This window comes from Salarias fasciatus, chromosome 8 (assembly GCF_902148845.1).
Source record: "Salarias fasciatus chromosome 8, fSalaFa1.1, whole genome shotgun sequence".
Lineage (NCBI taxonomy): Eukaryota > Metazoa > Chordata > Actinopteri > Blenniiformes > Blenniidae > Salarias > Salarias fasciatus.
In genome coordinates this window covers 9,057,285-9,173,101 of record NC_043752.1, presented here as the reverse complement: position 1 = coordinate 9,173,101, position 115,817 = coordinate 9,057,285, and the positions used below count along the sequence as shown (strand labels likewise).

Sequence of the window (115,817 nt, the reverse complement as noted above, 5' to 3'; positions counted from 1 at the left end):
CATTTTGGGTTATTGCAGACTGTTTTTAATTAACATGAGGATGATGAGGAATCCTTGAAAAAATGTTCCTCCCTGTAAGAAGTCCCTGGATCCCTGGTTTATAATGTTATGTTAAATCCAGGTTTTTATTTGTCAGACACGCAGCATTTGGTTTAGTTACATGGGACTTTCTGCCGTTAGCTGGAGCTAACAAACTGTTACTATCAGCACTGATCAATACTTTCTTGAAAAAAACTTTTTTATATCCATCTTTCACCCATCTCCTCCTTACATTTAATTTGATTCAGCTGTGTGTGTTTCAATTTCGCGCACAAGCAGGTACCGGCATGGTCACAAGAAAAACCTGGACTGGAATTTCAGTGATGCGGTCTTTCTCTATATGCACAAGTGGAACGGATTCACGGAAGGGCTCTCTCGAGCTGAGGCTTTGATCATATTTAGATAAATGATGAACGGTCGCGTGATTATTTATTCAAACTAATATTCCGGTCACTTTATAATATTTCAACACTCCACATATTTTTTCCGTATTTTAATGAATGATACAGTATTTTAGCTGAATAGCTCCCAGTGCCTACTCCACCCCTGGTTTTTCTTCTCTCCGAAGAAGTTGCTCAGGCTCCGCCCACTGCTCTCTGCCCGGAGCGTGTTAACCCGCCTTCATGAACTCAGAGTGAGGACATGCTCGTGTTTGCAGGGTGCTCGGTTCTGATAAAAAGCGGGTGAAAGTCCCACACAGAGTTTGATTTTTTTCTTGTTTTTCTGCTTGTCTGGTTTGGATTCGTTGAAGAGAACTTGTACGGACTTGAAGAACACTCCAAAGGTAAGCCAATGTCTCCTCTGACTTCCATTTCAGAGCAGTGGGCTGATGTTCCTTGATTCAAACCGCTGCTCCATCATATTTTTATTTCTTTATTTTTTTTAAGTTGTATTGAGTACACCACTGCCACGTCTCCACATTCACAACAGAGTCCTGCACTCTGTTACCTTTAAGTTTTCTAGTTTCCTACTCAACCCAGCTCCAAGCAGTGGTGGGTGGGTCGATTTAAAATGTTGATGCAGTGATTCCAATGTCGGTATTGGTATTTATTAATACGTGATGAAATCAATTCTTTAAGTCTCTATTTTCTTGTGGTTGTGAATGCGAATGATCACCCCCACTCCTCCTCCCCTGACTTCCTGCCATCAAACACTTCTAGGAGAAAACCTGGGGGGAGGAGGACATTAAACCCCAAACCACTACTGGATCCGCAGGACACAGACCGTCTTTTCAGCATGGACGGAACAAACCAGGTATCTGATTTGTAGAAAAGAATGTTAGCTGCAGTCATCTCTAGCATTGGTTCATGTGAGTTCCAGTTCTGCAATGATACTGTTGTGCTGATTTCATTTACCCTGCAAACACTTTGGTGTTTGGTGTTCACACCAAAGTGTTTAGCTCGACCTAACTGACGTGGTCGAGCCGGGAGCACGTGTTTCACGTTGGGTCGAGAGGTCAACCCCAGCTAGATTCTAGATGCAGTGAGAACACGGTCGCTCCCTGGGTCGAGCCAACTTTCCTCGTTTGCGGCACTTTTCTCCCTGTGAGGCTTCCCTTACTGTCATGTTTTGTTTGCTGTGGCGCTCTGGCGCATGCATATACCGGTGTTGTAGTATTTTCTGACTCCCCCTTCAAACATGCGCGACTTATGAATTGGATAATAGATTTTTTTTTTATTACTCTTTCTCTAACCATTTGGGGGGACTTGCCTAACCCTAACCTTCTTTTTTGGTGTTAATATAGTGGCCATGAAGGGTGTAGTTTCTTGTTTCCTCAGTCTCACTCTTCTCATTCTCTTTCACTTTACTTGCAGGGCACCCAGCAGTCACCAGCAGGTGTGGGCGGTCCCGCAGGTGCTCCTGTGGGTGGAGCCGCGGGGATGGTTTCTGGTGCTCAGGTGGGTCTGGTGGGGCCCGGTACCCAGGTCTCTGCCGCTTTTGCTGTAGCTGGAGAGCCACCAACAAGCGACCCCGGGAAGCGCAAACTAATCCAGCAGCAACTGGTGCTGCTGCTTCATGCGCACAAGTGCCAGCGGCGGGAGCAGGCTAACGGTCAGTGCAGTGTGCCCCACTGTCGCCCCATGAAGAATGTCCTCAACCACATGACTCATTGCCAGGCTGGCAGGTCCTGCCAGGGTGAGTAGAGCGGAGGCTGCACCGGGGCTCAAAAGATACATTAACTTTATGTTCATTTATATGGTAGAGAGAAGGAAACGTTCTGTCTGTTTTCTCTCCTGAACTCAGTTTGGAGGCTGCTTTCTCCTTTTCCTCATGTTCTCTAAACTCTGTCATCTTCAGTTGCACACTGTGCATCATCGAGGCAGATCATCTCCCACTGGAAGAACTGCACTCGACACGACTGTCCTGTCTGCCTGCCACTGAAGATTGCTGAGAGGGACCAGCAGTATGAGGGTCTGTATCTGAGCAGTCTGTATCTGACCAGAAGTACAATATACCTTTACTTATCTGTTAACACTGTGCATCAGGAGTGCCTTATGTGTCTATCAGGGTAGGATAAGAGAGGGCAGACATGGAATAATGTTAAACACAGTGATAAGTGTAAAAAAAAAAAAAAAGTTTGACATCACTGCTATAGATTATGATACTAATGAGTTTTTTTTAAATTGAACCGTGAGTGTCAAATGAAACGACTTTCTCTAGGTTTCAAGATTTCGTATTGAACTGATCATATCCGTTAACTTTCTCATTTCTTCTTATGTCCTCGTAGCTCTGCTTGGCGTGGCCGGAGCAGGGCTGGGCAGCTCTCTCGGGGCAGTTCCTGGTGGCCAACAAAGTGCCCCCAACATCAACCCGCCAAACCAGATCGACCCCAGCACTGTAGAGAGAGCGTATGCCGCCCTGGGCCTAACCAACCAGGGCAACCAGCCTCAGGCCCCCCAGCCTAACATGGTGAACCAAGGTCTGTCAGGGCAGGCTGGCATGAGGCCGCTGAATCCAATGGGTGAGTTCACTATGTGCATGCTTCGTTTTGTCGAAGTATTTTTTTTTTTTTTTTTTTTTTTTACTCGTCTTTCATAGAACTCAAAGATAAACTATATATCTCTCCTGTTCGGTTCTATGTACTAACTACATCAGTAATTTTAACATATCCTTTCTAAGGCTAATAGAGTCACTGGGACTACATTCTGATTAGGGGTGTACGATGTAAGGATTAAAACGTAGGGGCTATCTCATAAATCAGAAAGATCGTTAAATCGTCTATAGGGCACGTTCTCCTCCTCGTTCTCTTTTTCACCAGTATATAATATTTTTTGGAGTGATGATGTGACCTGAAAGCTTCATATAATATTAAATAAATATTCCCTCTAGTGCAGTTATCAAAATACATAATAGATACATGGGGAGCAACATTAACGATCATTAAAAAAAAAAAACAAACCCACAGCCAGTCCTGGGTTCACGTTGACTCGGGGACGCAAAGGCAGCTAACAACGAGCGGAGCGCGGTGTGGCAGCTTCTGTAACTGGAACTACTGCTGGGTGGAGGCTGTGTCAGGCAGAGCTGGTTTACAGCGGCAGTACGGGATCGACAAGGGATCAGCCGCCATAGAAACACCCCGAAAAGCTGGAGAGAGAGACGCTGAAGCTAGCACCGATGCTAACGCTAGCTAGCGAGCTACCGCTAGCAGTTCACAAGCTAGCATGAGGGATTTTATATACAACAAATCACAGAAATGTAAAAAGACACTTAGTGAACATATCATCAAGTTAATAGCTGAAACGGCCCTTTTTTTCTGATAACTAGTGGAATGTCTTTGATTTAATGGGATTATGAGGAGCTGTATTTCAATGGAGACAGAGCCCTCTAGTGGTCATATCGCGCAACTATTAAAAGTATCCCATTAAAACTGTGCTAAAAAGCTATTTGATGTGTTTAGTTTTTTGTGTTACAAAAGTGTACTTATTTGTTCATTATTGTTTACCTCATTTTCAAAAGGAGATAAAAGCTTAGATCTATGAACAAAAAATTGTTCTCAAGTAGCTGTGTTATTCACTCAGGTTATAGATATTAAAATTAAATTGTTTTTGTCTTTGTTTGTGTTCATTGCACATTTTGATTAGAAAAAAACTGTACTATTTAAATTAAAGCCAGTTTCTTTAGCTTAAATTGTCTTTTTTTTCTTTTAGGGTTTTACATATTTAAATACATTTTATACGTTTTATATGTTTAACATTGGGGGAAAAAATGGTCAAACTTCCAAATTAGTCTCGAAGAATCAATATAAAAAAGAATCGTGATTGTGATGTTGTTTTTAAAAAATCGTGATGACATTTTTGCCATATTGCCCACCCCTAATTCTGATCAACACTTCTGTTGTCAGTTTGTTTTGTTGTTGACATCTAGAGGAAAAAGTGGCTTCTTTTCAGTTGGTCTCTCTGTATCAATCTGTAGGTGTGAATGCTTCGGGAGTCAATGGAGGTGTGGGCGCTCCCCCTCAGAGCCAACATCTCAATGTGAACAGTCAAGGGTAAGAAACGGCACAAAAGCGTTCAAATGAAGTCTGTCAATTTCCTTGATGGAAAATAATCGGTCACAGCTCACTCTGCAGGTTTTTACTAGATATCTGTTCCACACATTTATTTTTCAAAAGACATGAACATGATCCCGTTCTTGTCTCCGACAGTCTGATGAATGATGCTGGTGGGGTTGGGTCCATGATCACAGCAGCCCCGCCCTCTGCTACAAGCGTGAGAAAAAGCTGGCACGAGGAAATGACACAGGACCGCCGAAATCACTTAGTCAAGAAGCTGTAAGTATTACATGGAGAGTCAAGACTGTGGTAGATTCAAATATTTAAATTTTGATATGCTGATTTTTCCAATATCATTTCCTTGGCTGTAACATGCAGCACCGGCCCAGGGCGTAGGCGACCTAGGTGACTGCCAAGTGCGCAATGTACTGGGAGGGGCTCTGAATTGCTGTCCCCAAATTATTTTTTTTTGACAGGCTGGCTGTAATTTTTTAAGGTGGAGCACTTCATCATTTTTAATTCCAGTGCGTTTGTAAACCAGATAGGGATGTTTGAACTTCAGTTTGCCTCCAGCCACAGCCATTAAACGGCACTGGATGATTTAATTTCATGTCATTCGTATATATTGTTAATCAGTGATTAGTAAAACCTCTAAGACCGGGGCAGAAGGGGCAGAGTCAAATGTAGTGTGGGACACAACATCCGGCGCTTTCACCACTCCCAGCAACAAAGCTGTAGATGTTCGTCTAGGGTGCAAAACAGTCCAGGACCGGGTCTGGAAACGAGAGCAAAGCTTCATGATTCCTTGTCTTCAACACTGTGCTCTTCTTTTCTTGATCAGATTCCAGGCCATCTTTCCAAAGGCTGACCCTGCTGCTTTCAAGGAATGGCCATTGAAAAACATTATTGGCTATGCTCAAAAAGTTGAGAGAGACATGTATGAGTCGGCCAACAGCAGAGTAAGTTGGACCTGAAGTAGTTCACTGCATGAATCATAAGTATGGAACGTGGTTTAGATATGTACATAGTTATTTTCAGGCATGGAAATTACTTAGAAATTGAATGGCTTTACATTTGATTCAATCAAATTGTGTTTTTGTCTGTTGGGGGGGAAAAACTGGGGGGGAAGCACTTTTTATCCAAACAATCATCATAAAAAAAGTTCTGAAATGGTTTTGTGCTGCTTTCTTATTTCTCTGCCTTCTCTTTGGCAGATTGAGTACTATTACTTGCTCGCGGGAAAGGTCTTCAAGATCCAGAAGGAACTGGAGGAAAAGACGAGGATCCGGCTTCAGAAGCAAGGCCGAGGCCCTGGGCCTGCTGGCATCGTTCAGCCCCCCACTGGACTGCCTCCTAGTAAATACACATATGGATTATGTAGTGTTTCATAAACTGGTGCTACGAGTGACCTACAGTCATGGCATGAATAATTAAACCCCCCAAAATAGAAAGGCGTGAATGTGTGTGTGAGTATGATTGTCTGTCATTATGCGTCGGCCCTGCGATTGACTGGCCAACTATCCAGGGTGAGCCCTGCTCTCGCTCAAAGTAGCTGGAATTGGCTCCAGCATCCTGCAACCCTGAAGAGGACGTGACTCAGAAAATGAATGAATGAAAAAAAAAAAAACTAATTGTGTCATGTTTCCTGACTAATTCAATGGATTTATTGTAACGCCTGAATACAGATGTAGTATTTTTAAAATATGCAGTGCAGAGTAAGATGACGGTTATCTTCTCCTGTTTTTAACAGATGATCCTCTCCCTGGTCCATCGATGGCGTGGCCGACGGGACCACAAGCCAGTCTGCTGCAGGATACAATGATGGATCCCAATGTGAACAGTCAAGGGTAAGAGAGCACAAAAATGTCCGACATCTTCCCTCCTTCGAGCAACACGCAGCTTCCAGAACACCGTGCGGGCTGACACTGGACTGGACCGATTTTCCCTTTTTGATGCATCTCTCTCCCCGGGGAGACTGTATGTTACTCTCCCCCCGACTCAGCTGATAGCCAGATGCTAAGTGGCCTCAAACTTCTCTTCAAGGAAAACTTCCAAAGAGACATAAACGAGCCGATCCTTCACTGGCCGCAGTGAAAAACTATCCTGCAGCTTAGCCGACGAGCTTTCCGTGCCTTCAGAAACCCCCCATCAGAGCAGCCGCTGGTTGTCGCTGCAGATTCAGGTCAAATAACTTCAACAACAAAATCAAAGCCGCTGTCCCAAGCAGTGGATTGGTCATTTGTGACGTTAAATATGATTCTACAACTTCTTCCCAAATCACAACAGAACTGACAATTACTATTATTTATTTTCTGGAAAAGTTGTGTTCTGGATTTGATTGTGGAATACTGGATGATTTCATCTTCCCTCAGGAATAAATAAAGTGTCTGTTTTGTTCACCAGGTTGATCCATGTTGCCGAGGTTGTTTGTGGGAAACTGGCAGTCTCCAAAACGGTGGTGATCCGCTTCTTGGAAGTAGAGGCGACTGTTGAGGGCATCGCCGCAAAAGTGAGGGAGGCTTTGGGGAGCGAGGAGGGTTTTACTCTGACTGACTCTCAGGGTCATGAAATTCTGGATTCTGAGGACACAAGAAGTAAGTTGTTCATCCTGGGTCTTGACACTTTGGTGCATCAGGATTGTTCAGTCCCTCACTTGTTGATATAAGAGAAAATGTTTATTCTTTTGAACTTCTAAATCTGAAAGTGAAGTCCATTCTCTCTGACTCCTCAGGCTCTCAGTACTGGAAGCAGAACTCCGGTAAGGTCTTTGCTTTGCTCAAAAGTGAATTTCGGGACTTCCAGAATGGGCAGCGGGCCAAAAGGAGGTAATGCAACGTTTGATATGAAGCTTAATTTCGTTCAGGTTATGGATTAGACTTTGTGCTTTTATATGCACTAACAGATAAATGTTGAATTCTTTCTTGTTCATCCTTTATTTTCATTTCCTTCTTCTTTGTTAAAATATGTCAGTCGAAGCGCTGAAGACGGTGAGCTGCAGGATGTGGTCCAACAAATAGATGGACTGATGTGTGCGGCCGAGAGCCTCCAAGGCGTCTCGGGTAGCATCAGTCAGCCGTCTGAGATGCCAGAGAAAAAGGTCACAGAAGCAGATGTCCAGCCTGTGAAGGAGGCTTTCATCTGCCTGATCTGTTTAGGTATGTCGCAGATATGGATCACAAGCTCTTGTGAAGTCCAGGATGCAACTTTGAAGTGTTTGAATGTGATTTTTCTGAATCAGGATTTTATTTGTTTCAAACCTTGCAGACGTGATGGTGGAGCCCACATTCAGCAAGTGCTGCTGCTCACTGCTGGGGTGTGGAGCCTGTGTGAGGGAGTGGCTGCAAAATTCAGACGACTGCCTGAAGTGCAGAAGTCCCAACTTCACAAGAAACATCCACTATGTGAAGGGTCTGGACGCTGCCCTGACTTTCATGAAGTGAATTGATAAATGGATTTTAATTTTACATTTATACACTCTTTTTATCCTGATTTTGCAGTGGGCTGTAAAATCTATCCAAAGTTAATAAATGATACGTTTTTTTGAAAGAGAAGGGAATGAGTTCATTATTTTACATCCCAGGTGTCCATTAAAGGGGGCATATTATGCTATTATTCAGTCATGTCATATAGGTCTCAGAAGCCCAAAAACATAGTATTTAGGTTTGTTTGCCCAAAATTAATCCTTTTTTAGGAGTTTCTGTGGTCTAAAAAGTCGCTCTGAGGGGCCCTCATCAGAACAGGCCGTTTCTGAGCATGCTTTCGGGTATGCCCTTCAACGCGTCTGTCCATGCCCACTCTCCCTCTCACACACGTACACACACGTGGTTGTGGCACAGTCAGGGGGAGGAGTTAATCCACTTATTTCAGGATAAGCGGACCCAACTCAAACTCGACCGTTTCATTTTCACAAAATGTGGTGTGGCAAGACAGGGAGGAAACGGTTTTCAAATTTGAACGTCATAATGAAGCTACGGCTACACATACTACTATAAGAAATTCTTCACAAAGTGAAAGAAGCATAATATGTCCCTGTAATGGCGATTTTATTTAACAAAGGGCATCAAACCGTGAGTTCTTGGTGGTGCGCAGCTGAGAAATAACACGGTCACAAGAGTGACAGGGTGAGTTCTGCCCTCGCAGGGGCGTGCGAGTTTATAAAAACTGTCTGCCACATTCACTCCCAGAGGCCTTGGCTGCACCCAAACACAGGGTGGACACAGGAAGACTCCCACGAGTGCCTGCAGCTGCTTTTCTAAGATAACCAGGAAAAGTAAATTCTAGACGGGAGCAGCAATGATCACCTATTAAAAGGCAAACACCGCTTTCTTGTAAAGGAGGGCCAGGGCCACTCGCCACTCTGTTCTGCAGGCCCAGGACAGTTTGGGGCTGCAGCATCAGCAGGAGCAGGAACGTCTTCACCGTTGCCTGGTGGAGGGTGGACTGCCTCAGGGATTATTCTGTCCTGTGGCCTGGAGATCAGCTGCTGGAGTGAAGGTGGTACTGAAAAAGGCTTGCAGAGACTTGCATGGATCTGGGTAGCTCGCTCTGCTACCTTGACAGCAGTGTGAGTCACCAGCAGGACCTGGAATGGACCTGGCCACCGTCTGGCCTTCCAGTGTTTCCTGTGGAAGTCCTTCACCAGGATCCAGTCACCTGGGTTCAGCCGGTGGAGAGGGCCTTCAGCCAGGAGGGGGGTCCATCATCAGGTGGTCACTCAGGTGGTAGGTGAGCAGCATTCTCCACAGCATCCTCTTCAACCTGCCTTGTGATCTGCACACACCAAACACTTGGGGACACAAAGGACATTATGTTTCATATTACCAGAACAATCAGAACCATAAAATCACAATTTGTTCAATATCAGAGACAACGAAATGACTGGTTGAGAGACAGAAAAGTGGACAAGACTACAGGGTCTGGGTTGCTTCCAGTGCATCTGGAGTCCAGGAAACCTGTAAACATGCAGAGACCTAATAGGAGCATTGAAATCACAATTATTTGGAATAAACTGCCGACAGCAGGAACACATTCCCAGGAAAGAGACAACCTGTTTCTTAGTGAACGGTTCTGGTGTGAAATCTGATGTATCTTATGTACTCTCTGTCGCAACTTAACACCTTGATCATTTACTTAGCTACTCCACAACACATTCAATACCTGTAACCGCTGCCACTGTCCAGGATGTGTTAATGTGACACTTGGCTTTCGTGTTACTCTGGGAGGTTTAGCTGAGCTTATTAAGCCACAGAATATTTATGTTGAGCCCACAAATACTTCAGCTAAATCAGGTCAGGAAGTGTCATTTGTGTCAGTGGATTTTGAAGGTGACATTTGATTGAGGGTTCTTGTAGCCAATCATAAACAAATCTTCACTTAAGAGAGAAGTTTTCTTGTGTATTTATCACTGGTACATTTTCTCCATAATATGTAAAGATAAACATAAAGTTCACAATATTAAAGCCTGACATTTTAAATCACTTCACCAAGATGCCGGAGTGATGAGGGGGAAGAAAATAATTTTGGACTATTATGGTATAAAGAGCAGATTATGAATCAGCACCATGAAGCAAATTAATAGCTATAAACTCACACACACCCTTCCCTTATTTTTCCTGTTATTAATCTTTCCTCTTTCAGTTTGTTCAGTATGGAATACAGCCTCAGTTCATCCATGTTATTCATGAGGAATCGAACATTGGAAAGGAAAAGGCGGGGAAGTGGTGGTTTGAAAGGCTGCCTCTTTAGCCTCACTGGCACGCCAGCTCTGCAGCCCCGCTTTTGTCTCCTCTCCCTCCGCTGTCTACACCTCCTCCCTCTGGGATTGGTAATCCAGGGAGAACCAGGGCTCCTCGAAAGTCCCATGTTAATAGTAAACCAAATGCTCCTTGTTTGACAAATAAAAACCTGGTTGCACATTATAATCCAGGGGTTCTCAAACTTTTAGGATCCAGGGACCTCTTACAGGGGAGAACCTTTTTCAAGGACTCCTCCTAATTCTCATGTTACTTAAACACAATCTGCCATTTGTGGAGTTACAGCAGCTGCAAGAATTTAAGGAGTTAATCAGAAAAGTCTAAAACAGTTCACATATTTCACAATTAGGACACATTTATCATGATAATCCTGTTAAACTTTATAGCTACTATAACTAAGTGAGCTTTATTACAATATGTATTATTTGGTCAGTGTCTCTTTCACCACTGACTCCACCCCCTGCTTTTCCTTCTCTCTTCAGGCTGCGCCCACTTTGACTCACTGCAGCCAGACTCAGGAAGTGTTGGTGAACTTGGCTGTCGAGGAAGAGTTGTGTTACTTTTTGCTTTGTTTTTTGCTTTTTTAAAAGGGGAAAATCCTCACACAGTCCTTGATTTTGGTCATTTTTCTTCTATTCTGAAGTGCATCTATTGAAGTCAACTCATAAGGATTTGAAGAACAGGGAATACTCACACTTTGAAGGTAAGTCAGAGTCAGAGTTTAGAACGACAGCAGTTCCTGATAGGCCTTCAAAACATGTTTCAACTACTTTGGAAGAAACAAAGAGTGACTCGTTAAGAGGAATTCCTGTAACTGGGGGTGGGCAATGGGCTCTATGCGCAACTCAACCACTTCCTGAACTTCAGGAGGCTTCTCGTTTCATGTCTTTCATGATAGGACGAGCTGATTACTGCAGGTGTGTCTGAACATTACTGTTGTGGTTACAGAGGTCAGGGACACCTGACCTCCAAAAGACATGAACATGATCCCGTCCTTGTCTCTGACAGTCTGATGAATGATGCTGGTGGGGTTGGGTCCATGCCCACAGCAGCCCCGCCCTCTGCTACAAGCATGAGAAAAAGCTGGCATGAGGAAATCACACAGGACCTCCGAAATCACTTAGTCCACAAGCTGTAAGTATTACATGGAGAGTCAAGACCGGCATGGATGTTGATATGCTGATTTTCCAATATCAGTTTCTTGGCTGAGACACGAGTAAAGCTTCATGATTCCTTGCCTTCATCCCTTTGCTCTTCTTTTCTTGTTCAGAGTCCAGGCCATCTTTCCAACGCCGGACCCTGCAGCTCTCAGTGACCGGCGAATGGAAAACGTTGTTGACTATGCACGAAAAGTTGAGGGAGACATGTATGAATCAGCCAACAGCAGAGTAAGTTGGACCTGAAGTAGTTCACTGCATGAATCAGAAAAGGATGGAACATGGTTTAGATATGTACATAGTTGCTGTTTTTCAGTCATGGAAATTACTTAGAAATGAAATGGCTTTACATGTGATTCAATCATATTGTGATTTTGTCTGTTGGAAAAGTTAACTGGGTGTAAAAAGCAGTTTTTATTTCTGACAATCATTGAAAAAATATACTGAAATGGTTTTGTGCTGCTTTCTTATTTCTCTGCCTTCTCTTTGGCAGGTTGAGTACTATCACTTGCTCGCGGAAAAGATCTACAAGATCCAGAAGGAAATGGAGGAAAAGAGGAGGACCCGACTTCAGAAGCAAGGCCTAGGCCCTGGGCCTGCTGGCATCGGTCAGCCCCCCACTGGACTGCCTCCTAGTAAATAAACATATGGATTATATCGTCTTTCATAAACTGATACTACAATGAGTGACCTACAGTCATGGCATGAATAATTAAACCCCGCAAAAAAGAGAGGTGTGTGTGTGTGTGTGTGTGTGTGTGTTCTTGTATTTCTATCCTTGTCGGGGCCAAATGTCCCCACAAGGATAGCAAAACGTGGAACGACGTGCCTTGTGGGGACCTTTTTCCGGTCCTAAGTAGGAGAAACAGTGTTTTTTTGACCATGTTGTTGTTACTGAAAAAAGTAAAAGTGCAAAAACATTTCTTTAGGGTTAGGCTTTGTTGTGGTGTGGGTTAGGGTTTGGGTAAGGGTCAGGGTTAGGGGCTAGACATAAATGGGAGTCAATGGACGGTCCCCACAAGGATAGAAATACAAGACTGTGTGTGTGTGTGTGTGTGTGATTGTCTGTCATTATGCGTCAGCCCTGTGATGGACTGGCAAACCATCCAGGGTGGTGTTGAATAATTATACAGTATTCTTCATGTTATGTTATTCAGTATTATTCATATTGTGCATGTTTCTTTTTAAGTAGTGTGTTTGTGTAAAACAGGTGTGGAAAAAAGATGTATTATGTGTGACACAAAACCCAAGTATTAGTTTGCCTCTCTTTTTATTTTTTCTGCATGCCTTTTTCCTTTTTTCTTTAGTGGCATCCACCTGACAGTCTGCCAGTCTGTTTTTCTTTTTTCAGAGGCAGAGGCCACCTGGTCTGGGCTTCTTTTTCCTTTTTTTCTCAAATGGGACCCACATGTCAAGCAATGAAGAACTATATGAAATGTCAGAAAGTACTTGGCACTGGTGTGAGATGTATGGAGAAGTTGAAAGTCCTAATAGAGAGGACTGGGGGTGGGGTCAAGGACTGGGCACCTTTGTGGAGGAAGGAGAGAGGGAACTAACAGGTTTGCAGCTGTGCCAAGAGGTGTACATTCGCTACGGAGTGATATCTCTACGGAGTGTTTAGTAGGTGTACCGTCCCCACTAAGTGTCCAACAGGCACAGGTGTCCTTCCAGTATAAAAAGGGCGAGGCTGAGCTCAGTCTTTGCTCCAGTTCTTTTTGGTCGGGCTGGCTGCCGGGGGTTTTAGTAATAAAGCTCTCTACTTTGCATTCTGACTCCGACTCTGATTTTTCCTGGAAGAACCAAGAGTGAATATAACTGAAGATTTTATGATTTTTCTGGAAAATATGTTTGTGGGTTTTTTCATCGCAACTGGCCTGGGTTAAATAAAAATCCACGACAGTGGGCCCTGCCCTCACCCAAAAGTAGCTGGGATTGGCTCCAGCATCCTGCAACCCTAAAGAGGATGTGGCTCAGAAAATGAATGAATGAATGAAAAAAGCAAAACAGTAATTGTTTCATGTCTCCAGTGGATTTAATGTAACACCTTAAAAGAGATATGTTGTTGTTTTAATATTTTTAAAATTTTGTGCCGTGTAGAGGAAGATGACAGTGATCTTCTCCTGTTTTTAACAGATTGTCCTCTCCCTGGTCCATCGACGGATCAAATCAGACCAAATTAGATCATTGATAGAATGCAAGGGCCGGGTTAGGAAAAATTAGAGGACCAGGATACATTGACAGTCACTGGAAATACATTCTGATCAACACATCTATTGTCAGTATTTTTTTTTTGTTGTTGTTGATATTTAGAAGAAAAATTGGCTTCTTTTCAGTTGGTCTGTTTCTATATCAATCCATAGGTGTGAATGCTATGGGAGTCAATGGAGGTGTGGGCGCTCCCCCTCAAAGCCAACAAGCCAGTGTGCTGCAGGATACAATGATGCATCTCAATGTGAACAGTCAAGGGTAAGAAAGAACACAAAAGCCTTCAAATGCTGTTTGTTGATTTCTTAGATGGAAAATAATCAGTCACAACTCACTCTGGGGTTTTACTGAATATTCCACACATTTATTTTTTAAAAGACATGAACATGATCCCGTCCTTGTCTCTGACAGTCTGATGACTGATGCTGGTGGGGTTGGGTCCATGCCCACAGCAGCCCCGCCCTCTGCTACAAGCATGAGAAAAAGCTGGCATGAGGAAATCACACAGGACCTCCGAAATCACTTAGTCCACAAGATGTAAGTATTACATGGAGAGTCAAGACTGATATGAATTTTGATATGCTGATTTTCCAATATCAGTTTCTTGGCTGAGACACGAGTAAAGCTTCATGATTCCTTGCCTTCATCCCTTTGCTCTTCTTTTCTTGTTCAGAGTCCAGGCCATCTTTCCAACGCCGGACCCTGCAGCTCTCAGGGACCGGCGAATGGAAAACCTTGTTGCCTATGCTCGAAAAGTTGAGGGAGACATGTATGAGTCGGCCGACAGCAGAGTAAGTTGGACCTGAAGTAGTTCACTGCATGAATCAGAAAAGGATGGAACATGGTTTAGATAAGAAGAAGAATGGTCTTTATTGTCACTGCAACAAGTTACCGAAGTTACAAATTACAACGAAATTGCTTGGGTTTTAAAGACGCTCAGGCAGCCAATTACGGCACTCTGTCTTGAAAAAGAAACTCAGACAGAAATTGGGGGAGGGGGGGGGAGGGGTGGTGTTAAAAAAAAAGATACATCAATTCAGATCACGGTTCCAAAAGGGAGTCGTGATTAGAAGTGAGAGACCAAAAAATAAAAGCCAACCTGCACACATATACAGCAAGACACGTGAGACAAGTTGCAATTGGACTAACATAACAGATCAGCGGTCGCAGCTATAACATCAGCGCAACACGTCATCACCACTAGTCGTCAGCAGAGAGGTGTGGTGGAGACGTGGAGAGTGGGGGAGGGAGTGTGTGTGGCATGTATGTGGCATTTCAGTTCATCAGTCCATGTATGTGTGTGGTTTGGCCCGCCTCCCCTTTGCGCTCCAGCTTGGATGGCAGTTGCCGGGACGGCCTTGAACGAAGTAGTCCAAAGGTGAACTTGGGTTGCAGCTGGGAAAGAGAGAGAGGGAAGATAGAAAAAGCAATCAATCTTGTCTTTGAATCTTCAGGGAGATTGTTTAGTCTTCCAGGGGCACCAGGCGTAATCGGAAGGTGTCTTGTTTTGGTGGAAGGAGCCGTTTAACCTTCCTTTGCTCGGTTTCTCCACTTATTCAGACAGAAGCTGGTTTAACCCTCTCGGCGATAGTGACATCCAGCTTGCGTCTCAATCGTCCATAACCCAAATTGTCCCCCTTTCGAAAGAGTTCGCACAAACAGTCAGCGTCAGCTTTTGCCTGTTGATTTGAAAAGACCGTCATCCCTTGGACGTCGTTTGTGGTGGCGGTCTTCTTAATCCTCCAGAGGATCAGCTCACAGCACAAGCCAATCAGCAGCAGGCCGATCATCATAAATCCGAAAATGTAATCATCCACAATGACCTTGACGGACAGGGGTGCCAGGCATGTGACACCCTTCCACTTCTCCTGGGCGTCCATCACATACCCAGCATGCCAAGTCCCGTCCGGACAGGCAGGATCACCCGCTCCTGTGCTCTTTGTTGAAAAACTGTAATAAGTACATAGTGTCTATTTTTGAGTCATGGAAATTACTTAGAAATTAAATGGTTTTACATGTGATACAATTATATTTTATTTGTGTCTGTTGGAAAAGCTAATTGGGGAAGGAAAGCAGTTTTTATTCCTAAAAATCATTGGAAAAAGGTACTGAAATGGTTTTGTGTTGCTTTCTTATTTCCCTGCCTTCTCTCGGCAGGCTGAGTACCATCACTTTATTGCGGAAAAAGTCTTCAAGATCCAGAAGGAACTGGAGGAAAAGAGGAGGACCCGGCTTCAGAAGCGAGGCCGAGGCCCTGGGCCTGCTGGCATCGGTCAGCCCCCCACTGGACTGCTTCCTAGGAAATACACATTTGGCTTGTGTAGTCTTACATAAATTGATGCGACACTGAGTGACCTACAGTCATAGCATGAATAATTAACCCCCCCAAAATAGAAAGGCGTGAATGTGTGTGTGAGTGTGATTGTCTGTCATTATGCCCCGGTCCTGCGATGGACTGGCAAACCATCCAGGGTGAGCCCTGCCCTCACCTAATAGTAGCTGGGATTGGCTCCAGCATCCTACGACCCCCGAAGAGGATGTGGCTCAGAAAATGAATGAATGAATGAAAAGGAAAAACAGTAATTGTTTCATGTCTCCTGACTAATTCTATGGATTTATTGTAACACCTTAACACAGATGTGTTGTTGTTTAAATTTTTTTAAAATATGCAGTGTAGAGTAAGGTGACGGTTATCCTCTCCTGTTTTTAACAGATGGTCCTCTCCCTGGTCCATCGACGGCGCGACCGACGGGACCACAAGCCAGTCTGCTGCAGGATACAATGATGGATCCCAATGTGAACAGTCAAGGGTAAGAAAGAGCACAAAAATTTCCGACATCTTCCCTCGTGCAGCAACACGCAGCTTCCAGAACACCGTGCGGGCCGACACTGGACTGGACCGATTTTCCCTTTTTGATGCATCTCTCTCCCCGGGGAGACTGTATGTTACTCTCCCCCCGACTCAGCTGATAGCCAGATGCTAAGTGGCCTCAAACTTCTCTTCAAGGAAAACTTCCAAAGAGGCATCAACCAGCCGATCCTTCACTGGCCGCAGTGAAAAACTATCCTGCCGCTTAGCCGACGAGCTTTCCGTGCCTTCAGAAACCCCCCATCAGAGCAGCCGCTGGTTGTCGCTGCAGATTCAGGTCAAATAAATTCAACAACAAAATCAAAGCCGCTGTCCCAAGCAGTGGATTGGTCACTTGTGACATTAAATATGATTCTGCAACTTTTTCCCAATCACAACAGAACTGACGATTACTGTTATTTATTTTCTGGAAAAGTTGTGTTCTGGATTTGATTGTGGAATACTGGATGATTTCATCTTCCCTCAGGAATAAATAAAGTGTCTGTTTTGTTCACCAGGTTGATCCATGTTGCCGAGGTTGTTCATGGGAAACTGGCAGTCTCCAAAACGGTGGTGATCAACTTCTCGGAAGCAGAGGCGACTGTTGAGGGCATCGCCACAAAAGTGAGGGAGGCTTTGGGGAGCGAGGAGGGTTTTATTCTGACTGACTCTCAGGGTCGTGAAATCCTGGATTCTGAGGACACAAGAAGTAAGTTGTTCATCCTGGGTCTTGACACTTTGGTGCATTTCTCACATCAGAATGTTTCAATTCCTCACTTGTTGATATAATCAGAGAAAATGTTTATTCTTTTGAACTTCTAAATCTGAAAGTGAAGTCCATTCTCTCTGACTCTTCAGGCTCTCGGTACTGGAAGCAGAACTCTGGTAAGATCTTTGCTTTGCCTGAAAGTGAATTTCGGGACTTCCAGAATGGGCAGCAGGCCAAAAGGAGGTAATACAACATTTGATATGAAGCTTAATTTCGTTCCGGTTATGGATTAGACTGTGTGCTTTTATATGCACAGGGAAACAGGGAAATCTTGAATTTTTTCTTGTTCATCCTTTATTTTCTTCATTTCCTTCTTCTTTGTTTCCACACATCAGTCGAAGCGCTGAAGACGGTGATCTGCAGGACGTGGTCCAACAAATAGATGGACTGAAGCGTGCATCAGATAGCATCAGTCAGCCGTCTGAGATGGTCGAGAAAAAGGTCACAGAAGCAAATGTGAAGCCAGTGAAGGAGGCTTTCACCTGCCTGGTCTGTTTAGGTACGTAGCAGATATGGTCCTTGAGACGTCGAACATGTAGCTTTGAATGAAATGTTTGAATGTGATTTTTCTGAATCAGGACTTTATTTGTTTCAAACCTTGCAGACGTGATGGTGGAGCCCACATTCAGCAAGTGCTGCTGCTCACTGCTGGGGTGTGGAGCCTGTGTGAGGGAGTGGCTGCAAACTTCAGACCACTGCCTGAAGTGCAGAAGTCCCAACTTCAAAAGAAACATCCACTATGTGAAGGGTCTGGACGCTGCCCTGAGTTTCATGAAGTGAATTGATAAATGGATTTTAATTTTACATTTATACACTCTTTTTATCCTGATGTTGCAGTGGCCTGTTAAATCTATCCAAAGTTAATAAATGATACGTTTTTTGAAAGAGAATGGAAGGAATTCATTGTTACTTTACATCCCAGGTGTCTATTAAAGGGGACATATTATGGTATTATTCAGTGACATCATACAGGTCTCAGAAGCCCAAAAACAGTATTTAAGTTTGTTTGCCCAAAATTCATCCCTTTTTTCAGAGTTTCAGTGGTCTAAAAAGTCGCTCTGAGGGGCCCTCGTCAGAACAGGCTGTTTCTGAGCCTGCTTTCCAGTATGCACTTTAACGCCACGCCCACTCTCCCTCTCACACACGTACACACACGCACGATTGTGGCACAGTCAGGGGGAGGATTTAATCCACTTATTTCAGGATAAGCGGACCCAACTCAAACTCGACCGTTTCATTTTCACAAAATGTGGTGTGGCAAGACAGGGAGGAAACAGTTTTCAAATTTGAACGTCATAATGAAGCTACGGTTAGACATACGTAAGAAATTCTTCACATAGTGGAAAAAAGCATAATGTGTCCCTGTAGTGGCAATTTTATTTGACAAAGGGCATCAAATAGTGAGTTCTTGGTGGTCTCAGTTTATTAAGCTGCGCAGCTGAGAAATCACACAGTCACAAGAGTGACAGGGTGAATTCTGCCCTCGCAGGGGCGTACAAGTTAATAAAAATTGTCTGCCACATTCACTCCCAGAGGCCTTGGCTGCACCCAGCCGTAGGCTGGACACAGGAAGACTCCGAGTGCCCGCAACTGCTACACTAAAATAATCAGGAAACGTAAATTCTAGACAGGAGCAGCAATGATCACCTATTAAAAGGCAAACCCCGCTTTCTTGTAAAGGAGGGCCAGGGCCACTCGCCACTCTGTTCTGCAGGCCCAGGACAGTTTGGGGCTGCAGCATCATCAGGAGCAGGAACGTCTTCACCGTTGCCTGGTGGAGGGTGGACTGCCTCACACAGGAGCTGATCTCAGGGATTTTTCTGCCCTGTGGCCTGGAGATCAGCTGCTGGAGTCAGGGTGGTACTGAAAAAGGCTTGCAGAGACTCACATGGATCTGGGTAGCTCGCTCTGCTACCTTGACAGCAGTGTGAGTCACCAGCAGGACCTGGAATGGACCTGGCCACTGTCTGGCCTTCCAGTGTTTCCTGTGGTAGTCCTTCACTAGGATCCAGTCACCTGGGTTCAGCTGGTGGAGAGGGCCTTCAGCCAGGAGGGGGGTCCATCATCAGGTGGTCACTCAGGTGGTAGGTGAGCAGCATTCTCCACAGCATCCTCCTCGACCTGCCTTGTGATCTGCACACACCAAACACTTGGGGACACAAAGGACATTATGATATTTCATATTACCAGAACAATCAGAACCATAAAATCACAATTTGTTCAATATCAGAAACAATGAAATGACTGGTTGAGAGACAGAAAAGTGGACAAAGACTACAGGGTCTGGGTTGCTTCCAGTGCATCTGGAGTCCAGGAAACCTGTAAACATGCAGACAGAGACCTAATGGGAGCATTAAAATCACAATTATTTGGAATAAACTGTCGACAGCAGGAACACATTCCCAGGAAAGAGACAACCTGTTTCTTAGTGAACAGTTCTGGTGTGAAATCTGGTTTATCATACGGACTCTCTGTCGCAACTAAACACCTTGATCATTTACTTTGTTGCTCCACAACACATTCAATACCTGTAACCGCTGCCACTGTCCAGGATGTGTGAATGTGACACTTGGCTTTCGTATTACTCTGGGAGGTTTTGCTGAGCTTATTAAGCCACATAATATTTGTTTAGCCCTCAAATACTTCAGCTAAATCAGCATAGGAAGTGTCATTTGTGTCGGTGGATTTTGAAGGTGACATTTGATTGAGGGTTCTTGTAGCCAATCATAAACAAATCTTCACTTAAGAGAGAAGTTTTGTTGAGTATTTATCACTGGTACATTTTCTCCATAACATGTACAGATAAACATAAAGTTCACAATATTAAAACCTGACATTTTAAATCACTTCACCAAGACGACGGAGTGATGAGGGGAAGAATGGAATACAGCCTCAGTTCATCCATCTTATTCATGAGGAATCGAACATTGGAAAGGAAAAGGCGGGGAAGTGGTGGTTTGAAAGGCTGCCTCTTTAGCCTCAGTAGCATGCCAGCTCTGCAGCCCCGCTTTTGTCTCCTCTCCCTCCGCCGTCTACGCCTCCTCCCTCTGGGATTGGTAATCCAAGAACCGAGAAGAATCCGAGAACCGGGGCTCCTCGCTATCTCCACCGGTATCTTTTTAGAGCGGAGAAACTCCCTTGTCACTCTCCCCTCATAGCATATTCCGATCTTCAGAATTTCATGCCGGATGAAGGTGATATTTGCTCGGGAGAACATGCACAAAAAAAACCCAAAACATGTAGACAAACATGTACAATGAAACGACCGACTCGTGAACCACTGAGCTGCTACAACTGTGTGCGCCGCCATCTTTCTGCTGGGACCATGGAGCTTTTTCCATGTGACCTTACATGGAGTAGTCTTTACCTGCATGTGAGTGCCTTTGAAACATAGAGCTGAATAAAACAGGATTAGGAGGAGAACCTTTAATGGATGGATGGATGATAGATGTAAGTTAGTATTGATCACTGCTGGTAGTACCAGCTAGTTAACTCCAACTAACAGCAGAAAGTCCCATGTTAATAGTAAACCAAATGCTCCTTGTTTGACAAATAAAAACCTGGTTGCACATTATAATTCAGGGGTTCTCAAACTTTTAGGATCCAGGGACCTCTTACAGGGGAGAACCTTTTTCAAGGACTCCTCCTAATTCTCATGTTACTTAAACACAATCTGCCATTTGTGGAGTTACAGCAGCTGCAAGAATTTAAGGAGTTAATCAGTTACTGTGTGCAGCGAGGTGTTCTGTGCAGCAGCAGTTAATAAAGTGTGGAGTTGTGAAGCTTCATACCAGTGTTTCCTTTATCTTCAAGTTACTACAAACAGTATTAATGCTGACTCAGTCCTGATGAACCTAGTTTGTTGAACAAACAGCTCAAAACCTTCTGAAGTGGTTGTTATTGCCACTTCTTAGAATCTTTAGCAGAAAACTGGCAAACATCATAATAGTTCTAGTCATCCAGTAAATATATGTAACTCGTCTTATCACACACATCTCAGTCACTCCCATCACTAACACATTAAAGTAGTGAGAAGGGTGAGCCTGTTTCTCACAACACTGTTTCTCTGTTCTTGGAGTGATGAATGACAAACAAACTGTAAGATCGTCCTCGACCACTAAATTATAATCTCTCTGGGCTTCTTCTGAAGTTACAGCCAAATTCACCACTGTGTTTTCAGGCTAATGTGCTCCTCACTCTTTCCTCTGTTCAGTCTGTTTTGTTTATTGGTGCATTGCGATCTACATGTAGATATACACTTTTCTTTTTACTGATACAGCAGGGTTATTACTGTGTTATCAGTTTATTTGACATTTTTTCATAGACCCCAAGGTCTGGCTCACTATCTACTGGGGGTAAAGGGACCCCGGTTTGAGAGATGCTGCTGTAAACACACTGTTACTCCTCAAACCTTTATTTATAGCTGTACTGTCTTACAAAACCAAACTGAAATAATAATAAATAATTTGTCAATCTTTGTTAGCTGTTTGTGGAGTTCTGTGTTACGTTCGCTCACATCATGTGCATCTCCTGGGGGCTAAGCCCCCCTGAACCCTGGGAGTCAGCATCAACACAACTAATGGAAAAGTCTAAAACAGTTCACATATTTCACAATTAGGACACATTTATCATGATAATGCTGTTAAACTTTATAGCTATTATAACTAATTGAGCTTTATTACAATTTGTATTATTTGGTCAGTGTCTCTTTCACCACTGACTCCACCCCCTGCTTTTCCGTCTCTCTTTAGGCTCCGCCCACTCTCTGACTCACTGCAGCCAGACTCAGGAAGTGTTGGTGAACTTGGCTGTCGAGGAAGAGTTGTGTTAGTTTTCGTTTTGTTTTTTGTTTTTTAAAAGTGGAAATCCTCACACAGTCCTTGATTTTGGTCATTTTTCTTCTATTCTGAAGTGGATCTATTGAAGTCAACTCATAAGGATTTGAAGAACAGGGAATACTCACACTTTGAAGGTAAGTCAGAGTCAGAGTTTAGAACGACAGCAGTTCCTGATAGGCCTTCAAAACATGTTTCAACTACTGTGGAAGAAACAAAGAGTGACTCGTTAAGAGGAATTCCTGTAACTGGGGGTGGGCAATGGGCTCTATGCGCAACTCAACCACTTCCTGAACTTCAGGAGGCTTCTCGTTTCCTGTCTTTCTTGATAGGACGAGCTGATTACTGCAGGTGTGTCTGAACATTACTGTTGTGGTTACAGAGGTCAGGGACACCTGACCTCCAAAAGACATGAACATGATCCCGTCCTTGTCTCTGACAGTCTGATGAATGATGCTGGTGGGGTTGGGTCCATGCCCACAGCAGCCCCGCCCTCTGCTACAAGCATGAGAAAAAGCTGGCATGAGGAAATCACATGGGACCTTCGAAATCACTTAGTCCACAAGCTGTAAGTATTACATGGAGAGTCAAGACTGGCATGGATGTTGAAATGCTGATTTTCCAATATCAGTTTCTTGGCTGAGACATGAGTAAAGCTTCATGATTCCTTTTCTTCATCCCTTTGCTCTTCTTTTCTTGTTCAGAGTCCAGGCCATCTTTCCAACGCCGGACCCTGCAGCTCTCAGGGACCGGCGAATGGAAAACCTTGTTGCCTATGCTCGAAAAATTGAGGGAGACATGTATGAGTCAGCCAACAGCAGAGTAAGTTGGACCTGAAGTAGTTCACTGCATGAATCAGAAAAGGATGGAAACTGGTTTAGATAAGTACATAGTTGCTGTTTTTCCGTCATGGAAATTACTTAGAAATGAAATGGCTTTACATTTGATTCAATCATATTGTATTTTTGTCTGTTGGAAAAGTTAACTGGGGGTAAAAAGCAGTTTTTGTTTCTGACAATCATTGAAAAAATGTACTGAAATGGTTTTGTGCTGCTTTCTTATTTCTCTGCCTTCTCTTTGGCAGGATGAGTACTATCACTTGCTCGCGGAAACGATCTACAAGATCCAGAAGGAACTGGAAGAAAAGAGGAGGACCCGACTTCCGAAGCAAGGCCTAGGCCCTGGGCCTGCTGGCATCGGTCAGCCCCCCACTGGACTGCCTCCTCGTAAATACACATTTGGCTTGTGTAGTCTTTCATAAACTGGTGCTATGAGTGACCTGCAGTCATGGCATGAATAATTAAACCCCCTCAAAGAGAGAGGCGTGAATGTGTGTGTGAGCGTGTGGTTGTCTGTCATTATGCGTCGGCCCTGCGATTGACTGGCAAACTATCCAAGGTCGGCCTGCCCTTGCCCAAAAGTAGCTCGAATTGGCTCCAGTATCCTGCAACCCTGAAGAGGATGTGGCTCAGAAAATGAATGAATGAAAAAAGAAAAACAGTAATCGTGTCATGTTTCCTGACTAATTCAATGGATTTATTGTAACACCTTAATACAGATGTAATATTTTTAAAATGTGCAGTGTAGAGGAAGATGACGGTTATCTTCTGCTGTTTTTAACAGATGGTGGAGCTGCGGGGATGGTTTCTGGTGCTCAGGCGGGTCTGGTGGGGCCCGGTACCCAGGTCTCTGCTGCTTCCGCTGCAGCCGGAGCGCCACCGACAGCCGACCCCGAGAAGCGCAAACTAATCCAGCAGCAACTGGTGCTGCTGCTTCATGCGCACAAGTGCCAGCGGCGGGAGCAGGCTAACGGTGAAGCGCGGCAGTGCAATCTGCCCCACTGTCGTACCATGAAGAATGTCCTCAACCACATGACTCATTGCCAGGCTGGCAAGTCCTGCCAGGGTGAGTAGAGCGGAGGCTGCACCGGGGCTCAGAAGATACATTAACTTTATGTTCATTTATATGGTAGAGAGAAGAAGTTCTAATGTCTATACTTGTTCTCCTGAGCTCAGTTTGGAGGCTGCTTTCTCCTTTTCCTCATGCTTCTCCCTGTTCTCTAAACTCTGTCATCCTCAGTTGCACACTGTGCATCATCGAGGCAGATCATCTCCCACTGGAAGAACTGCACTCGACACGACTGTCCTGTCTGCCTGCCACTGAAGAATGCTGGGGACAAGAGGAACCCGCAGTGTGAGTGTCTGTATCTGACCAAAAGTACAATATACCTATACTTCTCTCTTATTTACACTGTGGATCAGGAGTGCCTAACCTTTAATGAACCAAAGTGCACTTTTAAAAATGTAGCCTTCATGGTCACTTCTCTCATAACTTGGCCATTTTTGAAATGTTTATGTTGTCCGCCATCATCATGGGCTTAAATGAATAAATGACAGGGACTGCTAGGTTAAGCGAGGGCAGACATGGAAATAATGTTGAACACAATGATAAGTGTAAAAAACTGAAGTTGGACACCACTGCTGTCGATCATATATTATTAAACGAATGGATGGAGAAGCTATTTTCACCTGTGAACCAAAAAACACTATTTATCTGTGGTGATTTCAACAGTTGTGTCGTTGTTGTAATATTTTAAAAATGTTCTGCAGTGTAGAGGAAGATGACGATTATCCTCTCCTGTTTTTAACAGATGGTCCTGTCCCTGGTCCATCGACGGTGCGACAAACGGGACCACAAGACAGTCTGCTGCAGGATACAATGATGCATCCGGATGTGAACAGTCAAGGGTAAGAAAGAGGACAAAACATCCGGCATCTTCCCCCATGGAGTAACACGTGGCTTCCAGAACACCTTGCGGGCCGAGACCGATTTTCCCTTTTTGATGCATCTCTCTCCCCGGGGAGACTGCATGTTACTCTTTCCTCGACTCAGCTGATGGCCAGATCCAAACTAGCCTCAAGTTTTCTTCAATTAAAACTTCCAAAGAGGCATAAACCAGCCGAACCTTCACCAGCCGCAGTGAAAAACTATCCTGCAGCTTAGCCGACGAGCTTTCCGTGCCTTCAGAAACCCCCCATCAGAGCAGCCGCTGGTTGTCGCTGCAGATTCAGGTCAAATAAATTCAACAACAAAATCAAAGCCGCTGTCCCAAGCAGTGGGTTGGTCACTTGTGACATTAAATATGATTCTACAAAATGTTTTTCCCCAATCACAACAGAACTGACAATTACTGTTATTTATTTTCTGGAAAAGTTGTGTTCTGGATCTGATTGTGGAATACTGGATGATTTCATCTTCCCTCGGGAATAAATAAAGTGTGTTTTGTTCACCAGGTTGATCCATGTTGCCGAGGTTGTTCATGGGAAACTGGCAGTCTCCAAAACGGTGGTGATCCACTTCTCGGAAGCAGAGGCGACTGTTGAGGGCATCGCCACAAAAGTGAGGGAGGCTTTGGGGAGCGAGGAGGGTTTTACTCTGACTGACTCTCAGGGTCATGAAATTCTGGATTCTGAGGACACAAGAAGTAAGTTGTTCATCCTGGGTCTTGACACTTTGGTGCATTTCTCACATCAGAATGTTTCAATCCATCACTTCTTGATATAATCAGAGAAAATGTTCATTCTTTTGAACTTCTAAATCTGAAAGTGAAGTCCATTCTCTCTGACTCCTCAGGCTCTCAGTACTGGAAGCAGAACTCTGGTAACATCTTTGCTTTGCCTGAAAGTGAATTTCGGGACTTCCAGAATGGGCGTCGGGCCAAAAGGAGGTAATACAACATTTGATATGAAGCTAAATTTCGTTCCGGTTATGGATTAGACTGTGTGCTTTTATATGCACTAACAGAGAAATCTTGATTTTTTTTTCTTGTTCATCCTTTATTTTTTTCATTTCCTTTTTCTTCGTTCCCACACATCAGTCGAAGTGCCAAAGACAGTGATCTGCATGACGTGGTCCAACAAATAGACGGACTGAAGGAAGCTTTCACCTGCTTGGTCTGTATAGGTATGTAGCAGACATGGAACAGAAGAAGGATCAGAAGCTCTTCCATTTTTTTTTCTTCCCTTGTCCTGTTTGGAAGCTGGGCCGTGCAGTATTGTGTGATTGAAACCTTCTCAACTCAACTCAACTTTATTTCTGTAGCACTTTAAAACAATAACAGCTGACACAAAGTGCTGTACAAAGTCAGAAAAAATATAAATGCAAGTGCAAAAGTAAAATAAAGTAAAAACAAAGAAATCAAAAACAAAAAAAGAGACATTTGAACAAACATTTAAAACCAAGGGCAGAGTCTCAGGCTGAGTTAAAAGCCAGTGCATAAAAATGTGTTTTAAGATCTTTCTTAAAAATGGACAGTGAGGGGGCCTGTCTGATGGGCAGTGGCAGCTCATTCCACAGCTTGGGGGCCACAACAGAAAAAGCTCTGTCCCCTCTGAGCTTACGCTTGAGCTCCATGAGCTCCATCAGATCAGCTGATCTGAGGCACCGAGCTGGAGTGTAGAGGTGAAGCAGCTCAGAGAGGTAAGGCGGGGCGACACCATTTAGGGATTTAACAACAAATAAAAGAACCTTAAACTGGACTGTAAAGTGCACAGGTAGCCAGCGGAGGGAGGCCAGGGTGGGAGTGATGTGGTCCCTCTTACGTACTCCAACATAAAGTGCATTACAGTAATCCAGCCAAGATGTAATAAAGGCATGGATTACTGTTTCAAAGTGCTGATGTGCAAGAATGGATTTCACTTTGGTTAACTTCCTGAGGTGGAAGAAACTGAACTTAACCACTGTGCATATCTGTGAATCTAGTTTAAAACCATTGTCCATTTTAAAACCCAAATTCAAAACAATTGGCTTCTTATGTGCAGTCAAGGGGCGCAAGTCAGCAGGTGGAGGTTCACAGGCGTCACTGGGACCAAACACAATCCCTTCTGTTTTCCTCTCATTTCATTTCAGAAAGTTTAGAGCCATCCAGGCTTTAATGTCCTCAAGGCACCGTCATAGAGGCGTAAACGAAAAGGCTTCTTTTTTAATGGGACGTAGATCAGGACTTGGACTGTGCAAACACATTTTATTCTTAGCAGCAGGAAAAGATTGACTCTCCTCCTGCTGCTGCCTTTATTTAATGTTAGCATCTGGCATGGCTGCCGGACATGACCAGGACGGAAATGCTCAGAGAGCAAGAGGGAGAGAGACAGAGAGAAAGATAAAGAGAGGGGGAACGGGTGTGGGGGTGAGCAGGGGGGTGATGGGGGGGGGGGGGGGGGGGGGGTTGTAAATTAGCATATATATATGAATTCATAATACAGAATAATATTGTTAATATATCACATGTAACAGAAGTTCTTGAGATGTCCAGGATGTAACTTTGAATGAAATGTTTGAATGTGATTTTTCTGAATCAGGACTTTATTTGTTTCAAACCTTGCAGACGTGATGGTGGAGCCCACATTCAGCAAGTGCTGCTGCTCACTGCTGGGGTGTGGAGCCTGTGTGAGGGAGTGGCTGCAAACTTCAGACCACTGCCTGAAGTGCAGAAGTCCCAACTTCAAAAGAAACATCCACTCTGTAAAGGGTCTGGATGCTGCCTTGGCTTTCATGAAATGAATTGATTGAATGACTTTTACCGTTATTTTTATGCACTCTGTTTATCCTGAGGTGACCGCTGACTGTTAAATATCAGAAATTAATAACTTCAATCCTTTTTGAAATATAATGGAATAAATACATTGTTACCTTAAATCCCAGATGTTGAATAAATATGTTCCTGCTCATTTTGAGAAAGTGTTGAAGAGAATCCAGAAAGGCCGTTTTTATTGGTGATGCATCTTCTTGTCTTTTTGCATTACTTTGTGTCCTGCTTGGAAACTGCTTCTCTTTCCTCATGTTTGTTAATAAAAGAATTGGGACGTCTGTCCTGCTTCCAGGTCCTCGTCAGTCACACAGGGTGCTGGAGCTCCTGCCCCTTCGCCCATTTTCATTTTTCATTTTTTTAAACTGCTCTGAGGCGTCCAGACTGTCCTGTAGCTCACACTGCTCGTCTCCAAACTGAGGACCTGAGGGAGGACTGAGTTGAATACCTATTGGTCCAGTGAGGAGGTTTTGCAGCAGTGTTTGTGCACCTTGTATTAATGAAGTGTGTGTGTCTGACTCACACACCTCTCATAACTAGAGAAGCTAGTTAACCACACAACCTGCTGAGGGTCAAGTGAGTTTCAGTGTTTTAGCTGTTTCTTGAAGCCATGGTTATGTTCTTTGTTTAAAATAATTCTGTGAAATTAAAAATAGGTGGTGCCACAACTGTCCCATCTTTATCCTCAAATTTTTTGTCAAACAGACTCCTGGAAGAGAAGCCACAGTCGGACTGTTTTATTCTTGGCATCGATTAATGTTTCTCTTCAGTTTAGCAACGAACCACAGTTTCTGTTCAGTTCAGTCATCCTCTCATTAACGAGTCGCCTGGACAAAATAAGCAGTCTATGAGCTCACAGTCAGACATGTTAATTATCTTTGCATCTTCTCATGATCACATCATGACCATTTAATCATCTACTATCTCTCACATGCTCTTTTTAGTGTCTATATCTGGTCAGTACAGCCCACCGCCTCACCTCTGTCTGCATCCACAGTTGTTTTCAAAAATGCCATCCTGGAATTTTAAATTATGTCTATTATTTATATTTTTAAAAAAGACTTGATTCTTATTTATGTGAATATCAAAACTTTCTGATCTGCACCAGATTTAATCCAGATTTAAAGTAGATTCTTACTGTAGTCAGCAGTGGTGCCTATTTCAGGAGGTCGAAGCCCCCTTAAACATTCTTAAGCCTCTTAAACAATTTGGTGCTTTTTAATTTTTAATTAATTATAATTATTTTTTTTATTTTTTTTTTTTGACAAATTCATTCTTTACAGTTCAGGGGTTCTCAAACTTTTAGGATCCAGGGAATTCTTATCGGAGAGAACATCTTTCAAGGACTCCTCATGATCCTCTTTTTAATTAAACACAATCTGCCATTTATAAGCCTTTTGTGTAGTTACAGCAGCTGCAGGAAGTTAAGGAGTTAATCAGTTACAGTGTGCAGTGAGGTGTTCTGTGCAGCAGCAGTTAATAAAGTGTGGAGTTGTGAAGCTTCATACTAGGGTGTTTCCTTCATCTTCATGTTACAAACAGTATTAACACTGACTCAGTCCTGATGAACCCAGTTTGTTGAACAAACAGCTTAAAACCTTCTGGAGTGGTTCTTATTGCTACTTCTTTGACTCACTGGCAGAAAACTGACAAACATCATAATAAATGCTCATCCAGTAAATGTATATAACTTGTTCCATCTCAGTCACTCCCATCACGAACAGGTTAAAGTAGTGAAAAGGGTGAGCCTGTTTCTCACAACACAGTTTCTCTATTCTTGGAGGGATCCTCCTCTACCACTAAATAAGAAGCTCTCTGGGCTTCGTCTGAAGTTACAGCCAAATTCACCACTGTGTTTTCAGGCTAATGCGCTCCTCACTCTTTCCTCTGTTCAGTCTCTGAGCTGTGCTTCTTTGTGATCAGGAGCTGCTTTAGCTCAGTGGCTTCATGGCTTCATGCTACCAGCTGAAGATTCTCCACACATCTTGGTCTTCCGTCTCTGTTCTCTAAGGTGATGATATCTTCTCATTTCTGTTGGTTCAGACTCAGCACCACTTGATGAAGAGGCTTATTTAAATGTTTCCGTCGTCGTGCTAGAAACACTGAGTAGAGGCAGGAGCTGTGTATCAAAAAAAACAAAACTGATGAATAATTTCTCAGTCTTTGCTCGCTGTTTGTGGAGTTTTGTGCTACGTTCGCTCACATCCTGTGCCTCTCCTTCGGGCTAAGTCTCCCCTGAACTTAAAACGTAGTGATGCCCCTCATAGTTAGTATAAACCATGGTATAAACAGGACTGGTGGAAAAGTCTAAAATAGTCCACATATTTCACAAGTAGGACACATTTATCATGATTATCCTGTTAAAAATGTATAGCTACTATATCTAATTGAGCTTTAATACACCACAGATAATAAGTATTATTTCATCAAAGTCTCTTTCACCACTGACTCCACACCCTGCTTTTGCTTCTCTCTGGAGGCTCCTCCCACTCCCCGACCCACTGCAGCCAGACTGAGGAAGTGTTTCAGGGAAGTTAGTTTCGTTTGTTTTTGTTTTGTTTTATTGTTTTTTTTAAAGAGGGGGGGAAAGCCTCGCACAGTCCTTGATTTTGATCATTTTCTTCTCGTCTGAAGTGGATCTACTGAAGTGAACTCATATGGATTTGAAGAACAGGGAATACTCACACTTTGAAGGTAAGTCAGAGTTAGAACGACAGCAGTTCCTGATAGGCCTTCAAAACACGTTTCAACTCGTTTGGAAGATTAAAAAAAGAGTGACTTATTAAAGAGGAATTCCTGTAACCTCAATGATAGTGGGTGTACTCAGGATAAGAAAATTCCATTTCATTATTTGGAGGGACAGTAAACACTACAATTTCAGGGAGTAATTTCTTGGAGGGGATGAAAAAAATTGCTCTCTGCTGCAAGCCCTATGGAGGCCCATTTCCGCCCCCCCCCCCCCCCCCCCCCCCCCCCCCCCTAAAAAAAAGAAAGAAAACAAACATAGCAAGATAAAATTATGAGATAGTCAATCGAAATTATGAGGTACTTATGCAGAAGTCAAAAGTAGCAGGTCGCCGTTTACCCAGAGAGGCACGCTTTCTGGTTTTGCACACAAGTTATGGATAATATCAGTGTGTGTAAAATAAATGCATTCTGAGCATAAATAGACTTTGGCTTCATTAGAAGAGCCTCGCATGACGCATCAACGAATGTTTCCGGAAGCAGCCGACGTGGCTACGTAACACACTGACGTCATACACATAGACGCCTCCTCTGGGCTGCTGTGAATTGGAGCCGACGTGCCTGCGTGGCGGCCGTCTTGCCGAGGTGGACCTTCCAGAGCGTGATATGTTTCACCATAGAAGTGGTCATAAATTGATCATTTTTCAACTTATATTCTAGTTTAGACTAGATATTGATATTATGATTGTATGATTCTGATCATCATCAGTATTATATTGCACTGTTATATCTATTATTATCACTATTTTTACAATTAATATTGTTGTTATATTTAAATTTCATAATCACTATTATGATTATTATTGCTATTATTATCTTTTGATCATCAAAATATTCCTATTTTGGATATTAATTATTATACTATATTTTATTTTGATTCATACTGATTTTCAACATAAATACCATAAAGAGGAAAGCCTTGAACACAACATCTGTCTCATTAACAACATCTGCATATCTACAAACTACTATAAACTACTAGAACTATAAAATACTTGTTTATCGATGATGTTTTGTTCTGGCCATGGCATCCAGCATCAGTTTCTGTCATCCAGATTTAGTCTGATCTTCCTCCAATCTTCTTCCCAGCATCTTCTTTTGGTCAGGTTTAGCATCCACTGAAGTCAGCCACCTTTGGGAAACATAAAAGCTGCAATTTTTTACAATTTTAAACCCAAAAAAACCTAAAACAGAAAAAAATAAAATATCTGAAAGCTCAAAGCATGTTAGAATTAATAATGTGATGATTTGATGAGAGTTTTCAGATCAGAAATGTTCATGGTTTGTTACAAAACATGATTAGCAGGACTAAGCACTTCGTGTGTTTAATGTATTTCAGTCTAAATAGGGTGTCAAGTTAGTTATTTCTCCAGTAAGCAACTGTAAGCAGCATAATGTGAAGTGAGCTGTATTTCATGAGAAGAGACTGGAGGCAGAGTGAAGGGATTCAATCTGCCCCGTCTGGGTTTATTTTACTATTTAACAAGCAGCTCTCTCCACGTCATTCTTTATAAACACTTTGCCTGTGAAAAGTGATTCTACAGTATCTGGTTTAATTAGAACATCCATGAGAGAGACAAAAAATCCGGCATCTTTTCCAGTTATATTATGTTTGATTTTGTTTTTAAAACATCCAAATATCCTGTGTCATAGCCACACCTGTGATGTTTTTAACAAATCAAACAGTTTGGAAATCGGTGGAAAATTCAGTGAATAATTCCACTTTAAGATGAAAGAAAGCCTCTTACCTCCGTAGATGCACATGCACTGCTGTGGGTCCAGTCCACCTCGGTAAGATGGCGCCGCTTTAGGCACGCTACTCGACCCTCAACGTGGCGTCTACTTAAATGTTGTCTATGAAGTAACAGTGAAAATGAATCAATAAGTCATATATTGTTTGATTGCCTTCATGCATCAACCTTATGGACTAAAACTGAGAATTTTATCTTGTGTTAATCTAAAAATAATATTAGGATTGACCATAAAAGTGTTTTTACATACTTTGATTATAAAAATAAAGAAACGCTTTATTTAATGATCCTAATTGGAAAATTTCACATTCACTAATGTAGAGTGGCAAAGATAAACCCAAGTTAAGTTCTTTATTGAATTTGAAGAGCACATTAAAACACAAAATAATATAAATACAAGTAAAAGTATCCCTCCGGGGTACTTTTTTTTCCCTCCGGGTACTCCGGCTTCCTCCACGGTCCAAAAACATGCATGTCAGGTTAATTGGTCAACCCTGCGACAGACTGGTGACCTGTCCAGAGTGCCGCCTTTGCCCACAGCGACTGGGATTGGCTCCACCCGTGACCCTGAAAAGGATGAGCGGCAGAAGATGGATGGATGGATGGATTGAAACTCATAATAGTAGTTATAGCATTGGTACCTGTATGCAGGTTTTCCTCTGTTCAACCAGCAGTACCAACATGTGGAGGTTGGCAGTGATACACCTTCATGCTCACAGCTAACAGGATTATTTTACACCCAGCTCCGATTTCTCTGATAGTCTTTTAAAGTAGTTTTACATGAAATCAAAGCTAAAAAATTCGGACAATGCAGGAGAAATGTCGCTGTCCTTGTGTTTGTGGTGTGATCAATAGCTTACTGGATTTTCTAATCTTTCAACAATTAATCAACTTTTTTATGTTTAGAATTCGCACCACTTGTGTTGTGCTTTTATTATGGTTCAAAATTTTTTATTTGTGTTTACAATGGTTACTATTGGAGGGTACAGCTTTGTGGAAGCGGGGGTCACGTCCTCCCCCACGTTACATGGTTTATATGATTGATCATATTGTTATTTGATGACGAATTGACTCATATATGATTTTGACTTCTGTTTTTTCTTAAGTCAGGTTGTTCTGTGATCTGAAAGAAACACTTTACAGAAGCACTTTTTGGATTGTAAGACTCCTCACAGTGTAAAATGCTGATTCTGATTCGTTATTCATGAAGACTGTCTTGCTCTCATCTGTTGCAGGGTTCTGTGCATCACATATCACTACACTGAAGGTCACAAGGTCAAGATGGAGAATTCAGGCCAAGAGTCAACTAATGACAACAATAACCAGGCAGCCGCTACCACTGTGTGCAATACGACCCTGCAAGAGCTCCTGAGAGTGCTACGCTCGCCAAGCTCACCTCTGCAGCAGCAGAAAGTGCTGAACATCCTTCGTTCCAACCCGCCCCTGGTGGCCGCGTTCATCCGTCAAAGAGCTGCTCGGTATCAGGGTGGTCAGGGCGGTCCTGGAGGAGTGGGAGGGCCTCCGCAAGGCGCCTCCGTGGGTGTGAGGTTTCAAGTTGCTGCTGGAGGGGTCTCCGGTGTAAGCGGGCCAGGAGCCGACCAGCTTCCTAACATGGATGGACAGCAGCAGGTTGTCAACCAGACGGGTCAGCCCGGGATGAATATCGCTCAAGGGGGATCTGCAGGAAGAAAGTAAAGTACACCAATAAAGTACATTACATGGGAAATACATTTTATATATATTGCTGTGGTGTCTTTGTGCGTTCATGGATGTGGGAACAAAAACAAGATAGCATATAAAAGAGCCAGTGGAATTATCCTTCAGCACACTTAGAATGCTGCTTAATGCTGCTTTTTGAATTCAGCAAACTGAGATTTGTTTTTATGGATTATATATCATACAGAAAATGTAGTGTGTTCTGATATCATTTTCCAATTTACTTATGTGTATTTAACAGTCAGCTGAAGAGTAAATCTGGTCCCGCCTAGCAGTCTTAATAAGTAGCAAAATACCAGTGTCATGTCAGAAAAAAGAAATGCGATCATTCTAAGTTGCAGCCATTCGATTTTCCTTTTGATGTCAGTAAACGGGAAACTATTTGATTCTTGTTGTCTGATTTTATGTGGGAAGACTTGTCTCATATTTCTCATTTGAAAATTGGAAATCAAAAAATAGAAAATGAGTCTTTATCTGATTTTCTACGATGTATTTATTGGACAGAAGTCTGGAGATTAAAATACAACCAGAATTCTTCACCTCAGGCTTGCTGTCTTGCTTTTCCAGAAACTCATGTACAAGACTCCATGTTGCCGAGGTTGTTTATGGGAAACTGGCAGTCTCCAAAACGGTGGTGATCCACTTCTCGGAAGCAGAGGCGACTGTTGAGGGCATCGCCACAAAAGTGAGGGAGGCTTTGGGGAGCGAGGAGGGTTTTATTCTGACTGACTCTCAGGGTCATAAAATCCTGGATTCTGTGGGCACAAGAAGTAAGTTGTTCATCCTGGGTCTTGACAATTTGGTGCATTTCTCACATCAGAATGTTTCAATTCCTCACTTGTTGATATAATCAGAGAAAATGTTCATTCTTTTGAGCCTTTCAAATCCAAAGTGAAGTCCATTCTCTCTGACTCCTCAGGCTCTCAGTACTGGAAGCAGAACTCCGGTAAGGTCTTTGCTTTGCCTGAAAGTGAATTTCGGGACTTCCAGAATGGGCAGCGGGCCAAAAGGAGGTAATACAACATTTCATATGAAGCAAAAGTTCATTCAGGTTATGGATTAGACTGTGTGCTTTTACATGCACTAACAGAGAAATCTTGAATTCTTTCTTGTTCATCCTTTATTTTCTTCATTTGCTTCTTCTTTGTTCAAATATGTCAGTCGCCGGGCTGAAGCCAGTGATCTGCAGGACGTGGTCCAACACATAGATGGACTGAAGCGTACATCAGATAGCATCAGTCAGCCGTCTGAGATGGCTGAGAAAAAGGTCACAGAAGCAAACGTGAAGCCAGTGAAGGAGGCTTTCACCTGCCTGGTCTGCTTAGGTACGTAGCAGATATGGTTCTTGAGACGTCCAACATGTAACTTTGAATGAAGTGTTTGAATGTGATTTTTCTGAATCAGGACTTTATTTGTTTCAAACCTTGCAGACGTGATGGTGGAGCCCACATTCAGCAAGTGCTGCTGCTCACTGCTGGGGTGTGGAGCCTGTGTGAGGGAGTGGCTACTAACTTCAGACCACTGCCTGAAGTGCAGAAGTCCCAACTTCAAAAGAAACATCCACTCTGTAAAGGGTCTGGATGCTGCCTTGGCTTTCATGAAATGAATTGACTGAATGATTTTTACCGTTATATTTATGCACTCTGTTTATCCTGAGGTGACCGCTGACTGTTAAATATCAGAAATTAATAAATCCAATGCTTTTTGAAAGAGAATGGAATAAATTCATTGTTACTTTACATCCCAGGTGTTGATTAAATATGTTCCTGCTCATTTTGAGAAGGTGTTGAAGAGAATCCAGAAAGGCCATTTTTATTGGTGATGCATCTTCTTGTCTTTTTGGATTACTTTGTGTCCTGCTTGGAAACTGCTTCTCTTTCCTTACGTTTGTTAATAAAAAAACTTGAAATGTCTGTCCTGCCTCCTGATCCTCGTCAGTCACACAGGGTGCTGGAGCTCCTGCCCCTTCGCCCATTTTCATTTTTCATTTTTTTCAAACTGCTCTGAGGCGTCCAGACTGTCCTGTAGCTCACACTGCTCGTCTCCAAACTGAGGACCTGAGGGAGGACTGAGTTGAATACCTATTGGTCCAGTGAGGAGGTTTTGCAGCAGTGTTTGTGAACCTTGTGTTAATGAAGTGTGTGTGTCTGACTCACACACCTCTCATAACTAGAGAAGTAGTTAACCACACAACCTGCTGAGGGTCAAGTGAGTTTCAGTGTTTTAACTGTTTGTTGAGGCCATGGTTATTTTTCTTTATTTATTTAAAACTATGCAGTGTACATATTTAAATAGTTTTGGACTATTACAGTAGAAAGAGCAGATTATGAATCAGCACCATGGAGCAAATTCATAGCTATAAACCCACACACACCCTTCCTCTATTTCTCCTGTCATAAATGGAATACACAATACATGTCTGCTAATAAATACAGGATGACACGTTTTAATTTGAAGTCATGTTTGTACTTTACTGAGGTGAGAATACAACAATAATTCTGTGAAATTAAAAATAGGGGGTGCCATAATTGTCCCTTCTTTGTCCTCCAATTTTGGACAAAAACAGATTCCTGGAAGAGAAGCCACAGTTGGACAGTTTTGTTCTTGGCATCCATTAATGTTTCTCTTTCAGTTTAGCAACAAACCACACAGTTTCTGTTCAGTTCAGTCATCCTCTCATCAACGGGTCTCCTGCAAACAGTCAGCAGTCTATCAGCTCACCGTCAGACATGCTAGTTATTATCTTTGCATCTTCTCATGATCATATCATGCTTGTTTAATCATCCACTATCTCTTCATGCTACCAGCTGAAGATTCTCCACACATCTTGATCTTGTCTCTGTTCTCTAAGCCCCCTGAACCACTGATGGAAAAGTCTGAAATCGTCCACATATTTCAAAAGTAGGACACATTTATCATGATAATCCTGTTAAACTTTATCGCTACTATATCTAATTGAGCTTTATTATAATACCGTGTGTATTATTTCATCAATGTCTCTTTCACCCCTGACTCCACCCCCTGCTTTTACGTCTCTCTTTAGGCTCCGCCCACTCTGTGACTCACTGCAGCCAGACTGAGGAAGTGTAGACGAACTTCTGTCAACTCTTCTGTCAAGGAAGAGTTGCGTTAGTTTTTGTTTTTGTTACTGCTTTTTTAAAAGGGAAAATCCTCACACAGTCCTTGATTTTGGTCATTTTTCTTCTCTTCTGAAGTGGATCTGTTGACGTGAACTCATAAGGATTTGAAGAACAGGGATTACTCACACTTTGAAGGTAAGTCGGAGTCAGAACGACAGCAGCCCCTGATAGGCCTTCAAAACATGTTCCAACTAGTTTGGAAGAAACAAAGAGTGACTCGTTAAAGAGGAATTCCTGTAGCTTCAGTGATAGTGGGTGTACTCAGGATAAGAAAATCACATTTAACTTTTTTTTTGGATGGGGGGGGGGGGGGGGGGGGGGGGGGGGGCAATAGATATTACAATTTCAGGGAGTAATTCCTGGAAGTGGACGAAAAAAATTATTCTCTCAACGAGATGTTTCTGGTAGCAGCCGATCAGTGGCTACATAACAGTGAAAATGAGTCAATAATCATTGTTTGATTGCCTTCGTCACACATCAGCCATTAAAAAAGACCCTCAGTGGCTGAGTTTCAGTTAAGTTTCTCATGTTTTGTACTCTGAAGATCAAGTCAGGACGATCTTCATGCTGGGAGCGGTACTGTGGCGCATGCGCAGATGGTATCTCATAATTTAGACTTACTTTCTCATAATTATGACATGCCGTGTGTGTGTGTGTGTGTGTGTGTGTGTGTGTGTGTGTGTGTGTGTGTGTGTGTGTGTTTATGTGGCGGAAATGGGTTTCCATACTTGGAGCCCTCAGCATGTTAAATATGTTATTAAACTCATAATAGTAGTTTTAGCATTGGTAGCTGTATGCAGCAGTACCAGCATGTGGAGGCTGGCAGTGATGCACCTTTATGCTCACAGCTAACAGAATTATTTTGTAGCTTTACAAGTATCAAAGCTGAAGATTTTGGACAATGCAGGAGAAATGTTGCTGTTCATGTTAAATCCTTGTATTTGTGGGTTGATAAATAGCTTACTGGATTTTCTAATCTTTCAACAATTAATAAACATTTTTTTCATATTTAGAATTTGCACCACTTGTGTTGTGCTTTTATTATTATTATTATTATTATTTTTTTTTTTTTTAAATTTGTGTTTATAATGATTTCTTTTGGAGGGTACAGCTTTGTGGAAGGGGGTCACATCCCCCCACAGTTAAGTTACATGGTTTATAGATGATTGATTATATTGTTATTTGATAATGTATTGACTCATATATGATTTTGATTCTTCTTTTTCTTATTAAGTCAAGTTGTTCTGTGATCTGAAAGAAATACTTTACCGAAACACTTTTTAGATTGTAAAACTCAACATTACAGTGTAAAATGTTCTGATTCTGATTCGATATTCATGAAGACTGTCTTGCTCTCATCTCCTGCAGGATTCTGTGCATCACATATCGCTACACTGAAGGTCACAAGGTCAAGATGGAGAATTCAGGCCAAGAGTCAGCTTATGGCAACAGCAACCAGGCGGCCGCCACCGCTCAGAGCGCCGTAGAGCCTCGCCGTCTCAGCATCCAGCGTTGCATCCAGTCCCTGGTCCATGCGTGCCAGTGCCGAAACGCCAGCTGCTCCCTACCATCCTGTCAGAAGATGAAACGGGTCGTTCAGCACACCAAAGGGTGCAAGAGGAAAACAAACGGAGGCTGCCCCGTCTGCAAGCAGCTCATTGCCCTGTGTTGCTACCATGCGAAACACTGTGAGGAGAACAGGTGTCGGGTCCCGTTCTGTCTGAACGTCAAGCAGAAGCTTCGCCAGCAGCAGCTGCAGCAGAGGCTGCAGCAGGCTCTGATGCTGAGGAGGAGGATGGCCAGCATGCAGAGAGTGGGTCAGCCCACCGGAGGACCGCCCGGGGGCAACGGCCTGCCCTCTCCTGGAGCCAACAGTGGAGCTGCTGTCCTTGAGCACACAAAAGGGTAATATTATCATTGGTCACGTGACAAAAATAAACATATCTCGCCCAAGAAGACGAGAACAAGCTTGATTTATTGTTACACTGCATTCATGAACATTTGCTGTACAGTAATTATTTTTCTTCGGTTGAAATATTTTACAATCATTGTCACCAATCGCTCTCAAGATTCAAAGATACCTGCATTTTACCCACGAGGGTCTTTCCTGACTGGAAAACCCTAAATCTCTAAAACATCAACCAGTGGTTTTTGATGGACTTGTAACTCTGAGTTGGGGACAGACTCTAAACAAATGACCAAAAAAGTCATGTTAACAGGAGGATCTCCTGCAACAATATGATTCTTATGTTCTCCAGTCATGGCTTCAGCTACAGTCAACAATCAGCATCATTTGATTGAACTGTGACAATATTTCACTGTGCTAAATTTATACTGCACTAACATCTGGTACTACTGAAGAAACCTAAAGTTAGCCTGAATTTGCACGGGATAATTTAAAGTATGTTACAATGGGAAATACATTTTAATATATTGCTGTGATGTCTTTGTGCATTCATGAATGTGGGAATAAAAACAAAATACAATATGGAAGAGACAATATATTTATCCTTGTTGAATAATATAATATAGGTGATGCTTCTACACACATAATACTATTGTTTATTTTCTGGAGTTGTTGTGTTCTGGATTTGATTGTGGAATACTGGATGATTTCATCTTCCCTCAGGAATAAATACCGTGTCTGTTTTGTTCACCAGGTTGATCCATGTTGCCGAGGTTGTTCATGGGAAACTGGCAGTCTCCAAAATGGTAGTGATCCGCTTCTCGGAAGCAGAGGCGACTGTTGAGAGCATCGCCACAAAAGTGAGGGAGGCTTTGGGGAGCGAGGAGGGTTTTATTCTGACTGACTGTCAGGGTCGTGAAATCCTGGATTCTGAGGACACAAGAAGTAAGTTGTTCGTCCTGGGTCTTGACACTTTGGTGCATTTCTCACATCAGGATTGTTCAATCCTTCACTTGTTCATATAATAAGAGAAAATGTTCATTCTTTTGAGCCTTCAAATCCGAAGTCAAGTCCATTCTCTCTGACTCCTCAGGCTCTCAGTACTGGAAGCAGAACTCCAGTAACATCTTTGCTTTGCCTGAAAATGAATTTCGGGACTTCCAGAATGGCCAACGGGCCAAAAGGAGGTAATACAACATTTGATATGAAGCTAAATTTAATTCAGGTCATGGATTAGACTGTGTGCTTTTACATGCACTAACAGATAAATCTTGAATTCTTTCTTGTTCATCCTTTATTTTCTTCATTTGCTTCTTCTTTGTTCAAAAATGTCAGTCGCCGGGCTGAAGACAGTGATCTGCAGGACGTGGTCCAACACATAGATGGACTGAAGTGTGCATCAGATAGCATCAGTCAGCCGTCTGAGATGGCCGAGAAAAAGGCCACAGAAGCACATGTGAAGCCAGTGAAGGAGGCTTTCACCTGCCTGGTCTGTTTAGGTACGTAGCAGATATGGTTCTTGAGACGTCCAACATGTAACTTTGAATGAAGTGTTTGAATGTGATTTTTCTGAATCAGGACTTTATTTGTTTCAAACCTTGCAGACGTGATGGTGGAGCCCACATTCAGCAAGTGCTGCTGCTCACTGCTGGGGTGTGGAGCCTGTGTGAGGGAGTGGCTACTAACTTCAGACCACTGCCTGAAGTGCAGAAGTCCCAACTTCAAAAGAAACATCCACTCTGTAAAGGGTCTGGATGCTGCCTTGGCTTTCATGAAATGAATTGATTGAATGATTTTTACTGTTATATTTATGCACTCTGTTTATCCTGATGTTGCAGTGGACTGTTAAATCTATCATAAGGTAATAAATTATGCTTTTTGAAATAGAATGCAATAAATTTATTGTTTACATCCCAGGTGTCGAGTAACTATGTTCCTGCTAATATTGGCAAGGTACTGCAGAGCATCCAGAAAGGCCGTTATCATTTGTGACGCATCAAACAGAGGAACGGTGTCTCTGAAGATTGTCTTCCAGACTGTTGTCTCTCCTCATCTGTTGTAAAAGGTTCTAACTCCAAAACCTGAGATCCCGGTTAAGACTTGAACTGACCAAACTTTTGACTTTTAAAGACTGGACTTGTCCTCATCAAATCCAAAACGTGTTTGAACATCTTGTGAATGTATTATGCTTCAAAAGTGAGTTTAAAAACTAATAACTCTATCGTGGTTCTGATTGATAGTGCTAAAAACCATGTCCAGTTGCACCCAGTTTAACACAAATACATTTAAAAAGTTTCATACATTAAAGAAGTTAATACATTTTCATGAGACGGGCCTCATGACTTTAAAACAATTGACATTTCTCAATATAACGATGAAAACCACCTCCGCCACTACTACCACTGAGGCCTTGTTCTTGAGCGTGTAGGAGGGGAGAGTTTGGAAGAGATGGTGACCAGGGTGGGAGGGGTCGGCCACCATCTCATCTCTCAGGGTCCTGGAGGTGAACAGGTCATGGGGGGGAAGGCAGACTGCAGCCAAGGATCTTCTCTGCAGAGCGGGTGACTCTCTGCGGTCTGTCCTTGTCTCCGGCCTTGCCTGCAGCGAGCCAGACGGTGATGGAGGAGGTGAGGATGGACTCCATGATGCAGGAGTAGAACTGCTCCATCATCTTCGCTGGCAGGCTGAACTTCTTCAGCTGCCGCAGGAAGTACATTCTTTTCATTTTTTTATTCGTATTTCATAGTATTTGCACTGAGTTGCACTGTTTTCACTTCAGTGACGTGTGTTAAACTGTTTATCTTGAGTGCTTATTTTATGTAACGCTTTGGCAATGTGAATCTGTGTTTGTCAAGCCAATAAAGATTCATTGAATTGAGAGAGAGAGAGAGAGAGAGAGAGAGAGAGAGAGAGAGAGAGAGAGAGAGAGAGAAAGAGAGAGAGAGAGAGCAGTGGCGATCTGGCGCATGCGCATACCTGTGCGACCAGCGCTTCTCCAGTGCGACTCTTCCTCCCTCTCTCTCTCTCTCTCTCTCTCTCTCCCTCTCTCTTGCTGAACTCGGTTTCTGCAGAGCTCCGTTCTTACAAGAACAGGGCGAAAGTCTCACACGGTTTATGATTTTGGTCATTTTTCTCCTTGTCTGAAGTGGATAGATCTATCTATCTCTCTTCAAGGATTTGAAGAACACTGATTGCTCAGACTTTGAAGGTAAGTCAATTCAGTTAGAACTACAACAGTTCCTGATCGTCCTTCATAACTTGTTTTGAAGGTCCTGTAACAACTATGAAAGTAGTTGTACTAAGAATTGAACGATTTAATGCAAAATTTACATTGTTGATCAGATTGTTAGTATTATTTGATGATATGTGTTGACTCCCTGGTGATTTTCAGCATCTCTTTGTTGAGTGAAGTTGTGACCTGAAATACTTTGGACTTTTTTCAAGCGCTGTACCAAAACAATGTACAGCTCTTGAAATGTACCTGATTTTTTTTTTGTGTTAGGTTGAAAGAAGTGAGTGTTCCTTGTCCAATAATCATTTTCTAAGAGAGAGAATGTGCCAGTTATTAATTTACAGAAAGTTTTCTCCACTCTTCTTCCAGCCTTCCAGCCAGTGTGAAGTCCATTGTTTGTTTTCAGAATCAGAATCAGAATCAGAAACGGGTTTATTTCCAAGTAGGAGGAATTTGTTTAGGTGGCGGTGCAAACATAAAGAAAGGGACAGATTTAAAAAGGCACAGGTATAAAATATAAATAAAAAAAGCTTAGAGGCAGGGGCGGGCTGGCCATCGGGAGGTTCGGGAGTTTTCCGGGTGTTTTTAATTTTTTTAATTTTTTTTTTTTTTTTCTTGTTTGTTTGTTTTAACCCTAACGCAGCCGCAGCAAGTTGCCATAGCAGCCGCAGGGAGCAACACAGACTGGGTTAATGATCTACCGCAATACAACTGCGGCCCGCGGGCCGCTTTTGGCCTCACGTATAAGGGGGCACAGCGCCCCCACGATTCAATGGTGAGGACCAGTACTGCATGCAGGCCGGCATCTTTATTCAAGTGAAATAGTGACGCGCAAATCATACTTTAAAAATGGCCTAATTCTGCATATGATCCATGATTGTGGCAATACAAAAATAATAATAATATTGTAAAGGGAATACATTTTGCCAATATTTAGCGGCCTTCTGGTCAGTGGGGCACTGAGTGCATGAGAGCACTGGCAAAGGGGAAGAAACTGTTCTTGTGTGGTGAAGTTCTGGTCCTGGTGGACCGGGAGGAGGAGGGGGATGGAGCCATTGATATGGGCAGCTGTGGAGCTGCTCCTGCTGTGATCGGGGGAAGGTAGACGGAGGCTTGTGGCTGGTCAGGACTGTCCCATTGTCTTTCGAATCTACAGTGAAACTCATTCAGGCTGTTGGCCAGACGCAGGTCATTTGCAGCTTTGGGTGCTCTCGGCTTGTAGATTTGCCTGAGCCCTTTCCAAACAGAGGCAGTAGCCACGTTTACGTGGGCCCCGCATAAACGGATTGTAAATGTGTCATATAAACGCCAGAGTGGATCCGCTTCACTTGGAGCGGATTGTATTTAGGAGCCGATTGTACGAGGTGGTCTGCGCCAATCGATAATCAGCTCTCTGTCTCTTATAAACGTGGCCTGACAGCCGAGCGGATAAAACGGGGGATTATTTGTTCTGCGCATGCGTTCCCTCTTATGTATGATGACGTGCACATTAAATGGGAAGCAGGAAAATCAAAAACAAGCAGAAGAACTCGACGGTGGTTGAAAAACACTTTTTAAATAAAAATCCCGAGAGAACAAACACTGGAGGGGCAAGACGCCTGCAAATCACGCAACAGCGAGTTGTTCAAAGAGCTCCGTAGCGGACTGCGAGCGACCGCCCGACTGGTGTTATGTATTAACTGGTTCTCTTGTTAATGAGTGACGAGTGTCTGTGCAAACATGCTGGTAACAGTAGATGTTAAAATAAGACTCAGAAAAAACTTTAAACTTATAAATTTACTGTAACTGTAGATAACCAGCGTTCACTAGAACGACTACAAGTTTCAGTCGGTATCTCATCATTATGATATACCGTGTATTTTTTTTTAAGTGGCACAAATATGCTTCCATATTTTTGGAGCTTTAAAAGTATCAAAGCTGAAGATTTTGGACAATGCAGGAGAATTGTCGCTGTTCATGTTAAATCCTTGTGTTTGTGGTTTGCTCTCATCTCTTGCAGGATTCAGTGCATCACATATCACTACACTGAAGGTCAGAAGGTCAAGATGGAGAAGTCAGGCCAAGAGTCAGCTAATGACAACAGCAACCAGGCGGCCGCCACCGCTCAGAGCCCCGAGGAGTCTCACCAACTCAGCGTCCGGCGTTGCATCCAGGCTGTGATCCATGTGACCAAGTGCAGAAATGCCGACTGCCCTGTGCCGTTCTGTCCGAGGATCAAACAGGTCCTTCAGCACGCGGAAGGATGCAAGAGGAAATGGAACCAAAACTGCCACGTCTGCAAGAAAGTCATTTCCCTTTGTTGCGACCATGCAAAACACTGTCAGGATAACAAGTGTCCGTTCTTGTTCTGTCCGGAGATCAAGTGGAAGCTTCACCAACAGGAGCTGCAGTGGCAGGAGCAGCAGCTCTGGCTGCAGATGCAGCAGGGTGGGAGACAAAGACAGAAAGAGATTGTCAAGAGAGGGTAACGTAGCGCTCAAGTTTGGATTTTGTCCCCTTTGCAAAGTTTTTTTTCATTTGTTTCTTTTTACTTGATTCTTTTTTACTCCTTTTTCATTCATGCTTATTATGCTTTATAAGTTTTTATCATGTATGCTCATTGGTTGGTTCTGTTGGTTCCCTAGGTAATGAAGCCAGGTGCAGATGGGCAGACGAAGACATCCACCTGAACGCTGACTCCACTTCCCGGTGGAGGGCGCGCTCGCTCTCGCTCAGAGTCAGATAATACATGTCGGAAATCTGAGGCATGTAAGAGCTGAAGCAAATCAGTTCTCTTTGCTTTTTCATTTTTGTTTTTTACTAATTTGAATTATAACCTGTAATCCTGGGAGTGAATAAAAATCCCCTGATAATTTTAAAAGCTTCGGTGGAGTGGTGTTATTTCCCTGAGTGAGACAAAAAAAAAAAGAACTTGGAGAGTCAAAACAGAAAAGTTTTCTCAAAATGATATTGAACATGAGTAAGTGCTACCATAGAAATAATTCTACACACACTCATAGACCAGAGCAGGTAATGTGCAGGGTTACGTTACATTTAAGTGCAAATCTGTTTCTTCAGTGGTAAACCAACGCAGCAAGGCAATCGTGTGTGTGTGTGTGTGTGTGTGTGTGTGTGTGTGTGTGTGTGTGTGTGTGTGTGTGTGTGTTGCATATACAGAACAAGATGCATCAACAACTTGGTGGGTATCACAAACAGTATAAAAACTATCCTCTTCAGTCATCAAATACACAGATATCTTCAAATAAGAATAAATATACATTCAGGTCTCTGTAGAAAAATAACCGCAAAAAATACATTTCTTCCATTTGTCCTTTCAGTTCGCCCTCCTGGTACGTCTGTGTGTGTGTGTTTGTGTGTGTGTAGTGTAGCAAGAATGTGCATGAAAACCCAGAAATAAGAGAACAGATTTTTTACAGCCCTAAAAAAGGTGATTGCTTCTACATGGGATATTTCAGAGTATTATTGTAAGTCAGTAATATTTTATAGAATTTTTTTTTCTGCTCTACATTTGCCTGTTGATGTTAAACTTTAATGAAACACATTCTGAATTGCCAGAAAAAAAGAGGAGCAAAACTCAGAACTGTTTCCAAACATCACTCCAAATTCACCCAAATCCGAAATAACCATCAGTCTGAGCTGTCCTTGAACGCACCATCTGTGTATACATTAAACGTTTTGTGATTCTTTTGCAGCCTTGCATGAACTTCTTACTTGTGATCTGATCTGCCAATTATCACTTAGTAATAGAGTTTATTTAGTTTTTTTTAAGTTTTTGAATCGCGGAAAAAAGCCCCGCCCAGTCCAGTTTACGGGCTGCGGTCACGTCACGTGACGTCAGCCGTCTCTTGATGTCGCGTGGTCACGCCAGCCGCTCCAAAAGTTTTAGTGCGCTACTATTATAGACTTTATGGCAAGAGCACAGAATTTTTTTTTTGTTGGTATTTTTAATGTATTTCATAATGTAAATATGAGAATCATAGCTCAATAACTACCAGGTCACGTGACCTAGTGGCTCAAAATCAACACGGAATGGTAGATCTACGCCTGCTCTATCAGACACGCACGAGTTTTTATTGCATTTGGACACATATTTTTTGTATTTTTGCCGACTTTCCCACTTGTTTCTGTGCGCTTGCCATAAAGTCTGTAAAAGTAGCGCACTTAAAATTTTAGAGCGGCTGGCGTGACCACGCGAAATCGAGAGACGGCTGACGTGACTGCGGTAATTTTACTTTCACTTTAATCAGCAGATATTTTCTTTCTGCTCTCACTACTGAAAGTGTTGCTGAACTCGGTTTCGGCGAAAGTCTCACACGGTCTTTGATTTTGGTCATTTTTCTCCTCGTCTGAAGTGGATAGATCTATCTCTCTTCAAGGATTTGAAGAACATTGATTACTCGGACTTTAAAGGTAAGTCAACAGCGTTAGAACTACAACAGTTCCTGATCGGCCTTCGAGACTTGTTTTGAAGGTCCTGTAACAACTATAAAAGTAGTTGGACTCAGAATTGCACAATTTAATGCAAAATTTACATTGTTGATCAGATTGTTAATATTATTTGATAATATGTGTTGACTCACTGGTGACTTTCAGCATCTCTTATTGAGTCAAGTTGTTCTGTGATCTGAAAGAAATACTTTGGACTTTTTTCAAGGGCTGTACCAAAACAATGTACAGCTCTTGAAATATACATGATTTTTTTTGTGTTAGGCTGAAAGAAGTGAATCTTTCTTGTCCAATAAACATTTTCTAATAGAATGTGCCAATGATGGATTTACAGTAAGTTTTCTCCACTCTTCTTCCAGCCTTCCAGCCAGGAAGGAGGTCCTTTTACAGTCAAATCTGATTTATTGCATATTTATTATATATTTATAAAAGTACTTTTTAGATTTCAGCCCTCCTCATTACAGTGTACAATGTGCTGATTTCGATTCATTATTCATGAAAACTTTCTTGCTCTCATCTCTTGCAGGATTTAGTGCATCACATACTACCACACTGAAGGTCACAAGGTCAAGATGGAGAATTCAGGCCAAGAGTCAGCTAATGGCAACAGCAACCAGGCGGCCGCCACCGCTCAGAGCGCCGTAGAGTCTCGCCGTCTCAGCATCCAGCGTTGCATCCGGTCCCTGGTCCACGCGTGCCAGTGCCGAAACGCCAGCTGCTCCCTGCCGTCCTGTCAGAAGATGAAACGGGTCGTTCAGCACACCAAAGGATGCAAGAGGAAAACAAACGGAGGCTGCCCCATCTGCAAGCAGCTCATTGCCCTGTGTTGCTACCATGCGAAACACTGTGAGGAGAACAGGTGTCCGGTCCCGTTCTGTCTGAACATCAAGCACAAGCTTCACCAGCAGCAGCTGCAGCAGAGGCTGCAGCAGGCTGAGAGACAAAGACGGATGAAGATTCTCAACAGAGGGTAACGTAGCGCTCAAGTTTGGATTTTGTCCCTTTGCATGCCGACTGTGTTCAACTGATAAGATATTTTTGTGATAGTAATCCGTTTTAGCTTTTGCTAATGTTTGCTCTTTCTGCACAAAGGTGTGGCAGAATGTGGTTTGCAGTAGATGATGAACTGTTTTCTTTTTCTTCTGAGAACTGAGGCGACTGTTGGTTCCCTAGGTAATGAAGCCAGGTGCAGATGGGCAGACGAAGACATCCACCTGAACACTGACTCAGCTTCCCGGTGGAGGGCGCTCTCCCTCTCGCTCAGAGTCAGATAATACATGTCGGAAATCTGAGGCATGTAAGAACTGAAGCAAATCAGTTCTCTTTGCTTTTTTGTTTTTCAAACATTTGAGTTATAACCTGTAATCCTTGGAGTGAATAAAAATCCCCTGATAATTTTAAAAGCTTCGGTGGAGTGGTGTTATTTCTCTGAGTGAGACCAAAAAAAGAACTTGGAGAAATGACATTAAACACAAGTAACATTTATTTGTGTGCTACCATAGAAATAATTCTACACACACTCATAGACCAGAGCAGGTAATGTGCAGGGTTACGTTACATTAAAGTGCAAATCTGTTTCTTCAGTGGTAAACCAACGCAGCAAGGGACCACATCAGGCAATCGTGTGTGTGTGTGTGTGTGTGTGTGTGTGTGTGTGTGTGTGTGTGTGTGTGTGTGTGTGTGTGTGTGTGTGTTGTATATACAGAACAAGATGCATCAACAACTTGGTGGGTATCACAAACAGTATAAAAACTATCCTCTTCAGTCATCAAATACACAGATATCTTCAAATAAGAATAAATATACATTCAGGTCAATGTAGAAAAATAATCACAAAAAATACATTTCTTCCATTTGTCCTTTCAGTTCGCCCTCCTGGTACGTCTGTGTGTGTGTGTTTGTGTGTGTGTAGTGAAGCGGGAATGTGCATGAAAACCCAGACATAAGAGAATTAGATTTTTTACAGCCTTAAAAAAGGCAATTGCTACTACATGGGATATTTCAGAGTATTATTGTAAGTCAGTAATATTTTGCAGAATATTGTCTTCTGCTCTTCATCTGCCTGTTGATGTTAAACTTTAATAAAACACATTCAAAAAGAGGAGCAAAACTCTGAACCGTTTCCAAACATCGCTCCAAATTCACCCAAATCCTAAATAACCATCAGTCTGAGCTGTCCTTGAACGTTTTGTGATTCTCTTGCAGCCTTGCATGGACTTCTTACTTCTGAGGCATGAAATCTGTGTCCATTAATATTTTGCTGAGTGAAATGTGTAACTTTTTCCAGAAAATATGAAAACCGATTTAAGAATCGTTTTGAAGAGGGAACTGGGGTGATGCTAACTTCTGTCATTCCTGCAGCACTCCATGAACCCCAGAGCGGGACATCAAGCCCCCATAAACAAACAAAACGAACAAACTGGGGAAACAACACATCACGAGGCACTTCCATTCCCTGCGGCTCCTGCACAGAGACGTTTCACGAGTCACCATCGTTCATCCTTAACGCGGTTTAAATGATATGTAGACTGATGGGAGACCGGCTGCATTAGCCGGACGGAGACAGGAGCACGTATCCTGGAAATAATCCCACTGAAAGCTACTTAACACTGGTATAGATGATGAGCTTCTGCAAAAAGAAGAAGAAAAAAAAAGAAAGAAAGCAAACACAGTGCAATTTCATGATACATTCTGTTATCAAGTCTCCCTCAGTTTCTGAGTCCGGTACAGTTTTTCACTGGAGCGGCGGGCTAAAGGTGTCGAGATGAAGAGTTGAGGAAGGAGGTAAGACACGTTTTGTACAGTTGTAGCTGTCTACATGGTTACAGATTACAGGGACAGCACTGCATGTTAGTATTGGACCAACACCACACTGTAGTCTAGAGTATGTACAATAAGTGTGTGACTGCGTTTACATGCACAGAGGACTCGTTCTCTGCTCCGCACGGTTCGCTGTCCCACCAGGAGAGTTTTAGACAATCACAATAAGGTTTGGAGGAGCAAAAAGTCAATACTTAACGTGGATTGAATTTTATTACATTGTGATTTCTGAACTACTTTGAATGTTTTATTTAAATCAATTTTTTTTCCCAATACATGTAGAAAATAAGGATTTTCCTCTTGGAACTTTACAAAAGTAAGCATACATTATAAACAATGAGTGTGCTACATGTTACTGCGTCTTCCTTCTCCTGTATTCATGGAAATGTGACTGGGAATAACCTTGAAGAAAGGCCACTGTCACATGCAAACATAATTATTACTGTTTTGTTTTTTTTCAACATGACTGATTCAAGTGAAATAAATGCACTATTAAAGATTTGTCAGCATCTATTTATCAAAATAAACCAAACACTTGCTTTAGAGGAAGCCTACTGGCACGATTCTCCCACTGAAACAAGACTGGATTGGAAAAGAGAAAAAGAGAGTTTTGTTGTTGCAGTGTGAGAATTCACCACTAGAGGCTGCTCACTCCTGCAAACTGAACCTGCAAGACATTTATTCAACACTTTGGTATCAAATAAACCCTTTTTATCATGATCATGCTTGTGTTTGCTTGGAGGAAGACTTGTCTACCTGCAGATTTTCACCTGCATTTAAATAATCTGCATTTCAGTGCTTTTTAAAGGGGTTTATCGTGTTTTGTCTTTTACATTATGGAGCCTTGCAGCAGCTTTGGAAGGAATCCGTCTCAAAAATACAACACTGTCTCTTTAATCCCACCTGTGAGCCAGCCGGCTCCTGATTGGCCGGCTGGTTTTGCTTCTAAACTGCTGACATGCAGCTTGAATTGACCATCATGCCACACAAGTCTCACCCATGAGTGAGCAGTTAAGCAAAATGGTGAGACTGGTGTCAAATTACAAGCTTCCTGACAGTTGCTGCGATACATGATGAGAGTAAGAGCACAGCAGTACTTTCTCACCGTTCCTCAGTGTTGCTCACTGCAGCCTGTTACTGCAGCTGCAATCATCCCCAATCCCGATCCAGCTTATTGCACCAAATCTGTCACTATTACAGCTGCTACTTTTGCTTTTGGGGAGAAAATATTGTTAGTTCCAATAAGAGTTTGCATTTAGCACTCGATTGATTGTTTCCTTCGTGGTAAACCTTCTGAAGGGGCTCGTCGAGGATAAACCGTTACATCCCTGTTTAAGTCAAAAGGCCATTTATAGCTCCATTTACACGACTTAATACTTGTTTCCATTGTTAATGTCTAAAGCGTATTCTTCTTTACATGCTTTTATGTGTGGTTTCATTCCTAAAAAATGAAACACTCCCTCGTTGTCCAACATGAAAACTACATCATTTGCAGCACTTCATTAAAACTAATGTAAAAATGATGTGTTTTCACTTGAAACACTGTTGTGTAAACGGGGCGTGAGGCAAAACTCGTCAGTCCTGTGATCTGACCGACATCACCTGGAGTTGGGTTTCTATTCAGGTGACTCTGTGCATGTAAACAAACGGCTCACCGAGCTGAACGAGCGCAGAGAGAGAGAGAGAGAGAGAGATGGTGCTCGGAGGGAAAGAAACTCCCTCAGCCAGCGTTCGCCTCCTGAGATCGTCTCAGTGCCTCCAGCTCCGGCCGGCAGTGCCTCCACTGTCCTCCTCCCGCTGCCGCCGCCGCCGCCATGCGGCCCACTGCACTCAGACCTCCGGCTCACAGTCTCTGAAGAAACCCTTGGCCACTCTTGATTCTCTGAAAGTCACAGTGAGGCAGTTGAGGGTGACGTCGGTGACCGTCACCTGTCCCGGACCGACAGGGGGTCTCCAGGCGCCCTCCGGTGCAGCCGGCTCCTCCGGCCCGGCGGCGGCGCTCCAGTCTCCGGTCCTCCCGTTACCTGGTTCGAGGACACGGAGCGTGAAAAGCAGTTCAGATCCCGCGCTGCCACCTGCCCCGCGAGCCTGACACTCCAAAACCTTCCCACCCAGTCTGCAGTTCACCCTCAGCGTGGCTCCCTCTCTAATCAGCTCAGTGTGAAGCATGTTTAATGTCTTTTGGTGGCGAGCCCAGTGGAAAAGCTTGTGGCTACGAGAAGGTTCACTGAGAGTGGAGTGAAACTGGGTCACGGCGGTGATTACAGTCTGACCGACTGACACACATACCATTTAAAGTGCCTTCAATTGTCTTTGCCGTCTCCTTCTGAACCCCATCGTCTTCTTTATCCTCATCATCCTCTATGACGTCTTCCTCCTCCTCCTCCTCCTCCTCCTCCCCCTCCCAGTCATCTGGGGTGGAGCTTGAAGAACTCGAGCTAAGGCACCTGATCTGCGACCTCTGCTTGCTCTTCCGGTGCAAGCTCCGCCGGCAGGCGCCGAAAGTGGGGTCTTCGTCCTCCGAGGGCAGAGAGCGCGTCAGAGAGAGGCGCAGGCGGGGCGCCGGCTTCTCCGGGGGTCTGTGAGCGCTGCGGAGGTCCATCGTGTAGACGGTGTTCTGGATCAAGAGGTGGAGAAAAACCAGCTGAAAACGGCACGCTGTATGAGATGTTAAAAATTTATCAGGGGCCTTTAAATCATCGTCATGAAAAATTTTCTCATAGTTTTACATAAAATCGTTATTTTTAAATAAATGGAATTTCAAAGTGCATTACCTGCAGGGGTCGTTTGGCTTTGGAGCCTTTTCTCCTGTGACCCAGAGCTCGCTCTCTTTCTTCTCTAGAACAGACGAGAAAACTTTTAACAACATCCATCAATAATATCAACAGTATCACACCTCAGAGATGAATGCAAAGTTTATTTGTGTTGATGTACTTTTGTTAGCCCATATTTCTTTAAAAATATGTATTGATTTTAACAGAGAAGCCTGAATGAAACATCTAAGTTCATTAGTGGTTGGAGTTTCAAACACAAACAAACATTACACAAAAAATCAGATCTCAGACGCCTCAGCCTGGTGACCTTTGATGGTCTAAATATAATCGTTCATCTTAGAACTTTGGCTGAGTGAACACGTGTCTCTGATTTATATAGGAAAAAATAGACAAACAGATAAAGCCTCTGAAATGACAAACGTCAACCATCACAAGAGAACAGTCAATAACAAGTCAATAAAGATAACACACTTCAGTGGACCGTCGCCACACTTCATCAGGGACATGCAGACGTACTTTTCTTCGTAGGCCTGCACCAAGCGCTTGTCCAGGATGTGTTCCTCCGGTTCCCAGGTGCTGTACCTGCCACGGCGGAAAAATTCCAAACGAATCACTGTCGCTCAAATCTGTGACTTGATTTCAGCCAACTAATTATATCAATCTGTTGGTTTGAAGCTTTATGATAAGATTTTTCATTTCATGTGGCATTCAAATATTAAAACACTGTCAGATAAAGGAAACACGCACTGGCTCCATCTTTTGCAAAGCAGATCAGAGGATTGTTTGATGATCGATGTATGTTTTAGTACGTTTAAGCAATAATTAGGCATGAGAAATGTCTCCTTACCCCCCAAAACGTCTACATACTCACTTTGGAGGCCATCCTTTCCACTTCAGCAGATACTCCACGTTCCCCTGTGGACACACACAAACATCAGCGACGATCACCAAACTTCCCTGCTGAGTCGCAGGACTCAAAATCTGGGCCACAACCTTTCTGTGTGGCGTTTGCATGTTCTCCCTGTGCCTGCTGGGATTTCTACAGGGGCTCTAAATTGCCTGTGGGTGTGGATATGAGACTCTGCGTCTCTCTGAGCTCACCCTGTGATTAACAGGTACCGATGCTGGATGGAATCATGAATAAATGGATGAAGCTCAAACCTGAAGAGACGAAGCCGATCAGTAACAAACTCTGGCCCCCGACAGGGTTCTTCTGAACGCCACACGGCGCAGTAAAGCCGAGCGACTCAGCGTTCGTCATCCTGGGTGACTTCAGCCCGTAATAACTTCCACGCTCTTGAAGGTATTCTCAGTAAGTGAAGTCACCTCGCTTCCCGGCTTCAGCTTACTCACCCGCTTCCCCACATACAGGGAAGATGAATGCACTGCATAATTAACAGCACCCTGTGCTCTAAACAAATCCAAAAAAAATCCCATCATTTTGAGAACTTGCAGCACAGCTGTGATATTCTCCACCTCTATAGATGGCACAGTCGATGGAGGCTAGACAGATGATGAATGGAAGGATATGAGAGTTTACTGATGTCAAAAAACTTGCATGAACATCTATCACACATAAAGGATATTGCAGCTTGGACAATGGGTCGAGAACTCCTGATTCAGCCTTTGGAGGAGTTCCTGCAGGATATGGAAACATTTTCAGCTCTTGAGAAAGTGTTGGAGGCGATCAGAGCCCGGCTCCCATCACATGTCAACACGCTCCAGGCCCAGGACTGATGTGTGTTCAATAGGACGAGCATCCAGACACCTGACTCAGGAGCTGTGGAGGAGACCTCGGTCCTCACGCCACATTAAAGGGACAGCCTCCTCTCTCCCGCCCCCTTTTTAACCTACAACCAGCTGATAACCGGATTAGAAGCCGCTCGCCTCTTTTTCAGCTTTAATCAGCGTCCGGTCGGTCCCCCCTCCCGGTGTGTGTTTACCGCTCACCTTTCTAACTCTTTTCTTGACGATCGACTCCACGGCGAACACTTGCTCTCCGATCGCTGACAGCTCCATCTCCGCGCGCGGCCGCCGCCGCCTCCCGTCAAAGTGGCGTCTTTGAAGCCGCCGCGAGCCGAGCTAGCGTGACCCCCCCTCCGCCCCCCCCCTCCGGACCCGTCCCGGCACTTTAACGGCCCATCGGTGCGGAGCCGCCTCCCGGTGCTGCTGGCTGCTTCCTGCGCGTCCGGTGACTTTACAAAATCTGCGACACATCTGCAAACCGCTTCGCGCGCGTGCGCGCGCACGCCGACCAGAGGCGCGCGCTCCCTTACGACGCGCGCCGCCGCTGCCTGCCCCATCATCCTCCTCTACATCCTAGCCGATAGTAAGGATTGAAATAAAAATAAATAAATAAATAAATAAAGATAGTAGTCACTTCCGTAACCTCGCTTAAAGTAGCAGCGTTCAAGTGTTCATCAATGAAAAGCACCTTTTACTTCCTGATGCCACCCACTGGTCTCCAAACGGAGGCTCGAGGCCCAGCAGGAGGACACTGGGGGAAAGAAGTTCCCACCTCATGAAGCAGGTTCAACATGAGATAAGAAATTCACAGAAACTGATCAAATTTTGATATTAAAGCCTCCAGATCTTCTTAAACAGAAATAAAAAAAATAGAGCCATATTTCCCCTCTGTCTTGTTAAAATCACTTAAATTTCATAGGCAAAACAACAAAACAGTGTGGAGATGTATCCAAGCTGTATTAACGTGCCTCAGTATGGTTTCTACATATATTAATGACAACAAAGGTGTATTTAAAGCAACACTAAGGAACTTTCAGTTTTCGTTGATTTTGGCGGCGCCAGTGGACAAAAGCGGTAGTGTTTTGCCTGAACGAATACTACAGTTCCCATGAGGACTAGCGCGTGGCATCGTAAAATGCTGCTCCCGGTGGCGTGCTGTCGGACTGAACTCACCTACATTTGTTTCCAGTGGCTGTGTGGAGGACGGATAGCGACGAGGTAATAAACCTAATGGTGGCTAAACAATGTTATATCATGATGTGATGCATGCCGTAAAGCAGTCCGCACATGTGGAGTTTTTTAGTGTGCAGGGTTCCTACCACCCTCCTCACAGTTGCTTAGTCCAAGTGAAAGCCATACTGACGCCCTCAGCCCATGGCAGAGGGGTCATTCAACTAGTTGTAAGTCGATGTATCATCACAAAAGATATTAAAATGTTTTATTAAAGCAAGGGTCGACGATCTTGGAAAACTAGCATACAGCACGAATGTAGCATCTCTCCAAGGCTCCGCCCAGCTCCCACCCCATTGGAGGAGCTCCCGTTGGGAGCGAACGCACTGGACGCGGAAGCGCCACGCGCACGGAGTTTGTGATCGCCTCCAATATTATTAACCTTTCTGACTGCCCGCACACAACGCGCATAGGAGCGCAGCGCGCCCGCTCCACTTCGTTCTATTTTTCACGTGAGCCGCGAGTGCCGAAAGCTCCTTGGCAACGCGCGCGCTCTGAACCAGGGCCAGTGCACGCCATTGAAATGTACGCACAGGGGGCTGGTAGAACGGCGAAGGGATTTGATTAGTTTCTTAAGAGCGGTCTGCGCGATACCATTGGTCAGAATTTTTACACTCCTGTGGCCGCTACAGTGGTCAGATTTTTTCCGCATTTTTTTCCGTCCACATAACGTATTTACTTCTCCCAGGGGGCAAGGAGCATTTCACTCAGTATGACAAAAAATGCTTTTGGACAACATCGTCTACCCTAACTTTAAGATTGAAAAGTTCCTTAGTGTCGCTTTAATACAAACACACAAGCCAGCTCATATGTAAAGTGCCATTATACGCATTTTATTTTTATGCAAAAAAACAAAAAACAACAACAAAAAAAAACAGTCAGGATTCCTCAGGTTGGAATGGCTGAATGGATTGTCCTGCCAAAAAACAAACAAACAAAAAAAAAAAAAAGCAGAGGAACAAACTGAAGTCTCAACACAAGTTCACCTGGTACAGCATGGCAAACGGAGGCCTTCACACTGGGTCAGAATCAAAGACATTAAAAAAAATACCAAAAAAAAAAAAAAAGGACGCACCTCTGGAAACATGAATTTGCCCTTATCAAAGTTGAATTTTTTTCCAGATGAAGTTCTTGGTGACAAGACAAAAGTAAAACAATTCTTACAAATCACCTCTGAAATTAGAGACAAACTGATGTTTTGGGATTCATCTTCTGCACACAGCCCGTCTACATTTTTCAGAGCTGTGATAAGCACACATACACACCATATACGTTTCATGTAAACAAGTTAAGGCCAATATCGTCGTCATCAGACAACACGTGAAAGCTACAACAGTGGAATATCTCATAAGGCTCATTTCACTACGTTTTACTTCCACTTTCCTTCACCTACATTCCTCTTCAATAAAGTCTTCGGCTCTCAGCCTCTCCTCCGTCATCTCATTCTCTAACCAGCCACTTTCCTCCTCCCACACTTCGGAGACCACCGCTGACTGCGACAGGCTCTCTGAGCCGAGTCTGAAGACAAAAAAAAAAACCCCAGGATATTTTGGAAGAAGGTGAGCTGCTTTGCTACAGAGGGCTGCTGCACCGCTGAAACCTTTGGACAAAAACCTGCAGCAACATATGGGATTTTTCATTTGAAACTATCCGATATCACTGTGGCTCTGATCAAACAGAAGAGTAACATTGTTGTTTGTTTTGTTGGTTCATGCGATTGCAACATATGAAATAAAAGGTGATTTCTCATGTATTTCAGAGGTAAAAAAAAAAAAAAAAAAAAAATCAGCTTTCATCTTTTTCAAATTTAGATCGCAGGTTTCATGATCACCTAAATTTTACTTGAAGACGACTTCCTCATGTCAGAATAACCTTTTCAGCATGACTCATTAGAACAAATGGCATGGAAAGACGCGAGTGCTCTGCCTGTGTGTTGCATTGCTGTGTTGCCATATAAAACTGTTCGGGTCTGCGGGCTCTCCGAGTCGCCGCTCAAGTGTCGCTGCCTAGTGCGGGGATACAAAGTTGGCAACTGTGACAGATCGCCGAGCCGCGATGTGAAAACAGGGAGGAGCGAGGCGGGAAAGGGAGGGCACGCTTTGGTGAAATCGAAGGACGGAAAATACAGAGACGGTGACAGCGTGGACATGACGACTGAAGCCGGACACGATGATCACGTGAGCAGGCACATGAACACGCCGAGCCTGACATCCCATGACTTTGGAAAGTTGAAACAAAAACAAAAAAAAGACACTGAAAAATATGTATCAATATGTATAAAAACACAAAAAGAAAAGCAGAAAGAGGATCAGTTTTTCTTAACCGTGCTGTGAGAGAGCTCTGTGATTGTTTAATTCTCCCTGGAAAAAAAGTGTTTGCTTCCTTCATTGCATCTCATCAGATGTCCTGCAATGGCTGTGTAAACAAAACCCAAAAAAGAGGGGCAAAAAATATATTTATATATATAGATATATCTCTGCAAGTGTGCACCGATGCGAGTGGCTGTGTACAGCTCCGGCTCATTCTGGGAATGGCCGCTTTGGCCCCGGGTGTAGCTGCGACTGGCTGGTCGGGCCCTCAGCCGTCAGACCTCCATGCCTGGTGGGCCTCCACCTCTTCCGAGACCACGAGCAGGAGTTCACAGTTCTTTCCTCGCAGCTGCTGGCGGAGAAACTTCCTGCGGGTCGGAGGCAAACACGACTGTCGTCATCACACATGCAGCGATCCAGTTTTACATGGAAACAAGCTCTTAGCAGTTCTCAAAACTCCCCAATTTCCGTTTCCCTTTTAATTTCTGAGAAGAAGAAACAATAAAAAGAAATAAGTGAGGGTTGAAGTATAAAATATTTTCTTGAAACACACGTTTGTGTAGCTAAATTTGTTGTAAGAGTAACTGTAATAACCGATATTGACTTTTCACAACCGTAAATGAAAGAGTGCTGCAGAGGACATTTAATCAATGCAAAAACCGTATAAAACCTGCAAAAATGTATTTTACTTCCAAGAACTGCAGCCTTATTAATGAATCACTACATTATTAGGTGCTATTCTATCGTGTGATAACTTCTTATTGGCATGTTATTACATTATGGACATTATTATATTGGAAAAGACTGAATTTAATACATTTCAGACTCATGGAGAATTAAAAAAATAAGTGTCCATGCCAAACCATATGTGTAACAATAGTTTGAGGTGATGTATAAAAATGATTTAAATTCTTTTTGGGATGATTGATGATTATTTTTATCAAAACACACAAGCAGATAAATAAATAAAAACAAGCAACAGTTGCAGAGTTTGTATGAAGGCCTACAAGATTCCAAGGAGAATACAAAATGTGGCAGGTAAGGCTCAAACCACAGACAACACACACTCCTCAAAGAGCTCTAATAAAAGGGATCGCCCTCTAGCGGCTGTTTGTGGTGCAGTTCAAAATTTAATATGTTTGAGAAAAAATAAAAAAGTCAAAATACAGCACAGATGTTCAAACTTCCACTGATATTGAGCAGCATGGGTTTAACAGTCTGAATGAGTTGTTCAATATGATGTATAACTGAAGAAGTTCAGTAATCTAAACAGTGAAAAGGAGCTTGAAACAGTTCAGTTTGTACAAGCGTAGCGATACAGCTTCCAACGGAGAGTTACTTCATCTCACCTGAGCTCATCTGGGTGGCCAATGGGCTGAGGGCTGCGCAGCTTGGAGTCCAGGTTGTAGTAGACCCCGCCCACCTCTCGGACGCCGATCCAGTGCTGGCGTTTGAGCGGCAGGCGGAGCGGCCCCCAGCGCAGGTTGGACGGTACGTTCAGGATGAAACCCTCCACGTTGGACAGCTCGATGCTGCCGACGTCCCTGCAGAGAGAGAGGCGGCGGTGAAGTGTCAAGCTGTACCGAGAACATCAGGCCCTCCTTCTACACAGAAATGTAGTTCGCTGAATTGCACATGTGTGGAAGCTGCTTCTTCTTCGTCTTCTCAGAAGAACTGGCTGTGGATTATGAAACAGCACTGCACCGGCATGAATGGATATTTCCGTTTGGCTTGTCAGAATTTACTAAAAAATCCCCACAGATATGATTCAACCTATAAACACCTCAACCACCCCGCCTTGTTTTTGCAGTCTTTTGTTGAGTGAGAGGGTTTGAGTGGTTTTAGATAACGTGTATCGTCTGTGTCTGAGCCTTTCAGCTGGAATCTTCAAACAACACCATCCACTCGCAGACTTTAATCTTTCCTTTGAGGCATCTGTCGGCACCAGAGATTTGTGTGGCCGTTGAAGTCACTGAGATCACGAGCGGTTATGCCTTTGTTAGCGTGGCGTTCAAAACAGAAAAACAGGAATCGGTGTTCATTGATAAAAGTGAACCTCTTGACTGCTGTGTGAGACTGACTGACTGCGGGAAGCGGGAATGCTGATAAAACTGCCTCGGAGACCTCGTCAACAGGTCATGGGACTGCTGACGGATCCGAGAGATCATCGAGAAGGTGGATGAGGACATGACAGTAGTGAAGGCATGATCCTGTGTAAGAGCAGTCTGAAAAGCTTTTCCCTGTGTGAAAATAAAAATAAAATAAAATAGAGAATTGGAACAAGGAGGAGTGATTCTGTCTGACCCTCACAATAGAAAAAAAAAAACCAGGACAACAGCCTGAAGATAATCTGCAGCCCAAAATGAGATGAGTGATGAGAGAAGTGGCACAAAATTCAGTGAGAGCTGAAACCCGGTTACCTTCTTTTATCCCACCAGACTGCCTCGAAGCCTCGCGTCTGCAGGGCGGCCATGATGACGTTTACGTCGTAGTTCCCATTTCCCAGCATGCTCTTCTTGTGAGGGGTCACCATGGTGCTGGGAGAAAGCCTGCAACAAGTTGAGAAGAGAGGCTGTCAACATATCGCTTATATCTCATCAGCTTTTATTGAAAAACCGGTACATCTTTGGCATAAATAACCGTCTTTTTCTATGGGCTGAATTTGCACTTGTCTCAGGAACTTTTTTCTCTATAATTCATAGAGATGTCAGTAGTGAAACTCAAATGAATTCATAAGTCTGACTCAGTGGATGAATCAAATCAAGTCAATTAGCCTCGACCAGCGCATCTCAAACACATCGAAAAGATTAATATCTAACATAATTTGATTCAAACTTCCATAATTTTTAATTCAACACACATAAATGGCAAGACGTGAAGCATTTTTAACATTTACCTGAATAATTTTAGTTTATAAAGAATGAAAATTAAAAAATATCTTAGGATATTAAGTTTAGTCTGATCAAACAATTCTGTCTTTATTTCAAAAGTGCTTAATTTTTTTTTAGCTTGTATGTTGTGAGAGCAGAAATTAACTTCATCATACTGAAACTACTTGTAGGCACTGGGAAAGCTTAAAGATAGAGTGAAACGCAAACAAATAACATTAATCTAAAGAAAAGAACAATAAAAGATACTGTGCAAGATTGAAGATACACTGAGAGTGAATGAGATTTCATTGCACACAGAGGAAGATACTCTTTCGCAAATCACAGTCCAATATTAGGAGCTGGCAGCTAAATGAACTGAGCTACATGCATACACCAAGTTGTTGTTTAATTAGCTTTGTTAAATTTGTTTACAACATATGAGCAACTTAAAAAATGCCTCTCTACAACCAGGCGACCAAATATGATATTAGATATTAGAACTTTGGCTCACACTTTGATGAAAATTCTAACTTGATATAGGAATAGTAGACCATTTACAGTTCACATCTGGCAAAGAAAACAAAACCAAAATCAACTTTTACAAAAAAAAAAAAAAAAAAAAACTACAGAGAAAAGGCACAACGACAAAATCCCCAGTTCCCTATGTCTGAGAGGATGTGTTGTAACTCTCCCCAATGAACTCTTAGGACATGTGAGGTTTCTGCGTACATAATAATTTGGAATAAACGTGACATTCATTCATGATCGTTTGTAAAACAGATCACTTTCGATGATTATTCCTGGGGGTCTGCTGTTGCTCTGAGGGTATACCAGTCCTCTCACCTCTGGTATATCTCCTGCAGGGTGTCCCGGCTGAAGGCGGTCCCATCCTGGAAGACGTTATTGAGCGCGTGCAGGGCGCACAGCTCCCTCCGCTGCTTCTCGTGATAGATGGCTGGAAGTGTCATCGAAGGTTGGGGAGGAGCTGGAGGGGCGAGGGAGGAGGAGGAGGATGACAGATCCTGCTGCTGCGGCGTGTCCCTGGGATCCCTGTGCCTCCTGTCCTCTGCTCCCACCAACACTTCCCCTCCACCTCCTCCACCGCCGCCGCCACCTTTCTGCTTGCTGACCTTCCAGGGCATGCAGCCCAGCTCCTGCAGGCCGCCTCGCCCCTTCCCCTTCCACTCGCCGGCTGGATACGGAGCGCTCCCCATCCCTGGATGCTCGCCGCCACCAGCACCGCCACGACCTCCTCCGGCTCCACCACTACCTCCACTCCGACCACTCACGGGTCGCTACATCGGCATCATGACAACCGTTGCCACGGCAACCCCTCAGCCGCTTGGAAGAGAGGCGCTTGTGTGTGTGTGTCTGTGAGTGTGTGTGTGTGTGGTGGGGGCTGCGAGGTAAACGAGATCTGTGGCTGTTCGGCACAGCAACACCTGCTCTCTGTGAAGGACGGCCCTGAAGAAAGGTCACCACGAGGGATTAACCCCCCAAAAAAAAAAAAAATCTTCAACAAGGACACTCAAATGGAAGATCCCTCCTCTGACGGCTGTCAGTCAAACTGCCATTACTGTCCGTCTGTTTCCACTTCCTCCATGGCCTGAGAGACTTTGTTGACAGCTCATTAAAGCTGGTCACCGGGCCTGGAGCTTCTCCATCTCAGGACTGCTGACCACGGAGCTTCACTTCCACAGGAACCGAGCGACCAGCTGGAAAATGAGGCTTGATCAGCACCTGGAATACAAACACAGATCGGCATTCTCGTGACCTGCTGTTAGCATTTACTGCCTAAAACACAAGCCTGTAATACTGCCTGATGCGTAAAGCAGCGCACCTGAGCGTGTTGTTGATGGTGACAGAAAAGCTAAGATAACCTCGAAACTCCAATCCCGGAGATCAGAGGACCACCCCTCCCCAAAAAAAATGTGAAGAAGGTAAACATTTCCAGCAGCTTGGTCTGGAGAGAGGAAGCAAGCTAGCAAAGATATCACAACACACACACACACACAATCTGGGCAGCGCACAGCCCACCAGTTAGCAGTCACACACTGAAATCACACACACACACAGAAAATGTGTCCATGTTAGGAGCAGATATGAGCTGTTTGTCCTGTGGCTCCTCTACGTGACTCCCGAGTCTCCAGCAAACAGCAGCACAGCGCCTCCTCAGCGCCTCCACAACTTGTTTTTTCCACTCACCCGCTGGTCTGTCCGCCGGACCCCCGCGGTCTGTCCTCCGGTCCCCCCTCCACACCGCACGCTGTCCAGTCCTTTGTCTTGGCCACTTTTCTTTTTTTCTTTTTTCTTTTTTTTTCCTGTTGTGACTCTCGTCTCTTTCTCCGTCCGTACAAACGCGGACATGCGCAGTGGCGTCTCGCTGTCATCGCCTGCGTCAGTGCACGGTGGCGCGCGCGCTCCCACGAGACTGCGAAAACTCCGCGTCTCTGCCGCACGCGCATCCCCAGTCCTCCTGTAGTATTCACAAACTCTAAATTAACTTTTTTTTCTCCCCTTCGGTCACATTTTTAATTTTAATCTCTCAATGTGAGGTGGCCCTTAAATAAAAGTTTTGGACATGATACTTAAAAAAAGTAATTATAGTTACTAGTTAACTTCTTCAAAAAAGTAACTGAGTTAAAATATTCTAAAAGTAACAAATTACTGGGCAAATTAATGAAATGAATGGACACTAAGTTACAAACAAGAAATGCTACATTATTTCTAAATTATTCAAATGTTGTTGTGTGATAACAAGACGCCAATAAAATTTGATTTGTAACTGTGGATAGCATTTCTAAATTTGTGAAAGAAACAACACACGATCGATTTACTTATGTCAATAGATGTCTGTATTTCCATTAAAAAGCTGCTTTTGAAAGAACAGGGTCCTCTATGGCTGTATGTCTCTCATGTTACATATGATGACGTCATTTAGAAGGCTCCTGAATGAGCAGTTAGTAACAATGTATCAATTTTAAGTGACTTAATCATCTAATGTGACCTAGATATGCAAATGAGCTGCTATGCAAATTAGATTGTCACATCATTTAGAATGCAAAAATTCTTGTTGCGTTTTGGGGCCTTTTTATCTGAAAATAGTGCTGGAAGACATTGAAAACCCAACTTGTTGAAAATGTCTTCTGATGTTACATCCATTTTGATGACAAACTGTCTCCAATAACCATATCAGAGAACAATGAAACTCTGAAGTTTTATTATAAATGGTCAAACAAACATCAGTACAATTTCAAGCCTCTTGAAACACGTATTTTTTTAAATTTTCATTTTATGCAATTTCCTTTGACTGAGTGTGCACACTTGAGTCAGTTTAGTAAGTGGATAAATACAATAAAAACAACTTTCTATATATTCTTATAGTCTGGCCATTTTGGGGGTAATTCATTTTCATAATAATTAACATTATGCACATTGAGAATATACATTTTATATTCGCCATGCAATGAATATATATTGTTATAGATAAAAATTGAGAAAGAGTGGAAAGATTTCCCTGCAGTAAAGGAGCTTTATTAATGTGCATTTCTAATCACTAAAGTGTTAAAGGTGCTGTAGGCAGGATTTTGCTCGTCAATGCTAATTTTTCTGTGTTTTCTTTGGATTAAATGTTAGAGTATCCATTGATAATCCTTTAGGAGAGTAGCATAATTGCACTACCGCGAGGGCGCAGCGTTTCCATCTGTCTCTGTTCTGAGCTGAAAAGGAATCTCGACAGCTCCAGGTATATTTGACCAATCAGAAGAGCCCCTGAGGCTCTAACCGTGATTGGTCGAGGGGCGTTCGTCGCACGTTCTTGTGGGAGGGGCTTAACTTGCATAAGGGCGTGATGTCAGAGAAAACAGGACAGGATTGGCTGTGCTGGGTTTCAAATCACCATCTTAGATGGGTCAAATCGCCATCTTGCTTAGGTAAACCTAAGCAAGATGGCGGAGATGCAGAATCCTGCCTACAGCACCTTTAATGAATATGGTCATTTCCATCTGGAGAGTCACGGTGTCACAGTATTCATATCAGAAGAATAAAAAATGTGGTTTTAGGTGATAAAACTTCTTCTAAGAGAAAGAAAGAGAGAGCATAGACATTACAAATAGTTGGTTTGAAACAAACTCCCTGAACTCAGCTAATACTAGTTGAAAGCGCTACAGTGGCTTAAAGTGCTGTAACGGCTAAAATAAGAAAAAAAAAAAAAAATCAACCAAAGCTGCTACTGTATGTTTTTTCTGATTGCATGATTTGATAAGGTGTGTTTTTGTTGGTCAGTCAACTAAAATTAATTTGACACCCCAAGTCACACCATCAAAACTCACATCTTTTTCCTGAACACTATGACTGAAAGATCGTCAGTAAATATATTTCCCATGCAGAACTACTTACAAATCCCTACATAAATGATTGCATGTGGTTTGCATGGTTGTCCCTGCTTTTCTTAATTAAAATCGCACAATAAACTATTTCAAAGCAAATTATATATAAAAACAAAACTGATAGGAGAGGTTTTTGTTTGTAGTTTGAAGTTGGATAACCTTAAAGAACATTTGGACAAAAAAAAAAAAAAGCAGCAGATAATCGCATGTTCAGCACACTTTAATTCCATTTAGGTTGATAATATTTGGTTGTTCTGGTTGTACTGGTGTGTGTGTGTGTGTGTGTGTGTGTGTGTGTGTGCGCGTGTGTGTGTCTGGAGGCATGCAATCCACTGATTTACCTGTTAAAAATGATATACATATGAATATATTCACTCTGTGGCTTGAGATCCTCATTGAAATTGTTTGTCTGCCAGGAAAAATTCTTTATATATACAACATATATAGAAACTGATACGGGTTGATCACAAGCTCTTCAAATAATTCAAACATCCTCTGAGTATACCTGTAACAACATCCATCTGTTTACATCATGTAAGCGTTCACCATCAAACTATTACAGCAATTTCTGGACCACAACTACACAGATACAGTTGATAGTAACTGAATCTGGGGCAGTAAATACTATTGTTAAACTCTTTGAATGCAGTCTCAAAGACTTTTGGAGAGCAGTAACATCCCACTGAACTGCAGAGCTGAGCTGAATTTTGCTTGATCATCTTTAAAGTTTGATGCCTCTTATAAATTATGGAAGCTGTAAGGAGGGCAAAGCACTGGAGCAGAGTATGAAAACATGAGCCACAAGCCGCACACAAGACGTACAAGTCATCATAAAGGGGAGCGTTATGCGCGTGCGACTGTGATATCTAACCAAAAGCATCCGTGGCATGCCGAAAGCCAAGACACGGCCAGCGGTTGTAAATTCATGTGGACGGCGGTCAACCGGAGCAGTGACGAAAATACTCCAGGAACAGAATCAGCCTTTCACTGGAAAGTCAAAATTGTGTGGAAGGCATGAATGAATGGCTTCTCTGATCACACACACACACACACACACACACACACACACACACACACACACATACATACACCAATATTCATGCCCGTCCCAGTTTTTTTGCCAGTGCAGCGGCCATGTCGGCCAGCAGCTCCTCCCTGTAGCGGTCCTCCGTCCTCTGCAGCTCGTGGATGAAATGCCCCCTCTGCCCCCGGAGCTCCATCACACGCGCCACCAGGTTCCTGCGAGTCGTACTCTGAGCCTCCGGGGGGCAGCTTGGCCCGTTGCCCACCAGCTCGGGTTTCTGGCTGCATAAGGAATACGCCTTTTTAAGACTCCCTGCGTCCGCTTCCAGAAGCTCATCCACAGAGGCCTTTTTCCCCAGACGGTCTGCATGCGTGAGCACCGGGATGATGTACCCCGAGACCGCCTCTCCATACAGCTCCCGGGCAGCCCGGATCAACTGGGCTGCGTCCGGGTCTGTCCCCATGCTGGAGCCTGGAGCCTGCATCAGCAGCAGAAAGGCATGAGGGCCTGGACTGGTGAACTGGAGGCTCCTCAGAGCTTCCTTGGCTCGGGTTTCTTTCCTCAGAGAACCCCCCAAAAGATCTGGGGTATCGATCACCGTGAGATCTTTACCGTCCACCACTGTCCTGCGCATGTTGCTCTCTATTTGACCCGTGCGTGCCAGTGTCTTAGTGTTGCCCAGGAGAGTATCTGCCAGGCAAGTCCGTCCGCTGCCGGCGTGTCCCAGGAGGATCAGCCTCACACTGCTGTTCGGATCAGTCTGTGCATTGGATGAATCATCTCCAGACGACCCTGTAGACATCAGAAATGGACTGGAATTACTTCAGCTTCTTTTGTTCTCACAAACTGACCACATGTATTTGAGATTAATCGGTGATTATGAATTGCATGAATGCAACTCATGTCCTTTTCCCAACTGACTGATGCCTTTTTCATAAAATTCATTAACAATTTTTTCTATGTTGAAACATAGGTTCACATTTTAGGAATTAGAAAAAGAAAAAGAAGCATTGACTAGTGATGACTCTGAAGGCAGCATTCAGTCGCTTGAACTTGGAAACAAATGCTAATTTAGAAACATCAATATAAGTACACTTTAAGTGTATTTATTGAGAATTTTGTTTGCTTAACTCACTGGCACTGAAAGGTAAAAGTCATCAGACGGACCTGAAGCACAGCACTCACCTACAAAGAATCTCCAGATCCGAGACAGCCATTTACAAAGGCTCCGAATTCCTGAGACAAGAAGAAACACACAAGTCAAATCTGTCACTTTTCCTTCAAGAGGGACACTGGGAGGAAATTCAGCCAGAAACAAAGTAAGTATGTTGTACCGCGGAGAGTTCCCACTAGGCGGCTCACCCAACCCCAAAGAGCTGTCAGACCTGAAGAAAAGAACAAAACAAACATCACATCTTAGATCAGTGGCTTTCTGTCTGCATCAGAGTATCAAAGCTTGAAATAGCAGCACAATGACACGGTCTGAATGAACTCACCAGTTAAAGAGCAGAAGAGGCGAATCGGCCATCGGATCAAAGCTGGGAGAGCTGCAGAAAACCCAGGATCACAACCGTTTGTTTTTCTCTTTTTTAAGAGTTATGCATTTTTTTTCAATAACACTTTCAATGCAAAGTAAAAGCACAGTACAATCAAACATGCATTTTAATATGGAGCGACTCCTTTTTTAATTCTGCAAACAAATATCCAGCTGAAATAAAAAAAGGATCACTTAGATGAATTTGGTCATTCTGATGGTAGCCAATGTGTCCATGGGTAATACACATGCACTCGGTGTCATTGCTGCACCTTTGATGTCCAATAAATAACAATTCATCAGAAACATCATCAAACCGTGTGTTTTATAGGACAGTGAGGGACTGACTCTGTGAGAACCTGTACAGAAGATACCCCACCACGGTGAACACTCCCATCTGCAGGCTGTTGCCGCTCATCCACCAGCCTAAAAGTCACAACAAGGAACAAGACATTAGTATCTGATTGGCCAGTATCCAGCCTTTCAACAGTGTTGACCGACTGCAGCAAACTCTTGTAATTTGACACCAGCTTAATTTTTTAAGTCAGGATCTTTTGACGTTCCTAAATCCATGTAACAATCCTTGTTACTACTAAAATAGACTTGGAGAAAATGAACAGTAACTGGTTAGTGGGAATGTTTCCACTTCCCAGTCAGGAAAAGCACAAAAATACAAATTTCAGAGTTGAAACCTTCCACTGGGAAACTTTGTGATGTGACTCAACATGACAGAATTTAAGCCTCTGTGATAGGAACAGGCTGTATGAATATAATGTGTAGTTTTCTGGCTATTTCTAAATGAGTCTGACTGTCCTACATGACAATATTACACTGAAAACAAACTGTACCAAAAAGCATAAAAGGATCCTTTATAAAGATGAAACTGATTACATAAACTTGATAAGCTCCAATCATGTAATCTAACAAGGAAACACTTGGGTTTGTAACATATTTTGAGTGCTCTTAAGGAAGTGAAGATGACTCAGCTCAGAAAAACTCGTTCATGCTTTTATTTTGAGCAGGCTGGATTATTACAGTGGTGCATTTACAGGTCTAAGTGGAAAAAAAAAAATCTGTCAGACAGCCTGTGCGTTAAAAAATTGACCTCAAAAGCTTACTTAAAGCTTTGAACGGCCTACATATTTCTCAGATTTACTTGTAGAAACATCTAGACCTTTGCTTTAATATATTTTATGATCTTAATAACCTTATTTTATTTCCTTTACTTCCTTGTGAAGCACTGTGAATTGCCTGGTATCTGAATGGTACTACACAAATAAATGTCTGCTAAAAACACTTCCAAACACTGACATCATTTTTGTAGAGAAATTAAACTGATTATTGTTACAGTCACGAGATAACACAGTCTTCTGCCACATTTGTCTTTAAAGACAAGCTCATTTTTCCTCACCTGCATCCTGAGACCTGTCTTGGTCACACTGACACTCCATGTTTCTGCAGCTGGCAGAGTTTCAGCTGAGGCTGAAAAATCATAATTGGAAGGAATTTAGAGAACTTATACTGTGAAATGAAATCACACAATGATTACTTAAGGTAATAAAAAAAATTCCAAGACTTTACCAGGTGTGTGGTCAGATAAATCGCCTCCGTGCACCGCCGCTCAGTCAGGACTGACATGTGCTTGGAGTGGGAGGTGATTCCTTCTTCCTGCTGCGGTGCAGCATTCACTTGTGTGGGCCTGCCTCTGTCTGATTACGCTGCGTGGCGAAACAATGGAGTGAGAAAGTCCAAGTATGCAGATAATGCTGAGCTCTTACTCTGGAAGTCCACACCTTTTCTCTTTTTTCCTCTCGCTGTAACAAGAAGAACTAGAAATTCTGCCTCACGCGTGAACTCAAACAAAGAGAAGACAGGAGTTATGAAAAAGTTTTATTAAAGAAAACATTGTCAACGAATGTTGAGTTAAAGCACTTTTACAACAAAATGTAGAATCAGGACATACATCTTAGGCAGATTTTGTTTTTTTTTTTTAAACATTATGTGAACTGCGATCGGTAATCTGATATCAACATTGATTTCCAGTGAATCTTATCAGACTAACATCTTTGCAGTCTTACAGGTTTTTTTTTCGTCAATCATCAAGTTTACATGCAGCAAGACGAGTTGTAAACAAGCCGAGGACCCTCGAATGACATCTCGTTACCTGAAATCAAATCCAACAAAACAAGGTGCAGCTGGAGAGTTTGCTGAGGATTCCTCATGAGCCCAGTTGGGCGATCAGAGCGTCGATCAGCTCCTGCTTCTTGGTCCCGGTGGTCCGAACCCCGAACTGCTTGCAGGCCTCCTTCAGCACGGGGACGGTCAGCTTTGCCAGAGTGCCGTTCTTCATGTGGGCCTTCAGCTCGTCCTCTGTAACCTCCACTTTGGGCTTCTTCTCTGCTCCTCCTCCAGGGTCAGCTGCAAATTCAGTCACAGGGTTTGAGGAATAATCAGGTCTTTTATGTATTCAAAAAAAAAAAAAGCCCACCTGACCCAGTGACCTACTTACAATGGGATCAACATCGGGATTAAACAGGGCTGCACAATCCAAACTTCTAGTGCAACAAATGGAGTGAAAAGTGGTTCACTGGGTGGACTGAACTCTGACCTGTTTTGCGTTTGGGAGCCGGTTTGCTCTCCGGGTTGTAGTTGGCGGGGTAGACGAGCTCTGTGAACTGGTCGGCCAAAGAACCCAGCCTGGCATCCATCTTGTCCACCTTTGGCACTGAGGCAGAGACGAAGACACGGGAGTGGAAAAATAAGTTTTACCGGTTAAAGAAAGACCTGAGATCTTTAATTGGACGGCATCTTACTGATGAGGTCTTCGATGTCTTCTGGATCAACCATGTCCAGAGCCAGGGCCTCCAGGTTCCTGTAGTGCTTCTGGATGACTGGGTTCTCAAAGGCCTCGCTCCTGGGTTTCAGTACAGACAGAAACAAACCAAATGACTTTAACATCAGGTTTCAAACATAAGGCCCGCGGGCTAAAACTGGCAAAAGGTAAACATTTCAAAAGAAATGAAATTTTTAACAATTCTATTAATACAATATAACACAACACGTGCAGCTGAGGTATCAGTGATGTTGCCATGCAGGAAACAAACTAGCATTAGCTTTAAAACAATGCTGTCAAGTTTTTGAAAACATCCATAATGAAACCCCTATGGGAGAAGGTTTTTTTGACATCTCACTGTACTCTGCACCAGCGGGGATCATTAAAATTAGTTTTACGTTGAGATCAGCAGTAATTGTGAAAATAGACATTTTGTGACACAATTAAGAAAAACTTTAAAGTTTGAATCTAAATGTTATGAGGGAGCTATTACAGTCCAGCCCACTTAAGATGTTGTATGTTTTTGAACCTCCTGCTGTAAGTGCAATTAGACTAAACAAAATTAAAAGAGAAAGACACAACTCATCGTCTCCCAACTGGAACAGTCGGAAATAGGGCAAAATATCTCCAAAAACACGGTGGTCACGATAATTAATGTGTGAAATCCTGATATTGCGACAGCCCCTAACGGCCAACAAAGTCTCTGAACAAACCTGTAGCTGAAGCGGAGTTTGGAGACGATCTCCTTCATCTTGTCCACCTGTGTTTGCGAAGCCGACGGGCAACGAGGAGGATCCAGAGTCCGCAGATCGTCAGCAAACGGCAAGTAGATGACGTTGAAACCTGATGAAATCACGGTAAGAAACAAAAAACAATTCTCGTGACGGAATGGGACGAGACCAGTTTGCAATTAAGAATCAGCACAGTCACACACACAACACTTATGATTTCATTTGTAACTTCCCATTTGAAAAAAACATAACTTGATCAGAACAGAAATTGAATTAATTTAATTGTAAATTTAACAGCGTCAGTGAAACTATGCAGCCCAGGGATTCCTCACCTGGTGGCGATGTCTGCATGTTCCCCTCGTCCGTCTGCTCACTCTGAGGCACCAAGGCAACGAATCGCGGCGGGTAGTTTCTGCGTGCGATGCAGCGGCACAGAGCAAACACGTTCTTCTCGCTGCACTTCTTCAGCAAGGCGGAAAACAGACAGGCGCTGCCTGATGTGTGGAAGAACACGGGGGATTCGCTCAACAGTCGGGATTTCATTTTATTCTAATCGGCCCATAAGAAACTGGACCGGATTCGCCGTCCTACCTTTCACCTCCCCCTCCTCAGGATAGAGGAAGACGGATGGCCGGATGTGATGGTGCAGCTTGAGCTTCTCCATGGGTTTGAACCCGATCAGGACCAGTCCGGGGTCGTCGAACTTCTTGATGGAGTCAACCTCGTCCCTCTCCATCACGATCTGTCTCTTACCGTACACCTGCAGCACATCCATCAGCTTTAGAAACAGCAAGACGAACTGCTGACGCACACTGAGACGGCGCATACCTGGGCTTTCTTGATCTCGCTGGGCAGCAGCAGGCTGCCGGTCTGAGTGTGGAACGTGCGGGTTTTGCTGCGGACCGGCTCGTTGGTTTCCCTGTAAAGCTTGACGGGGCCTGGTTTCCGGGCCGTTACGGCCATTGCATAAATCCCCACGGCGACGTTTAAGCCCTCGCCAAGGCACAGGTTCACCCTAAAAAGTTGAAGAACAACAGTTTGTATTTGGATAGTGACTTTCAGACTGTTAGATGTGAAGAAATACAATTCAATTAAAGATTGGCAAAGAAAATATGAAGGCAGAATCATCTATGGAGGAGCAGTCTCTACCTGGCCATGGCTCTCTTCTTCTGCTCCTTGGCCATAACACGTTTCTGCAGGTCATCCAGTTTGTCACAGGGGTCCAGCTGCAGTCCCAGCTCACTCTCATCCTCTGGCGGACTCACAATGTCACGATAAAAGAGCGACACGTCGAAGCCTCCCGGTTTCATCAGGTGCATCAAATCAATCACAACACCTGAGGAGAGAGTCATGGTTTAAATGAGTCGACATGATGGCTTTTCAAATAAAGCAATCACGCTGTAAATCTGCGCAATTTGCACGTGATTTGCACATCAGACACACCTGTCTCCTTGAGATCACTGGCTTTAGTGCGAGCCTGTCTGTCCTTTGTGCTGTCGCCCCCGTGTGGTTCGTCCCTGCAGGTGAAAATCATGAGGCGCTTGTGGGACAGGCGAAGCTTGATGTCGCTGTAGAGGTTGGCGCAGCACCACAGGGCGTCCACCAGAGACGTCTCCCCGCTGCCCAGCTTCTGTGCCGCCAGCTTCAGGCCGTTGCCCCCCCGCAGAGCGTCCACATCCTGGACTCGCTTTGCACCTGCGGAGGAGACAAAGTTCTGATCAGATCGACAGAGCGAGAGTGTTGCAATATGGTCTGCAGTGTAGAATCTTACCAGGCTCATCAAGGTCGTGATACACATAGACATTTTTGAAGGTGTTGTTTGGGTTTTTGCAATGCTCCGTGCCGTAAAAAACCAGAGCCACCATGTCCCGATGACTACTGATGATCTTACTGGTGTACACACTGCGCACAACCTTCAAGAACACAACAACAACTTCTGTAAGTGAAGGTGGGAAAATCAGAGGACAAAAAACACAGCTGAGAATTGAGATGTCTCTTACCCCCATGGTCATGTCGAAGTTAGACGGCGCTCCATCTTCACCTTTTATGAACATTTCCTTGGAGGCATCGACCAAGAACACCAGGCTGTCTCTTCCAGTGATTTTGTAATCTCCTACGAGAAACACACAAAAAGTTTCCCTTTAACTTTAATGAATGGAGACATTAAACATGTAATGGTGTCATCTTGCTCTATAATGGAGTCTTTTTCTGATCAGGATCCAGTCCCAAAAGCAGATATGAAAGATGGACGCATGGATAAACTCAGGGATGATTTCCCACCTCCAGACTGCTCTCCTTCCTCTTGCTCTTCCTCCTCCTCCTCATTGTTGTAGTAGGCATTCCAGTCAGCCATCTGCCCTGCTGAGCAACACAGCCTCGTTCAAAACTTAGACAAACTACGTTCAAACACAACTGTGCTTTAAATTTATTGAAAGGATACAGACATTTGAAATGATGGCACGGCTGAGAAACAGAATAAAAGTTTCATTTTGATTTATTAATCATTATTTACATGTTTCAACTTTAGCCAATTAGCCACACACCATTAGCTTAGCTTGTAGCCTCGGAGCGTTCAATCAGTCATGGCGGCGTTATTTGGGTTTATCTTCCTGACGGTGCGATACGAACTCAGCTTAAAAGCACAAACTGAACGGATCTTGGTCATTTGTTCTGGAGGGGATGCATTCGGGGTCTTACCGTGCTCTGACACCCTGCTGCAGCCGAGGGTCAAGTCCTGACTAGTTTCTATCAATGACCAGAGCGTCCCGGTACGTGAACGCGCACGCAAAACGCGGCGGCTCGTTCATTGGACACGCTGTCTGTCCGTCTAAAAATCTGACCAATAAGGAGACAGAGTGGGCGTGGCCATGTTAATTTTATCACCAGAAAGTTTTATCTGGGTTTACTTTGAAGGCTTCGCTTTACCGTCATGGAGGAAACCGACTCCTTCCCGGTGGAGCTGTACATTTACGACCTGTCCGGCGGCATCGCCCGCCAGCTGAGCCTGGCCATGCTCGGTGAGAGAGTTCAGCCTGAACTGACAGATGAGCACAGTGATGATCTTTCTTAACTTATGTTCATGTTTTCTGCACAGGGGAACAGGTGGACGGAGTATGGTGAGCATCCTCAATACAAGTATCCCTCCTGATGATGTGGAAAGTGGTTGAATGCTGTCACAGATATTGATTGGCGATAGTATTTAATTGTTTTTATGTCTCACAGGCACACTGCCATCGTGGTCCATGGAAAGGAGCACTTCTTTAGTGGAGAAGGCGTCAAGTCCTGCACGCCTGTAAGCATCACTGCTGTCTGTCTGTTGGTCTCAAATATACTTGATCACTGTATGAACCAAACCAAGCTCCCTTTGTCATCAGGAAGGAAACACGCTTTGGGCTGAATGTGTGTTTTTGTCCGCAGGGTGGCACATCAGTGGGAGAGCCTGAGTCTACAGTGAGCTTGGGCTTCACCCAGGTCAATGCAGAGACATTCAAAGAGTACTTAGAATCACTGGCTGAGACCAAATACAGGTAAAAGCTCAGGATCATCATATTTTTTGATTTAATGTGTGTATCCCCTGCCATTTATTGGGACCCACAATTAATGAAAAGTGCATTGTTCATTTTAATAATTTAATTGAAACACCAAAACAGAAAGTCTTTTTTTTTTCTTTTATTCTTTACAATTCTGGCATTTACACCATTAAAATCAGCAACTACAGTATCCTAGAATATTGAAATATATTATCATACAAATGTTTTCCCATTTTTCAATTTGAGGTGAAAAATTACGAGAAACGTATTAGTTTCAAGTACTGTAGCCATCTTTACACTGTGATATGAACCTTGTTCAAGAAAAAACATCAAAAAACAGTGACACAAAAAAATTAAACTGGAGCAATGAGTTAGATTTGAACACCAGGACCTCCAGTCTGTCTGTCTTTCCCCTCCCTTCTTTCCTGTTATCACACAGCCCAGATGTGTCTTATCTTCTGGACACACAGGCCTCACTCCATGATGGATGGAGTCTCCATCCTTTTCTTTTCCCCTCTCTTGAAGTGTTGTCTCCATCTGTTCTCTCCTCGTTGTTATTCTGCCACACAGAGGTGAGCGGTACGACCTGTTCGAGCACAACTGCAACACCTTCAGCAACGAAGTGGCTCAATACCTCACGGGCGAAACCATCCCAGCCTACATAACAGACCTGCCGTCCAAAGTATTATCCACGTAAGTCTGCTCATGAATCGGTTCCTTTCTTTTTCCAATGAAAGTCTAAAGTCTTTAAAAAATATCATTTAATGAAGAACCAACTTAGAAAAACAATAAAAATAGCATTTTCTTCTCAAACAAAGGTTTTAAACAGTAGTTTTCCTGACTCTGCCTCTCATTCATTGAGGAGATGTTGTGAGTTAAATATACTAAAACTAATAATCAAATATCCTGGGCAGGATTTTGTGTTTTTACGGTTTTCTTTGTCACTTGTTCATTACTTCACATGCACTCTCATCCACCTGATTGAAACCTTTAAACAGTAGTTTTAGAGCGCGTGGTCCTCTCTGCTCCCTCTTTGCCCCGCAGGCCGTTCGGCCAGATTGTCCGTCCCTTCTTGGAGGTTGTGGTGAATCCTAAAGGCATCAGCATCACTGAATCGTGAAGAAAGTCCTGGAAAAGCTTCCAGGCCAATGTGAGAGGCTCACTCCTGCAGCAGCTACTCTCACAGCCTATAAGTTTTAAGGTTTGTTTCCGCATTTTTATTGCAATACATGTGTGAAGTTTTCAGCTTTTATTATAACCTCACAGTGACCGAGTGTCTGAAATGTGATGGATTTGCTTTAGAATATCTCTTTGAGTATTTCTGAATTGGGTAAAACTTGAGTAATGCTGTCCTCAGCAAATGTTTTCTATTGCCTTATTGTTCTGTATTTTAAAAAATGATGTGATTTTTCATCCGTATGCGATTCATAATCAAAAAGAAGCGAAGAACACCGAGGTTAGAGGTTTGCAGCGGGAAAATGACCACCCTGCCTCACCCTCCCACTTATCTGAGCAACGCAAGATTTTACTTTTATCTAGAAGTTTGCACTTTGATGGAACCAGTTCCTACGAAGTATGATAAAAGCTGAGCTCACTGGAGTCCATCAGCCTTCAGCACACTCAATAATGAGTCTGAACAAATCTAAGGTGCTGTCGTTTATTATTATTATTTATTTCAAAGTGTTTATTTTCAGAAGACAATACAGGACTAGTCGTTATTTTCACTTCATAAACAGATTGTTACATATCCTGCAGGACAGAATCATAGTAAAAGAAAACCACTGACCTCCGGGGCGGCCGGTAGTGCTGTCGACTCTCAGTCTGAAGGTTGCGGGTATGATTCCTCATCTCCTTCTGTGCACATATCGAAGTGCCTTTGAGCAAGGGCAAACAAGCATCGGAGTGTGAATGTGATTACCAGTGCTCATGCAGGGGGAAAGTGCAATTTAAGTGAAATATCTTTATTAAATTTGCAGCAGAGTGTCGACTTCATGAAATTCCTGTCTCCATTCTTATTTTGACCATGTTGAATGCAATTATTTTTGTTAAAATATTTAAACCTCTTCAGGAAAAGAAAACTAATTCTATGCCGACCTGCAAATGTTTACATATTGTTCAACCAAATATGTGTCAATGTGAAATTGTTAAATCTGTTGTTGAAACTTGGCTTGAGCTCCATTAATAAACTGCTCCTGAATTAATCTGTGGCTGTATTGATTGTTGTTTGTCGAAGCGGACGAGGCATTTATGTGTCTAAATAGGATCAATACTGCAAAGAAACAGAATAAAAGGAGTTGCCATTGGATTTAGAGCAAACTGTTTCTCAATTATGAGTAGTAAATTCGTGTTCATATAATCACAGTACCAGGAAAAAGCCAGGAGATGGCGCTACAGGATCTTTTGCAGCAGAAGTGTAACTGCCAGAAAAAAAACACATTTTTAATCTGTATCCTCCTATAATAATATAAATCTTTTTATTTGTTGTTTTTCTCTTTCAAAATAAGTTTTTACTGTTTCCAAATCATTAACTTTACACAGTGGGTATTTGTATTTTTTCACCAGAATACTTTTATACTTGTATTTTATTACATTTCAAACAGCGTAGCAGTGGATGTAACGACTTGAGTTCCCATTTCAATCGAATCAAACCAAAGCCTCAAAGTTCCTTTTTACAATCTTTAATATTCCATCTTCAAAAGTGTCTTCAGTTACTAAAACAATATCTTGTAAATAATGTCTCTAGAGCTTTTTTGGGTATAAATCCGTTCTGCTGTAAGAAGTAGAGGTACATACAATATATACACGTTTTTTTTTTTGCTACATACTGTCGCTTCACATCACATATGCTTCAGATTTATCCAGTTAGCATGTTTTTCTTTATACATTTATCATAGTTATGTTCTCATGTTTGTCATGAGACTGCAGTATCAAAGTGTTGTAAACCCCTACTGCAGAAAATCACCAGAACTTCATTTCTTACTGCAAATCAACTCCAGCAGATTCGAAATATACTGGTCAGCATTGTGCACAACAAGCATTTCTCCTTTATGATTAATGTTCGAACAAACAGCACCACACACCAGCCTGAACCTTTTCTATTGCACATCAGGAAACAGTAAAACTCATTTTTTCATCACCATAAAATAATATATCTGAATAAAATTATAACAGATACTCTCGGAATTTAATTTAAATTGAAATTAATTTGTTCATACAGCCCTTATTTAATCAAAATGTATAGAAAATTCCATTAAATAAACAGATATATACATCATTTATCTATTAAAGAGAACACTGTCTGCACCACATGGAACAAAATTAATGTGTTCAAAAACACCGATGTACACAAAATGTCAAACATTTGCCATAAATAGATGTTAAAAGTGGTTTGTTTCATGTACAAAGATCAGATGAGCAAATCAACTAAACCCTCTGGAAGCACTAAACTGCTATTGCTTAAGCTGGAAGAGAAAAAAAAAAAGAGCTTTAATGTGACTTTATGAGGAGAAGAGACGTGTGGCGAGAGAGAGAGAGAGAGAGAGAGAGAGAAAGCTACAGACTGTTAAGTTTCTGTGCAGAAGCCGAGGTGATTTGAAGCCATCCGTCAACCCGCAGCCTGAACTGGAGGAGTTTCTCCTTCACGAGCTGAGTGTGTGTTGAATCTGACCCTTTGACACTAAAGTGGAGGAAGTGGTATGAACGAAGGATGCACCATTTTTATATTTTACTCAAAAGTTTACGTTTAAAGTTTCTTTCAAATGTTGCAAATTTTTCCAAACTTGTGTTGTGAATGTAAAACCACCGTGTTGCTGCAGTTATTAGGCAGCTTGTTGTGGGTTTTGGTCACTTCTCCATGAAAATCTATTTGTTCTTGTCTCGACTGCACTCATTTGAAAATGTTTTAAAATTTTTTGCTTGATTCTTAAGCCCACTTTTATGAAATCACTTGAAAAAACAAAAATTCTCCTCTCAGCTCTTTTGAAACAAAAGTCATTTACAGAACCTTATGGAAGCTTTTCTGGACAGCGTGCGCAATCACTGCAAAGAGTTCTCCTCTCTGTCCTGAGGATGTTCCAGCCACAAAACGCCACCAGGAGCTCCAGTGGAAGCTTGAACTGTCGCGCCCAGCATTGCATGGTGTCCTCCGCTGGCTCCACAGATGAAATCAGAAGCGTCTGAGGCCCCGGGCCTGGAGATGCCTCGGCCCATTCTCCTGCGATGGGGCCTTGGGTTAAAAATTACATCCAGGCATTCACACACAGAGTTACGACCCAGACAGTTCAATAGTGAGAAACTCAGATCCACACTGACTCCTTCCCTTCGCCCTGAGGAAAGAAAAAACACAGCCACGTACGTTTGTTTTTTTTTTCCTCTCCTCTTCTGTTTTCACCCTTTCTCTGATTTTCTAAAGACTCCCAGCCCCTGGCTCCGGCGCCGTCCCCCTCCCTGCTCCCCGCTCGGGATGGAGGCTGATGGGAGCCGACATGACGGCGGCATTGTCCTCACCGGCGAGCTAATGTGACCCGGGGGAAGCTGTCCCTGCGTGCTCGGCCTGATGGGAGAGAATGCAAAAAAAGCGCTTTATTGTTGGAAATCGGTGGCGAGAGGCCGAAAAAAGGAGCGAGCAGAAAACGAGTCTGCGTGTGGAGGTAGACCGAGGAGGGGTTTTTACAAGTGAAACCCAGGAGGGGAATCCACAGACGGACGGGCTGAGAGGCTCCACATCTGAGATAGATCAGTTATAAAGGCTATGCGATATACACACATGAAGTTTATCTGGAATTTGATATTATGAATCATTTTAGATACTATGAACGACAATTTTCACAGAAAACGTCCACTGGGGTTACAAACGGCCCCAGAACTTCTCAAACACCAGAAAACGCCAAAAAAAAAAAGAAACACTTGAATTAATGCATGGGTCACATGGTGATGTAGTGGTCTGCACTCTCATCTCACAGCGAGAAGGTCATGGGTTTGAGTACCGGCCAGGCCTTTTCTTCCTTTATCCCAAACTTTGCTCAGTAAAGACAGTGAATGTGAAAGTTACTGGATCTTTTATGTTAAACCTGCTCCATTGTGCGTTTACTTGTGTCTGCGCCAGGAAATAAACTGAACTGAGACAATGAACTAAATACAATGAAGTTAAATGTTACCCGTGGATTAAATGCTTTTCCAGAGAGGGTAAAGTTCCTGAACTCGTCTGACGGCCAGATGTGTCGTTTAGGACACCATGCTGAGCCAGACACAAGGTTCTATTTGGCCTGTTTCAGTCCGTGTTCATGAGAATTTAATGGTTTGGTTCTACGGTGCTGCATGAGATGAATTTCTCATGAAAATAATAATCCCTTTGCGTTGCTTTGAGCCATATGCAGATGTAAAAAAAAAAAAAAAGAAAAACAAAAAGAAAAAGAAAAAAGGTTCCTGAGATCTAACTGCTGTAGGTGAACCACAGGGAAGGTTTTTTTTTTTTAACTACATTTACAAGATAAAACAGCTACACGTCAGCACTGAGTGTCTGTTGGATGCACAACATGAGAGAAGCTCCAATAAACTGTAAAACTCAGCTTGGCAATACGACTAGATCTACTGATGACCTGCTCAACCTGCACTTCGTCAGAATCAAACATCTAATCTTTGAGAGCCTGAGAGTAGATTTCATTTGTAAAGTCTGTATCGATGAGATCTTTAAAGACTCTATGTTCTTCTTCACCGTTCTGTCAAACCCTCGTTTTCCTCTTTAATCCCCCTCCGGCTGGGCCAACAGTCCTGAACGCTGGCGTTTAGGGTCGAGCGTCGCGCTGCGGCTGCTCTCAGACGGTCACCTCCGTCGTGCTGTGGGTGGAGTAGCTCTTCGGCCTGCCGTGGTGGTAGTAGGAGGGCTGAGGTATATGCGGTCCCTGGACGAGGTGCGCCTGCCCCACAGCCCCTCCGGATCCTCTGTACATGCCCCCGTAGGGCTGGTTGAAGAGATCCGGCATGTTCTCGATGCTCTGCTGCCTGCGGGTGGAGTAGCCGTGCCTCCGGGTGGAGCCGTGCAGGGAGGACGAGGCCTGGCCCGGCGCCGAGGTCTGCCGGTGGACGTGGCGGCCGGTCGGCTCCCAGGCTTTGAAGGCCGAGCTGGACAGGAGCGGGTGCGTGGTGGTCTTGGGGAGGCGCGAGTGCTCCAGGTGGGCGGAGGGGATGGAGATGGAAAGAGGGGCGTGGAGGTCGTGGTGCGCCGGGAGAGGCTGGTGGATGTACGACTTCTCTTTGGGCGGGAAGCTCGGGGGCGCCACGGGCTGGTACTGGGAGAAGTCCATGAGCGGGAAGCTCTTGTAGTAGCTGCGAGAAGCGCTGTCCGCTGCGAGAAAAGAGAAATAGATGGTTGAGTTTTGGATCGCTTCAGTCTGTAACATCAAATAACAACAAATCAGAAACCAGACAGAATCCTCCTTTAACAAATAGGCCAGCGGAGCAAACACAGGCTATATTTAGCCTCCTTTAACTTGTTTGTGTTTGAGAGTCATTTTGGATCGGTCACAGTCTGATGCGGCGGCGGCCTAAAACGAACTGTCAATGTGCGAACACAGTCTGTCATTTGCAAAAAAAAAAAAAAAAAAAAAAAAAAAACGCTGACGACTGAATCACACTTAATCCCTGACACACTCATGGCTAGAAACCCCCCTGGCTCCGACCCCCCGGCAGCGTCGGCTCGTCTGGCTCCTCAAAGTGTTCTGCTAAACTTTCAAAGGGGGGCATTTAGAGGAAGTATTAAGAATTAGCACTAACTGACCTCCTTTACGGTCGCACACAGAAACCGAGATCACTAAAAGGTGCTATTTGTACTGTCTGACTGAAAATACGACACGAATTGAATTATGATCAATATTGTTGGCTGGCATCAAAAACATCGGGCTGGAAGAAGCAAAGAAAGGTCTGGAAAAGATAGAGGTTTGAAGAAGATCAGAGGGGAAAGCTGGTGATTTAAGAATCTCCAACTGTTGTCCCTCAAGGCAAAAGGAGAAGAAAGGAGTGCAATCCAGATGATGGAGGTGAGCATGTGTGTGTGTGTGTGTTTGAGGAGGAGAGGACACAGCAAGCCCGCCATGAGTCCTGTGTGTGTGAGCTCTGCCTGTGCGTGTGTGTGTCACCGGGAATTATTTAAATAAACTCCACGCTCAGGTCAGCGCCGCCAGCTCTCCACCTACACCCACAGTAACCTTGACGGAAAACACACCGGCAGACCGCTGCTCCGTTTGTACTGTCATGTCTCTGCTGATTTCAGTAAACTCTAGAAAGTGGACGCTTTTTCTTTACATATGAAGGATTTTAATCGATAAAAATGCTTTAATTACTTTAAAAAATACATTTTTCTTCCATAAAATCCAACTTGATAAGCTTTGTGTTCCGATGTCTGATGCAGTCCTCCACACTGCTAAAGGACAGAATGTGTGTGTGTGCGTGTGTGTGTGTGTGTGTGTGTGTGTGACTCTTTGCCACAATACGACCCGTACAGTCAGCTGGTAAAGGAAGAACAGCCCTGCAGTCTGTTTAATTAGCCGTGAGCTCAACAATAGAAAATGGAAAAACACATCTGTGTAAAAAGTGAAAAGCTTTGAAATTGCAAGGACGTTCAAAGGGGGAAAAAATGATCACATGAGGTTTTGCCAATTCAAGAATAATGTGCATCAGGAAATAATCCCATTTCGACATTTTAAATGTAATAAAACTGATAACTATCCAATGTGTGAGATACAATATTATAAGATCATAACATTTCAACAGTAACTTGATAAGTTGTTTAATTATTGTCTGACTATTAATTTATTGAAGTAGCATTAAAAACCATTATGACAACAAAGTCCTAAATCTTAAATATAACTGCATTTCTTGGAAATTATTAAATATTATTTTTTGCAGTCTGGAAGTCTGGGATCAAAACTTTGAAAAAAAAATAAAAAAATCAACATTTTGTTTTATTTCGAAACAGTCTTCAGAACGTCATGTTCGTACATCACCTTCTAAATGTTTTTGTCCACAAAACAGAGCGTCCTGCATCCATTTGCATTTGCACCGATCAGACATCGCATTGCCTTGAGGTTCCACAGTGGTGCAGTGAGTTTGCATGTTCTTCTTATGCCTGCATGGATTTCCTCCAGGTACTCAGGTTTCCTCCTACAGTTCCACTGTGTGTGTGTGTGTGTGTGTTTGTTGTCTCGGTGTGTTTGATCAGGGTGTATCTTTCCTTTATCCTTTCCTCTCAAAAGGTTTCAGTCAAACAGTTCTCCTCTACTTGTCGATGAATCAAAAGCACCATGAACTCAGTAGCTCGGTAGTGTTTAGACGGCTAACATTTCCAAAGCAGTGTCAGACAGGAACAGTGTGGAGTCTGCACTTTAAGATCAACTCCCCTGTCGGCCGAGAAGCAGAGACCCCCGTCAGCCGGCAGCTCCGGCGCCGCCGGCTCACCCTCCCGCAAAGGTCACCGTGTCAGCCGGAGTGAGCGTCAGACAGTCCGACTTACCCACGGCTTTGAGGGAGGTGTACTTGTTCAGTCCCACCGTGCTGTGGTTGCTGTGCGGCCGAGGAAGGCCCTGTCCGAACGGCCCGTACGCCGAGTTATTCAGATGGTACTGCTCTGGTGGGGGACAAAGAAGGAGAGTCAGTGACGAAGATGAAAAATGCTACATGTGAAACCGGCATCACTTCTCTTTCATAAAAACATTTTTATTTAGAGGTCATTAAAAAATACACACAACTTTATCACAGCACTGAATGAAATATGTTTGTAACTTCGGCAAGCTCAAAGCCTGTTTCCAGTGCTGCCCCCTCCAGCGAGGCAGAGGTACTGACTGATCTTATCGGAAATCCGTAACACTCAATATCATTAGACACACGTGAAAGGACTTATGATAACATTATTGACAAATGGCGCGAAAGTGGAAAAAAAAACTCCTCACCAGTGAAACAAGAAAGAAGCAAACTGTAAAAGTTTGATTTTTAAGAAAAGTGACTGAGCACAGAGAAATTAAATTTAAAATATATGGTTGTACAAAATATCTTTCACATTTTGTCATACCACATGAATACGCTCTATTTTTCATGAGTTTCTTTCATTTCTTTCGATCTGGGCTGCTCAGTAACATGATTTTCAAAGACGTGACAAACTCTGAACGGTGATCCGTTGATGTTAGGGTTCGAGACTGATCACCTAAACAGGATCCACAGAGACTTGATGATCTTAAAAAAGCTGTGGAGGGCTGCAGTAACCCTGAAGTGCTGGTAGCCTGTGCGTGCAAAATCCCATTTGCTCCCATCTTTATATGTGCAACCTTTTTGTAAATCAGGCCTTCAGTTTTATGCGCCAACTCTGTTATAATTTGCCTTCACTGAACTGTGCGCCTGTTTGCTTTGAGAAAAGGATTCAGACTCTGACATTAACAAAGTATTCAGACACAGGGTGGCTGTAAAAGTTTGGGTTATATTTGCATTGCCTGGGGGACTTTTTAGCGTTCCAGTTCATATTTTATGTGATGAAACATCCCTGGAGGCCTTTAGTGGCTGTTGTTGGCTTTTGTCTGACCAGGAAGACTGAATTTTCTTCTTCACTTAACAAATGTCCTGAAAAAAGTTACGCAATAATGCAAAGCGTGCGCCGGCAAGAAACGTTTTACTATTCAGAAAGTTTAGCAAGTCTGAAATCTTTATGCATCCCAGGACGCTGAGGAGTGTTTCACAGCTTTGTGGTCGATGGTGACGGCTGAAGCACTTCCTGCTTCAAAGTGCAGCACCGAGAAGTGAACTATCTGACGTTCCACTGGAGGCAGCGTCACGATGTTCTGAGAAGAAGAAGAGGAGGAGGAGGTACAAAACTTCCAGCACGAGTTTGAGGAAGGGAATTTCATGAGAGGCTTTATGGTGGCACAACGTGTGACGGGTCTGTTAGTTCAAGGTGATATACTGGCATCAAAAGGAGCTGAAGTGGTTCTGCTCTGTACCTGCGGGCCAGACACTCTGGGCGGGACGGTGGTTCAATTCCCCACGGACTGAAGCCAATGAACGATGGAACAAACTGTGGAGCTCTGGCTATTAGCATTAATGACGTCCGCCGATGCAGCCAGCGCACATGATGTGAGCCCCGGGGATGGATGGACACACACGCAGCACTCACAATGGTTTACACACACACTTGATTTGTTAGGTCATTTAAAATACTTTGTTCGCTGTTTCATTGTATGTGTGCGTTTTCATTTTTTTTCCCTCCCTTTTTGCCTGTTTGTGTGTTTAATTGACAGATATTCTGACTGAACAGTAAAGCGTATTTATACGCTCGCCAGCCTGATTTTCCATGCAAAAATCAACTCTGTGGATGTGTGTGCGTGCACGCCAAGACGACGTGGCAATGACAGGAGGCACGGCTTCAAAGACGCGAGAGTTCTACACATCGCAAAGAGAACTGTAGATGTGTGCAACTTCTGAATGCTAATCACGACACACGTGGACTTGAAAAAGGCACGAGAACCACGAACAGAGCGAGAGAGAGAGAGAGAGAGAGAGAGAGAGAGAGAGAGAGAGAAAGAGAGAGAAAGAGAGAGAGAGACTGAGGATGGCAGGATGTTCTGGTGGAATAAATTAGAAAATTATGCTGAAGCCAAGGGGTGGAGAAATGTCAGGAGTTACTTTTCACGGTAACAGCATTTTCACGTTTGACTCCATACCTTAACCAGTGCCTACACACACACACACACGCACACACACACACACACACGATAATCAGTGTGCTGTAGTAGTGTAAGCTGATTAAGCAGTGAGATGTTCTGCATGTTACATGCATGTGGTGTGTGTGTGTGTGTGTGTGTGTGTGTGTGTGTGTGTGAGAGAGAGAGAGAGAAAGAGAGAGATAGAGAGCCTGTGTGCACACACATGTAATGCTGGCCTCTCAGCAAGTGCCTGATTAATGGATTATGAGGGAAAAATCTTTTTTTTCGTAAATGCCATCATCATCATCACCATCATCATCATCTTCTTCTTCATCTGTTTTTTTCCTCCTGGAGCTGTTCGAGTATAGTATGAGTTACAGAACATTCTGGATTCATCCGTACGTCTCCACAAGTTTCTTTGATCGGTGGACACAAGGGAAAAAGAATTGATCCAATTGATTATCATTTGATTTTTCTTGAAACTCAGGATATTTTGTTGTCTTCATCTTCCGCACCAGTGGTTTTTTTTTGTTTTTTTATTTGCCTCAAAGCTAAATTAGACCGACGTCACTTCCTCCTTTGAGTTGATCGTCACATTTCAAGTCAAAAAACTAAAATGAATACCTTCTTCCTCTAGCTCTTTCTGAGTATGGAAGGAAACAAATCACCGTCTGATACACTACAGAAAACTCAAAATATCCCACGTCATAAAAAGTCATGTCCAATCAATAGTAACCCACCTCAGAGTATCGTCATGCCGAAAACAAACAACACCTGACACGATCGATGTCCACATTAACAGAAGGGACGATGCTAAAAAATGGGGATATGCAAAATGTTGGGTTTTTTACCACTTTACCCATGAGCTACTGTGCAGAGGATTTAATGGAACCTTTGCCAAGAATGTACAATCGAAATGTGTACCAATTAAGCTAATGCAAAATTAGTTAATGCAAAATTGTAAGTGTACATATGGTAAATATGAAAAAAAACAAACAAACAAACAATCCAAACTTGTTTACCAGAAATCTGCTTTGAGAGACTGTCAGTGATCCATGAGAGATCACTAAATGAGAAAAATCATACCGAGGTCCTCCATGCTCCTTTGAACATTTTTCACGGTTGACCTACAAATGGAACTAATAATCAGTCTGCTCATTAAATCCTCTATTTGTCGTTTGCACAATGGAATAAACAGTAATTGTGTGTGGACATTTATTTGTATGGGAACTTGTTGTCCTTTTGGACACAAAGACGGATTTGTCCATGAGGTGAGGAAAGTTGTTACAGCTGTTAAACTCAGTGTGAGGATTTTAATGCAAGTTGGTGCAACGACCACTGAATGGCATGAAAACACACTTCTCCTGATCTAATAGGATTATGTTCTTATAAAAACAGGCATAAATCTGACATTGGACTATGAACTATTAACTTCTCCATTAAGCGCCGCCCAGTTAATATTTGGCGCCGAGATCCTTTAGGCACAGAACAAGAGTCCATGCTGCTGAGGGAGTTGTGTAACGTCTTCTGCCTCGGTGAGAATTTCAGGCTGGGAAGGATTAAGGTGCTTTCTGTGTCTTTTGTTTGAATGAAACAGGAGAGTCGAAACGAACAGCCAGATCTAAAAGACAAAGACTCCATGAGCAGAGGAAGTGAGGCCTGTGTTTGATGAAACATCACTGAACGGGTGGAAAGAACAAGAACATTCAGGCCCACAATTGCAGAAAATGCTGGCTGATACTAAATAGTGAATCCACCTCTCAGAGTTAGATGAGAAGGCCGATATGAGCCTCATATCTGCGTGTTGAGCACGGAGCAGGATCCAGGAGGTGATTAACGTGGCTTAGCAGACACAGCTCCACTGCTTTATCTCTGATTCGCGGGTTCGGTCTAATCTGTACACCACCACAGATGTAAAAGTGACAGTTAGCATTATTATTGCCTGTCATTCATGTCATATCTGAGGACCGGAGCATTAATTATTCAGCATATTCCGAGTACTGAGAGGTATTCAGCCGTAAAAGTGTTTGTTTAGCCCAGTTAAACTTGGAGGGAGCTCGTCCTTCCTGTGTAATGTGCAATCGCTGAAAATAAAAAGACGTCAGGTGACAGAAGTTCCTGATAAATGAACACGTTCACACTCACATTGTGTTCGCAAAAACACGAATGATGCAAAGCATTCACACAGCGATCTCCTTCATAAACTTACATGGAGTCAGGTTTTTATTTATTTCATTTTTTTTTTTTGAAATGGAGTCAAAGGAATCCTTGATGTGATGCTTTCATGCTTGTTTCTTCCTCTCATTTGCACAGACTCATGCCTGCATCATCCACCCCGTGTTTGCACAGGAACACCATTGTGCGTGTTCAACACCATGAAACGCCGCTTTTTTTTTTGTATATGGTGTGCATAATTGTGCATCCCTCAGTGTGTGAGTGTGTGTGTGTGTGTGTGTGTGTGTGTGTGTGTTGTTTGTGTGCCAAATGACACATGAAAGGGCCTTTAAATGCCGAGGGGAAAGTGACAAAGGAGAAAGTGCATTGCGTGGCGTCTGCCATCACCAGGATGAGGCACGAACAAAGCCAGCGAGCGCAGCGCGCACCGCGTCTTTCAGCGCACCGCGATCGTAAACCAACGTCTTTGTGCATCATCATTTGATGCGGCAGCGTAAACAAACCCCGACCCCAACATCCCACATCCACACACCCCATAATCTTCGCTCTGCGATTTGCTGAGTCGGTGGTGCACATGCCTTTTGTCAGAATAATCAACGTGACGCGAGGAGGAGAGCCCAGATTCTAAGATCATTAATTTACAGAGTAAGTAGTTTGCCTCTTATGACCCAGAGGGGGAAAGTTTAGAGAGCAGGGAAACTCAAAGCACCTCCACTGACAGCCGGGGTGGAAGGCGAGGGAAGAAAAGGTGAAATTTCTGTTGTGAGGAGTGATCTGTTACTGGGTCACACTACTTCTGCAGTCGTCTTTGATAAATAGGTCAGCGCTTCTCGCTTCAAGCTTTCTCCCTGCAATGAGTCATTTTTGTTTGAGACTTTTAGACTCTGCCTGATGTCCCCGACTGACGACTGTCAGAGTCTTGGGATGTAAAGACAGGTGATATTAACAGTTTAATCAAATTGGTAATTATGCTCTGCTGGATGATCATCTGTCAGTTCGGGAAAGTCTGATAACTCGACCAGTATCACTCCCTTCACATGTTTGCAACACTTTTTCCAGAGGACTGTCCCGGCTGCCATCTTGTCTACAGCGGAAAAACCAATGGCGCCCATCGGTTTTCTCCCCGGGCAACCTATGCTATGTTCCACTTGGACACGTGGCTCAATTAGAGAACAGTTTGTGTTGCATTTGCATACACAAACAGCGTGCAGCAGCTGAAATTCAGCGGCCACCGCGAAGAGACGATGGAGATCTGGGACAGACGGAGGTGATTCACGACGAGACGTGTCGACCCTCAAATGTCAGGCCGCTTAAAAACCACGAGCGCTTTCAGGTGCCGCGTCGCACGAGCGGGAAAGGCCGTGGCAACAAATCAAGTGGGCTCCCACTCGGTCCGTTCGGAAAGGCGGATCCTTGGCGGCGTCCAGCTGCTGGCTGTGAGCACAGCTGCAGCTGCTCTGCCTGAATGGAGCTGTCGCTGGATACAGTCGCCGTACGGACATTTGCAGCTGCTGGAGTTCAATCTCTGGTGCTGCGGAACGTGTCGTCTTCGACCCGGCGGTCGAGGTTGAAGAAGAGAGCGCGTTGTGTGCCACGCTTATCTCTCACTGTTGTCGCTCCTCGACTCGTCAGAAACAAATAAACCTCGGCTACAGTCAAAACAGCCAGATCTAATGGAGCAGCGGCTGCACTGACAGCTGTGTCATCCCATAAATGAAATCACAGCCGGAGCTCAGCTCGCCTCCCGCTCAGCCTGTGGTGAGAAGCCGTCGAACGTTCGACTGTATCATATCCGGTTTTTCCGGGAATTCTTACATAATCGTAATGACCAGATCTTTTAAAAGTAGTGGAGTTACTTTACTGAGGTACTGAGTTACCTGCCAATCTCGCCATCGCATGGCTTTTTATTATCTCCAGCAGCTGGCGCATCGGCGTGACGCCAGTGTTGGGACCTGAGAGGAACTTTCTCAGGTGCGCCGAGGAAAGCCTTAGATTGATTCGTACATTTTTAATTTGCAACTTGTTCCCCATATATAATTAATTGAAGTCCCAATTTTGCGTTCCAGCTACAAGAGGGCAGAACTTTAAATCAACATACTGGCCAAATTTAAAAAAAGAAGAACCGTCAATTTCTTTGGAGAGGAAGAGAAGTGATATTAAACAACTTGAGATCATTTTGCACACTTAGTGTTATTTGCTCCTGATGTCTTGGGAATTGTTTTCAACTGTGTGAGTTGTAGTTTTTTTTCACAGTATTTTTTTTTTTATTCAGGCAAGTTTTTCCAAACACTGTCTGTTCTGTAAGAATCCAGAAAAAAAAAAAAGAACAGAAAATGAAAATCCTCAGTGAAATCATCCGTCCCCATCCAGCTGGATTAATCCTTGAGCAGTCAGTGCCGCACAGCAGTGGGATATTAAAAACTCTTCAGTGCCGACAACTCAACAATGCCGGCCTGGCCCCCTTTAGAGAGCAGCAACAGGCACGACGGCAGGAGGAACCCCAGAGACACAGACAGCACGGTCGGTGTAGGAATGAGGGAAAACTCTGCATTTGCTGTGGTGATTTTAGGAGAGAGAAATGCAAAGTGGACAAGAAAGACTCAAATTTAGTGTCCATAAAACTGTAGACTGTTATATACATAACTTCTGGTGATGAATCATTTAAAATTGAATCCATACATATTACTTGTCCAAATACTGACATTATTTATCCAAACAGGCGTCATCCACCTCACTCTGGATGTACTGCGGTGACACAGGGATGTGCGGACAGTTTTTCTCATGAGCAAGCATGTAAAGATGCTCATTTCAGCACACTTAAAATCGGCCGGCAGAAATCACATCAGCTGCTGAGATCAACTGATATTTCAGCATTAATATTTATGATTTGACTGCTGCCGGGCCTCGAAGTCCTGTCAGATGTTGGAAAAGCCATTTAGGTTACACAATCAGCTGTATTGCTTTAACACTTTTTCTATTAGCTCCATCACAGCTTGATTGATTTTTTTTTCCCTTTTTTTTTAGTGCTATTCATTTCCTACTGTGCTGCAGGCGGTCTGGCCACGAGCCACAGTTACCTTAAAACTTTTTAGACGAGATTATGTTTAAAGTTAGTCCCAGCAACCGCATTTGTTGCCCTTTTCAGATGGTCGATGCGGCGCACGCCTACTGTACGTGTCGTATCATGTCATTAGCAGGGTGTGAAATCCAGCACAGGGAGATATGTGGGATAGTAGCTGCAGGGGCCTCTCATATCAAACACTGCATCCTCCGCCCGCCCTCACATGCAGGCGCGCACCAACGCATACTAATCCACACACACACATCTACATACATACGGTCAACTGCAACAACTGAATCAGTCCAAGATTGAAATGTAGGATGAAAACGGCGGTGGTTTGCCTGTGAGGGGTTCATACCTGGTCGAAAGCAGGGTTTGACGCAGGCGGACCACGGCGCCACTACAGCTGGGTAGAAAATGTGGGGATAAGGCACATGCTGCCTGCAAGGGCTTTATTCTGCTTACATTAACATACTAATTAAACTGGCGCGCGCGTGTGTGTGTCTGTGCGTTGCGCTCATACACAAGTGTCGCAAGAATTGCACGTGCAACAAGCATGTGTTCCAGTTACAGATAAAGAAGCTCTGTTGTCCTCTCCCCTAAATAACTCTCCGCAGCAAGCGCTAATATTGTGCATCTCAGATCATATCACCTCTCAGATTTTAGAAATGTCTTCAACCCTGTAGCCCTCAACATGTTAACGTCTGCACAGCAGCCCTGATGTTAATCTGCTGACTTGTATAATTTCCTGTTGCTACTACTGCTTGATCTAAGAATAGTGGATGAGATGAAAAGAGCACTTTTTTTTGGTAACGCTTCCTTTTACAGTACGGTAATTACCATGTATTAACATGGTAATTACAAGGTAACTACCATGTAATAAGGAGAAGTTACTATAAAGTTACCATGTAATTACAGGGTAACTATGTTGCTAATTACCTAGTACTTTTAGAGTAATTACCAAGCCAATTCCTGGCAAATACCAAGTAACTACCTGGCAGTAAGTATTAATTACTGGGTAATTATGTAATGTATATAGCAACTATGTTGTTAATTGCCAGGTACTTACTAAGTAATTGCTAAGTAATTACCATATAGTCACTGGGAAATGAAGACTTTTTACCAGGTATTACTAGGTACTGCTCGGTGTGTACGCCATGTATTTCCCTAGTAGTCAACTGGTTTTTACTACTTACCTGGTAACTCCTTAGTATTTACCCAGTAACTACAACATTTATCTGGTAATTATGGTTGAACTGTAGACTACTGCAAAAGGAAGTGAGGCCTGTTTCCACGCTATTACCTGGTAACTACTTATTCGTTACCCAGGAACTGCAAAAATACCTACCTGGACATTACATAGTTATTATAGTGGATTTGTACTGTAAAAGGAAGTGAGGTCTGTTTCCATGTTATTACCTGGTAATTACTCCTTTGTTACCCAGTAAATAGAAAAATATCTACCTGGGAATTAGATGGTTATTATAGTGGATTTGTACTGTAAAAGGAAGTGAGGTCTGTTTCCATGTTATTACCTGGTAATTACTCCTTTGTTACCCAGTAAATAGAAAAATATCTACCTGGAAATTAGATGGTTATTATAGTGGATTTGTACTGTAAAAGGAAGTGAGGTCTGTTTCCCTGTTATTACCTGGTAATTACTCCTTTGTTACCCAGTAAATAGAAAAACATCTACCTGGAAATTAGATGGTTATTATAGTGGATTTGTACTGTAAAAGGAAGTGAGGTCTGTTTCCATGTTATTACCTGGTAACTACTTATTCGTTACCCAGGAACTGCAAAAATACCTACCTGGACATTACATAGTTATTATAGTGGATTTGTACTGTAAAAGGAAGTGAGGTCTGTTTCCATGTTATTACCTGGTAATTACTCCTTTGTTACCCAGTAAATAGAAAAATACCTACCTGGAAATTAGATGGTTATTATAGTGGATTTGTACTGTAAAAGGAAGTGAGGTCTGTTTCCCTGTTATTACCTGGTAATTACTCCTTTGTTACCCAGTAAATAGAAAAACATCTACCTGGAAATTAGATGGTTATTATAGTGGATTTGTACTGTAAAAGGAAGTGAGGTCTGTTTCCATGTTATTACCTGGTAATTACTCAGTATTTAGCCCGTTACTAGGAAACTTTCACATTACCCCACACACTTGCACCAAAAATGCAGCAAACCCCATCAGTGTCTGTGATCCAGTCTCTGAACAGCACACTGTATCTGTCAGGAGATCAGAGTTTCCATCAAAACCACCATCACCAGCCATCACATTACATTAAGATGAACGCATTATTATTATTATTACACTTCCTCACTCCAAACACCTCACTGTGACAGACATGCAAAAACAAGAGAGCTGCCAAAGATAAATGTTTTAATCAAATGCAGTTCAACGTCTTATAAAACCATTTAACAAAACAGTGAAAATTTTTAGCAATCAGGCACTTTTTTTTTTTTTTTTTTTTTGAAGAATCACAACAGAATTTTGCAAAAAATAAAACACAAATAACAGTGATAATCACTATAAATCAACATTAATCAGTACACCCACATGGGCCACACTGGTCTGCATCAGACACACGATCATGGCTGGTGCTTCACAGGTCCCCTCATTTCTTAAATTTGTATTTGACGGGGAGCAGCTCAGTGGACTTCCGCATGTCATCCACTTTCTCCTTCAGGGTGGGGTTTGCATCCAAAAATGCCTTGCATACTTTGGCAAAGCTAGCCAAAGTCTGCTTTTCAGCAATTATGGGCAGCTCTCCAAAATCCCCACGCTCTCCGGCAATGAGGACATCTGCGATAACCGCCGTCCCCGCAATGGTGTTGCGGTCCAAGTCAAAGGCCCTACAGATTTCTGGGATGCTCCTGGTCCTCTTGTACATCCTCACCAACTTCTTATAGCGGTGGACGACATCCTCTGGGCTACTGACTACATGACAGATCAAAGACAAAGCAAAAAAAACAAAGGGAAAAAACACTCTAATTACAAAAAATGTACAATCCGAGTACACATGATGATCAGTACTTAAAACTATTCTTTTTCACTTCAGGGTTTAATTGATAGTCTGTACATAACAGTTTCATAATAGGGCCAGCCTGACTATGCTAAATGTTGTCGGTAAGAGATTGTGTGTGGGTGGAAGGAAGCAGAGATGCTCCTTCCAAGACGAAAATCTTCCATAGGCCTTGATAACGCAGTCTGAAAGTTCCCTAATGTAGTTGATAAAAAAGGGGTGCATTTACAAAATATTGGGGTCACTTAATAAAGCAGTGCATTTTCATGCTGAGGTGTGATATAAAATTTAAAAATTCAAGGTCCCCCCACAACTCTGGCAGTGTGCAAATAGACTGTTTAGGGTTTTTTGGTTCCATCTGTACATCAAAGTGTGTCAAGAGTTACATACTTTTAGGAGTTGATTTAGAATATTTAAAGGTGCATTAAGGAGTTTGCACGTTTTATGCGAAACAGCGCCCCCTGCAGGCCTTGGGAGTAACGCAGCTTAGTGAAAAACTCGTCCCTGTGGCTCCCGTGCACGGAAGAGGGGAACTCCGTCTTCGCTCGTTTAGTAGCGCTCAAGTAAGATTTAAGTTTCTTCTACCTGGTGGAGTCTGTGTGGAGCTGTGGCAGTGCCAGAAGCCAGTCTGTTCTGACTTTCTGGAAGCTCCTGCTCAGTTGTTGCTCACTAAGCATCTGGCGGAGTAATGGCGGACATAATGAAACCTAACCAGCCGGAGCGTGCATTACGTCATTCCTTTCAAATTCTCCCCCAAAAAACTCTGGTGCCGGACCGGCACTGTGACTTTCAAGTGACAATTTAGCGCTGTTAGAGGTTCTGGTAATGAATATGTCAGGGCTCATTGTACACATCATTAAAAATGTGAAACATATTTATGGTGGAAAATAAGTATTTTTAAGGTTGTAAAACTCCTTAATGCACCTTTAAGGTAAACCCAGAGTCCCTGAAATCCACTTTGATAACCATTGATGTAAGCAACAGCACTTTTTGTGCGTGCATTTTTACAGAAGCAATATGAAAATCTTTATTTTCTCTGATACCTCGCTTTCCAAATGAAGCCTTCTTTGGCTTTTTCTTCTGGGAGTCCTCATCTGATGATGATGATGATGACGCTGGCTTCCTTCTTCTCTTCTTGGCAGCCTTCTTTGTTTCAAAGGAGGACTCAGACTCAGAGGAGTCGGAGGATTCACCAAGGTCATGGCTCCTTTTCTGTGAAGCTTAAAGTCAGCAAATATATAAAGAGAGAATCAAAAGAGCAAATAAATAAAAATATGAATGCAGTGATTGCAATTTTATTTCATGAATAAATATGAGAAAATCTAAGAAATTCCATTAATTAGAAAGTAAAAGGCCTATATACAAGCTCAAGTTGCTCCTAGTCAGAATGGGTCAAAATCAGCTGAAAACCCCTGCTTTAGATGGTAGTTTCAGCCTGACATGTAGGTCTTGGGTGGAACAGTCTAGTTACCTTTTGAAACGGCCTCAGAGGAACGAGACTTCTCCTTTAGGAGATCCCGCTCCTGTTTTAGGAGTCTATTCTCTTCCTTAAGGAGACGAATCTCCTCTTTGAGGAGCCGGTTCTCTCCCTTTAGCTGGTTCAAGTCCGACTTGAATTTTTCCATGGTTCCACAAGAACCGCCTCGAACCCCTTCAACTGAAAAAGATGTGCAAAGATGTATTAAATACTTAAGATTATTTTTGTTTCAACATGTTAACAGTCAAAGGCTGTTCGAGTTCAGTTAGACAAAGCTTTGACACTAAACTTTGCCGTGGCACAAGGCCCATAGGGCAGAAGCCTATTTCCTGTTTCTTTAGCATGAGGCAGCTTTGTGTACATTACAAGTCCACCTCCTGGACATGATGCTGCTATGTCACAGGAACTCAATCTATATCCAAAACAGGATGCAGAGTACCAGAATTTTTTTTTTTGTTATGTCTTGACCAAGGGTCAAACATCAACCTCACAGTCTGTGGGCAGAGTAACCAGAACACTGAACTTTGTAGGTGCACAAAATACGAAGGCGTGTTTCTGCACACACACCCCTTGGTATGGAATGGTTGTTGTCGTGGTGGGGCCCCACCAAACAGCCTTGTGCTATATGAGATGATTCTGTGTATAGCCAGGATTGAATAAAATTCTTACCTTCAATTTCTGACTCCACCTCCTCCAAGTTTTTTTCAGCTGGCAAAGTCTTCATGTTTTCTTCTTTTTTTTTCCCTCTTCGGGTTCGTGTTTGAGACATCACTCTGTGGGGTAAAATAAACAAATTAAGATAATTTGAAAAAGCTGTATCCGTTATACAGTATGATATATAAATCAACTTTGAGCTGGTTTATGGCTCATAATGTGGTTCCATTGAAAACTACATCACCTACTTTTATTTTATAAATAATAATCAATTCAGTTATGTTTCCCCATTAAATGCAATTTGATGACAGCTTGAAAAGTAAATTAATAAAATCAATCTGCATTCTACATGTTTGCAAAGGGTGATGTTGCATGCGGCGCTCACACTGCCAGCTCTTGCAGTGATGGGAAGTCGGCTTTTTTAGCTCAACTCCCAGAGAAGAGCCGATTCTTTAGATAACTCTTCATTGTTACCTTAACCTTGCAAAAAACTGACCTTATGTTTAGTGTTTTTATGAAAATCACCATAATTGCCCATTTTTGTGCATTCATTCTGTCATAAAATCAATCTTATTGCAAATTTCTGATTCACAAAGAATCAGGTCTGAGAGCCATTTATTTTGAGCATGATGCATTAGGTCTGGGAACTGCCCAAGTATGTTCCAAAGTTTCAGCTAAACTTGATGCAACCTGAAGCCTTGATGAAAACCCAGAGGGCTAAAGCACATTTGGAGTTTTATGACTGCAGGCTGCAGCACAAGTAAAGAACACACCATGCAGTCAGTAGACATGATTTATCAACTGCTGAATTGTTTTTGAAATATGAGTTTTACTAAGGCCGCATCATGTGATGCCATCATTAATCCTGTTAGGCCTGAACATGTGTTCAACATGTGTTTTTTTTTTTTATTCTGCAGCTGAGCAGTCAATTCTGTGATCATTTTAAAGTGTTGTTGATGGTCAGCAACACGGTAAGCACGAGAACATCTCATAACGTCAGGCTTGGTACCTGTGTGTGTGTGTGTGTGTGTGTGTGTGTGTGTGTGTGTGTGTGCGTCCCCGCACACACTCATTGGGCTACGCCTGGCACCTGTACATGTAATTGTGGGGTGTATTGTACATTCGCAGCAACTCAATTTGTAGTAATTCGACAGTGTTTTACTCGACTGTAGCTCTATAAGAACTGCAAAGTCAGTGTCCATCCTGGCTAACTCTGGACCCATCCCCCCCTTTTCAATTTTTTTCTCAGCACCCCCTGTTGAAAATCAATTCCCTCGGCTATGTTGACCTGCATTAAAAAGTAAAAGGAGACGGATCCACACTTACACAAGGTGTTTTTCTTCCGTGGTTGGAAAAGCAGAGCACACACCGGGAGAATGTGGGTTTCTGTGACGACTCAAGGAGCGCGGTTCTTCTTCTTCTACTACTAATTTCCGGCAGACTAGGTGCCTCACGGCACATTGCTGCCTCTCTTGGCGAAGTCCAACATCGCAGCAACAATTACATCCTTAGCAGCTCAGTGGCTGCCAAAAAGTTCAAAATCGCCCTCGTGGAATAGTCTTGTCCTTTGGAATGGCTTAGCACAGTTCTGAAATTGAAGAGTAGTACGGTTGAAAGGAGTGGATGAGAAATAAACTGCCGCACACAGCTTGTCACCGGCTTTTTTTTTTTAACTTTATTAACAGATATGCAGAACAGTGCAATACAAGCTTGTCACCCGCTTGATTGCAACTCGTGGTGTTACTTTTTGTACCTCTTTGTGCGATTGTTGATTAAAAAAAGAGCAGGTGAATCGAAAAAAAAAAGATTGCAACTCGTGATTCCGTGTTTCCCCTTCACGTTTGTGACGTTGCATACGCATGTGCTTACGTCATTACGCTCTGGAGACGTTCAAATCGCCCGCGAAGATAAGAGCGCCAGTCAACCATGACTTTAATAAGAAAACTACTGCAAAACACAGCACAAGGAGGAAAACCTCTGATACGGTGGCTTCAGAGGGAGAGGCTGCTGGCCAGTACAAAAAGATGCCCAGTTTGCCGCAGGCAAATGAAGTTAAAAAAAACAAAAACAACCAAAGATGGATATCGATGGTAAGTGATGAAGCATTATCAGTATCTTATCATTATCGTCTGTATTGTGTATACACACACACACACACACACACACACACACACACACACACACACACACACACACACACACATATTTGTGTGCGTGTGTTATACATTTATTTAAAATGATAACACATTTCAAATAATCCTGTCTGTGACCAACTGGCCATTTTCTCAAAAGGCTATAATGGTTCAGTGTGCAATACACCTCCCAATCTCTCATTGATGAAAGCAAATGGAGAACAGAAAATGGCCATCCATCAGATTAGATTTCTTTTTATTGAACTATACTTTAGATTCTTGTTGTCCTGTGGGAGTGTACAATATTGTAACATTACGTGGCCGAGGATGAAGCACTCTATATTTCAATAAGAGCGTTTATATAGATGTAAGGGGCAAATGGAGAAAGGGGTAAATGTTTTTCTCCTAACAATTAACATGACCATGTTTACAATCTCATATAGGTTTACTCTGGAGAATCTATGGTACTACTTAAAATTGTATTTACAGATGTGGTATGTTATGTTACAGGAGCTGCAGAAGGTCATCACATGGGGGCAGGGCAATAACAAGGTCCATCAGAGATGGATCAATTTTCTCTGGATCTCACATCCCATTACAGTCATGGATGCAGATCATGCACAGGTTGGATGTTTCTCTCCCTCACTTCAATTCAAAAAGTCCCTCATTTGCTCATAAGATGTGTAATTGTATTTTGTTACAACATAATTGCTTATTTGTGCATTTTCAAATCAGGTAGACCTAATACAGTACATGCAAATACAACATGTAAACAGTATCTCTTAACATGAATGGTCAAATGCATATTGACATATTACATAGAGCAGTGGTCCCCAAACCTTGTATCTCAAAATCCAAAAGCCAAAGTATGTGTTTGCCCAGATCGCAAACTTATGAACACAGCAGATTTACAAGCTCTGAATGTGTTCGCACCGCAATGTGAACTTGTAGATCAGCTGTTTTTACTACTTCTATTGGTTATCTAATTTATGGAATCTTAGTTTTCTTTCATGAATTAATGACGTTAATTAGAAATTAGTGCTTGTTTGTTTTTTAAAATCATAAAAAATTACGTATGCTTAATGGAATAATGTTTTTGAAAATGCTTTGAAATAACAGTAATGATAATAAGGGGACCTGTGTATTTATTCATGATCCACAAATGGAACCATGACCCAATGTTTTGGAACTATTGACATAGAGTACACATTCTAAAGAAATTCAAGAAATCACGCACGTTCATCCATCCCAACTATAACAGTACGCACAAAGGATATTGTAGCAACAACCTATTTATGTAAGGACCCCTCCCTGTCTACAAAACTATCCTATCCCTGTTGATATGTTGATAACAGTCGTCCTCTTTCTTTGGCTCAGCTTGGCACAGGGATTCAGGCGAAGACATGTGGACATGATTGAAGATGGTGTGTGTGGGAGCCCAAAGTCTCTCACCAGGGTGACAACCGTACTCCGTGAAATATGCTGTAAAGCAGTGAGGCGGATGGAGAGAAACCGGAAGATGAGGATCGGAGGAAGAACAGCATTCGTCACAATAGACGAGAGCAAGTTTCGACACAAAAGAAAAGTAAGGTTTTATACACTACTAAAGCGGGGAAAATAGGTTTTAAATACAGGCACTCAGCATCACAGGGTTGGACTGGGGGGATGCCTCCTGGGTTACTGGCCCAGGCGGCGTCACTGGTTCAATTCCCGAGCCATTTGCCACATTTCCAACAATTCTCCCCTCCATCTCTCTCCCACTTTCCTGGCCCGACTATAGGACGACTCTGATTATAAGACGACCCCTATTTTCAAATATCATTTTGTGAAAATAAAGACATGTTGAATACAATAAGGTTACTCATAAAACAACTTTTTACTGTACAATTATTCTATTAAAATTCACAACAGAGATAACATTTCATGTGATTTAAGATCAAGAAATATTACTGCAGTATTAAAAAATATATTCCTTTTCGCAAAATCTGAGGCTGTGACTCTGTGAATAAGCAACAAATAAGTAGCCTCAAAAGTTCTTTTACTGCATTAATGATGTAAATAACTTAATAACCATCAAATTCAAGTTATAACATGAATAATTCAGTCTAATATATCTTGGATGCTTGGCAGTTGTTTGTTGACTCTGCTCTGCTGATTACCATCAGTTTAAAGTTGGCATAAAAACTTCGCCTCTGTTGTTTGCTCACTTGTCTGGCGTTGAAGCACCTTTGTTCCAGAATTTCATTTTCCTCCATTTTTCATCAGATCACTGTCTATGACTGTGACTCTCCACTCGCTTTCTGGTCACTGGTACTTTGGCTCCATCTAGCGGCGCAGATGTGTAACGACAATCAAGTCCTCGTTTATAGCACGATCCCATTTTGGAGAATACAATTTCTGGAAAAAAACATCGTCTTATATTTGGTCCAATACGGTACTGTCCTATCCATCCATTTTCTGAACTGCTTCTCCCTTTCGGGGTCGCGGGTGGCTGGAGCCAATCCCAGCTTCTGCGGGCAAGGGCAGGGTAGACCCTGGACAGGTCGCCAGTCTGTCGCAGGGCTGACACAGATAGACAAACAGCCATTCACGCTCACACTCACACCTATGGGCAATTTTAGGTTGACCAATTAACCTGACATGCATGTTTTTGGACCGTGGGAGGAAGCCGGAGAACCCGGAGGGTACCCACGCACACACGGGGAGAACATGCAAACTCCTATCCTATCCAATAAAGGCAAAAATGCCCAAAAACAAATCTTAAAAAGATGAAAAAACATCTACAACTTATAACAGGTTAATGTCAGTGGTCATGTAACTGCCAAAATGTTATGAAAATGTAAATGGATACTTTAAAGTGCTTCAATTTAGCTGCTAAAATGTTGTGTGAAGAACAGTGAGCCTGTTCTTCATTGTCTTCAGAAAAAAGTCTTGCAGGTACCGGGCGTGTGAGATATTAGAAATCAGGAGCATTACTGGCTTTCTTTGACATTACACATGACTACATTCATGCACCACCACTTGAACCATGTCTCAAACTATGCCATGTGGGTGCAGTTAATTTGAGTAGAAGACCCTCGAAATTGTTGAGAAGTCCCCAAATAAATGTATTTTATTTGTGTATTATTATCTATTTAAATTTAACAAAAACATTCAGAAATGGTGCATTTTCTGTGGACAGCCGCCATTAAGCATGACATTTGTTTATTTTCAGTATGGACGTGGACGACGTGGCAACACCTGGCGACGGCGGTCCTGGGTATTCGGGATGATGGAAATCAAGGGTTCCCGTAGACGCCCGGTGCTGAAACTTGTAGAAAACCGATCGAAGAGAGTCTTGCACCCAATAATTCTCAAATATGTTAGACCTGGAAGTCAAATAATCAGTGATTGTTGGCGTGCATATGACAGGTTGGCCAGGGATGGGTATATTCACTACCAGGTTAATCATCGGCGGTACTTTGTTCACCCTGGGAATGGTGCTCACACGCAACACATTGAACGTGCATGGAGGAGCTGCAAGGAGAACATATACCGCTACAGAGGGAACCTATCCGAAAGTGCCCTCAAGATGAACCTGAAGTTCATTGAATGGAACCAGTGGCTGGGGAAAGAGCACAGGGAGGGCATCTTAGGCCGCTTGTTTAAAGATATAAGAGCTTGTCACAAAGTGTAAGCCAAAATGAGGGGACCTGTGAAGCACCAGCCATGATCGTGTGTCTGATGCAGACCAGTGTGGCCCATGTGGGTGTACTGATTAATGTTGATTTATAGTGATTATCACTGTTATTTGTATTTTATTTTTTGCAAAATTCTGTTGTGATTCTTCAAAAAAAAAAAAAAAAAAGTGCCTGATTGCTAAAAAATTTCACTGTTTTGTTAAATGGTTTTATAAGACGTTGAACTGCATTTGATTAAAACATTTATCTTTGGCAGCTCTCTTGTTTTTGCATGTCTGTCACAGTGAGGTGTTTGGAGTGAGGAAGTGTAATAATAATAATAATGCGTTCATCTTAATGTAATGTGATGGCTGGTGATGGTGGTTTTGATGGAAACTCTGATCTCCTGACAGATACAGTGTGCTGTTCAGACACTGTATCACAGACACTGATGGGGTTTGCTGCATTTTTGGTGCAAGTGTGTGGGGTAATGTGAAAGTTTCCTAGTAACGGGCTAAATACTGAGTAATTACCAGGTATTAACATGGAAACAGACCTCACTTCCTTTTACAGTACAAATCCACTTTAATAACTATGTAATTTCCAGGTAGATATTTTTCTATTTACTGGGTAACAAAGGAGTAATTACCAGGTAATAACAGGGAAACAGACCTCACTTCCTTTTACAGTACAAATCCACTATAATAACCATCTAATTTCCAGGTAGGTATTTTTCTATTTACTGGGTAACAAAGGAGTAATTACCAGGTAATAACATGGAAACAGACCTCACTTCCTTTTACAGTACAAATCCACTATAATAACCATCTAATTCCCAGGTAGATATTTTTCTATTTACTGGGTAACAAAGGAGTAATTACCAGGTAATAACATGGAAACAGACCTCACTTCCTTTTACAGTACAAATCCACTATAATAACTATGTAATTTCCAGGTAGGTATTTTTGCAGTTCCTGGGTAACGAATAAGTAGTTACCAGGTAATAGCGTGGAAACAGGCCTCACTTCCTTTTGCAGTAGTCTACAGTTCAACCATAATTACCAGATAAATGTTGTAGTTACTGGGTAAATACTAAGGAGTTACCAGGTAAGTAGTAAAAACCAGTTGACTACTAGGGAAATACATGGCGTACACACCGAGCAGTACCTAGTAATACCTGGTAAAAAGTCTTCATTTCCCAGTGACTATATGGTAATTACTTAGCAATTACTTAGTAAGTACCTGGCAATTAACAACATAGTTGCTATATACATTACATAATTACCCAGTAATTAATACTTACTGCCAGGTAGTTACTTGGTATTTGCCAGGAATTGGCTTGGTAATTACTCTAAAAGTACTAGGTAATTAGCAACATAGTTACCCTGTAATTACATGGTAACTTTATAGTAACTTCTCCTTATTACATGGTAGTTACCTTGTAATTACCATGTTAATACATGGTAATTACCGTACTGTAAAAGGAAGCGTTACCTTTTTTTTTTTATGAAATGAGACCATCAATAATTGAGTAAGGTATAATTGAGCATGCACATCACAAATATTGTAATGTTTTAATGAAGATGCAACAGACAGCAGCACAATGACTTCAGCAGAACATGAACTACGGATTAAATAATTCACTTTGCCTCCTCCACTTTATTCTCCTCCCCGAGGAAATGTTCTTGTGTGTGAAGTGAAATGATTGCAGGAACAAAATGATCAAAAATGTTTATGCGTCACACTGCTTACTATGAGGTGCACGGTTTGTAGGGATACATCTATGAAATAATTGCTCTGAAAGGGTAGGAGAGAGCATTTTCTAAAAATCACAGGCAGTTAGTGAAGACAAAAGAAAACCTATTTTATTCAACCACACTTTCTAGAGATTGATTGGTGCAATACTAGGAGCTGCAGGCAGCTGCAGTGGTGGAACACTAAGTTGGATGATTGATTGGAAATCAGTGTATAAGACGGATGAATGGAAAATAAGCTACATTGATAAGTATTAATCGAGTGAATCCCACTCTTGATGTGCGAGGGGACTACAGAAGTTGGATAACAATCATGCAGAAGGGCAAACAGGCTCACTGTGGGAGGAGACAGATCCATCCCCGCAAGCTGCATCCTGCTGAAAAGTCAAATCCCATCAAGTGTCATTTTTAACCCGTCTTTCATTCTTAATTGCCAAACTTGATGGAGTTCATCCGTTGCCTGCGCGGCCCTGAATCTAATTCTGTTCACGATGCAAATAGAAACAAAAAGGGAACTAATCTGCTGTGTGAAAGCTGCTTGTCGAACTCCTCGACAGTTGTTTCCCCCACTTTTTAATACAAAAAGTAATTGGCTCGCCAATGAGATTTGTGAAGACGTCTTGCAGCCTCTCAGTCCTCACAGAGAGGAAACAAGTGAATCCCCATGATACATGTCGGAAGATCTCATCATCTCGAGGTATTAAAATAAGGCTTTGGGTTAGGGCAGCAGGTTCATTCTGCAGTGAGGAATAACGATTGCACTCACACACACACACACTCTCGCTCTCTTCACTCACCACTCCTGCTGCGCAGCATCCTGGCTGAGACGCCGTTGGCTCTCCCTCCACTGGGCGAACCGGCCGTGGCATTTTCCACTGAGCTTACCTCAGCTCCCTGCTGCTTCAGCAGGTCTGTCAGGGTCCTGGACACACACACACACGCACGCACACACGCACACACACACACGGGAGAGAACAAGACTGAGTGCTTAGTCTATGATTCAAATTCAAATAACCAATAACCACATATATACCAGGGTCACACAGTGCAGAACAAACAATGACAAAGTCAGATTTCATGCAAATGTGGAACAAACTAAACCCATAAACAAGGATTTGCTGTGACTGTAATGTCGCACATGTACAAAATTGATGGATTCGGTCAGCTGAATTTACTCAGCAGGTTGTCGGTGTGTTTAATTTAAATGTTTGCCGCTCTTGCTGGAGTCGCCGCACAGCGCCAAAGTGAAGCTCACCACATGGAACAGTAACAAACATCATCTGGAGTGTAATCGGTCCCCTGAGAGAGGTTCCCCCTGCAGCTGGCACCCCTGGATTTGCACACACACACACGCACACGCACACGCACACGCACACACACACACACACACACACACACGCAGGTGGTTCATTTACAGGACGGTCCCTCGTCCCAGGAGGCTGCTGTGTTCATCGTGTGTGTGTAAATGGGTTAACAGAAGATGCTTTGCTCCGGATTTAAAGACACCCTCTCCATCAGCAGGCGTGTAGATTGAGACAGGTTATTACGGTACATTCTTAGTTGGCTTTCAAGTGTAAATCATTGGTTGATTGTTGAAACCATATTCTCTCTGAGTTTGTTCGCTTGGCGAAGAAAGTTAACAAATACAGTATACATGAGTGTTCCAACAAATAAATCCAGAAACAAAGCAAGCTGAGCTCAGGAGGGCGTAAAACACTGCTCACAACAACAAAAATGTTATCTTTAACTGCACAAAGCCGTGATAGGGCTCGGTTAGTTGTGAGTTGTTTCCTCAAAAAAGCCAATCATGAATTGTGAAGCGATGAAGCCACTTGATCAAAAATCGAATCATCTTCTGTGTGAGTCCAGCTGATGTGATTCAGTTGCTTTTTGATCCCTCCCTCTGTAATTCCATCAAGTGTAAGTCCAGGAGTCTATTTACACTCAGGTTACTGGCTGGAAGCCATACGAAGTTCTAACAAATTCACATTTTTTCTCCATAAGGAGGTCGACAGCAATTCATCATATGACAAGAACAGACGAGAACATAAACACGTTCACTTCGCTGCCATTTGGAGCGCTGTCCTTGGTGCTGAAGATGCAAATCACAGTCAGGTGTTGTCTTCTGAGGAGACGGGCTGTGCTGAGCTGCTAGCTGACGTGACTTCAGTTCCAGCTGCCACAATGTTGTTGTTTTTACCTTTGTCATCCTCGGGAACATTCGATTTTGATTTTTTGGAAGTATTGCATGTGAAAAAATCTCATCTTCTCTCCTGCTTGCTGTCTGCCGTCGTTGTTGTTCGATTGCGAAGAAGCTGCTTCCGGGTGAGGGAGGAGTCTCCTCAACAAACAATTTAAATTTAACTTCTTTTAAAATAGATTTTTCCACATATCCCCAAAGCTCTGTCTAAATCCATTCCACACATACTTTTTATATTTTTACAGTTTTTTTTAATTAAGTTTACAGTCAACGCTAACGTAAGGGTGCTATAGCTTGCAGCCGCCATCAGGGGGCAGCCTGGAGCCTGGTGGCTAAATTACAAACCTCTTCAAGAAACTTGAAAACTACAAAGCGTTGAAGAGAGAAGTGACAATTTAAAAAACAAAACAAAACTGCGGAATCTCATTGATTATGCTCTATTGTGGATGAATCACGTGCGCATTCTCATGCTTGTCTGGTCGTAAACTAATACAGGCCTTGGGCTGAGTTTTGCTTGATCCAACTGTTTGTATCATGTAACCTTGAATTGAGGAGATTTTATGTCACTACACCAATAAAAACAATGGATTTATCAGCCGTTGTCCATTGATGGTGTTGGCACACTGACACTTTCCTCTCTGAGTACACAGATGAATGAAAACTGGCTCACGCTGTGTGTTTTGTTCGGTGCAGCCTCTTGGATAACTTCCAGTCGGCTGTGTTTGACCCACGGCCATTTGTTCGCTGAGTGACATATGTGCGGTTGCGGACACATCTGGACTCGGGATTTGATTTGCTTCAATCTAACGACAGCATTCAAACACGACGAGCGAGAGAGTGCGTTCAGGTTAACTCGAGCCAGGGAAGAAACAGAAGGAATATAGATTTAAATATGACAAGCAAATAAATGGTGCAGCTATAATGGTGTTTGCTGCAATAGGGCACACACACACACACACACACACACACACACACACACACACACACACACACACACACACACACACACACACACAAGACAGGAGTGTATGTTGGGCTTGACAAATGCACCCAGAAGCAATATGTTCACACACCACCTGCCAAAAAAGTAGAAATGTGTCCCTTTGGCCACTTCTCTGCCCCGCTATCGGAAGGTGTGATGATGTGTGTGTGTGTGTGTGTGTGTGTGTGTGTGTGTGTGTGTGTGTGTGAGTAACAGTGTCAGAGGCAGGAGACCAGCTCCTGCAGGGGTTGCCTTGTTGGCATGAAGCTGTTTTCATGTCCGATAAGATCCCACCGGTCATCATCACGTAGATCCCATGTGGACACTCTGCGGTTAGGTTGTGACCTTGTGTTTGACTCCTGAGACCTTATAGGATGGAGGACGAGGAAAAAACGCACAGTGATTTCTGTTACTGGAACTACAGATGCCGATGATTTAGAGATATATTGGTCTTTTTTTTAACAGTGTGAGTGGCACAGTCAATCTATCTGACTGAAATGTGTTCTTATTTGATCATTTTGTCACCTTACATGAAATGATCAGCCGACTCCGTTAGAGTCAACGTGGATTTGGATTGGACTGAGTTTCTTCATTTGTGTGTATCAGATTAAGATGGGAATTTTTCCCACTCCTGAACATTCAAATCACTCAACAAAAAGACTCAAGTAATTCCCGAAGTCAAGATTTAACAGATTTAACAGTTTCTCCCCTCTCTGCCCCCTCCTCACCTAAATCCAGTCCTAAATCTGTCTCTTTCTCCTCTCACTCTTCCTCGCTCTCCCGGCTCCTCATCCCCTCTCTGACTCATTACAGTGTGGCGCCTCCAGCCTGCACACACTCTTCTCTTGGCTCGCCGCTCAGACAACTTGCTGATTTGGACTTTTAATCCGCATCCAGGAAAAAAAAAGAAGAAGAAAGAAACACCTGTCTGTAGGCTACGGAGTGTTGACGGAGCTCCAGAGACTGAAACTTAAAGGTTACTACTCATCAGCTGGGTCAGATCAACATGATTAGTCAATAACAATCAGTTACTCCTCTTTCATTGTTTTGCTTTGTTGTATGAGATGAATCCTCACCATGCCACCTTGTGCACGGCTCTACTGCACTCACAAATACCCCAAAAATAATATTATAAACATATGTAGGAGTATATGATGACAATGATGTGAAGCTAAGTAGACAACACAACAGTTTTGATCTAATTCAAATGTGAAAATATAGTTTTTCAGGCAGGTTTACGTGACATTTTTCAGTGAAAATGGAAATTTCTTGTTGTGTTTTGGGTGTTAGCTTATGTGACAATGGTGGTTGCAGCCGTTGAAAAAGGAACTAAAAAAAAAAAATCAAATTAAAAATTTGACTTCCTCAAATAACTCACACAATCAATGAGAATATTGTGTGCTGCATCTTTATACAAACTCAGAATAATGTCACAACAAACCTGACTGGTGCTCGTGTTTCGTAAGCTCAAGTTGTTAAACAGGGAAAACTTTCAAAAAAGAAAAGAAAAAAAAAACCCGTCATCTCGCATTTGCATAACATCATCAAATTCATGGTATGTAACCAGGTCAAGCCAGAGCTCAGCAGACCATCGTCCACTTCCACGGGACTCTTTAGCCCTGCGTCAGGTTCCTCAGGCGGCGCTCGCTCGGGGACTTATTGAATATACATACAGACGCTCATATATTCCCTGAGTAACCTTCAGCTTCCATTTCCCACGGCTCTGTTCCTCTATAGCGTACGGGCCCGAGATCTGAGGGTCCCTCGGCACTCCCCCGTCACATTACAGCCACGCTGAGATGAGACTTTACTAATGTCCTGTAACAATCGATTACTCCTCCCACATCACCTAGATTACAACACGCTGTCCGTCTGTGTGTCTGCAGCGGGACTCCACAGATCGCTCTAATGGGAAATGTTCTGAGAGCAGTAATACCCTCAGGAAGTCCAGCACACTGTATGCTTCCTGTGCATCTCCGGGCTGTGTGTGCGTATTAATGCACATGGTATTGATCCTCTAACTGTGTGTGCCACAGTTTTATATCTAAAAATCCAAACCTGTCTCCTTTCAAATGGTTTATTTATTTATTTATTTATTTTTTTACTTTTATGTGAACATTTGGTTCATTTATTGATACAACCACCATTTATTGTATTGGTAGGAAATGCTGAATGAAGAGCTGAGGAGCAGCGACTGTACCGAGCTGTTTTTAGCTGGTTCTGGTGGCGGTTTGAGGCTGCAGACAGATGGCCCATTAGAAGCCTGGAAGACGGATGAAATAAAGCCACGGGGGCCAACTCACTGGTTGGTCCTGTGAACTCCACTTTTTTGACGGATATGAGTTAAACTGTGGCAGACAAAGTCTTTCTGCTTGGGATGAACTGTTTTCAGCTAAATTCTTCAAATGCCACCTTCGAGACGTGGCGGCTAAAAAGCTGCCAATCTTTTGGCTTTATGCAAGAAAACAGCACACAGTGGGCGCTGACCCACATTTAAGTGTATGTGTGTGTGGGCCCAGTAAAGCCTGGCAGGACTTAAGCAGGAGAGAGGAAGGTAAAGCAGCTGGAAGGTGGAAATTGTCACATCTGATCCAGACGGAAATCTGTCAGCTTACATGTCCTCTCACTCGGGGACGAGCGATGACAGACTCGAGCGTGTGCACCTTAACACATTTTGTGTACATACATGCAGATACGCTCACGTGCACACGCTTTGGTGACAGGTGAGAGTTGATGGAGAGCGACGGCTCGACGCTGGAGGTGGTCAGAGGACCGGGAGGAGCGAGCAGTGAAAGTGGAGCAGAGGAGGGCCGGGATTCTGACGGAAAACTTCAGGCTTCTCAGTGTTTTATCATAAATTTCAAGCACATGCGAGTGAGATTTACTTCTCAAAACTATATTGAAGCGGATTTATAGGATTTATAGGTTTTAAAGTTTTGCTACTGTATATTTTCACTGTTTTCCTTCATGAGACGTTAAGTTAAGAATGGAATTACTGTCTTAATAACTCATACGATACGATCTTGCAAAGCTGCCGAGCACCTGATGAAAATCAATTTATTAGCAGTTCATCGAGAGAGACCTCTATTAATACTCCGACCTCGGAGGACGGTTCTGTTCGCACTGCTGCTTTAATTGTTATTGAGATGATAAAACTGAATCCCGCTGTAATGAAGGAACCCTCTGGATTTTATTCCTGCTGGCAACGACAGCTGATAAAGCTTCATCATATTCTTAATTGCTTTCTAACAAGTCAATAAATTAAAAATCTAATGTTTCTCTTCCTTATTAACTGTAATATCAGTTGAAAGACATATATTAAATTGACTTTTTTATATTATTAATGCTTATTATACATTAGATCTCGCTCAATAATGAATCCAACAGTGGTAAATATTGCTTGAACATATGATTTAGCAGCTTTAAAATGTCCAAATTGCACAAAAAGCTCCGTAGAAATCCAATCAAAGTTCTAGAAATGCACTTGGAACATTTAGTGTGACACTATTAAGAAAGCCTTTGGCCCTGGAGTGTGCAGGAGGACGGGAGGTTGAGGTTGAAAAGCGATCCCATGTGTTGCGTGTGGGGGACAGCCCATATGTACGCTGGCGTCGTATCGAGTATTGCTTATCTGTCTGCCTCAAATCAGGACGGAGCAGTAAAACCATTTAAGTGAAAGTGTCCTTAGTTACATAACGCACTGGCTGGAAAGGCTACTGCCGTGCACACACATGCAGGATGCACACAATATGCAAATTCAATCCAATGTATAAAAAAGAATACGGTATGAATTTGTACATCAGTAATGCTTAAGAGGAAATACCTTCACTGTTTATCAAAGGTTTTTGATGAGATTTTGTCTACTTAGCAAATTTGGGATGACATTGGTCACATTTGATTGATGAAAAGTTATATTTTTGAGGTGAACTTTGGGTATATTTTGGTGCGAAATAAGCACAAATACTCATTTATGGCTCGTGTTGTGCTAATAAATTCAGTCTCTACAGTTTAACAACTAAATATGCTATTAAGTTTGCGATCCAGTCACAGTTAGGTCTCTGTTAAATTCTTTAATCATCAGTGTACAACAACGTAAATGTGCCTGTTGAAGCTGTGTTGCCCTCTCACCTCATAAAGGGTTTGAAATCCATGCCAGGCGTTTTGGTGTGGACTTTTGCCTGTTTTACTGGAGAGCTCTGGTTTCCTCCCTCAGTCCAATTAAACATGTTTGTAATTATCTGAGGCTTTAAATGGTCCATTGGCATGAATGTGAATGTGAACCAGTCCCATCTGAACAGTGGGGCAATGGCCTTGTTTGCATTTTTGCTTTCTATTAAAAAAAGGAAGAAAAACATTAAAGGTACATTGCTGGATGTGTGAGTTTAACCTTCACCTGAATAGTTCTACACCAGTTTCAATTATAGAGCTTGAACAAACAGACTTCAGGTTCAGTTTCCTCACACTTTGATACGTGAGCTGTGGTTTTCCTTGGTATTGCTGCTGCTGAAGGAAAATCCTCCTTTGTTGTGGTGCGAAAAAGTTGCAACCCAGATTTAAAGTCAAGCGGCGTGTGTGGAGCTAAGTCATGTCGAACATCTCTTCACAGACAACAGACGCCCACACAGCATTTCAGCATTTCAGTGTCGGGGGACTGCTCAGAGACGAAACCTCAATTCATGGGAAATGCCTGCCTCTTTCAGCCTCGCAGGTTTAATTATTCAGTCCTAAAAGCTGAATTTCCCCGCAGTCTTGACTGAAATCCTGGCTGGTATATGGGAAAGACTAAAACATATTGATAAAGCGTTTGTGTCCTACATCATGTGTTCCCACAGATGGGAGCATCCAGGTGGAGTATCAAGATGCACACACACACACCTGCAGCGACTCTCACACACACTGAACCGCCGCGCTCCCGGTCCTCTCCCGCTCCGTGTCAGGTGGACGCTGCGTGTCAGCCGCCCTCCTGGCTACCCCGTGACCGCTCGCGGCGTGGACCCGGACCGCGCTCACGCCGCCGAAATGCCACCACTATCACTCTGGTTGCTAATTGAACTATAAATCACCCTGTACGTGTGTAGAGTGTGTGTAAAAATCATGAAGGTCATTGGTGTTTGTTTACTATCTGGGTGTAAAGCCAGCCCCTCTCCGCGGCGGAAGCCTTTCATGAGACATGACACAAGTGACCTCAGGCGCTGCTCTCTATCGCCTATTGTTGGCTAAGAATTAGTACAGCGCACACACACAGAAACACACACACTGAACCTGGTGTGGCTGCAACAAGAGGAACTGTCTTGGTATCAGAAAGCGTGTGTTCTTTTGGGAGCAAAGGATCCTATTCAGAAAATTAATACATTTTCAGGTGAGGAAAGGCAGTAAAATGTGTGTGTTGGGCTTCCAGTTGTGTGTAATTCTACGAGACGTTAATGTAAGCCATCGTCAGTGTCCCTTTGAGGCATTAAAGGGACAACGTGTGTGTGTTTATGCGTGAATTTGGGAGTGAGGATCACTTTGAATTAAAAGTTTTAAAGTCGATTTGGCAAAACTGGCCTGATTTCAGTGTCAAACACACTCTGTGTGCAGGATGCCGAGAAAGAGGACAACCTGCTGAGACATAAGAGACACAGGTAGAAGGGAGAGTTCAGCAGCACGGGGGGGGGGGTGGGGGGGGGGGGGTGGGGGGGGGGGGGGGAGCATGAAATAAAAGCTTTTGGTGGGTGTCTGCATGTATTCATGCTACGCTTCGCTTCCTGGAGAACCGGCTGTGCATGAGGTCTTAGTTGAACGTGCAATTTTGGACCAGGGATTTATGTCAGCAGGCTAATAACTAACCAAGAGTGCCGGCAGAGCGGTCCAGAAACGGTAAAACCATAATCATCGGTGAAATTTGTTAAATCTCAAGGAGGAGCTGTAATCTGTGGAGATGAGCTCGCAGAGGGAGGATGTTTATGCAGCTGGAGTGTTTCTATTTCAGTGAGGTGCTACCCTGCAGGAAATATTAATCCTGGCTGTGTGTGTCATCCACCCAATGAGATTTGCAGTTCAGGTTAATGGGAGATACACAAACACTGGGATTGGAAGATGCAGGAGGAACTGACTCAGATATAAACGACACACATAAAATAATGACATTTGAGTTGGTGGGATATTTCTTGCTTGTGATAATCCTCCGTGGCTATCACTCTTCCACCAATTGAATGTTTTAGAGGACAGAACGTGCGTTTCTTCGATAATTTGCTCTATTTTCTCTGTACATGCTGAACTGACTATTATTTTGAGCTTCTGCTGATATACCTTTTAGGCACATTTCTCATGGGTGAAACCCACAAATGGTCCACATGTTGCGTGTTTTACATCAGGGGTGTCAGGGGTTGCATTCAGCCCAGTTTCATCGTAAGCAAGCCTGACATTTGAATTTAAACAAATTTAAAAATATTCAAGCGTTTTTTTTTTCCAAAAATTACTTCTGAAAATGCAATCTGAACATAACGCCAACGCTACTGACACCGCCTGGTTCAAAACGCAGGAAAGAAAATTCTTCTACAGCTGTTGCATTATGCATGTTTTTATAAACTCACCCTGGCAGCGTGGCTTTAAGGCGAGTTTGATAGCAATTAGGTCGCTAGCTTTCATGTCAGTATCACTGATATCTCAGCTCAGCTACTCTTCAGTGCTTTCTTCTCAAAAATCCACATTTTCTATGAATTTTTTTTTTTTTTTTTAACATTTTCTTGATGGGTCGGGTTGGAGCCTCTTGCAGGCCAGTTCTGGCCCACAGGCCTCATGTTTGATGCTCCTGCTTTAAAGGAAAACAGCAGGCTCCCCAGCAGTGTAAGATTTATTTCCAGGAAGTATTATTTAAATTAAAAAAAAAAAAAGCCTCCAAACACAAAGAACGAACAGAGAGAAACAGATCAGGTTTGAGATGATCGCTGAGGTGAGCGTAGTGAACCACATCTTTAATACCATGTGTGTTTTCACATGTGTGTATGCAGGCTTGCAGGGCATAAAAGAAAAAACTCAGACTTTTCTTCACCAGTTTGTTTTTCATCTTTCACAGCAAGGAGTGCAAAAAAAAAAGGGACTCAGCCTTCTCTCATTGTAAAACCCTGACAGATAAACTTTAGATCAGAAAATCTCACACACAAGCACAGCGCAGTAAACTCTTTAAAAAGCTCATCACGGCAGCAAAGATAGCACATTTTTCGTGGTTTATTTCATATATATGTCATGCTTACAAGCAAAACAAACGGCAAACAGGGAGTAAAATACAAAAAAATATGAAAAATACAAACACAGAGGGAGAAACAAAGAAAAGGGCAGAAAGAAATAAAGAAAAATGTCAAATTAGAAACATATAAAAGCTTTGAGCAGATGCAAAATAAATAAAAGCGGAAATGGGTTGTGTAGAAAAATTAGCTTTACAAGTGTAGCCTCATTCACAACATGCAAAAACAATAGATCACTGACTTATTAGAAAATGAAAATCACAACTGAATAAAGCACAACGCTTGACCCACTTCTCCTAAAACACCACGCTATGATCAATAATCAGCATTTTGCCAGTTATTGATATTTCTCTATTGGTGGTTTCTCTCTTTCAACTGATCTGAACTTTACATAATATCTATTTCCACGTTCTGACATTAGATAAAAAAAAAAAAAAATCCATCAGCTTCAGCTGTGAGCGACTTCTGAGAGAGTTGAACGAGGCGTTCAAACTCACTGCTAGGCCTCTAGATTCCAGGTGAATCCCAACAGATGCAAGCAAACATACACACATGCACACATGTTAGTAGGTTTACAGACACACTCGATGTTGGAAGTTGTAAATTCCAAGCTGACAGGTTGTGTGTTGACACGTGTCGACGGAAAAACAGGGTAATTTTTCTGGGGCCTGTTTGATCCCTTTGTGTCTGATATGCTTTCGTTCTTTTCTGCGTAAGTGATGTCAGAATTTCCAACTTTCCAACGTCCCTGTAATGCATCAGAAAACACATGCAGTGATACACACACGCATGCATGAATCGACAAATGCACACACACACACACACACACACACACACACACACACACACACACACACACACACACACACACACACACCAAGTTCTCGTGATCTCTGTGTTTGTGTCTATTCTACACAGGGAAATATGTTAAACAACCTCTATCCTCACATGCATGCACGCACATCCCGGTTTGTTTGGCTATCTTCGTGAGGACCTCGAAAAACCTCGAGTCACAGCTGACCCCAAACCAGAGTCGACCGGGGAAAACACATGAGCTGTGAAACACAAGTCAGAGTGTCCTTATTTTTTAAAATGTCCTCACTGCGATGGTTTAAGTCTCCGTATTGGTCCTCACAAAGCTAGTCATACAAGCACGCATCCACCCACACACACACACGCACTAACTAAAAGTCTCTAAAGGGGGCGCAGTTGAACAAGCAGACCTCCACTCTCACAGCAGACGAACAGCCGTCCTCACCTGGAGTTGATGTCGGCCTGGGCGGTCGCCGCCCCTCCCCCGCTGCCCCCTCGGCTCTTCTCTAAGCCCAGCTTGGTGAAGATGCCCACCAGCACCATGATGGCCACCACTCCACAGATGATGTAGACAATGAGGTGCGTACGGTCCCGGTCCTGGTCCTCCTGGCCCTCGGTGAGGGTGGCCACCGGCTTGCCGGTGTTGGCCCAGATGGGCGTGTCGTAGTTGGAGCAGATGCTCTGGTCCAGCCGCTGCTGGCGGAACTGGCAGCAGAAGCGGTAGAAGCAGGTACCGCAGCAGTACAGGAACACGCCGGCGTTGCAGTTGAACGGCGGGTCCCACTGCCCCATGACGTCATAGTAACCCTGGCAGCGGGTCCCCCCGACCGGGGGGACGTCCTCGTCGTCCGCGTCCCCGCCGCTGCTGGGAGTGGACAGCCCCGTCTCCGGAGGAGTGTTCTGGGTGGTCTCCACATAGCCGGCGGTCGTCTGGTTGGACGGCGAGGTGGGGGCGCCGGAGGGGTCGCCCTCCGTGACGGCCACGGCGGTGACGGAGGGGTCCTGGCCGAGGGCTGGCTGAGTGGTCAGAAAAGAGAGGAGGAAGAAGAGGAAAAGGTTGCAGGAGGAAGAGCTGGTGGTCGCCATGCTTCCCGGAGAGCCCTCCTATGTGTGGCACTCCACCTTCAGACAGAGAGGAGACGAGTTTGTAGGGAGATTTACAGACAAACGCCACCCATACAAAAACATTAAACACACAAAATTCCACATGTGAAATGTTTTTTTCAAGTGGAACCAGGGCGCCAAAAGAAGCAGATTCACAACATGATGCAGTTATTGATCCTGCCAGCGTATCGAACCTGCCTGCTTATTGAACCGGTGATGAAAAGAGGGCAGAGGCCGTGTTAAATGGGTCAGCCAGGATCACTATTGAAGATGTTAATCAGACTGTGCGTCACGATAATCTGCTTCAAAGAGAAGTTAGGCTACAGGTATCAGCCGCTCCATCACACCAGCATCGTCTGACTCCTTCGGCTTTTTAATGGAACGCAGCAGGAATTTAAAAATGAAAGGGGAAACTAAACCCAATATAAACTAAACCAGCCTCTCTACACAATGAGA

The 115,817-nt window shown here is 43.2% G+C and overlaps 10 protein-coding genes and 1 long non-coding RNA gene across 14 annotated transcripts; 6 read left to right on the top strand and 5 right to left on the bottom strand.

Annotated features, from left to right (window-relative positions):
• The first annotated feature begins 691 nt into the window (after positions 1-691).
• LOC115393747 (histone acetyltransferase p300-like) lies at positions 692-35,807 on the top strand. The gene is made up of 18 exons (XM_030098854.1): positions 692-823; positions 1,200-1,293; positions 1,854-2,175; positions 2,338-2,484; positions 2,768-3,001; positions 4,453-4,528; positions 11,293-11,418; positions 11,555-11,672; positions 11,935-12,076; positions 13,802-13,907; positions 14,058-14,183; positions 14,320-14,437; positions 15,804-15,918; positions 16,360-16,456; positions 17,013-17,203; positions 34,814-34,907; positions 35,056-35,219; positions 35,325-35,807. Exons 2-18 carry the CDS (start codon positions 1,276-1,278, stop codon positions 35,498-35,500), a joined length of 2,370 nt encoding a protein of 789 aa, XP_029954714.1. The 5' UTR covers positions 692-823; positions 1,200-1,275; the 3' UTR covers positions 35,501-35,807.
• LOC115392982 (CREB-binding protein-like) lies at positions 22,054-27,964 on the top strand. 2 transcript variants are annotated; one of them, XM_030097711.1, is made up of 11 exons: positions 22,054-22,235; positions 22,541-22,666; positions 22,803-22,920; positions 23,183-23,297; positions 23,722-24,003; positions 24,178-24,297; positions 24,749-24,845; positions 25,392-25,582; positions 25,732-25,825; positions 25,976-26,061; positions 27,482-27,964. In XM_030097711.1, the coding sequence occupies exons 2-11, from the start codon at positions 22,545-22,547 to the stop codon at positions 27,655-27,657; spliced, it is 1,401 nt and encodes a 466-aa protein (XP_029953571.1). In that variant the 5' UTR covers positions 22,054-22,235; positions 22,541-22,544; the 3' UTR covers positions 27,658-27,964. The 2 variants fall into 2 exon arrangements, with proteins under 2 accessions (XP_029953571.1, XP_029953570.1); XM_030097710.1 differs by having other exon boundaries at positions 23,183-23,324.
• Positions 35,808-36,979: 1,172 nt separating the features above from the next.
• On the top strand, positions 36,980-40,851 carry LOC115392990 (uncharacterized). The gene is made up of 6 exons (XM_030097720.1): positions 36,980-37,169; positions 38,403-38,939; positions 39,695-39,885; positions 40,034-40,127; positions 40,276-40,439; positions 40,545-40,851. The coding sequence occupies exons 2-6, from the start codon at positions 38,449-38,451 to the stop codon at positions 40,718-40,720; spliced, it is 1,116 nt and encodes a 371-aa protein (XP_029953580.1). The 5' UTR covers positions 36,980-37,169; positions 38,403-38,448; the 3' UTR covers positions 40,721-40,851.
• A 1,135-nt stretch (positions 40,852-41,986) lies between these two features.
• Positions 41,987-45,014, top strand: LOC115393007 (uncharacterized). The gene is made up of 3 exons (XR_003931916.1): positions 41,987-42,148; positions 44,172-44,636; positions 44,797-45,014. It is a non-coding gene; the product is annotated as an uncharacterized LOC115393007 (long non-coding RNA).
• Positions 45,015-46,236: 1,222 nt separating this feature from the next.
• LOC115393004 (histone acetyltransferase p300-like) lies at positions 46,237-48,014 on the top strand. The gene is made up of 3 exons (XM_030097736.1): positions 46,237-46,582; positions 47,145-47,588; positions 47,792-48,014. The coding sequence occupies exons 2-3, from the start codon at positions 47,191-47,193 to the stop codon at positions 47,793-47,795; spliced, it is 402 nt and encodes a 133-aa protein (XP_029953596.1). The 5' UTR covers positions 46,237-46,582; positions 47,145-47,190; the 3' UTR covers positions 47,796-48,014.
• A 64-nt stretch (positions 48,015-48,078) lies between these two features.
• cbx7b (chromobox homolog 7b) lies at positions 48,079-54,433 on the bottom strand. The gene is made up of 6 exons (XM_030097732.1): positions 54,163-54,433; positions 53,084-53,127; positions 52,729-52,794; positions 52,213-52,276; positions 51,728-52,055; positions 48,079-51,462 (listed from the first exon to the last, which is right to left on the bottom strand). Exons 1-6 carry the CDS (start codon positions 54,229-54,231, stop codon positions 51,269-51,271), a joined length of 765 nt encoding a protein of 254 aa, XP_029953592.1. The 5' UTR covers positions 54,232-54,433; the 3' UTR covers positions 48,079-51,268.
• Positions 54,434-56,560: 2,127 nt separating this feature from the next.
• Positions 56,561-62,714, bottom strand: josd1 (Josephin domain containing 1). The gene is made up of 5 exons (XM_030097731.1): positions 62,573-62,714; positions 61,211-62,107; positions 59,918-60,046; positions 58,847-59,041; positions 56,561-57,865 (listed from the first exon to the last, which is right to left on the bottom strand). The coding sequence occupies exons 2-5, from the start codon at positions 61,579-61,581 to the stop codon at positions 57,766-57,768; spliced, it is 795 nt and encodes a 264-aa protein (XP_029953591.1). The 5' UTR covers positions 61,582-62,107; positions 62,573-62,714; the 3' UTR covers positions 56,561-57,765.
• Positions 62,715-64,983: 2,269 nt separating this feature from the next.
• On the bottom strand, positions 64,984-69,041 carry LOC115392992 (GTPase IMAP family member 1-like). Its single transcript, XM_030097723.1, has 7 exons — positions 68,895-69,041; positions 68,725-68,795; positions 67,662-67,739; positions 67,276-67,326; positions 67,114-67,164; positions 66,965-67,015; positions 64,984-66,571 (listed from the first exon to the last, which is right to left on the bottom strand). Exons 2-7 carry the CDS (start codon positions 68,762-68,764, stop codon positions 65,853-65,855), a joined length of 990 nt encoding a protein of 329 aa, XP_029953583.1. The 5' UTR covers positions 68,765-68,795; positions 68,895-69,041; the 3' UTR covers positions 64,984-65,852.
• A 186-nt stretch (positions 69,042-69,227) lies between these two features.
• On the bottom strand, positions 69,228-73,649 carry xrcc6 (X-ray repair complementing defective repair in Chinese hamster cells 6). Of its 3 annotated transcripts, none has more exons than XM_030097692.1 (13): positions 73,575-73,649; positions 73,158-73,235; positions 72,878-72,990; positions 72,649-72,790; positions 72,321-72,572; positions 72,027-72,213; positions 71,706-71,892; positions 71,469-71,637; positions 71,210-71,371; positions 70,860-70,989; positions 70,127-70,227; positions 69,922-70,038; positions 69,228-69,731 (listed from the first exon to the last, which is right to left on the bottom strand). In XM_030097692.1, exons 2-13 carry the CDS (start codon positions 73,228-73,230, stop codon positions 69,532-69,534), a joined length of 1,833 nt encoding a protein of 610 aa, XP_029953552.1. In that variant the 5' UTR covers positions 73,231-73,235; positions 73,575-73,649; the 3' UTR covers positions 69,228-69,531. The 3 variants fall into 3 exon arrangements, with proteins under 3 accessions (XP_029953552.1, XP_029953553.1, XP_029953554.1); XM_030097693.1 differs by having other exon boundaries at positions 73,158-73,238; positions 73,575-73,606; XM_030097694.1 differs by lacking the exon at positions 73,575-73,649 and adding an exon at positions 73,421-73,457.
• A 142-nt stretch (positions 73,650-73,791) lies between these two features.
• Positions 73,792-76,575, top strand: desi1b (desumoylating isopeptidase 1b). The gene is made up of 6 exons (XM_030097734.1): positions 73,792-73,894; positions 73,972-73,993; positions 74,100-74,169; positions 74,295-74,404; positions 74,978-75,100; positions 75,452-76,575. Exons 1-6 carry the CDS (start codon positions 73,807-73,809, stop codon positions 75,525-75,527), a joined length of 489 nt encoding a protein of 162 aa, XP_029953594.1. The 5' UTR covers positions 73,792-73,806; the 3' UTR covers positions 75,528-76,575.
• A 3,645-nt stretch (positions 76,576-80,220) lies between these two features.
• shisa8b (shisa family member 8b) lies at positions 80,221-115,348 on the bottom strand. The gene is made up of 4 exons (XM_030097712.1): positions 114,703-115,348; positions 103,834-103,958; positions 82,914-83,027; positions 80,221-80,750 (listed from the first exon to the last, which is right to left on the bottom strand). Exons 1-4 carry the CDS (start codon positions 115,341-115,343, stop codon positions 80,221-80,223), a joined length of 1,410 nt encoding a protein of 469 aa, XP_029953572.1. The 5' UTR covers positions 115,344-115,348.
• Positions 115,349-115,817: the final 469 nt, after the last annotated feature.

Coding starts and splice junctions, on each gene's coding strand:
- LOC115393747 (XM_030098854.1), top strand. Junction 2,176..2,337: donor GGCTGGCAGGTCCTGCCAGG/GTGAGTAGAGCG, acceptor TGTCATCTTCAG/TTGCACACTGTGCATCATCG. Junction 35,220..35,324: donor CACCTGCCTGGTCTGCTTAG/GTACGTAGCAGA, acceptor CAAACCTTGCAG/ACGTGATGGTGGAGCCCACA.
- LOC115392982 (XM_030097710.1), top strand. CDS start 22,545: ATGAATGATGCTGGTGGGGTTGGGTCCATGCCCACAGCAGCCCCGCCC. Junction 22,667..22,802: donor AATCACTTAGTCCACAAGCT/GTAAGTATTACA, acceptor TTTCTTGTTCAG/AGTCCAGGCCATCTTTCCAA. Junction 24,298..24,748: donor GAGGAACCCGCAGTGTGAGT/GTCTGTATCTGA, acceptor TGTTTTTAACAG/ATGGTCCTGTCCCTGGTCCA.
- LOC115392990 (XM_030097720.1), top strand. CDS start 38,449: ATGGAGAATTCAGGCCAAGAGTCAGCTTATGGCAACAGCAACCAGGCG. Junction 39,886..40,033: donor GGATTCTGAGGACACAAGAA/GTAAGTTGTTCG, acceptor CTGACTCCTCAG/GCTCTCAGTACTGGAAGCAG. Junction 40,440..40,544: donor CACCTGCCTGGTCTGTTTAG/GTACGTAGCAGA, acceptor CAAACCTTGCAG/ACGTGATGGTGGAGCCCACA.
- LOC115393004 (XM_030097736.1), top strand. CDS start 47,191: ATGGAGAATTCAGGCCAAGAGTCAGCTAATGGCAACAGCAACCAGGCG.
- cbx7b (XM_030097732.1), bottom strand. CDS start 54,231: ATGGAGCTGTCAGCGATCGGAGAGCAAGTGTTCGCCGTGGAGTCGATC. Junction 53,128..54,162: donor TCAAGAAAAGAGTTAGAAAG/GTGAGCGGTAAA, acceptor GTGTGTCCACAG/GGGAACGTGGAGTATCTGCT. Junction 52,795..53,083: donor TGGAAAGGATGGCCTCCAAA/GTGAGTATGTAG, acceptor CCGCCGTGGCAG/GTACAGCACCTGGGAACCGG.
- josd1 (XM_030097731.1), bottom strand. CDS start 61,581: ATGGGGAGCGCTCCGTATCCAGCCGGCGAGTGGAAGGGGAAGGGGCGA. Junction 59,042..59,917: donor GTCTGGTGGGATAAAAGAAG/GTAACCGGGTTT, acceptor CTCTCTCTGCAG/GGACGTCGGCAGCATCGAGC. Junction 57,866..58,846: donor GGCCACCCAGATGAGCTCAG/GTGAGATGAAGT, acceptor TCCGACCCGCAG/GAAGTTTCTCCGCCAGCAGC.
- LOC115392992 (XM_030097723.1), bottom strand. CDS start 68,764: ATGGAGTGTCAGTGTGACCAAGACAGGTCTCAGGATGCAG. Junction 67,740..68,724: donor AGACAGGTCTCAGGATGCAG/GTGAGGAAAAAT, acceptor TGTGACTTTTAG/GCTGGTGGATGAGCGGCAAC. Junction 67,327..67,661: donor TCTGTACAGGTTCTCACAGA/GTCAGTCCCTCA, acceptor GGTTTTCTGCAG/CTCTCCCAGCTTTGATCCGA.
- xrcc6 (XM_030097692.1), bottom strand. CDS start 73,230: ATGGCTGACTGGAATGCCTACTACAACAATGAGGAGGAGGAGGAAGAG. Junction 72,791..72,877: donor ACTTCGACATGACCATGGGG/GTAAGAGACATC, acceptor GTGTTCTTGAAG/GTTGTGCGCAGTGTGTACAC. Junction 70,039..70,126: donor AGACATCGAAGACCTCATCA/GTAAGATGCCGT, acceptor TCTCTGCCTCAG/TGCCAAAGGTGGACAAGATG.
- desi1b (XM_030097734.1), top strand. CDS start 73,807: ATGGAGGAAACCGACTCCTTCCCGGTGGAGCTGTACATTTACGACCTG. Junction 73,895..73,971: donor GCTGAGCCTGGCCATGCTCG/GTGAGAGAGTTC, acceptor TTTTCTGCACAG/GGGAACAGGTGGACGGAGTA. Junction 75,101..75,451: donor CCGTCCAAAGTATTATCCAC/GTAAGTCTGCTC, acceptor TTTGCCCCGCAG/GCCGTTCGGCCAGATTGTCC.
- shisa8b (XM_030097712.1), bottom strand. CDS start 115,343: ATGGCGACCACCAGCTCTTCCTCCTGCAACCTTTTCCTCTTCTTCCTC. Junction 103,959..114,702: donor CAGGCCGACATCAACTCCAG/GTGAGGACGGCT, acceptor GTGTGTGTCCAG/GACCCTGACAGACCTGCTGA. Junction 80,751..82,913: donor CACCTCCCTCAAAGCCGTGG/GTAAGTCGGACT, acceptor CTTTTCTCGCAG/CGGACAGCGCTTCTCGCAGC.